The sequence below is a fragment of the Paroedura picta genome, chromosome 10, assembly GCF_049243985.1.
Source record: "Paroedura picta isolate Pp20150507F chromosome 10, Ppicta_v3.0, whole genome shotgun sequence".
NCBI classification, from domain to species: Eukaryota; Metazoa; Chordata; class Lepidosauria; order Squamata; family Gekkonidae; genus Paroedura; species Paroedura picta.
Window position 1 is genome coordinate 10,373,751 of NC_135378.1, and position 142,184 is coordinate 10,515,934.

Consider the following 142,184-nt stretch of genomic DNA (forward strand, 5'->3'; position numbering starts at 1 on the left):
CTAACTGTGGTGTGTCCACCAGCTGTGTTTCATCTCTGGTTTGTGTGCTTTTACTTATGATTTCTCTTTTTCTTTGCCCAGCCACACAATCACCATCCAAGCTGGCAAAAGCACCTGAGCGTGAGGAGGGGGAGGAAGAGGGACCTTCCACCTCAGGACAGGCTGCAGGTGAGAGTTTTATGTCTGTGAGGGAGACCCATGTGTGTGTACCCCCATGGAGCCATATGGGAGCCTGATGTGATGCTTCCATTTGAAGTGTGATCAAATTCTTTGTTTGATTTCTATAGCAGAAACTATGGAGGCAAGGCTGCGTGCCATGGAGGCCAGGGTTACTTCCTTAGAGGCTGAAGTGGCAGAGCTGAAAGGGGAGATTGAGCAGCAAAGGCAGCAGAGGGAGGCGGAAGAACGTAGGTTATGTTCCCCACTGCCCAACTCTTCTCACACTGTGGCTAAGGCCACTAAAAAGTGTATGCATGTAAAAAATTGGAAAATATGTGTGGCACTAATGTGTACTTTTTCTCCCTCCCCACACAGTTAAGAAGAAGGAGGACGAAGACCTGTTCCGCCGCAAAGTCAGGGGGACCATGGGACGGTTGTGCAGGAGAGTGAGGGAGATGGAAGGGGCTGGGGAGGGGAGCAGTGGGACCTGAGTTTTGTTTTCTGTTTGTGTTTTGGGGTGGGGGGTGTTGGGGGGGTTCCTAGTTACATTGTCCATTTTTCTATCCCTGTTAAATATATGAATTTGTTAAAAAAAAGTTGGCTTTCTTGGAGGGTGGTGGTGGTGGGGGGGGTACAAGTTACATTCCCTTGTTTTTTTCCCCTGTTGAACTGTTTTTGAAAATAAAATGTTGTTGTAAATTTCCTGAAAAAGACTCCAGTGTGACTCCTTACACTCGCACACCTTTCACCCCAAACTCCTAAAACACCTTTAACCTTTAAAACACCCTCCAACCTCCAACCCACACAACGGTGCCAGAATAGGCACAATCACTAGAGAGGGTACACAGAGACAGAGTCAAAAATATAAACTTTATTTAACAGACAACAGCAAACACAGATAACTAGACAAACTGGCCCAAACTAGGAGGGGAAGAACTTGTCCGCGGGTTTAACGACTCTCTTCCCGAGAACAGTCCTCCTTCTCGTTTGGGTCGAGGCATTCTGAGACGGGGTGGGTGGGGTGGGTGCTGGAGGTGGTGGGGGAAGTGTGGGTGGGGGGGGGACGTGCACTGTAATCTGAGGAGGGGTGGCCGCCTCCATAACCGCGACCGCCCTCTCCATCAGCCTCCTTATCAGTCGAACCTCCTCCACGCTTTCGCGTAGTGATTGGTTTGACTCTCTAAGGATGGCACGGAATTTTTTGCCCTCCTGGGCCACGAGGGAGAGCATCGCCTGGTCTGCGGCAGCGGCACGCCTGGACTCCTCCTGGCAGTGCTCCAGGATCCTTTCTCCCACACTAGTCAGGACGGAGACGCGCCGCAGCCTGCCGCGTTCCCTCGCCAGCTTCTCCTCAGCTTGGAGAGCACCTCTAGGTGGTGAGCCGGCTGGCTCGTCGTCTTCTGAAAGGACCTCTGTTGGCAAAAAAAGAGAAACAGAACTGTTAGTAACATCGAGACAGTCAAAACCCACCCTGGTGCACATGGTGGCCTTTCTTGGTTACATATTGTTAAACCAAGACTCAGAACAATGCCAGGGGAGCACATGGTTATTGTTTGTTTGCCCATGGTGGCCTTTCTTGGTTACATGTTAAACCAAGACTCAGAACAATGCCAGGGGAGCACAAAAATGAAAAGGAAGCACACAGTTATTGCACACAGACATTGCCCTGCAGCCATGGCTCGAAAGGAACAGTTCATGCACGCTCACCATCTTGTATCTGTATACGCCTGCGCACGGCAGGAGGTCCAGCCACCCCACGCTCCTCCTCCTCCTGCATCCCGGGTATGAAATCTGAAAAAAGGGGAAAAAAAAACATGATTTAGGACCAAAGTGTGGCAAAGCAAGCTTCACACCCTAAAGCAGCAACGTTGAGGGACTCTCTTCTGTCTCTTAGCAGTGCTGCTGCCCTGCACAAACAAAGCAGTTAACCCCCCCCCCCCTTATTGCAACTGATACTTACCAACATTTGTTGACGCCCCGGAATCACTGTCCTCTGCCACCGCTGCAGGGGACTCGAGGACCACCGTCCCAGGCATCTGTGTCTCTGTGGACAAGAGCAGAAAATAGTGAAAAAGGAGCAAGCATACAACCTGAACCACACATCAAGGTCCCAAAGTAGTGGCTAGAGCACTGCAGAAGGCCTATGGCTGAGGCATGCTGCAAAACTGTTTGGGTTGTTGGTTAAACACAACCGTTTTAAAAAGCCACCCAAAGCAATCCACAAACATCCTAGCATAGCATGCGTTGCAACGAACACAAGGCATACAATAGTGAAAAAGGAGCAAGCATACAACCTGAACCACACATCAAGGTCCCAAAGTAGTGGCTAGAGCACTGCAGAAGGCCTATGGCTGAGGCATGCTGCAAAACTGTTTGGGTTGTTGGTTAAACACAACCGTTTTAAAAACCCACTCAAAGCAATCCACAAACATCCTAGCATAGCATGCGTTGCAACGAACACACGAGAAAACGATGCCCAAACGTCAGAACACACATTTGCTCAAAATGAAATATAAAATAAAAATAAAATTACTTACCGGAGGCAAGGGGCGTTTGCTCAGGAACCTCCTCTGGCTCCCCAGGAGCGATGGCCATCAGGTCCAGCGTGACCAATTCCGCGGCTCGTTGCTGGACGGGGGGTGGAGGCCGAAAGCTGGACGAGGTGCCCTCGCCGGAATCCTCCTCAGCGGGTGGTTCCTCGACCGGGGCAGCCGGCTTCCGAACCACCTTAAGGCTCCTCCCAACACGCTTCGGCCTGCCGGCTCCTTCCCCGTCGCCGTACAGCGGGCGCTGCTCCTCAAAGTAGGGGCAGGTCACCTTCTCGTTGCCGGAACCCTTATTATGGTTCACGGCACGCATGTACTCCGCCCGCATTGTTTTAGTTTTGGACCGGCATTCAAGGCCGGTCCTGTTGTGGCCCAGGGCACGCATCTTTATGGCCACTTGTTCGAAGACCTCCCTATTCCTGTGCGAGGACTGGAAGGCGTCCTGGATTTTCTCTTCCGAGAAAATCGCGATCAGGTCCCTGATCTCCGCGTCCCTCCAAGTTGGGCCACGGCCGGTTGCAGGGACGGACGACGCTTGCGAGGAAGATTCCATGATGCCTTCGCTAGTAGCTGAGCAAAATGGTGGTGCGAGGTGCAGGGTGCAACGGATCATATACCTTCCCGCACACAAAGACAAAGGGACTAGCCGGCTCCTGATTGGTGGAGGGCAGTAGGGGACACGCACATTGGCCACATTAGGTCACATGTCACGTTCAAAACTCCTCGCGCGGGAACAGGATCTGCTCCTAATGGCCAGATTAGCGCCTTTTGTTTGACTTCTCGCATGCGCTGATTCGTCCACACGCGGGAAGAGCAGTTTGAACATGCAGCGGGAGCCATTTTAGTGAAATGTCCGCCATTACAAAAACGCATGCCGGTGTAAAACCGAGAGCAAGTGCAGCGGTACGCGACAGTTCCCCAATAATATTCACCAACCAAAGCATAAATCAATGACATGTAACTGGCGAACGTTCGTTGGCATGGTCAGCGCACAGTTTTTAAAAATGAACGGTGGACGGCGACTCCGCTTGCCGGAGGTCTAGCCGCCGATGGAAGGGGTTGTCCGCACCCAAGCACAACCACGCACCCGGAACCACACAAAGACCCACTACACATAAACCGCCCCTCATGCTAGAATCATTTGTATTGAACCCCTCTAAGGTTAACAGGAGACTGCGAGCGGCGAACGTTCGTTGGCACGCTCAGAGGAAAGTTTTTAAAAATGAACGGCGGACGGCGACTCCGCTTGCCGGAGGTCTAGCCGCCGATGGAAGGGGTTGTCCGCACCCAAGCACAACCACGCACCCGGAACCACACAAAGACCCACTACACATAAACCGCCCCTCATGCTAGAATCATTTGTATTGAACCCCTCTAAGGTTAACAGGAGACTGCGAGCGGCGAACGTTCGTTGGCACGCTCAGAGGAAAGTTTTTAAAAATGAACGGCGGACGGCGACTCCGCTTGCCGGAGGTCTAGCCGCCGATGGAAGGGGTTGTCCGCACCCAAGCACAACCACGCACCCGGAACCACACAAAGACCCACTACACATAAACCGCCCCTCATGGTATCACCTCGAATCATATCTATTGAACCCCACTAATCTAAACAGGAGACTGCGAGCGGCGAACGTTCGTTGGCACGCTCAGAGGAAAGTTTTTTTAAATGCTCCCCGTACGTTGACTCCGCTAGTACTGGCCGAAGGTAGACGGGGTTTTAAGCTTTGGGCAAATGTTTGTAACGTGACGGTGTGTGCCACTGTGCTTTTGAAAAACTCTTGTGGTGTCCGGGCAGAATTTCAGAAAGTGATCGTGCTTGAAAGCCAGTCGCTGTCTCGTTGCCTCGTAGATCCCCGCTCGCTCGGAGAAAAAAAATGGCGGACAGTTCGCCGGAAGTTAGGAAAGGCTTGGGAGGAGGGACTTTGAAGAAACCGCAACAATGGTAACGGACAAGTCTGTGGCGCTATTGTCGCAGATTGGTTGCAGGAGTGTATCGCTATCCGGAGGGTGAATCCACTTTTCTGGATTCCCCTAGAAGCGCTACAACGAAGTGCTTTTTGCGGGTCGGTTGCAGGACTGTTGCAGATTGTGTACGACGTCGTGGGTTATGGCAAATTTGTAGCGTTTCCAATTGGCAACCATCCTGCTACTTTGAAGCCGTGCGAAATGGCCCTTATATTTAAACCCATAAAGACCATAGGTTATTTTAGCCCATGCCAGAGCTAATGTGCTTCTGAAAAACGCTGATATTCCCCATTCTCCCCCCTCTCTTGGGCAGAACTTTTAACTTTCTCTCTCTCTCTCTCTCTCTCTCTCTCTCTCTTTTTCTACCAGAGAAAGGGGGAGGGTTGGGTGACCAAAAAAGAATTCCTGTGACGTGATAAGCCCCTGGTTGTTATCTCCCGCCCAGGATTATTTTAAAACAATAAAAAAAAACTTTCACATTACAAAATTTATCTAAAAACAAGTTGCTTTTGGTTATATCCAACCTAATTTACAATATACAGACACCTTCACTTCTTAGTTGTCAAACATAAACAAACCAAACCTGAACAGACATAGTTCAAAGCAGGTGATTCAATTTTAAAACCAAAACAACCCCGAACATTTTACTTTCTAATAAAAAAAGAAGTTTCATTGCAAAGACCATTTTTCAATCCCCCGTTCTCTCCCCCTTGTCAGATTTTAAAATGCGTCTCCTAGACACAGAAACCTTGAGATTCCATTCCATCGCTGGACTAAAACAGAGAGGGGGAAAGAAAGCCTATTTTGGCTTCACTGAGCCTAATCATTTTTACTCCATTTACAAAATTAGGGTTTCTCATATCTTATGGAAGCCAACTCTTTGGAGATTTAAGAAACTCACATAAAACCCACTGACTTATATAGTGGAAACTAACAAAGGGCAAACAAGAACTGTGAGAGGAGGGGGAGAACAATCTTGTCTCCCAGCTGCCTTTCATTAGGCACACACATAAAATTATCTCTTTGCACCCAAAATAAAAAAACACATTTAGTTCTTACCAATGAAAATACACATATTATTTATTACATTCAATATAGAGCCCACTTGTTCTCTAACCAGAGATTCTCATAAAAGCCAAAAACCTTCTTAATAACATGATGATATGAATAACTTCAAGACTTATCATGAAGAGGCAGAGTTAGAATAAACATTGCTCAATTAATAACACCTTTAACACATCAATACATTATTTCTTGTAATACTACAGGAATCACAAAGGGTGATAGCAGAAAGAAAACCTATCAATTTTTCCATATTTCAATACAAATTTAATTTTTTTCTCACTTACCAATTATGGATTTTAAATCCTGTCCAGGGTATACTCCTTTTAGCCTGCCTAGATATTTATGAACCCAAAAAAAACATAAAAGCAACAGAACATACCGATCTCTGATTCCGCCACCCCTCTTTCGCTTTTCTCTCACTTTCTCTTTTAGCCTGCTTTGCTTGGGACAAATCCGTAGTCTGTCTTATGCTTTCCCAGCCAAAACCCTTTCATTTTGTCCCTTCCACACTCCTTTACCAGTACAGTAACTCTTGTACTGTTTATATCATCAACTGTACCTTTAATTTCTCCTTTTCTACATCCCTCCTTCTCATTACCTTTATTTACCAGACTCCTTGGTTGCCTTGCTCCTCTTTCAATCCAAACTTTCCTACCCTATTCTATGCCACTATTAACCACCTCGGCCAAGATGTTGAATTTCAGTAGGTGTGAAAAAGGAAGGTCCCAAAAGCCAATCTAAATTCTTCTGGGTCCTCCTGAATTTTGGAAGATGCCCCCTCATTCCCCGAATATCAGCAGAAGTAAGGGGCACCTCAACATAGCCAATCTGATTATTTCCTTGCAGAACCTGGCAGAGAGGGAACTCGGCAGCCATGTTTAATTTCGGGGCAGAAGCCTCCACATCAATAGCTGGCTGTCCCAAGGCTGCCTGCATTGTTCCATCTCCCCAATATTCAGTTTGATCATAAAGATCCCTAAGCTCTGCCAGCCCAATGATGCGTGCAGAGGAAGGGTTACTTCTCCCTGTAGGCTCCAGAGCGGGGAGAAAACCAGGATCAACTTCCCCTCCCTGGATCCTCTTCCTCATGCACAGGACCATCGGGACTAGGGGGTTGATAGGGAGGGGGAGGAGAACAAATGAGCGGATCCCATGTTTTATTATTCTGCTTGGAGGGAGCAGAGGGTTTGACTATTTTGTTTCTTACTGCCATACAAGGGATGGCCATTTTACATTTTCCACTCTGCATTATTTCACTCCACAGCAGAACACAAGGGATTCCCTCCCCTGCCTCCAGTGACCCTCCTCCTTCAAACAGATAAACACACAAAAGATAACAAACATACAAAAGATAACAAGAGCCCAAAGGGGGCACTTATAATTATTTTTCAAAGCATATTCTGGCCACAGTTTCATGGATCCATCTCCTTTAAATTTATTATCCCATATTTCACACACCTGTCCCACTGGACCATCCTTAGGGATTCTTATCTGACTGTTCGCAGAAAGACCGGGACTCTTGCGCAGTCTGACTGCCAGCAGACGGGGCGTCCCCCACAGAAAACGTCTTACTCCCCATTGTACAATGTTTCCTTCCAGAGGCTGTCGTCTGAGTCTTTCGGGACCTCGGTCCCAAGGCTGGCAGCCTAATGCTTCTTACATGCCAGTCAGATGCCCGTTAAAAATCACACCCAAATATATTATTGGAGCAGTGTTCTTATTTAACCAATCTACTCACCAAGAAATCCTTGCCTGTTGCTGCTGGGTTCTTGACTCACTGGCTGCGAAGCAATGGAACTCATCCAGGGCTAGTCAAAAGAAGACCAGGGCTTCTCCCCGAAATTGAGACCAATAAGTTCTTCAGCCAGAGAGTCAAAATGATCCAAAAACGGATCCCACTTCTGACACCAAATTGTTATGGATCATACAGTGTAAAATTTACAAGACCACAACAAAGACAGCTAAGCAGCAAGAGGATTTATTTAGGATACATGTTTGCAAGCATGGAGAGAAAGCTAATTGGTGCATTCTCTGAAGTCTGCATCAGTGCAGCTCATTTTTAAGACCTTGATACGTCATCATGAGGTATCCTGACACTCACTCCCTCACTGTCCCTTTGACCAATCAGGTCGACGACGAAGGGCGTACAATCTGACCTATCACAGATGGCTATATATCTTATTACAATTTTCTCGCTCTATGTTTCAAAGAATACATTCCTTTATATGGAGGGATGCTACATTCAGGAGCTATCTGCTTTTGACAAACTCAAGGTTACTTTGAGAGACAAAGAAATAACTATACACATAGTGCCACAATGAACTCAAGATACATTCTGCCTGACCTAAAAATAAACCATAGACAGACTGTGTCTAAAGTGTGTTCCACAAATCTGTATTTGTGTTCTCAATTGTGTTCCACAAATCTATATAATCTATATCAGTATGAAACCCCTTGATGTGATGAAATATCAAGTCCTATAATGAACATAGATGCTTCACAATGCTGGGTGACCAGAACTAAAGCCCTTACTTCTAAATTTCTAATGTTCTACACAGTTCAAATTTTTTTTTGTAACCTGAAAGCAAATACCAGAATTCGGAGAATACGTGTATTTAAAGGCTGAAGTTGCTGTTTGAAGACACCTGTTGAAAAAAATCTTTACCTCGGGTGTCCTCACAGAAGTCTTGATTAGTGACAAGCAAGTCGATAATTTTATACCCCAAAAAATGCTAAGAAAGGCCAGGAGGAAAATTTTTCACACGTGACAGTTTCTCTTTAAACTCTTACTCCTTCAGATCCGCAAACTGCTTTTAGACATGTGGTAAGGTTGCATTTGAGACTGCCTGGATATCTACTAATGGAATTCAAAGTTTAGGTGAATGCATACCCAATTATTAAAATAACTGAATCTTAAAGTCTACAATTTAAAACTCAGTAACCCGCACCGCACTTCATTTTGGGGGACAAGAAAGAGACAAGTTCCAAAAAACCACCCGAGATGCTACCTGCTCTCCAGTGATACCAAAGAAAAACACTAATACTGTGATTTTCCATAGACTATTGGTAACACGGGAGGGGGGGTCCTTTTTTGATTTTTGATTTTTTTAAGCTGATGCTTGTGTCAGTTGTAGCCCTCAATGGATCACTCTCGTGGTAAGCAATGTCTCAAATAGGTAATGTGCATAGGAAACATAAGCTACAGATTTATGATTTCCTTTACTGAAATAGATGTTTTGAGATGCACTCTAACTACCATTGCAGAATTAGGTGTACGCAGTCAGTCTGAGTAAACAAATCGTCTGAGCTTTAACAGGAGAATGGGGGTGAAAACAGTGTGAGCCTGCAATGTCAGTGCTGCTGTGCCAACAGTGCTTTACGGTAGATACTAAGGACAGTCCCTATGTATGGAAGTCCTTGACTGGCTATTATCTTATTAGCAGGATTCCCCTCAACTCATGGTTTGTTCTAAAGCAACCCAAAGTGCAAATGAAAAGCAAGCATTTTTCATTTAATTTCCCCCCCCCACCACCACACACACACACACAAACAATTGTAGCCCCCTTGCAACACACCCTTTTGAGGCAGGCTAAACTGAAGGATGTAACTGCTCCATACCAGAGAAGATCCATGTCTACCACTCTGGTCTCTGGAACCTCCTGTTGTGGTGAAATATCAAGGGGCTGTAATGAACATTACACATTAATAGTTTAGCTGAATGTATATCCAATTATTAAAATAACCGAATCTTAAATTTCAGGGTTCTGTGTACGGGGGGGGGGGGGGAGCTCGAAGTTTTGCAAACCCATTATTGTGTTTGAAGGGTGTTGGGGGGGGGGGAATGGCCTGTTTTTTTTCCCCCCCAGAGGCCAGGGCACAGTGGAGGAACAGTTAAGACACACACCCTGCTTTTTCTCGGAAGGATCTCTTATCAATACTGAAACAGATACAGGAGCCTCAGCCTATTCCCACCACACCCCCTTACACATCCGCTAAAATAACGGAATCTTAATGTTCCCCCATCAACCCTACTTTGTTCTAAAGCAACCCGAAGTGCAATTGAAAAAGCATTTTTAGAAGGCACCCTGTTGCACAGAGAGCTGTCTGTCCACACCTGCTTGCACTGAGCATTCCCTTAGAAAATTTAAAAGACATGATTGTCAGGCTATGTTGGAGACCTCTGATGGAGAACTGATGGTCTGAGTTGCCCTAACGTTGTATATCTGATCAAACATGTTCAGATTGCTGACAGCAGGTTTTCAGAACGTGTAGGAACATTGCTGTTGTCAGGTATAACTTTGTTTAAACATTGTATAAAAATCCAAATAAATAAATAATATTCTTGATTAAACACGCTGTGTTGAGAATATTTTGTGGGGGGTGAGGGGGGGTGCTCTTTTACACTCTGTCTATGTTGTGGTATTTATTATTTTGTGAATTTCACCAGTATGAGATGTGGCATTAACACAAGACTATAAAACAAAAGTACACATAGGGGGGAGGGGGGGGCCCTGCTTTTTGTAGGGTGGCAAGAGATGCCCCAGGAATAGCATCTAGGAAAACAGGCACAGACCAGAAAACTGAGCATGTAATTCGGCCCTAGATAGAAGTAGAGTGTGTGTGACTAGACTGGTGTTGTGGTAATGAGGAACTTTCTCCTTTCCATCTGTTATTTACCCCATTGGAACTTTTCCACCCCTCCCTAGGTCCATTAAGTCCTGGTATAGGAAAAATACAGGTATCTGTATTATGCTCAACTCCCCCCCCCCCCCCGCAGACACATCCAGGCTTGGAGAAGGGCATTTTTTGTTGTTGTTGTTTTAATTAGTGAAACAACTTTGGGACAAGTTTTGCACGGCTCAAGTCCACATCAGATCCCCTTTAGCAGCTTTTGAGAGCCAAATTATTGAGTTTGTGTTCCAATGACAAGACCTTCCCTAGTATGTAGATCTAATTCTTCTCAGTGAGATGGTGATCCTCCATGTGGCTTACCATGGCAGACAGCAAGTGAGAGCTCACACGTCTGAAGGCTTCCTTGTACACAAAATATACCGCTGCATAGAAAAACTCAGTCCTGGAATTAAGATCACTGGGAGAGGCCTGTCTGGTTGTCCCAGTAACCAAAGAAGCTTATTTGGTGGTTACATGAAAAAAGGGCCTTTTCAGCAGCAGCCCCACACTTGTGGAACAAGCTCCTCTGGGTTGTACACTTGAACCTCCCGCTTTTGGTCCTTACTAGGCAGCTGTCGGCTTAGGATTGCATCGGATTAAAGTAGTCCTACATTGTGGTTTTAAAATTTGCTTTTGTATGTATTTTATGTGATATATTTTATGTATTTTCTTTATATTGTGAATCTCCCTGGGCACCCACCCTCCAAAAATAAATCAGTCAACTCAGAGGCTCTCACATCGTTGACTGTATACAGCCAGCTGCTTTCAGGCTCTGTGTATCGGGGGGGGGGGGGAAGGCCTGCCACTTTGAAATGAACAAGAATAAAAAACTTCATGTTGGTCAGTTTTAAGAGTGCACTCAGAAATTCCTATATTCTATTCCACGAATGATCAGATATCCCCCCACGATAGAAGAAAAAACCCATTAGTCGTACCCCACCCTTCTACTAATCACATCGAAACACACCCGCTGGACACCCAAGCTCCAGCAAGCCACAATCAACACTCCCTGACGTTTCGAGGGGAGGGGGCGGAGCCTAACCAGCCTTTTCCTTTCTGACATATGTGAGCTATTCAGTAGGCAAACTGGCTGAGCAATTCCTTAGAAAGCCAGATCCTACAGGCTGAGAGCTATGTGTTTGAACAGAAATATATATTCATCCTGACTCTGCAGTAGATACACTGGTGTGGTTTCCATGGGGGCAGTGGGTTCTGCAGTAGCAGAAAGCACCCTGGATGCCTTCCCTCTCTCCCATTTGAAAGGCACGCTCGTTAGCACGTTTAAATGCTGGTAGCATGCGCGCTCCTGGAGCTCCAAAAAAAAAAAAAACCCCTTCCTAGCACCCCTGGCACACACTCTGAGACTTTTCCAGCCACACAGAGAACCCCTTTGGAGTCCCAGAGCACTCCTTATGTGTAAAACCATACAACAGTCCGCTCTGCAGGGCTGGCTTTTAGCACCAAAGATCCAAAATTTATTCATTTTGTTATTTTAATCAAGCCATAGTTGGATACTGAGTGTAGAAGGGAAAAAATGCACCCCCCGAGCCCCCACCCAAAAAAACCCCACCTACCATCCCCTGCCACACTCTCTGAAACTTCTTCCGGTCACACAGAGAACCCCTTTGGAGTCCCAGAGCATTCCCTATGTATAAAACTGTACAACAGCCCGCTCTGCAGGGCTGGCTTTTAGCATCAAAGATCCAAAATTAACCTGATTATTTTAATTAAACTATAATACGTTTAAAATTAACAAAGATAAAAAACTTTGGGCTATGTCCAAGAACCAAATTCGGACATCATGATTGCTTTTCGCCCTATGTGCTTCTGCAGGGAGACTCTTCTTGTAAATACTTACAAGAGCCCACCCTGCAGGATTGGTTTTTTAGCATCAAAGATCCAAAATTAATCTGCTTATTTTAATTAAACCATGACTCAAGCTACAACACTCCACCAACCAGCCCCCGTGGCACACTCTCTGAGACTTCTTCCAGCCACACAGAGAACCCCCTTTGGAGACCCGGGGTACTCCCTATGTGTAAAACTGTACAGCAGGCAGCACTGTTGTGGGATGTTTTTGTTTTGTTTTTTAGCATCAAAGATCCCAAATTAATCTGCTTATTTTATGCAGGCTATGATACTTTTGAAATTAACAAGGATAAAAACTTTGAGCAATGTCCAAGTACCAACTATGGGACATCGTGATTGCTTTTTCGCCCTATGTGCTTCTGCAGGGGGAGACACTTCTTGTAAATCCTTACAAGAGCCCGCCCTGCAGGGTTGGTTTTTAGCATCAAAGATCTAAAATCATTCTGCCTATTTTTTAAGCGAGCTATGATACTTTGAAATTAACAAGGATAAAAAATACAGCACCATCTACAGGGGCATTCTGATCGGCTTTTCTCTCAGGTGCTTCTGCAGGGAGACTCTTCTTGTAAATACTTACAAGAGCCCACCCTGCAGGATTGGTTTTTTTTAGCATCAAAGATCCAATATTAATCTACATATTTTAATTAAACCAAGACTCAGGCTACAACAAGACATAATTCCAACCCCTCCCATTTCAGAGGGAGGGGCCAACCTGACCACGTGGGCAGGACCTTACACCCACCTTAGTCCCGCCTCCTCTGCGCTCTCATTGGTCAAAAAATACTGCACGCTCATTGGCTGGGGCAACTGTCATGATGAATGGTACACCCTTAGTACTACTCCTGAGTTCCCCTGGTGAGGAGGGGATGTCTGTTACAAGCAGGGGGGATATCACAACACACCAGGAGTCACAGGGGAAGCCAACCTCCACCTTGAAACAGGGGACCAACTGAAATGACATCACAAAGCGCTCACCTGAGTACACCTGGAGACGAAGAGATGTCTGTTACAAGCAGGGGGGATATCACAACACACCAGGAGTCACAGGGGAAGACAACGTCCACCTTGAAACAGATGACCAACTGAAATGACATCACAAAGCGCTCACCTGAGTTCCCCTGGAGAAGAGGGGATGTTTGTTACAAGCAGGGGGGATATCACAAAGCGCTCACCTGAGTTCCCCTGGAGAGGAAGGGATGTCTGTTACAAGCAGGGGGGATATCACAAAGCGCTCACCTGAGTTCCCCTGGAGAGGAGGGGATGTCTGTTACAAGCAGGGGGGTTATCACAACACACCAGGAGTCACAGCGGAAGCCAACCTCCACAATGAAACAGGTGACCAACTGAAATGACATCACAAAGCGCTCACCTGAGTTAACTTGGAGAAGAGGGGATGTCTGTTACAAGCAGGGGGGATATCACAACACACCAGGAGTCACAGGGGAAGCCAACCTCCACCTTGAAACAGGTGACCAATTGAAATGACATCACAAAGCGCTCACCTGAGTTCCCCTGGAGAGGAGGGGATGTCTGTTACAAGCAGGGGGGATATCACAAAGCGCTCACCTGAGTTCCCCTGATGAGGAGGGGATGTCTGTTACAAGCAGGGGGGATATCACAAAACACCAGGAGTCACAGGAGAAGCCAACCTCAACCTTGAAACATGTGACCAACTGAAATGACATCACAAAGCGCTCACCTGAGTTCCCCTAGAGATGAGGGGATGTCTGTTACAAGCAGGGGGGGGTATCACAAAGCGCTCACCTGAGTTGCCCTGCTGAGGAGGGGATGTCTGTTACAAGCAGGGGGATATCACAACACACCAGGAGTCACAGGGGAAGCCAACCTCCACCTTGAAACAGGTGACCAACTGAAATGACATCACAAAGCGCTGACTTGACTTTCCCGTGAGAGGAGGGGATGTCCGTTACAAGCAGGGTGGATATCACAACACACCAGGAGTCACAGGGGAAGCCAACCTCCACCTTGAAACAGGTGACCAACTGAAATGACATAACAAAGCGCTCACCTGAGTACACCTGGAGACGAGGAGATGTCTGTTACAAGCAGGGGGGATATCACAACACACCAGGAGTCACAGGGGAAGACAACGTCCACCTTGAAACAGATGACCAACTGAAATGACATCACAAAGCGCTCACCTGAGTTCCCCTGGAGAAGAGGGGATGTTTGTTACAAGCAGGGGGGATATCACAAAGCGCTCACCTGAGTTCCCCTGGAGAGGATGGGATGTCTGTTACAAGCAGGGGGGATATCACAAAGCGCTCACCTGAGTTCCCCTGGAGAGGAAGGGATGTCTGTTACAAGCAGGGGGGTTATCACAACACACCAGGAGTCACAGCGGAAGCCAACCTCCACAATGAAACAGGTGACCAACTGAAATGACATCACAAAGCGCTCACCTGAGTTAACTTGGAGAAGAGGGGATGTCTGTTACAAGCAGGGGGGATATCACAACACACCAGGAGTCACAGGGGAAGCCAACCTCCACCTTGAAACAGGTGACCAACTGAAATGACATTACAAAGCGCTGACCTGAGTTCCCCTGGAGAGGAGGGGATGTCTGTTACAAGCAGGGGGGATATCACAAAGCGCTCACCTGAGTTCCCCTGATGAGGAGGGGATGTCTGTTACAAGCAGGGGGGATATCACAAAACACCAGGAGTCACAGGAGAAGCCAACCTCAACCTTGAAACGTGTGACCAACTGAAATGACATCACAAAGCGCTCACCTGAGTTCCCCTAGAGATGAGGGGATGTCTGTTACAAGCAGGGGGGATATCACAAAGCGCTCACCTGAGTTGCCCTGCTGAGGAGGGGATGTCTGTTACAAGCAGGGGGATATCACAACACACCAGGAGTCACAGGGGAAGCCAACCTCCACCTTGAAACAGGTGACCAACTGAAATGACATCACAAAGCGCTGACTTGACTTTCCCTTGAGAGGAGGGGATGTCCGTTACAAGCAGGGGGGATATCACAACACACCAGGAGTCACAGGGGAAGCCAACCTCCACCTTGAAACAGGTGTCCAACTGAAATCACATCACAAAGCGCTCACCTGAGTACACCTGGAGACGAGGAGATGTCTGTTACAAGCAGGGGGGATATCACAACACACCAGGAGTCACAGGGGAAGACAACGTCCACCTTGAAACAGATGACCAACTGAAATGACATCACAAAGCGCTCACCTGAGTTCCCCTGGAGAAGAGGGGATGTTTGTTAAAAGCAGGGGGGATATCACAAAGCGCTCACCTGAGTTCCCCTGGAGAGGAAGGGATGTCTGTTACAAGCAGGGGGGATATCACAAAGCGCTCACCTGAGTTCCCCTGGAGAGGAGGGGATGTCTGTTACAAGCAGGGGGGTTATCACAACACACCAGGAGTCACAGAGGAAGCCAACCTCCACAATGAAACAGGTGACCAACTGAAATGACATCACAAAGCGCTCACCTGAGTTCCCCTGGAGAGGAGGGGATGTCTGTTTCAAGCAGGGGGGATATCACAAAGCGCTCACCTGAGTTCCCCTGATGAGGAGGGGATGTCTGTTACAAGCAGGGGGGATATCACAAAACACCAGGAGTCACAGGAGAAGCCAACCTCAACCTTGAAACATGTGACCAACTGAAATGACATCAAAAGCGCTCACCTGAGTTCCCCTAGAGATGAGGGGATGTCTGTTACAAGCAGGGGGGATATCACAACACGACAGGATTCACAGGGGAAGACAATCTCCACCTTGAAACAGGTGAACAACTGAAATGACATAACAAAGCGCTGACCTGAGTTCCCCTGGAGAGCAGGGGATCTCTGTTACAAGCAGGGGGGATATCACAAAGCGCTCACCTGAGTTCCCCTGGAGAGCAGGGGATGTCTTTTACAAGCAGGGGGGATATCAGAAAGCGCTCACCTGAGTTCCCCTGGTGAGGAGGGGATGTCTGTTACAAGCAGGGGGGGATATCACAAGACACCAGGAGTCACAGGGGAAGCCAACCTCAACCTTGAAACAGGTGACCAACTGAAATGACACCACAAAGCGCTCACCTGAGTTCCCCTAGAGATGAGGGGATGTCTGTTAAAAGCAGGAGGGATATCACAACACGCCCGGATTCACAGGGGAAGACAATCTCAACCTTGAAACAGGTGACCAACTGAAATGACATCACAAAGCGCTCACCTGAGTTCCCCTGGAGAGCAGGGGATCTCTGTTACAAGCAGGGGGGATATCAAAAAATGCTCACCTGAGTTCCTCTGGTGAGGAGGGGATGTCTGTTACAAGCAGGGGGGATATCACAACACGCCAGGAGTCACAGGGGAAGCCAACCTCCACCTTGAAACAGGTGACCATCTGAAATGACATCACAAAGCGGTCACCTGAGTTCCCCTAGAGATGAGGGGATGTCTGTTATAAGCAGGGGGGATATCACAACACACCAGGAGTCACAGCGGAAGCCAACCTCCACCTTGAAACAGGTCACCACCTAAAATGACATCACAAAACACTCACCTGAGTTCCCCTGGAGAGGACGGGATGTCTGTTGTTGTTGTTATTATTATTATTATTATTATTATTATTATTATTATTATTATTATTATTATTATTATTATTATTATTATTATTATTATATTTATATTTATATTTATACCCCGCCTCCCCCCGAAAGCTCGAGGCGGCGTACATAAACCCGTCCCCTAAAACCATAAAATGACAATAAAAACCAATGATTTACAATAATTGTAACAGCGATGGCGTAGCCTACTCATTTGCTCTCCGCATCCTCATCTACGGTGGGGGGTGACGCTCTCTACCGCCAGTTTGTGAGGGGGGGGGGCTGATCTTCTTTCCGCCCGGCCTCAGTTATAAGCCTGGCGGAAGAGCCCCGTCTTACAAGCAGGGGGGATACCACAACATACCAGGAGTCACAGGGGAAGCCAACCGCAACCTTGAAACAAGTGACCAACTGAAATGACATCACAAGGCGCTCACCTGAGTTCACCTGGAGAGGTGGGGATGTCTGTTACAAGCAGGGGGGATATCACAAAGCGCTCACCTGAGTTCCCCTGGAGAGGAGGGGATGTCTGTTATAAGCAGGGGGGAGATCACAAAGCGCTCACCTGAGTTCCCCTGGAGAGGAGGAGATGTCTGTTACAAGCAGGGGGGATATCACAACAAACCAGGAGTCACAGGGGAAGCCAACCTCCACCTTGAAACAGGTGACCAACTGAAATGACATCACAAAGTGCTCACCTGAGTTCCCCTGGAGAGGAGGGGATGTCGGTTACAAGCGGGGGGGGGGATATCACAACACACCAGGAGTCAGAGGGGAAGCCAACCTCCACCTTGAAACAGGTAACCAACTGAAAAGAAATCACAAAGCGCTCACCTTAGATCCCCTGGAGAGGCGGGGATGTCTGTTACAAGCAGTGGGGATATCACAAAGCACTCACCTGAGTTCCCCTGGAGAGGAGGGGATGTCTGATACAAGCAGGGGGGATATCACAACACGCCAGGATTCACAGGGGAAGACAATCTCCACCTTAAAACAGGTGACCAACTGAAATGACATCACAAAGCGCTCACCTGAGTTCCCGTGGAGAGGAGGGGATGTCTGTTACAAGAAGGGGGGATATCACAACACGCCAGGAGTCACAGGGGAAGCCAACCTCCACGTTGAAACAGGTGACCAACTGAAATGACATCACAAAGCGCTCACCTGAGTTCCCCTAGAGATGAGGGGATGTCTGTTACAAGTAGGGGGGATATCACAACACGACAGGATTCACAGGGGAAGACAATCTCCACCTTCAAACAGGTGACCAACTGAAATGACATCACAAAACGCTCACCTGAGTTCCCCTGGAGAGCAGGGGATGTCTGTTACAAGCAGGGGGGATTGAACAAAGCGCTCACCTGAGTTCCCCTGGAGAGGAGGGGATGTCTATTACAAGAAGGGGGGATATCAAAACACACCAGGAGTCAGAGGGGAAGCCAACCTCCACCTTGAAACAGGTGACAAAGTGAAATGACATCACAAAGCGCTCACCTGAGTTCCCCTAGAGATGAGGGGATGTCTGTTACAAGCAGGGGGGATATCACAACACACCAGGAGAGACAGCGGAAGCCAACCTCCACCTTGAAACAGGTGACGAACTGAAATGACATCACAAAACGCTCACCTGAGTTCCCCTGGAGAGCAGGGGATGTCTGTTACAAGAAGGGGGGTTATCACAACACACCAGGAGTCACAGCGGAAGCCAACCTCCACCATGAAACAGGTGACCAGCTGAAATGATATCACAAAGCGCTCACCTGAGTTCCCCTGGAGAGCAGGGGATGTCTGTTACAAGCAGGGGGGATATCAGAAAGCGCTCACCTGAGTTCCCCTGGTGAGGAGGGGATGTCTGTTAAAAGCAGGGGGGATATCAAAACACACCAGGAGTCACAGGGGAAGCCAACCTCAACCTTGAAACAGGTGACCAACTGAAATGACATGACAAAGCGCTCACCTGAGTTCCCCTGGAGAGCAGGGGATCTCTGTTACAAGCAGGGGGGATATCACAAAGCGCTCACCTGAGTTCCCCTGGTGAGGAGGGGATGTCTGTTACACGCAGGGGGGATATCACAACACGCCAAGAGTCACAGGGGAAGCCAACCTCCACCTTGAAACAGGTGACCAACTGAAATGACATCACAAAGCGCTCACCTGAGTTCCCCTGGAGAGGAGGGGATGTCTGTTACAAGAAGGGGTGTTATCACAACACACCAGGAGTTACAGCGGAAGCCAAACTCCACCATGAAATAGGTGACCAACTGAAATGACATCACAAAGCGCTCACCTGAGTTAACTTGGAGAAGAGGGGATGTCTGTTACAAGCAGGGGGGATTTCACAACACACCAGGAGTCACAGGGGAAGACAACCTCCACCTTGAAACAGTTGACAAACTGAAATGACATCACAAAGCGCTCACCTGAGTTCCCCTGGAGAGCAGGGGATGTCTGTTACTAGCAGGGGGGATATCACAAAGCGCTCACCTGAGTTCCCCTGGTGAGGAGGGGATGTCTGTTACAAGCAGGGGGGATATCACAACACACCAGGAGTCACAGGGGGAGCCAACCTCAACCTTGAAACAGGTGACCAACTGAAATGACATCACAAAGCGCTCACCTGAGTTCCCCTAGAGATGAGGGGATGTCTGTTAAAAGCAGGAGGGATATCACAACACGCCCGGATTCACAGGGGAAGACAATCTCAACCTTGAAACAGGTAACCAACTGAAATGACTCACTCACTTACTTCCCCTGGAGATGAGGACATGTCTCTTAATGTCAGGGCGGATAACATAACACACTACAAGTCAGAGTGAAAGCCATCCTCCAACTAGAACCTTAAGACTTACTGAAATGACATCACAAAGCGCTCAACTCTATTCCCATGGAGACAAAGGAATGTCTCTTACTGGCATGGCGGAACACATAACACACTAGACCAGAGGGGAAGCCAAGCTCCAGCTGGAATCTTGTGACGTACTACAATGACATCACAAAGTACTCACCTCAGGAGAGGAGGGGTAGCTGTTAAAAGCGGGGGGGATATCACAACACACCAGGAGTCACAGGAGAAGACAACCTCCACCTTCAAACAGATGACCAACTGAAATGACATCACAAAGCGCTCACCTGAGTTCCCCTGGAGAAGAGGGGATGTTTGTTACAAGCAGGGGGGATATCACAAAGCGCTCACCTGAGTTCCCCTAGAGATGAGGGGATGTCTGTTATAAACAGGGGGGATATCACAACACACCAGGAGTCACAGCGGAAGTCAACCTCCACCTTGAAACAGGTCACCACCTGAAATGACATCACAAAACGCTCACCAGAGTTCCCCTGGAGAGAAGGGGATGTCTGTTACAAGCAGGGGGGATATCACAAAGCGCTCACCTGAGTTCCCCTGGAGAGGAGGGGATGTCTATTACAAGGAGGGGGGATATCAAAACACACCAGGAGTCAGAGGGGAAGCCAACCTCCACCTTGAAACAGGTGACCAACTGTAATGACATCACAAAGCGCTCACCTGAGTTCCCCTGGAGAGGAGGGGATGTCTGTTACAAGCAGGGGGGTTATCACAACACACCAGGAGTCACAGCGGAAGCCAACCTCCACCATGAAACAGGTGACCAACTGAAATGACATCACAAAGCGCTCACCTGAGTTAACTAGGAGAAGAGGGGATGTCTTTTACAAGCAGGGGGGATATCACAACACAACAGGAGTCACTGGGGAAGCCAACATCCACCTTGAAACAGGTGACCAACTGAAATGACATCAGAAAGCGCTCACCTCAGTTCCCCTAGAGATGAGGGGATGTCTGTTAAAAGCAGGGGGGATATCACAAAACGCCCGGATTCACAGGGGAAGACAATCTCAACCTTGAAACAGGTGACCAACTGAAATGACATCACAAAGCGCTCACCTGAGTTCCCCTGGAGAGCAGGGGATCTCTGTTACAAGCAGGGGGGATATCACAAATTGCTCACCTGAGTTCCCCTGGTGAGGAGGGGATGTCAGTTACACGCAGGGGGGATATCACAACACGCCAGGAGTCACAGGGGAAGCCAACCTCCACCTTGAAACAGGTGACCAACTGAAATGAAATCACAAAGCGCTCACCTGAGTTCCCCTAGAGATGAGGGGATGTCTGTTATAAGCAGGGGGGATATCACAACACACCAGGAGTCCCAGCGGAAGTCAACCTCCACCTTGAAACAGGTCACCACCTGAAATGACATCACAAAACGCTCACCTGAGTTCCCCTGGAGAGAAGGGGATGTCTGTTACAAGCAGGGGGGATATCACAAAGCGCTCACCTGAGTTCCCCTGGATAGGACGGGATGTCTGTTATAAGCAGGGGGGATACCACAGCACACCAGGAGTCACAGGGGAAGCCAACCTCCACCTTGAAAGAGGTGACCAACTGAAATGGCATCACTAAGCGCTCACGTGAGTTCCCCTGGAGAGGAGGGGATGTCTGTTATAAGCAGGGGGGAGATCACAAAGCGCTCACCTGAGTTCCCCTGGAGAGGAGGGGATGTCTGTTATAAGCAGGGGGGAGATCACAAAGCGCCCACCTGAGTTCCCATGGAGAGGAGGAGACGTCTATTACAAGCAGGGGGGATATCACAACACACCAGGAGTCACAGGGGAAGCCAACCTCCACCTTGAAACAGGTGACCAACAGAAATGGCATCACAAAGCGCTCACCTGAGTTCCCCTGGAGAGGAGGGGATGTCGGTTAAAAGCGAGGGGATATCACAACACACCAGGAGTCAGACGGGAAGCCAACCTCCACCTTGAAACAGGTAACCAACTGAAAAGAAATCACAAAGCGCTCACCTTAGATCCCCTGGAGAGGAGGGGATGTCTGTTACAAGCAGGGGGGATATCACAAAGCGCTCACCTGAGTTCCCCTGGAGAGGAGGGGATGTCTATTACAAGGAGGGGGGATATCACAACACACCAGGAGTCAGAGGGGAAGCCAACCTGCACCTTGAAACAGGTGACCAACTGTAATGACATCACAAAGCGCTCACCTGAGTTCCCCTGGAGAGGAGGGGATGTCTTTTACAAGCAGGGGGGTTATCACAACACACCAGGAGTCACAGCGGAAGCCAACCTCCACCATGAAACAGGTGACCAACTGAAATGACATCACAAAGCGCTCACCTGAGTTAACTTGGAGAAGAGGGGATGTCTTTTACAAGCAGGGGGGATATCACAACACGCCCGGATTCACAGGGGAAGACAATCTCAACCTTGAAACAGGTGACCAACTGAAATGACATCACAAAGCGCTCACCTGAGTTCCCCTGGAGAGCAGGGGATCTCTGTTACAAGCAGTGGGGATATCACAAATTGCTCACCTGAGTTCCCCTGGTGAGGAGGGGATGTCTGTTACACACAGGGGGGATATCACAACACTCCAGGAGTCACAGGGGAAGCCAACCTCCACCTTGAAACAGGTGACCAACTGAAATGACATCACAAAGTGCTCACCTGAGTTCCCCTAGAGATGAGGGGATGTCTGTTATAAGCAGGGGGGATATCACAACACACCAGGAGTCACAGCGGAAGCCAACCTCCACCTTGAAACAGGTCACCACCTGAAATGACATCACAAAACGCTCACCTGAGTTCCCCTGGAGAGCAGGGGATGTCTGTTACAAGCAGGGGGGATATCACAAAGCGCTCACCTGAGTTCCCCTGGATAGGACGGGATGTCTGTCATAAGCACTTTAATTCCACTAAAGATGAGGGGATGTCTGTTACAAGCAGGCGGGATATCACAACACACCAGGAGTCACAGGGGAAGCCAACCTCAACCTCAACACACCAGGAGTCACAGGGGAAGCCAACCTCAACCTTGAAAAAAGTGCCCAACTGAAATGACATCACAAGGTGCTCACCTGAGTTCACCTGGAGAGGTGGGGATGTCTGTTACAAGCAGGGGGGATATCACAAAGCGCTCACCTGAGTTCCCCTTGAGAGGAGGGGATGTCTGTTATAAGCAGGGGGGAGATCACAAAGCGCTCACCTGAGTTCCCATGGAGAGGAGGAGACGTCTGTTACAAGCAGGGGGGATATCACAACACACCAGGAGTCACAGGGGAAGCCAACCTCCACCTTGAAACAGGTGACCAACTGAAATGACATCACAAAGCGTTCACCTGAGTTCCCCTGGAGAGGAGGGAATGTCTGTTACAAGCAGGAGGGATATCACAACACACAGACAGGGGAACTCAGGTGAGCGCTTTGTGATGTCATTTCAGTTGGTCACCTGTTTCAAGTTGGAGGTTGGCTTCCCCTGTGACTCCTGGTGTGTTGTGATATCCCCCCTGCTTGTAACAGACATCCCCTCTTCTCCAAGTTAACTCAGGTGAGCGCTTTGTGATGTCATTTCAGTTGGTCACCTGTTTCATGGTGGAGGTTGGCTTCCGCTGTGACTCCTGGAGTGTTGTGATAACCCCCCTTCTTGTAACAGACATCCCCTCCTCTCCACGGGAACTCAGGTGAGCGCTTTTTGATGTCATTTCAGTTGGTCACCTGTTTCAAGGTTGAGGTTGGCTTCCCCTATGACTCCTGGTGTGTTGTGATATCCCCCCTGCTTGTAACAGACATCCCCTCCTCACCAGGGGAACTCAGTTGAGCGCTTTCTGATATCCCCCCTGCTTGTAACAGACTTCCCCTGCTCTCCAGGGGAACTCAGGTGAGCGCTTTGTGATGTCATTTCAGTAGGTCACCAGTTTCAAGGTGGAGGTTGGCTTGCCCTCTGACTTCCAGTGTGTTATGTTATCCCCCATGCCAGAAGAGACATTCCCTCATCTCCAGGGGAACTGAGGTGAGTGCTTTCTGATGTCATTGTAGTACGTCACAAGATTCCAGCTGGAGCTTGGCTTCCCCATTGGTCTAGTGTGTTATGTGTTCCGCCATGCCAATAAGAGACATTCCTTTGTCTCCATGGGAATAGAGTTGAGCGCTTTGTGATGTCATTTCAGTAGGTCTTAAGGTTCTAGTTGGAGGATGGCTTTGACTCTGACTTCTAGTGTGTTATGTTATCCGCCATGACATTAAGAGACATTTCCTCATCTCCAGGGGAAGTGAGTGAGTGAGTCATTTCAGTTGGTCACCTGTTTCAAGGTGGAGGTTGGCTTCCCTTGTGACTCCTGGTGTGTTGTGATATCCCCCCTGCTTGTAACAGACATCTCCTCCTCTCCTTGGGAACTCAGGTGAGCGATTTGTGATATCTCCCCTGCTTATAACAGACATCCCCTCCTCTCCAGGGGAACTCAGGTGAGCACTTTGTGATATCCCCCCTGCTTGTAACAGACATCCCCACTTCTCCAGGTGAACTCAGGTGAGCGCTTTGTGATGTCATTTCAGTTGGTCACCTGTTTCAAGATGGAGGTTGGCTTGCCAGTGTGTTATGTTATCCCCCCTGCCAGAAGAGACATTCCCTCATCTCCAGGGGAACTGAGGTGAGTGCTTTGTGATGTCATTGTAGTACGTCACAAGATTCCAGCTGGAACTGAGGTGAACTCAGGTGAGCGCTTTGTGATGTCATTTCAGTTGGTCGCCTGTTTCAAGGTGGAGATTGTCTTCCCCTGTGAATCCTGGCGTGTTGTTATATCCCCCCTACTTGTAACAGACATCCCCTCATCTCTAGGGGAACTCAGGTGAGCGCTTTGTGATGTCATTTCTGTTGGTCACCTGTTTCAAGGTGGAGGTTGGCTTCCCCTGTGACTCCTGGTGTGTTGTGATATCCCCCCTGCTTGTAACAGACATCCCCTCCTCTCCAGGAGAACTCAGGTGAGCGCTTTGTGATATCCCCCCTGCTTGTAACAGACATCCCCTTCTCTCCAGGGGAACTCTGGTGAGCGTTTTGTGATGTCATTTCAGGTGGTGACCTGTTTCAAGGTGGAGGTTGACTTCCGCTGTGACTCCTGGTGTGTTGTGATATCCCCCCTGCTTATAACAGACATCCCCTCATCTCTAGGGGAACTCAGGTGAGCGCTTTGTGATGTCATTTCAGTTGGTCACCTGTTTCAAGGTGGAGGTTGGCTTCCCCTGTGACTCCTGGCGTGTTGTGATATCCCCCCTGCGTGTAACTGACATCCCCTCCTCACCAGGGGAACTCAGGTGAGCAATTTGTGATATCCCCGCTGCTTGTAACAGAGATCCCCTGCTCTCCAGGGGAACTCAGGTGAGCGCTTTGTGATGTCATTTCAGTTGGTCACCTGTTTCAAGGTTGAGATTGTCTTCCCCTGTGAATCCGGGCGTTTTGTGATATCCCCCCTGCTTTTAACAGACATCCCCTCATCTCTAGGGGAACTGAGGTGAGCGCTTTCTGATGTCATTTCAGTTGGTCACCTGTTTCAAGGTGGATGTTGGCTTCCCCAGTGACTCCTGTTGTGTTGTGATATCCCCCCTGCTTGTAAAAGACATCCCCTCTTCTCCTAGTTAACTCAGGTGAGCGCTTTGTGATGTCATTTCAGTTGGTCACCTGTTTCATGGTGGAGGTTGGCTTCCGCTGTGACTCCTGGTGTGTTGTGATAACCCCCCTGCTTGTAACAGACATCCCCTCCTCTCCAGGGGAACTCAGGTGAGCGCTTTGTGATGTCATTACAGTTGGTCACCTGTTTCAAGGTGGAGGTTGGCTTCCCCTCTGACTCCTGGTGTGTTGTGATATCCCCCCTACTTGTAACAGACATCCCCTCCTCACCAGGGGAACTCAGGTGAGCGCTTTGTGAGGTCATTTCAGTTGGTCACCTGTTTCAAGGTGGAGGTTGGCTTCCCCTGTGATTCCTGGTGTGTTGTGATATCCCCCCTGCTTGTAACAGACATCCCCTCTTCTCCAAGTTAACACAGGTGAGCGCTTTTTGATGTCATTTCAGTAGGTCACCTGTTTCATGGTGGAGGATGGCTTCCCCTGTGACTCCTGGTGTGTTATGATATCCCCCCTGCTTGTAACAGACATCCCCTCGTCTCCAGGTGTACTCTGGTGAGCGCTTTGTGATGTCATTTCAGTAGGTCACCTGTTTCAAGGTGGAGGTTGGCTTGCCAGTGTGTTATGTTATCCCCCATGCCAGAAGAGACATTCCCTCATCTCCAGGGGAACTGAGGTGAGTGCTTTGTGATGTCATTGTAGTACGTCACAAGATTCCATCTGGAGCTTGGCTTCCCCTCTGGTCTAGTGTGTTATGTGTTCCGCCATGCCAGTAAGAGACATTCCTTTGTCTCCATGGGAATCGAGTTGAGCACTTTGTGATGTCATTTGAGTAGGTCTTAAGGTTCTAGTTGGAGGATGGCTTTCACTCTGACTTCTAGTGTGTTATGTTATCCGCCCTGACATTAAGAGACATGTCCTCATCTCCAGGGGAAGTAAGTGAGTGATTCATTTCAGTTGGTCACCTATTTCAAGGTGGAGGTTGGCTTCCCCTCTGACTCCTGGTGTGTTTTGATATCCCCCCTTGTTGTAATAGACATCCCCTAAACTCCAGGGGAACTCAGGTGAGCGCTTTGTGATATTCCCCCTGCTTGTAACAAACATCCCCTCTTCTCCAGGGGAACTCAGGTGAGCGCTTTGTGATGTCATTTCAGTGGGTCACTTGTTTCATGGTGGAGGTTGGCTTCCTCTGTGACTCCTGGTGTGTTGTGATATCCCCCCTGCTTGTAACAGACATCCCCTCTTCTCCAGGGGAACTCAGGTGAGAGCTTTGTGATGTCATTTCAGTTGGTCACTTGTTTCATGGTGGAGGTTGTCTTCCCCTGTGACTCCTGGTGTTTTATGATATCCCCCCTGCTTGTAACAGACATCCCCTCATCTCTAGGGGAACTCAGGTGAGCGCTTTGTGATGTCATTTCAGTTGGTCACCTGTTTCAAGGTGGAGGTTGGCTTCCCCTGTGACTCCTGGCGTGTTGTGATATCCCCCCTGCTTGTAACAGACATCCCCTGCTCTCCAGGGGAACTCAGGTGAGCGCTTTGTGATATCCCTCCTGCTTGTAACAGACATCCCCTGCTCTCCAGGGGAACTCAGGTGAGCGCTTTGTGATGTCATTTCAGTTGGTCACCTGTTTCAAGGTGGAGGTTGGCTTCCCCTGTGACTCCTGGTGTGTTGTGATATCCCCCCTACTTGTAACGGACATCCCCTCCTCACCAGGGGAACTCAGGTGAGCGCTTTGTGATACCCCTCCTGCTTGTAACATACATCCCCTGCTCTCCAGGGGAACTCAGGTGAGCGCTTTGTGAGGTCATTTCAGTTGGTCACCTGTTTCAAGGTGGAGGTTGGCTTCCCCTGTGACTCCTGGTGTGTTGTGATATCCCCCCTGCTTGTAACAGACATCCCCTCTTCTCCAAGTTAACACAGGTGAGCGCTTTGTGATGTTATTTCAGTTGGTCACCTGTTTCATGGTGGAGGATGGCTTCCGCTGTGACTCCTGGTGTGTTATGATATCCCCCCTGCTTGTAACAGACATCCCCTCGTCTCCAGGTGTACTCTGGTGAGCGCTTTGTGATGTCATTTCAGTAGGTCACCTGTTTCAAGGTGGAGGTTGGCTTGCCAGTGTGTTATGTTATCCCCTATGCCAGAAGAGACATTCCCTCATCTCCAGGGGAACTGAGGTGAGTGCTTTGTGATGTCATTGTAGTACGTCACAAGATTCCAGCTGGAGCTTGGCTTCCCCTCTGGTCTAGTGTGTTATGTGTTCCGCCATGCCAGTAAGAGACATTCCTTTGTCTCCATGGGAATCGAGTTGAGCACTTTGTGATGTCATTTGAGTAGGTCTTAAGGTTCTAGTTGGAGGATGGCTTTCACTCTGACTTCTAGTGTGTTATGTTATCCGCCCTGACATTAAGAGACATGTCCTCATCTCCAGGGGAAGTAAGTGAGTGATTCATTTCAGTTGGTCACCTGTTTCAAGGTGAAGGTTGGCTGCCCCTGTGACTCCTGGCGTGTTGTGATATCCCCCCTGCTTGTAACAGACATCCCCTCCTCACCAGGGGAACTCAGGTGAGCGCTTTCTGATATCCCCCCTGCTTGTAACAGACATCCCCTGCTCTCCAGGGGAACTCAGGTGAGCGCTTTGTGATGTCATTTCAGTTGGTCACCTGTTTCAAGGTGGAGGTTGGCTTTCCCTGTGACTCCTGGTGTGTTGTGATATCCCCCCTGCTTGTAACAGACATCCCCTCCTCTCCAGGGGAACTCTGGTGAGCGCTTTGTGATGTCATTTCAGTTGGTCACCTGTTTCAAGGTGGAGGTTGGCTTCCCCTGTGACTCCTGGTGTGTTGTGATATCCCCCCTGCTTGTAACGGACATCCCCTACTCTCAAGGGAAAGTCAAGTCAGCGCTTTGTGATGTCTATTCAGTTGGTCACCTGTTTCAAGGTGGAGGTTGGCTTCCCCTGTGACTCCTGGTGTGTTGTGATATCCCCCCTGCTTGTAACAGACATCCCCTCCTCAGCAGGGGAACTCAGGTGAGCGCTTTGTGATATCCCCCCTTCTTGTAACAGACATCCCCTCATCTCTAGGGGAACTCAGGTGAGCGCTTTGTGATGTCATTTCAGTTGGTCACATGTTTCAAGGTTGAGGTTGGCTTCCCCTGTGACTCCTGGTGTGTTGTGATATCCCCCCTACTTGTAACAGACATCCCCTCCTTACCAGGGGAACTCAGGTGAGCGCTTTGTGATATCCCTCCTGCTTGTAACAGACATCCCCTGCTCTCCAGGGGAACTCAGGTGAGCGCTTTGTGATGTCATTTCAGTTGGTCACCTGTTTCAAGGTGGAGGTTGGCTTCCCCTGTGACTCCTGGTGTGTTGTGATATCCCCCCTGCTTGTAACAGACATCCCCTCTTCTCCAAGTTAACTCAGGTGAGCGCTTTGTGATGTCATTTCAATTGGTCACCTGTTTCATGGTGGAGGATGGCTTCCGCTGTGACTCCTGGTGTGTTGTGGTAACCCCCCTGCTTGTAACAGACATCCCCTAGTCTCCAGGGGAACTCAGGTGAGCGCTTTGTGATGTCATTACAGTTGGTCACCTGTTTCAAGGTGGAGGTTGGCTTCCCCTCTGACTCCTGGTGTGTTTTGATATCCCCCCTTGTTGTAATAGACATCCCCTAAACTCCAGGGGAACTCAGGTGAGCGCTTTGTGATATTCCCCCTGCTTGTAACAAACATCCCCTCTTCTCCAGGGGAACTCAGGTGAGCGCTTTGTGATGTCATTTCAGTTGGTCACTTGTTTCATGGTGGAGGTTGGCTTCCGCTGTGACTCCTGGTGTGTTGTGATATCCCCCCTGCTTGTAACAGACATCCCCTCTTCTCCTGGGGAACTCAGGTGAGCGCTTTGTGATGTCATTTCAGTTGGTCTCTTGTTTCATGGTGGAGGTTGTCTTCCCCTGTGACTCCTGCTGTGTTATGATATCCCCCCTGCTTGTAACAGACATCCCCTCATCTCTAGGGGAACTCAGGTGAGCGCTTTGTGATGTCATTTCAGTTGGTCACCTGTTTCAAGGTGGAGGTTGGCTTCCCCTCTGACTCCTGGTGTGTTTTGATATCCCCCCTTCTTGTAATAGACATCCCCTCCTCTCCAGGCGAACTCAGGTGAGCGCTTTGTGATACCCCTCCTGCTTGTGACAGAGATCCCCTGCTCTCCAGGGGAACTCAGGTCAGCGCTTTGTTATGTCATTTCAGTTGGTCACCTGTTTGAAGGTGGAGATTGTTTTCCCCTGTGAATCCTGTCGTGTTGTGATATCCCCCCTACTTGTAACAGACATCCCCTCATCTCTACGGGAACTCAGGTGAGCGCTTTGTGATGTCATTTCAGTTGGTCACCTGTTTCAAGGTGGAGGTTGGCTTCCCCTGTGACTCCTGGTGTGTTGTGATATCCACCCTGCTTGTAACAGACATCCCCTCCTCTCCAGGGGAACTCTGGTGAGCGCTTTGTGATGTCATTTCAGTTGGTCACCTGTTTCAAGGTGGAGGTTGGCTTCCCCTGTGACTCCTGGTATGTTGTGATATCCCCCCTGCTTGTAACAGACATCCCCTCCTCACCAGGGGAACTCAGGTGAGCGCTTTGTGATACCCCTCCTGCTTGTAACATACATCCCCTGCTCTCCAGGGGAACTCAGGTGAGCGCTTTGTGAGGTCATTTCAGTTGGTCACCTGTTTCAAGGTGGAGGTTGGCTTCCCCTGTGCCTCCTGGTGTGTTGTGATATCCCCCCTGCTTGTAACAGACATCCCCTCCTCTCCAGGGGAACTCTGGTGAGCGCTTTGTGATGTCATTTCAGTTGGTCACCTGTTTCAAGGTGGAGGTTGGCTTCCCCTGTGACTCCTGGTATGTTGTGATATCCCCCCTGCTTGTAACAGACATCCACTCCTCACCAGGGGAACTCAGGTGAGCGCTTTGTGATACCCCTCCTGCTTGTAACATACATCCCCTGCTCTCCAGGGGAACTCAGGTGAGCGCTTTGTGAGGTCATTTCAGTTGGTCACCTGTTTCAAGGTGGAGGTTGGCTTCCCCTGTGACTCCTGGTGTGTTGTGATATCCCCCCTGCTTGTAACAGACATCCCCTCTTCTCCAAGTTAACTCAGGTGAGCGCTTTGTGATGTCATTTCAGTTGGTCACTTGTTTCATGGTGGAGGTTGGCTTCCCCTCTGACTCCTGGTGTGTTTTGATATCCCCCCTTGTTGTAATAGACATCCCCTAAACTCCTGGGGAACTCAGGTGAGCGCTTTGTGATATTCCCCCTGCTTGTAACAAACATCCCCTCTTCTCCAGGGGAACTCAGGTGAGCGCTTTGTGATGTCATTTCAGTTGGTCACTTGTTTCATGGTGGAGGTTGGCTTCCGCTGTGACTCCTGGTGTGTTGTGATATCCCCCCTGCTTGTAACAGACATCCCCTCTTCTCCAGGGGAACTCAGGTGAGCGCTTTGTGATGTCATTTTAGTTGGTCACTTGTTTCATGGTGGAGGTTGGCTTCCGCTGTGACTCCTGGTGTGTTGTGATATCCCCCCTGCTTGTAACAGACATCCCCTCTTCTCCAGGGGAACTCAGGTGAGCGCTTTGTGATGTCATTTCAGTTGGTCACTTCTTTCATGGTGGAGGTTGTCTTCCCCTGTGACTCCTGGTGTGTTATGATATCCCTCCTGCTTGTAACATACATCCCCTGCTCTCCAGGGGAACTCAGGTGAGCGCTTTGTGATGTCATTTCAGTTGGTCACCTGTTTCAAGGTGGAGGTTGGCTTCCCCTGTGACTCCTGGTGTGTTGTGATATCCCCCCTGCTTGTAGCAGACATCCCCTCTTCTCCAAGTTAACTCAGGTGAGCGCTTTGTGATGTCATTTCAATTGGTCACCTGTTTCATGGTGGAGGATGGCTTCCGCTGTGACTCCTGGTGTGTTGTGGTAACCCCCCTGCTTGTAACAGACATCCCCTAGTCTCCAGGGGAACTCAGGTGAGCGCTTTGTGATGTCATTACAGTTGGTCACCTGTTTCAAGGTGGAGGTTGGCTTCCCCTCTGACTCCTGGTGTGTTTTGATATCCCCCCTTGTTGTAATAGACATCCCCTAAACTCCAGGGGAACTCAGGTGAGCGCTTTGTGATATTCCCCCTACTTGTAACAGACATCCCCTCATCTCTACGGGAACTCAGGTGAGCGCTTTGTGATGTCATTTCAGTTGGTCACCTGTTTCAAGGTGGAGGTTGGCTTCCCCTGTGACTCCTGGTGTGTTGTGATATCCCCCCTGCTTGTAACAGACATCCCCTCCTCTCCAGGGGAACTCTGGTGAGCGCTTTGTGATGTCATTTCAGTTGGCCACCTGTTTCAAGGTGGAGGTTGGCTTCCCCTGTGACTCCTGGTATGTTGTGATATCCCCCCTGCTTGTAACAGACATCCCCTCCTCACCAGGGGAACTCAGGTGAGCGCTTTGTGATACCCCTCCTGCTTGTAACATACATCCCCTGCTCTCCAGCGGAACTCAGGTGAGCTCTTTGTGAGGTCATTTCAGTTGGTCACCTGTTTCAAGGTGGAGGTTGGCTTCCCCTGTGCCTCCTGGTGTGTTGTGATATCCCCCCTGCTTGTAACAGACATCCCCTCCTCTCCAGGGGAACTCTGGTGAGCGCTTTGTGATGTCATTTCAGTTGGTCACCTGTTTCAAGGTGGAGGTTGGCTTCCCCTGTGACTCCTGGTATGTTGTGATATCCCCCCTGCTTGTAACAGACATCCACTCCTCACCAGGGGAACTCAGGTGAGCGCTTTGTGATACCCCTCCTGCTTGTAACATACATCCCCTGCTCTCCAGGGGAACTCAGGTGAGCGCTTTGTGAGGTCATTTCAGTTGGTCACCTGTTTCAAGGTGGAGGTTGGCTTCCCCTGTGACTCCTGGTGTGTTGTGATATCCCCCCTGCTTGTAACAGACATCCCCTCTTCTCCAAGTTAACTCAGATGAGCGCTTTGTGATGTCATTTCAGTTGGTCACTTGTTTCATGGTGGAGGTTGGCTTCCCCTCTGACTCCTGGTGTGTTTTGATATCCCCCCTTGTTGTAATAGACATCCCCTAAACTCCAGGGGAACTCAGGTGAGCGCTTTGTGATATTCCCCCTGCTTGTAACAAACATCCCCTCTTCTCCAGGGGAACTCAGGTGAGCGCTTTGTGATGTCATTTCAGTTGGTCACTTGTTTCATGGTGGAGGTTGGCTTCCGCTGTGACTCCTGGTGTGTTGTGATATCCCCCCTGCTTGTAACAGACATCCCCTCTTCTCCAGGGGAACTCAGGTGAGCGCTTTGTGATGTCATTTTAGTTGGTCACTTGTTTCATGGTGGAGGATGGCTTCCGCTGTGACTCCTGGTGTGTTGTGATATCCCCCCTGCTTGTAACAGACATCCCCTCTTCTCCAGGGGAACTCTGGTGAGCGCTTTGTGATGTCATTTCAGTTGGTCACTTGTTTCATGGTGGAGGTTGTCTTCCCCTGTGACTCCTGGTGTGTTATGATATCCCTCCTGCTTGTAACATACATCCCCTGCTCTCCAGGGGAACTCAGGTGAGCGCTTTGTGAGGTCATTTCAGTTGGTCAGCTGTTTCAAGGTGGAGGTTGGCTTCCCCTGTGACTCCTGGTGTGTTGTGATATCCCCCCTGCTTGTAACAGACATCCCCTCTTCTCCAAGTTAACTCAGGTGAGCGCTTTGTGATGTCATTTCAGTTGGTCACCTTTTTCATGGTTTAGGATGGCTTCCGCTGTGACTCCTGGTGTGTTATGATATCCCCCCTACTTGTAACAGACATCCCCTCGTCTCCAGGTGTACTCTGGTGTGCGCTTTGTGATGTCATTTCAGTAGGTCACCTGTTTCAAGGTGGAGGTTGGCTTGCCAGTGTGTTATGTTATCCCCCATGCCAGAAGAGACATTCCCTCATCTCCAGGGGAACTGAGGTGAGTGCTTTGTGATGTCATTGTAGTATGTCACAAGATTCCAGCTGGAGCTTGGCTTCCCCTCTGGTCTAGTGTGTTATGTGTTCCGCCATGCCAGTAAGAGACATTCCTTTGTCTCCCTGGGAATAGAGTTGAGCACTTTGTGATGTCATTTGAGTAGGTCTTAAGTTTCTAGTTGGAGGATGGCTTTCACTCTGACTTCTAGTGTGTTATGTTATCCGCCCTGACATTAAGAGACATGTCCTCATCTCCAGGGGAAGTAAGTGAGTGAGTCATTTCAGTTGGTCACCTGTTTCAGGTGAGCTCAGGTGAGCGCTTTGTGATGTCATTACAGTTGGTCACCTGTTTCAAGGTGGAGGTTGGCTTCCCCTCTGACTCCTGGTGTGTTTTGATATCCCCCCTTGTTGTAATAGACATCCCCTAAACTCCAGGGGAACTCAGGTGAGCGCTTTGTGATATTCCCCCTGCTTGTAACAAACATCCCCTCTTCTCCAGGGGAACTCAGGTGAGCGCTTTGTGATGTCATTTCAGTTGGTCACTTGTTTCATGGTGGAGGTTGGCTTCCGCTGTGACTCCTGGTGTGTTGTGATATCCCCCCTGCTTGTAACAGACATCCCCTCTTCTCCAGGGGAACTCAGGTGAGCGCTTTGTGATGTCATTTCAGTTGGTCACTTGTTTCATGGTGGAGGTTGGCTTCCGCTGTGACTCCTGGTGTGTTATGATATCCCCCCTGCTTGTAACAGACATCCCCTCATCTCTAGGGGAACTCAGGTGAGCACTTTGTGATGTCATTTCAGTTGGTCACCTGTTTCAAGGTGGAGGTTGGCTTCCCCTGTGACTCCTGGCGTGTTGTGATATCCCCCCTGCTTGTAACAGACATCCCCTCCTCACCAGGGGAACTCAGGTGAGCGCTTTGTGATATCCCCCCTGCTTGTAACAGAGGTCCCCTGCTCTCCAGGGGAACTCAGGTGAGCGCTTTGTGATGTCATTTCAGTTGGTCACCTGTTTCAAGGTTGAGATTGTCTTCCCCTGTGAATCCGGGCGTGTTGTGATATCCCTCCTGCTTTTAACGGACATCCCCTCATCTCTAGGGGAACTCAGGTGAGCGCTTTGTGATGTCATTTCAGTTGGTCACATGTTTCAAGGTTGAGGTTGGCTTCCCCTGTGACTCCTGGTGTGTTGTGATATCCCCCCTACTTGTAACAGACATCCCCTCCTCACCAGGGGAACACAGGTGAGCGCTTTGTGATGTCATTTCAGTTGGTCACCTGTTTCAAGGTGGAGGTTGGCTTTCCCTGTGATTCCTGGTGTGTTGTGATATCCCCCCTGCTTGTAACAGACATCCCCTCCTCTCCAGGGGAACTCTGGTGAGCGCTTTGTGATGTCATTTCAGTTGGTCACCTGTTTCAAGGTGGAGGTTGGCTTCCCCTGTGACTCCTGGTGTGTTGTGATATCCCCCCTGCTTGTAACGGACATCCCCTACTCTCAAGGGAAAGTCAAGTCAGCGCTTTGTGATGTCTATTCAGTTGGTCACCTGTTTCAAGGTGGAGGTTGGCTTCCCCTGTGACTCCTGGTGTGTTGTGATATCCCCCCTGCTTGTAACAGACATCCCCTCCTCAGTAGGGGAACTCAGGTGAGCGCTTTGTGATATCCCCCCTTCTTGTAACAGACATTCCCTCATCTCTAGGGGAACTCAGGTGAGCGCTTTGTGATGTCATTTCAGTTGGTCACATGTTTCAAGGTTGAGGTTGGCTTCCCCTGTGACTCCTGGTGTGTTGTGATATCCCCCCTACTTGTAACAGACATCCCCTCCTCACCAGGGGAACTCAGGTGAGCGCTTTGGGATATCCCCCCTGCTTGTAACAGACATCCCCTCTTCTCCAAGTTAACTCAGGTGAGCGCTTTGTGATGTCATTTCAGTTGGTCACCTGTTTCATGGTGGAGGATGGCTTCCGCTGTGACTCCTGGTGTGTTGTGATAACCCCCCTGCTTGTAACAGACATCCCCTCGTCTCCAGGGGAACTCAGGTGAGCGCTTTGTGATGTCATTACAGTTGGTCACCTGTTTCAAGGTGGAGATTGGCTTCCCCTCTGACTCCTGGTGTGTTTTGATATCCCCCTTGTTGTAATAGACATCCCCTAAACTCCAGGGGAACTCAGGTGAGCGCTTTGTGATATTCCCCCTGCTTGTAACAAACATCCCCTCTTCTCCAGGGGAACTCAGGTGAGCGCTTTGTGATGTCATTTCAGTTGGTCACTTGTTTCATGGTGGAGGTTGGCTTCCCCTGTGACTCCTGGTGTGTTGTGATATCCCCCCTGCTTGTAACAGACATCCCCTCTTCTCCAGGGGAACTCAGGTGAGCGCTTTGTGATGTCATTTCAGTTGGTCACTTGTTTCATGGTGGAGGTTGGCTTCCGCTGTGACTCCTGGCGTGTTGTGATATCCCCCCTGCTTGTAACAGACATCCCCACCTCACCAGGGGAACTCAGGTGAGCGCTTTGTGATATCCCCCCTGCTTGTAACAGAGGTCCCCTGCTCTCCAGGGGAACTCAGGTGAGCGCTTTGTGATGTCATTTCATTTGGTCACCTGTTTCAAAGTGGAGGTTGGCTTCCCCTGTGACTCCTGGCGTGTTGTGATATCCCCCCTGCTTGTAACTGACATCCCCTCCTCACCAGGGGAACTCAGGTGAGCGCTTTGTGATATCCCCCCTGCTTGTAACAGAGGTCCCCTGCTCTCCAGGGGAACTCAGGTGAGCGCTTTGTGATGTCATTTCAGTTGGTCACCTGTTTCAAGGTTGAGATTGTCTTCCCCTGTGAATCCGGGCGTGTTGTGATATCCCTCCTGCTTTTAACGGACATCCCCTCATCTCTAGGGGAACTCAGGTGAGCACTTTTTGATGTCATTTCTGTTGGTCACCTGTTTCAAGGTTGAGGTTGGCTTCCCCTGTGACCCTGATGTGTTGTGATATCCCTCCTGCTTGTAACAGACATCCCCTCCTCACCAGGGGAACTCAGGTGAGCGCTTTCTGATATCCCCCCTCCTTGTAACAGACATCCCCTGCTCTCCAGGGGAACTCAGGTGAGCGCTTTGTGATGTCATTTCAGTTGGTCAACTGTTTCAAGTTGGAGGTTGGCTTCCCCTGTGACTCCTGGTGTGTTGTGATATCCCCCTTACTTGTAACAGACATCCCCTCCTCACCAGGGGAACTCAGGTGAGCGCTTTGTGATATCCCTCCTGCTTGTAACAGACATCCCCTGCTCTCCAGGGGAACTCAGGTGAGCGCTTTGTGATGTCATTTCAGTTGGTCACCTGTTTGAAGGTGGATGTTGGCTTCCCCTGTGACTCCTGGTGTGTTGTGATATCCCCCCTGCTTGTAACAGACATCCCCTCTTCTCCAAGTTAACTCAGGTGAGCGCTTTGTGATGTCATTTCAGTTGGTCACCTGTTTCATGGTGGAGGATGGCTTCCGCTGTGACTCCTGTTGTGTTGTGATAACCCCCCTGCTTGTAACAGACATCCCCTCGTCTCCAGGGGAACTCAGGTGAGCGCTTTGTGATGTCATTACAGTTGGTCACCTGTTTCAAGGTGGAGGTTGGCTTCCCCTCTGACTCCTGGTGTGTTTTGATATCCCCCTTGTTGTAATAGACATCCCCTAAACTCCAGGGGAACTCAGGTGAGCGCTTTGTGATATTCCCCCTGCTTGTAACAAACATCCCCTCTTCTCCATGGGAACTCAGGTGAGCGCTTTGTGATGTCATTTCAGTTGGTCATCTGTTTCAAGGTGGAGGTTGTCTTCCCCTGTGACTCCTGGTGTGTTGTGATATCCCCCCTGCTTGTAACAGACATCCCCTCTTCTCCAGGGGAACTCAGGTGAGCGCTTTGTGATGTCATTTCAGTTGGTCACTTGTTTCATGGTGGAGGTTGGCTTCCGCTGTGACTCCTGGTGTGTTGTGATATCCCCCCTGCTTGTAACAGACATCCCCTCTTCTCCAGGGGAACTCAGGTGAGCGCTTTGTGATGTCATTTCAGTTGGTCACTTGTTTCATGCTGGAGGTTGTCTTCCCCTGTGACTCCTGGTGTGTTATGATATCCCCCCTGCTTGTAACAGACATCCCCTCATCTCTAGGGGAACTCAGGTGAGCGCTTTGTGATGTCATTTCAGTTGGTTACCTGTTTCAAAGTGGAGGTTGGCTTCCTCTGTGACTCCTGGCGTGTTGTGATATCCCCCCTGCTTGTAACAGACATCCCCTCCTCACCAGGGGAACTCAGGTGAGCGCTTTGTGATATCCCCCCTGCTTGTAACAGAGGTCCCCTGCTCTCCAGGGGAACTCAGGTGAGCGCTTTGTGATGTCATTTCATTTGGTCACCTGTTTCAAAGTGGAGGTTGGCTTCCCCTGTGACTCCTGGCGTGTTGTGATATCCCCCCTGCTTGTAACAGACATCCCCTCCTCACCAGGGGAACTCAGGTGAGCGCTTTGTGATATCCCCCCTGCTTGTAACAGAGGTCCCCTGCTCTCCAGGGGAACTCACGTGAGCGCTTTGTGATGTCATTTCAGTTGGTCACCTGTTTCAAGGTTGAGATTGTCTTCCCATGTGAATCCGGGCGTGTTGTGATATCCCTCCTGCTTTTAACGGACATCCCCTCATCTCTAGGGGAACTCAGGTGAGCACTTTTTGATGTCATTTCTGTTGGTCACCTGTTTCAAGGTTGAGGTTGGCTTCCCCTGTGACCCTGATGTGTTGTGATATCCCTCCTGCTTGTAACAGACATCCCCTCCTCACCAGGGGAACTCAGGTGAGCGCTTTCTGATATCCCCCCTCCTTGTAACAGACATCCCCTGCTCTCCAGGGGAACTCAGGTGAGCGCTTTGTGATGTCATTTCAGTTGGTCAACTGTTTCAAGTTGGAGGTTGGCTTCCCCTGTGACTCCTGGTGTGTTGTGATATCCCCCCTGCTTGTAACAGACATCCCCTCTTCTCCAAGTTAACTCAGGTGAGCGCTTTGTGATGTCATTTCAGTTGGTCACCTATTTCATGGTGGAGGTTGGCTTCCCCTCTGACTCCTGGTGTGTTTTGATATACCCCCTTCTTGTAATAGACATCCCCTCCTCTCCAGGGGAACTCAGGTGAGTGCTTTGTGATATCCCCCGTGCTTGTAACAGAGATCCCCTGCTCTCCAGGGGAACTCACTTCAGCGCTTTGTGATGTCATTTCAGTTGGTCACCTGTTTCAAGGTGGAGGTTGTCTTCCCCTGTGACTCCTGGTGTGTTGTGATATCCCCCCTGCTTGTAACAGACATCCCGTACTCTCCAGGGGAACTCTGGTGAGCGCTTTGTGATGTCATTTCAGTTGGTCACCTGTTTCAAGGTGGAGGTTGGCTTCCCCTGTGACTCCTGGTGTGTTGTGATATCCCCCCTGCTTGTAACGGACATCCCCTACTCTCAAGGGAAAGTCAAGTCAGCGCTTTGTGATGTCAATTCAGTTGGTCACCTGTTTCAAGGTGGAGGTTTGCTTCCCCTGTGACTCCTGGTGTGTTGTGATATCCCCCCTGCTTGTAACAGACATCCCCTCCTCAGCAGGGGAACTCAGGTGAGCGCTTTGTGATATCCCCCCTGCTTGTAACAGAGGTCCCCTGCTCTCCAGGGGAACTCAGGTGAGCGCTTTGTGATGTAATTTCAGTTGGTCACCTGTTTCAAAGTGGAGGTTGGCTTCCCCTGTGACTCCTGGCGTGTTGTGATATCCCCCCTGCTTGTAACAGACATCCCCTCCTCACCAGGGGAACTCAGGTGAGCGCTTTGTGATATCCCCCCTGCTTGTAACAGAGGTCCCCTGCTCTCCAGGGGAACTCAGGTGAGCGCTTTGTGATGTCATTTCAGTTGGTCACCTGTTTCAAGGTTGAGATTGTCTTCCCCTGTGAATCCGGGCGTGTTGTGATATCCCTCCTGCTTTTAACGGACATCCCCTCATCTCTAGGGGAACTCAGGTGAGCACTTTTTGATGTCATTTCAGTTGGTCACCTGTTTCAAGGTTGAGGTTGGCTTCCCCTGTGACCCTGATGTGTTGTGATATCCCTCCTGCTTGTAACAGACATCCCCTCCTCACCAGGGGAACTCAGGTGAGCGCTTTCTGATATCCCCCCTCCTTGTAACAGACATCCCCTGCTCTCCAGGGGAACTCAGGTGAGCGCTTTGTGATGTCATTTCAGTTGGTCAACTGTTTCAAGTTGGAGGTTGGCTTCCCCTGTGAATCCTGGTGTGTTGTGATATCCCCCCTGCTTGTAACAGACATCCCCTCTTTTCCAAGTTAACTCAGGTGAGCGCTTTGTGATGTCATTTCAGTTGGTCACCTATTTCATGGTGGAGGTTGGCTTCCCCTCTGACTCCTGGTGTGTTTTGATATCCCGCCTTCTTGTAATAGACATCCCCTCCTCTCCAGGGGAACTCAGGTGAGCGCTTTGTGATATCCCCCGTGCTTGTAACAGAGATCCCCTGCTCTCCAGGGGAACTCACTTCAGCGCTTTGTGATGTCATTTCAGTTGGTCACCTGTTTCATGGTGGAGGTTGTCTTCCCCTGTGACTCCTGGTGTGTTGTGATATCCCCCCTGCTTGTAACAGACATCCCCTCCTCTCCAGGGGAACTCTGGTGAGCGCTTTGTGATGTCATTTCAGTTGGTCACCTGTTTCAAGGTGGAGGTTGGCTTCCCCTGTGACTCCTGGTGTGTTGTGATATCCCCCCTGCTTGTAACGGACATCCCCTACTCTCAAGGGAAAGTCAAGTCAGCGCTTTGTGATGTCAATTCAGTTGGTCACCTTTTTCAAGGTGGAGGTTTACTTCCCCTGTGACTCCTGGTGTGTTGTGACATCCCCCCTGCTTGTAACAGACATCCCCTCCTCAGCAGGGGAACTCAGGTGAGCGCTTTGTGATATCCCCCCTTCTTGTAACTGACATCCCCTCATCTCTAGGGGAACTCAGGTGAGCGCTTTGTGATGTCATTTTAGTTGGTCACTTGTTTCATGGTGGAAGTTGGCTTCCGCTGTGACTCCTGGTGTGTTGTGATATCCCTCCTACTTGTAACAGACATCCCCTGCTCTCCAGGGGAACTCAGGTGAGCGCTTTGTGATGTCATTTCAGTTGGTCACCTGTTTCAAGGTGGAGGTTGGCTTCCCCTGTGAATCCTGGTGTGTTGTGATATCCCCCCTGCTTGTAACAGACATCCCCTCTTCTCCAAGTTAACTCAGGTCAGTGCTTTGTGATGTCATTTCAGTTGGTCACCTGTTTCCAGGTGGAGGTTGGCTTACCCTCTGACTCCTGGTGTGTTTTGATATCCCCCCTTCTTGTAATAGACATCACCTCCTCTCCAGGGGATCTCAGGTGAGCGCTTTGTGATATCCCCCCTGCTTGTAACAGAGATCCCCTGCCCTCCAGGGGAACTCACTTCAGCGCTTTGTGATGTCATTTCAGTTGGTCACCTGTTTCAAGGTGGAGGTTGGCTTCCCCTGTGTCTCCAGGTGTGTTGTGATATCCCCCCTGCTTGTAACAGACATCCCCTGCTCTCCTGGGGAACTCTGGTGAGCGCTTTCTGATGTCATTTCAGTTGGTCACCTGTTTCAAGGTGGAGGTTGGCTTCCCCTGTGACTCCTGGTGTGTTGTGATATCCCCCCTGCTTGTAACTGACATCCCCTACTCTCAAGGGAAAGTCAAGTCAGCCCTTTGTGATGTCAATTCAGTTGGTCACCTGTTTCAAGGTGGAGGTTTGCTTCCCCTGTGACTCCTGGTGTGTTGTGATATCCCCCCTGCTTGTAACAGACATCCCCTCCTCAGCAGGGGAACTCAGGTGAGCGCTTTGTGATATCCCCCCTTCTTGTAACAGACATCCCCTCATCTCTAGGGCAACTCAGGTGAGCGCTTTGTGATGTCATTTCAGTTGGTCACCTGTTTCAAGGTGGAGGTTGGCTTCTCCTGTGACTCCTGGTGTGTTGTGATATCCCCCCTGCTTGTAACAGACATCCCCTCTTCTCCAAGTTAACTCAGGTGAGCGTTTTGTGATGTCATTTCAGTTGGTCACCTGTTTCATGGTGGAGGTCGGCTTCCGCTGTGACTCCTGGGGTGTTGTGATAACCCCCCTTCTTGTAACAGACATCCCCTCCTCTCCAGGGGAACTCAGGTGAGCGCTTTGTGATGTCATTTCAGTTGGTCACATGTTTCAAGGTGGAGGTTGGCTTCCCCTGTGACTCCTGGCGTGTTGTGATATCCCCCCTGATTGTAACAGACATCCCCTCCTCACCAGGGGAACTCAGGTGAGCGCTTTGTGATATCCCCCCTGCTTGTAACAGAGGTCCCCTGCTCTCCAGGGGAACTCAGGTGAGCGCTTTGTGATGTCATTTCAGTTGGTCACCTGTTTCAAGGTTGAGATTGTCTTCCCCTGTGAATCCGGGCGTGTTGTGATATCCCTCCTGCTTTTAACAGACATCCCCTCATCTCTAGGGGAACTCAGGTGAGCGCTTTTTGATGTCATTTCAGTTGATCACCTGTTTCAAGGTTGAGGTTGGCTTCCCCTGTGACTCCTGGTGTGTTGTGATATCCCCCCTGCTTGTAACAGACATCCCCTCCCCACCAGGGGAACTCAGGTGAGCGCTTTCTGATATCCCCCGTTCTTGTAACAGACATCCCCTGCTCTCCAGGGGAACTCAGGTGAGCGCTTTGTGATGTCATTTCAGTTGGTCACCTGTTTCAAGGTGGAGGTTGGCTTCCCCTGTGACTCCTGGTGTGTTGTGATATCCCCCCTGCTTGTAACAGACATCCCCCCTTCTCCAAGTTAACTCAGGTGAGCGCTTTGTGATGTCATTTCAGTAGGTCATCTGTTTCATGGTGGAGGTTGGCTTTCGCTGTGACTCCTGGTGTGTTGTGATAACCCCCCTTCTTGTAACAGACATCCCCTCCTCTCCACGGGAACTCAGGTGAGCGCTTTGTGATGTCATTTCAGTTGGTCACCTGTTTCAAGGTGGAGGTTGGCTTTCCCTCTGACTCCTGGTGTGTTTTGATATCCCCCCTTCTTGTAATAGACATCTCCTCCTCTCCCGGGGAACTCAGGTGAGCGCTTTGTGATATCCCCCCTGCTTGTAACAGAGATCCCCTGCTCTCCAAGGGAACTCACTTCAGCGCTTTGTGATGTCATTTCAGTTGGTCACCTGTTTCAAGGTGGAGGTTGGCTTCCCCTGTGACTCCTGGTGTGTTGTGATATCCCCCCTGCTTGTAACAGACATCCCCTCCTCTCCAGGGGAACTCTGGTGAGCGCTTTGTGATGTCATTTCAGTTGGTCACCTGTTTCATGGTGGAGGTTGGCTTCCCCTGTGACTCCTGGTGTGTTGTGATATCCCCCCTGCTTGTAACAGACATCCCCTCCTCAGCAGGGGAACTCAGGTGAGCGCTTTGTGATATCCCCCCTTCTTGTAACAGACATCCCCTCATCTCTAGGGGAACTCAGGTGAGCGCTTTGTGATGTCATTTCAGTTGGTCACCTGTTTCAGGGTGGAGGTTGGCTTCCCCTGTGACTCCTGGTGAGTTGTGATATCCCCCCTGCTTCTAACAGACATCCCCTCTTCTCCAAGTTAACTCAGGTGAGCGCTTTGTGATGTCATTACAGTTGGTCACCTGTTTCATGGTGGAGGATGGCTTCCGCTGTGACTCCTGGTGTGTTGTGATAACCCCCCTGCTTGTAACAGACATCCCCTCCTCTCCAGGGGAACTCAGGTGAGCGCTTTGTGATGTCATTACAGTTGGTCACCTGTTTCAAGGTGGAGGTTGGCTTCCCCTGTGATTCCTGGCGTGTTGTGATATCCCCCCTGCTTGTAACAGACATCCCCTCCTCACCAGGGGAACTCAGGTGAGCGCTTTGTGATATCCCCCCTGCTTGTAACAGAGGTCCCCTGCTCTCCAGGGGAACTCAGGTGAGCGCTTTGTGATGTCATTTCAGTTGATCACCTGTTTCAAGGTTGAGGTTGGCTTCCCCTGTGACTCCCGGTGTGTTGTGATATCCCCCCTGCTTGTAACAGACATCCCCTCCTCACCAGGGGAACTCAGGTGAGCGCTTTGTGATGTCATTTCAGTTGGTCACCTGTTTCATGGTGGAGGTTGGCTTTCGCTGTGACTCCTGGTGTGTTGTGATAACCCCCCTTCTTGTAACAGACATCCCCTCCTCTCCACGGGAACTCAGGTGAGCGCTTTGTGATATCCCCCCTTCTTGTAACAGAGATCCCCTGCTCTCTAAGGGAACTCACTTCAGCGCTTTGTGATGTCATTTCAGTTGGTCACCTGTTTCAAGGTGGAGGTTGGCTTCCCCTGTGACTCCTGGTGTGTTGTGATATCCCCCCTGCTTGTAACAGACATCCCCTCCTCTCCAGGGGAACTCTGGTGAGCGCTTTGTGATGTCATTTCAGTTGGTCACCTGTTTCATGGTGGAGGTTGGCTTCCCCTGTGACTCCTGGTGTGTTGTGATATCCCTCCTGCTTGTAACAGACATCCCCTCCTCAGCAGGGGAACTCAGGTGAGCGCTTTGTGATATCCCCCCTACTTGTAACAGACATCCCCTCCTCACCAGGGGAACTCAGGTGAGCGCTTTGTGATATCCCTCCTGTTTGTAACAGACATCCCCAGCTCTCCAGGGGAACTCAGGTGAGCGCTTTGTGATGTCATTTCAGTTGGTCACCTGTTTCATGGTGGAGGATGGCTTCCGCTGTGACTCCTGGTGTGTTGTGATAACCCCCCTGCTTGTAACAGACATCCCCTCCTCTCCAGGGGAACTCAGGTGAGCGCTTTGTGATGTCATTACAGTTGGTCACCTGTTTCAAGGTGGAGGTTGGCTTCCCCTGTGACTCCTGGCGTGTTGTGATATCCCCCCTGCTTGTAACAGACATCCCCTCCACTCCAGGGGAACTCAGTTGAGCACTTTGTGATATTCCCCCTGCTTGTAACAAACATCCCCTCTTCTCCAGGTGTACTCTGGTGAGCGCTTTGTGATGTCATTTCAGTAGGTCACCTGTTTCAAGGTGGAGGTTGGCTTGCCAGTGTGTTATGTTATCCCCCATGCCAGAAGAGACATTCCCTCATCTCCAGGGGAACTGAGGTGAGTGCTTTGTGATGTCATTGTAGTACGTCACAAGATTCCAGCTGGAGCTTGGCTTCCCCTCTGGTCTAGTGTGTTATGTGTTCCGCCATGCCAGTAAGAGACATTCCTTTGTCTCCCTGGGAATAGAGTTGAGCGCTTTGTGATGTCATTTCAGTAGGTCTTAAGGTTCTAGTTGGAGGATGGCTTTCACTCTGACTTGTAGTGTGTTATGTTATCCGCCCTGACATTAAGAGACATGTCCTCATCTCCAGGGGAAGTAAGTGAGTGAGTCATTTCAGTTGGTCACCTTTTTCAAGGTGAAGGTTGGCTGCCCCTGTGACTCCTGGCGTGTTGTGATATCCCCCCTGCTTGTAACAGACATCCCCTCCTCACGAGGGGAACTCAGGTGAGCGCTTTGTGATATCCCCCCTGCTTGTAACAGACATCCCCTCAACTCTAGGGGAACTCAGGTGAGCACTTTGTGATGTCATTTCAGTTGGTCACCAGTTTCAAGTTGGAGGTTGGCTTCCCCTGTGACTCCTGGTGTGTTGTGATATCCCCCCTGCTTGTAACATAAATCCCCTCTTCTCCAAGTTAACTCAGGTGAGCGCTTTGTGATGTCATTTCAGTTGGTCACCTGTTTCATGGTGGAGGTTGGCTTCCGTTGTGACTCCTGGTGTGTTGTGATATCCCCCTTGCTTGTAACAGACATCCCCTCTTCTCCAGGGGAACTCAGGTGAGCGCTTTGTGATGTCATTTCAGTTGGTCACTTGTTTCATGGTGGATGTTGGCTTCCGCTGTGACTCCTGGTGTGTTGTGATATCCCCCCTGCTTGTAACAGACATCCCCTCTTCTCCAGGGGAACTCAGGTGAGCGCTTTGTGATTTCATTTCAGTTGGTCACTTGTTTCATGGTGGAGGTTGTCTTCCCCTGTGACTCCTGGTGTGTTATGATATCCCCCCTGCTTGTAACAGACATCCCCTCATCTCTAGGGGAACTCAGGTGAGCGCTTTGTGATGTCATTTCAGTTGGTCACCTGTTTCAAGGTGGAGGTTGGCTTCCCCTGTGACTCCTGGCGTGTTGTGATATCCCCCCTGCTTGTAACAGACATCCCCTCCTCACCAGGGGAACTCAGGTGAGCGCTTTGTGATATCCCCCCTGCTTGTAACAGAGGTCCCCTGCTCTCCAGGGGAACTCAGGTGAGCGCTTTGTGATGTCATTTCCGTTGGTCACCTGTTTCAAGGTTGAGATTGTCTTCCCCTGTGAATCCGGGCGTGTTGTGATATCCCTCCTGCTTTTAACTGACATCCCCTCATCTCTAGGGGAACTCAGGTGAGCGCTTTTTGATGTCATTTCAGTTGGTCACCTGTTTCAAGGTTGAGGTTGGCTTCCGTTGTGACTCCTGGTGTGTTGTGATATCCCCCCTGCTTGTAACATAAATCCCCTCTTCTCCAAGTTAACTCAGGTGAGCGCTTTGTGATGTCATTTCAGTTGGTCACCTGTTTCATGGTGGAGGTTGGCTTCCGTTGTGACTCCTGGTGTGTTGTGATATCCCCCCTGCTTGTAACAGACATCCCCTCTTCTCCAGGGGAACTCAGGTGAGCGCTTTGTGATGTCATTTCAGTTGGTCACTTGTTTCATGGTGGATGTTGGCTTCCGCTGTGACTCCTGGTGTGTTGTGATATCCCCCCTGCTTGTAACAGACATCCCCTCTTCTCCAGGGGAACTTAGGTGATCGCTTTGTGATTTCATTTTAGTTGGTCACTTGTTTCATGGTGGAGGTTGTCTTCCCCTGTGACTCCTGGTGTGTTGTGATATCCCCCCTTCTTGTAACAGACATCCCCTCCTCTCCACGGGAACTCAGGTGAGCGCTTTGTGATGTCATTTCAGTTGGTCACCTGTTTCCAGGTGGAGGTTGGCTCCCCCTCTGACTCCTGGTGTGTTTTGATATCCCCCCTTCTTGTAATAGACATCCCCTCCTCTCCAGGGGAACTCAGGTGAGCGCTTTGTGATATCCCCCCTGCTTGTAACAGAGATCCCCTGCTCTCCAGGGGAACTCACTTCAGCGCTTTGTGATGTCATTTCAGTTGGTCACCTGTTTCAAGGTGGAGGTTGGCTTCCCCTGTGACTCCTGGTGTGTTGTGATATCCCCCCTGCTTGTAACAGACATCCCCTCCTCTCCAGGCGAACTCTGGTGAGCGCTTTGTGATGTCATTTCAGTTGGTCACCTGTTTCAAGGTGGAGGTTGGCTTCCCCTGTGACTCCTGGTGTGTTGTGATATCCCCCCTGCTTGTAACGGACATCCCCTACTCTCAAGGGAAAGTCAAGTCAGCGCTTTGTGATGTCAAATCAGTTGGTCACCTGTTTCAAGGTGGAGGTTTGCTTCTCCTGTGACTCCTGGTGTGCTGTGATATCCCCCCTGCTTGTAACGGACATCCCCTACTCTCAAGGGAAAGTCAAGTCAGCGCTTTGTGATGTCAATTCAGTTGGTCACCTGTTTCAAGGTGGAGGTTGGCTTCCCCTGTGACTCCTGGCATGTTGTGATATCCCCCCTGCTTGTAACAGACATCCCCTCCTCAGCAGGGGAACTCAGGTGAGCGCTTTGTGATATCCCCCCTTCTTGTAACAGACATCCCCTCATCTCTAGGGCAACTCAGGTGAGCGCTTTGTGATATCCCCTCTGCTTGTAACAGAGGTCCCCTGCTCTCCAGGGGAACTCAGGTGAGCGCTTTGTGATGTCATTTCAGTTGGTCACCTGTTTCATGGTGGAGGTTGACTTCCCCTGTGACTCCTGGTGTGTTATGATATCCCCCCTGCTTGTAACAGACATCCCCTCATCTCTAGGGGAACTCAGGTGAGCGCTTTGTGATGTCATTTCAGTTGGTCACCTGTTTCAAGGTGGAGGCTGGCTTCCCCTGTGACTCCTGGCGTGTTGTGATATCCCCCCTGCTTGTAACAGACATCCCCTCCTCACCAGGGGAACTCAGGTGAGCGCTTTGTGATATCCCCCCTGCTTGTAACAGAGGTCCCCTGCTCTCCAGGGGAACTCAGGTGAGCGCTTTGTGATGTCATTTCCGTTGGTCACCTGTTTCAAGGTTGAGATTGTCTTCCCCTGTGAATCCGGGCGTGTTGTGATATCCCTCCTGCTTTTAACTGACATCCCCTCATCTCTAGGGGAACTCAGGTGAGCGCTTTTTGATGTCATTTCAGTTGGTCACCTGTTTCAAGGTTGAGGTTGGCTTCCCCTGTGACTCCTGATGTGTTGTGATATCCCCCCTGCTTGTAACAGACATCCCCTCCTCACCAGGGGAACTCAGGTGAGCGCTTTCTGATATTCCCCCTCCTTGTAACAGACATCCCCTGCTCTCCAGGGGAACTCAGGTGAGCGCTTTGTGATGTCATTTCAGTTGGTCAACTGTTTCAAGTTGGAGGTTGGCTTCCCCTGTGACTCCTGGTGTGTTGTGATATCCCCCCTGCTTGTAACAGACATCCCCTCTTCTCCAAGTTAACTCAGGTGAGCGCTTTGTGATGTCATTTCAGTTGGTCACCTGTTTCATGGTGGAGGTTGGCTTCCGCTGTGACTCCTGGTGCGTTGTGATAACCCCCCTTCTTGTAACAGACATCCCCTCCTCTCCACGGGAACTCAGGTGAGCGCTTTGTGATGTCATTTCAGTTGGTCACCTGTTTCCAGGTGGAGGTTGGCTCCCCCTCTGACTCCTGTTGTGTTTTGATATCCCCCCTTCTTGTAATAGACATCCCCTCCTCTCCAGGGGAACTCAGGTGAGCGCTTTGTGATATCCCCCCTGCTTGTAACAGAGATCCCCTGCTCTCCAGGGGAACTCACTTCAGCGCTTTGTGATGTCATTTCAGTTGGTCACCTGTTTCAAGGTGGAGGTTGGCTTCCCCTGTGACTCCTGGGGTGTTGTGATATCCCCCCTGCTTGTAACAGACATCCCCTCCTCTCCAGGGGAACTCAGGTGAGCGCTTTGTGATGTCATTTCAGTTGGTCACCTGTTTCAAGGTGGAGGTTGGCTTCCCCTGTGACTCCTGGTGTGTTGTGATATCCCCCCTGCTTGTAACAGACATCCCCTCCTCTCCAGGCGAACTCTGGTGAGCGCTTTGTGATGTCATTTCAGTTGGTCACCTGTTTCATGGTGGAGGTTGGCTACCCCTGTGACTCCTGGTGTGTTGTGATATCCCCCCTGCTTGTAACGGACATCCCCTACTCTCAAGGGAAAGTCAAGTCAGCGCTTTGTGATGTCAATTCAGTTGGTCACCTGTTTCAAGGTGGAGGTTTGCTTCTCCTGTGACTCCTGGTGTGTTGTGATATCCCCCCTGCTTGTAACGGACATCCCCTACTCTCAAGGGAAAGTCAAGTCAGCGCTTTGTGTTGTCAATTCAGTTGGTCACCTGTTTCAAGGTGGAGGTTGGCTTCCCCTGTGACTCCTGGCGTGTTGTGATATCCCCCCTGCTTGTAACAGACATCCCCTCCTCAGCAGGGGAACTCAGGTGAGCGCTTTGTGATATCCCCCCTACTTGTAACAGACATCCCCTCCTCACCAGGGGAACTCAGGTGAGCGCTTTGTGATATCCCTCCTGCTTGTAACAGACATCCCCTGCTCTCCAGGGGAACTCAGGTGAGCGCTTTGTGATGTCATTTCAGTTGGTCACCTGTTTCAAGGTGGGGGTTGGCTTCCCCTGTGACTCCTGGTGTGTTGTGATATCCCCCCTGCTTGTAACAGATATCCCCTCTTCTCCAAGTTAACTCACGTGAGCGCTTTGTGATGTCATTTCAGTTGGTCACCTGTTTCAAGGTGGAGGTTGGCTTCCCCTGTGACTCCTGGTGTGTTGTGATATCCCCCCTGCTTGTAACAGACATCCCCTCCTCTCCAGGGGAACTCTGGTGAGCGCTTTGTGATGTCATTTCAGTTGGTCACCTGTTTCAAGGTGGTGGTTGGCTTCCCCTGTGACTCCTGGTGTGTTGTGATATCCCCCCTGCTTGTAACGGACATCCCCTACTCTCAAGGGAAAGTCAAGTCAGCGCTTTGTGATGTCAATTCAGTTGGTCACCTGTTTCAAGGTGGAGGTTTGCTTCCCCTGTTACTCCTGGTGTGTTGTGATATCCCCCCTGCTTGTGACAGACATCCCCTCCTCAGCAGGGGAACTCAGGTGAGCGCTTTGTGATATCCCCCCTTCTTGTAACAGACATCCCCTCCTCAGCAGGGGAACTCAGGTGAGCGGTTTGTGATATCCCTCCTGCTTGTAACAGACATCCCCTGCTCTCCAGGGGAACTCAGGTGAGCGCTTTGTGATGTCATTTCAGTTGGTCACCTGTTTCAAGGTGGAGGTTGGCTTCCCCTGTGACTCCTGGTGTGTTGTGATATCCCCCCTGCTTGTAACAGACATCCCCTCTTCTCCAAGTTAACTCAGGTGAGCGCTTTGTGATGTCATTTCAGTTGGTCACCTGTTTCATGGTGGAGGTTGGCTTGCGCTGTGACTCCTGGGGTGTTGTGATAACCCCCCTTCTTGTAACAGACATCCCCTCCTCTCCACGGGAACTCAGGTGAGCGCTTTGTGATGTCATTACAGTTGGTAACCTGTTTCAAGGTGGAGGTTGGCTTCCCCCGTGACTCCTGGTGTGTTGTGATATCCCCCCTGCTTGTAACAGACATCCCCTCCTCACCAGGGGAACTCAGGTGAGCGCTTTCTGATATCTGCCCTGCTTGTAACAGACATCCCCTGCTCTCCAGGGTAACTCAGGTGAGCGCTTTGTGATGTCATTTCAGTTGGTCACCTGTTTCAAGGTGGAGGTTGGCTTCCCCTGTGACTCCTGGGGTGTTGTGATATCCCCCCTGCTTGTAACAGACATCCCCTCCTCTCCACGGGAACTCAGGTGAGCGCTTTGTGATGTCATTTCAGTTGGTCACCTGTTTCCAGGTGGAGGTTGGCTCCCCCTCTGACTCCTGGTGTGTTTTGATATCCCCCCTTCTTGTAATAGACATCCCCTCCTCTCCAGGGGAACTCAGGTGAGCGCTTTGTGATATCCCCCCTGCTTGTAACAGAGATCCCCTGCTCTCCAGGGGAACTCACTTCAGCGCTTTGTGATGTCATTTCAGTTGGTCACCTGTTTCAAGGTGGAGGTTGGCTTCCCCTGTGACTCCTGGTGTGTTGTGATATCCCCCCTGCTTGTAACAGACATCCCCTCCTCTCCAGGCGAACTCTGGTGAGCGCTTTGTGATGTCATTTCAGTTGGTCACCTGTTTCAAGGTGGAGGTTGGCTTCCCCTGTGACTCCTGGTGTGTTGTGATATCCCCCCTGCTTGTAACGGACATCCCCTACTCTCAAGGGAAAGTCAAGTCAGCGCTTTGTGATGTCAAATCAGTTGGTCACCTGTTTCAAGGTGGAGGTTTGCTTCTCCTGTGACTCCTGGTGTGCTGTGATATCCCCCCTGCTTGTAACGGACATCCCCTACTCTCAAGGGAAAGTCAAGTCAGCGCTTTGTGATGTCAATTCAGTTGGTCACCTGTTTCAAGGTGGAGGTTGGCTTCCCCTGTGACTCCTGGCATGTTGTGATATCCCCCCTGCTTGTAACAGACATCCCCTCCTCAGCAGGGGAACTCAGGTGAGCGCTTTGTGATATCCCCCCTTCTTGTAACAGACATCTCCTCATCTCTAGGGCAACTCAGGTGAGCGCTTTGTGATATCCCCTCTGCTTGTAACAGAGGTCCCCTGCTCTCCAGGGGAACTCAGGTGAGCGCTTTGTGATGTCATTTCAGTTGGTCACCTGTTTCATGGTGGAGGTTGACTTCCCCTGTGACTCCTGGTGTGTTATGATATCCCCCCTGCTTGTAACAGACATCCCCTCATCTCTAGGGGAACTCAGGTGAGCGCTTTGTGATGTCATTTCAGTTGGTCACCTGTTTCAAGGTGGAGGCTGGCTTCCCCTGTGACTCCTGGCGTGTTGTGATATCCCCCCTGCTTGTAACAGACATCCCCTCCTCACCAGGGGAACTCAGGTGAGCGCTTTGTGATATCCCCCCTGCTTGTAACAGAGGTCCCCTGCTCTCCAGGGGAACTCAGGTGAGCGCTTTGTGATGTCATTTCCGTTGGTCACCTGTTTCAAGGTTGAGATTGTCTTCCCCTGTGAATCCGGGCGTGTTGTGATATCCCTCCTGCTTTTAACTGACATCCCCTCATCTCTAGGGGAACTCAGGTGAGCGCTTTTTGATGTCATTTCAGTTGGTCACCTGTTTCAAGGTTGAGGTTGGCTTCCCCTGTGACTCCTGATGTGTTGTGATATCCCCCCTGCTTGTAACAGACATCCCCTCCTCACCAGGGGAACTCAGGTGAGCGCTTTCTGATATTCCCCCTCCTTGTAACAGACATCCCCTGCTCTCCAGGGGAACTCAGGTGAGCGCTTTGTGATGTCATTTCAGTTGGTCAACTGTTTCAAGTTGGAGGTTGGCTTCCCCTGTGACTCCTGGTGTGTTGTGATATCCCCCCTGCTTGTAACAGACATCCCCTCTTCTCCAAGTTAACTCAGGTGAGCGCTTTGTGATGTCATTTCAGTTGGTCACCTGTTTCATGGTGGAGGTTGGCTTCCGCTGTGACTCCTGGTGCGTTGTGATAACCCCCCTTCTTGTAACAGACATCCCCTCCTCTCCACGGGAACTCAGGTGAGCGCTTTGTGATGTCATTTCAGTTGGTCACCTGTTTCCAGGTGGAGGTTGGCTCCCCCTCTGACTCCTGTTGTGTTTTGATATCCCCCCTTCTTGTAATAGACATCCCCTCCTCTCCAGGGGAACTCAGGTGAGCGCTTTGTGATATCCCCCCTGCTTGTAACAGAGATCCCCTGCTCTCCAGGGGAACTCACTTCAGCGCTTTGTGATGTCATTTCAGTTGGTCACCTGTTTCAAGGTGGAGGTTGGCTTCCCCTGTGACTCCTGGGGTGTTGTGATATCCCCCCTGCTTGTAACAGACATCCCCTCCTCTCCAGGGGAACTCAGGTGAGCGCTTTGTGATGTCATTTCAGTTGGTCACCTGTTTCAAGGTGGAGGTTGGCTTCCCCTGTGACTCCTGGTGTGTTGTGATATCCCCCCTGCTTGTAACAGACATCCCCTCCTCTCCAGGCGAACTCTGGTGAGCGCTTTGTGATGTCATTTCAGTTGGTCACCTGTTTCATGGTGGAGGTTGGCTACCCCTGTGACTCCTGGTGTGTTGTGATATCCCCCCTGCTTGTAACGGACATCCCCTACTCTCAAGGGAAAGTCAAGTCAGCGCTTTGTGATGTCAATTCAGTTGGTCACCTGTTTCAAGGTGGAGGTTTGCTTCTCCTGTGACTCCTGGTGTGTTGTGATATCCCCCCTGCTTGTAACGGACATCCCCTACTCTCAAGGGAAAGTCAAGTCAGCGCTTTGTGTTGTCAATTCAGTTGGTCACCTGTTTCAAGGTGGAGGTTGGCTTCCCCTGTGACTCCTGGCGTGTTGTGATATCCCCCCTGCTTGTAACAGACATCCCCTCCTCAGCAGGGGAACTCAGGTGAGCGCTTTGTGATATCCCCCCTACTTGTAACAGACATCCCCTCCTCACCAGGGGAACTCAGGTGAGCGCTTTGTGATATCCCTCCTGCTTGTAACAGACATCCCCTGCTCTCCAGGGGAACTCAGGTGAGCGCTTTGTGATGTCATTTCAGTTGGTCACCTGTTTCAAGGTGGGGGTTGGCTTCCCCTGTGACTCCTGGTGTGTTGTGATATCCCCCCTGCTTGTAACAGATATCCCCTCTTCTCCAAGTTAACTCACGTGAGCGCTTTGTGATGTCATTTCAGTTGGTCACCTGTTTCAAGGTGGAGGTTGGCTTCCCCTGTGACTCCTGGTGTGTTGTGATATCCCCCCTGCTTGTAACAGACATCCCCTCCTCTCCAGGGGAACTCTGGTGAGCGCTTTGTGATGTCATTTCAGTTGGTCACCTGTTTCAAGGTGGTGGTTGGCTTCCCCTGTGACTCCTGGTGTGTTGTGATATCCCCCCTGCTTGTAACGGACATCCCCTACTCTCAAGGGAAAGTCAAGTCAGCGCTTTGTGATGTCAATTCAGTTGGTCACCTGTTTCAAGGTGGAGGTTTGCTTCCCCTGTTACTCCTGGTGTGTTGTGATATCCCCCCTGCTTGTGACAGACATCCCCTCCTCAGCAGGGGAACTCAGGTGAGCGCTTTGTGATATCCCCCCTTCTTGTAACAGACATCCCCTCCTCAGCAGGGGAACTCAGGTGAGCGGTTTGTGATATCCCTCCTGCTTGTAACAGACATCCCCTGCTCTCCAGGGGAACTCAGGTGAGCGCTTTGTGATGTCATTTCAGTTGGTCACCTGTTTCAAGGTGGAGGTTGGCTTCCCCTGTGACTCCTGGTGTGTTGTGATATCCCCCCTGCTTGTAACAGACATCCCCTCTTCTCCAAGTTAACTCAGGTGAGCGCTTTGTGATGTCATTTCAGTTGGTCACCTGTTTCATGGTGGAGGTTGGCTTGCGCTGTGACTCCTGGGGTGTTGTGATAACCCCCCTTCTTGTAACAGACATCCCCTCCTCTCCACGGGAACTCAGGTGAGCGCTTTGTGATGTCATTACAGTTGGTAACCTGTTTCAAGGTGGAGGTTGGCTTCCCCCGTGACTCCTGGTGTGTTGTGATATCCCCCCTGCTTGTAACAGACATCCCCTCCTCACCAGGGGAACTCAGGTGAGCGCTTTCTGATATCTGCCCTGCTTGTAACAGACATCCCCTGCTCTCCAGGGTAACTCAGGTGAGCGCTTTGTGATGTCATTTCAGTTGGTCACCTGTTTCAAGGTGGAGGTTGGCTTCCCCTGTGACTCCTGGGGTGTTGTGATATCCCCCCTGCTTGTAACAGACATCCCCTCCTCTCCACGGGAACTCAGGTGAGCGCTTTGTGATGTCATTTCAGTTGGTCACCTGTTTCAAGGTGGAGGTTGGCTTCCCCTCTGACTCCTGGTGTGTTTTGATATCCCCCCTGCTTGGAACAGACATCCCCTCCTCTCCAGGGGAACTCAGGTGAGCGCTTTGTGATGTCATTTCAGTTGGTCACCTGTTTCAAGGTGGAGGTTGGCTTCCCCTGTGACTCCTGGTGTGTTGTGATATCCCCCCTGCTTGGAACAGACATCCCCTCCTCTCCAGGGGAACTCAGGTGAGCGCTTTGTGATATCCCTCCTTCTTGTAACAGACATCCCCAGCTCTCCAGGGGAACTCAGGTGAGCGCTTTGTGATGTCATTTCAGTTGGTCACGGTTTCAAGGTGGAGGTTGGCTTCCCCTGTGACTCCTGGTGTGTTGTGATATCCCCCCTCCTTCTAACAGACATCCCCTCTTCTCCAAGTTAACTCAGGTCAGCGCTTTGTGATGTCATTACAGTTGGTCACCTGTTTCAAGGTGGAGGTTGGCTTCCCCTGTGACTCCTGGTGTGTTATGATATCCCCCCTGCTTGTAACGGACATCCCCTCCTCTCAAGGGAAAGTCAAGTCAGCGCTTTGTGATGTCAATTCAGTTGGTCACCTGTTTCAAGGTGGAGGTTGGCTTCCCCTGTGACTCCTGGTGTGTTGTGATATCCCCCCTGCTTGTAACAGACATCCCCTCCTCAGCAGGGGAACTCAGGTGAGCGCTTTGTGATATCCCCCCTGCTTGTAACAGACATCCCCTCCTCTCCAGGCGAACTCTGGTGAGCGCTTTGTGATGTCATTTCAGTTGGTCACCTGTTTCAAGGTGGAGGTTGGCTTCCCCTGTGACTCCTGGTGTGTTGTGATATCCCCCCTGCTTGTAACAGACATCCCCTCCTCTCCAGGGGAACTCAGGTGAGCGCTTTGTGATGTCATTTCAGTTGGTCACCTGTTTCAAGGTGGAGGTTGGCTTCCCCTGTGACTCCTGGTGTGTTGTGATATCCCCCCTGCTTGTAACGGACATCCCCTACTCTCAAGGGAAAGTCAAGTCAGCGCTTTGTGATGTCAATTCAGTTGGTCACCTGTTTCAAGGTGGAGGTTTGCTTCTCCTGTGACTCCCGGTGTGTTGTGATATCCCCCCTGCTTGTAACGGACATCCCCTACTCTCAAGGGAAAGTCAAGTCAGCGCTTTGTGATGTCAATTCAGTTGGTCACCTGTTTCAAGGTGGAGGTTGGCTTCCCCTGTGACTCCTGGCGTGTTGTGATATCCCCCCTGCTTGTAACAGACATCCCCTCCTCAGCAGGGGAACTCAGGTGAGCGCTTTGTGATATCCCCCCTTCTTGTAACAGACATCCCCTCCTCACCAGGGGAACTCAGGTGAGCGCTTTGTGATATCCCTCCTGCTTGTAACAGACATCCCCTGCTCTCCCGGGGAACTCAGGTGAGCGCTTTGTGATGTCATTTCAGTTGGTCACCTGTTTCAAGGTGGAGGTTGGCTTCCCCTGTGACTCCTGGTGTGTTGTGATATCCCCCCTGCTTGTAACAGATATCCCCTCTTCTCCAAGTTAACTCACGTGAGCGCTTTGTGATGTCATTTCAGTTGGTCACCTGTTTCAAGGTGGAGGTTGGCTTCCCCTGTGACTCCTGGTGTGTTGTGATATCCCCCCTGCTTGTAACAGACATCCCCTCCTCAGCAGGGGAACTCAGGTGAGCGCTTTGTGATATCCCCCCTTCTTGTAACAGACATCCCCTCCTCAGCAGGGGAACTCAGGTGAGCGGTTTGTGATATCCCTCCTGCTTGTAACAGACATCCCCTGCTCTCCAGGGGAACTCAGGTGAGCGCTTTGTGATGTCATTTCAGTTGGTCACCTGTTTCAAGGTGGAGGTTGGCTTCCCCTGTGACTCCTGGTGTGTTGTGATATCCCCCCTGCTTGTAACAGACATCCCCTCTTCTCCAAGTTAACTCAGGTGAGCGCTTTGTGATGTCATTTCAGTTGGTCACCTGTTTCATGGTGGAGGTTGGCTTCCGCTGTGACTCCTGGGGTGTTGTGATAACCCCCCTTCTTGTAACAGACATCCCCTCCTCTCCACGGGAACTCAGGTGAGCGCTTTGTGATGTCATTTCAGTTGGTAACCTGTTTCAAGGTGGAGGTTGGCTTCCCCTGTGACTCCTGGTGTGTTGTGATATCCCCCCTGCTTGTAACAGACATCCCCTCCTCACCAGGGGAACTCAGGTGAGCGCTTTGTGATGTCATTTCAGTTGGTCAACTGTTTCAAGGTTGAGATTGTCTTCCCCTGTGAATCCGGGCGTGTTGTGATATCCCTCCTGCTTTTAACAGACATCCCCTCAGCTCTAGGGGAACTCAGGTGAGCGCTTTTTGATGTCATTTCAGTTGGTCACCTGTTTCAAGGTTGAGGTTGGCTTACCCTGTGACTCCTGGTGTGTTGTGATATCCCCCCTGCTTGTAACATACATCCCCTCCTCACCAGGGGAACTCAGGTGAGCGCTTTCTGATATCCGCCCTGCTTGTAACAGACATCCCCTGCTCTCCAGGGGAACTCAGGTGAGCGCTTTGTGATGTCATTTCAGTTGGTCACCTGTTTCAAGGTGGAGGTTGGCTTCCCCTCTGACTCCTGGTGTGTTTTGATATCCCCCCTTCTTGTAATAGACATCCCCTCCTCTCCAGGGGAACTCAGGTGAGCGCTTTGTGATATCTCCCCTGCTTGTAACAGAGATCCCCTGCTCTCCAGGGGAACTCACTTCAGCGCTTTGTGATGTCATTTCAGTTGGTCACCTGTTTCAAGGTGGAGGTTGGCTTCCCCTGTGACTCCTGGTGTGTTGTGATATCCCCCCTGCTTGGAACAGACATCCCCTCCTCTCCAGGGGAACTCAGGTGAGCGCTTTGTGATATCCCCTCTTCTTGTAACAGACATCCCCTCATCTCTAGGGGAACTCAGGTGAGCGCTTTGTGATGTCATTTCAGTTGGTCACCTGTTTCAAGGTGGAGGTTGGCTTCCCCTGTGACTCCTGGTGTGTTATGATATCCCCCCTGCTTGTAACGGACATCCCCTCCTCTCAAGGGAAAGTCAAGTCAGCGCTTTGTGATGTCAATTCAGTTGGTCACCTGTTTCAAGGTGGAGGTTGGCTTCCCCTGTGACTCCTGGTGTGTTGTGATATCCCCCCTGCTTGTAACAGACATCCCCTCCTCAGCAGGGGAACTCAGGTGAGCGCTTTGTGATATCCCCCCTGCTTGTAACAGACATCCCCTCTTCTCCAAGTTAACTCAGGTGAGCGCTTTGTGATGTCATTTCAGTTGGTCACCTGTTTCATGGTGGAGGATGGCTTCCGCTGTGACTCCTGGTGTGTTGTGATAACCCCCCTGCTTGTAACAGACATCCCCTCCTCTCCAGGGGAACTCAGGTGAGCGCTTTGTGATGTCATTACAGTTTGTCACCTGTTTCAAGGTGGAGGTTGGCTTCCCCTCTGACTCCAGGTGTGTTTTGATATCCCCCCTTGTTGTAATAGACATCCCCTCCACTCCAGGGGAACTCAGGTGAGCGCTTTGTGATATTCCCCCTGCTTGTAACAAACATCCCCTCTTCTCCAGGGGAACTCAGGTGAGCGCTTTGTGCTGTCATTTCAGTTGGTCACCTGTTTCAAGGTGGAGGTTGTCTTCCCCTGTGACTCCTGGTGTGTTATGATATCCCCCCTGCTTGTAACAGACATCCCCTCGTCTCCAGGTGTACTCTGGTGAGCGCTTTGTGATGTCATTTCAGTAGGTCACCTGTTTCAAGGTGGAGGTTGGCTTGCCAGTGTGTTATGTTATCCCCCATGCCAGAAGAGACATTCCCTCATCTCCAGGGGAACTGAGGTGAGTGCTTTGTGATGTCATTGTAGTACGTCACAAGATTCCAGCTGGAGCTTGGCTTCCCCTCTGGTCTAGTGTGTTATGTGTTCCGCCATGCCAGTAAGAGACATTCCTTTGTCTCCATGGGAATAGAGTTGAGCGCTTTGTGATGTCATTTCAGTAGGTCTTAAGGTTCTAGTAAGAGATATCCCCTCTTCTCCAGGGGAACTCAGGGGAGCGCTTTGTGATATCCCCCCTGCTTGTAACAGACATCCCCTCCTCTCCAGGGGAACTGAGGTGAGTGCTTTGTGATGTCATTGTAGTACGTCACAAGATTCCAGCTGGAGCTTTGTTTCCCCTCTGGTCTAGTGTGTTATGTGTTCCGCCATGCCTGTAAGAGACATTCCTTTGTCTCCATGGGAATAGAGTTGAGCGCTTTGTGATGTCATTTCAGTAGGTCTTAAGGTTCTAGTTGGAGGATGGCTTTCACTCTGACTTGTAGTGAGTTATGTTATCCACCCTGACATTAAGAGACATGTCCTCATCTCCAGGGGAAGTAAGTGAGTGAGTCATTTCAGTTGGTCACCTTTTTGAAGGTGAAGGTTGGCTGCCCCTGTGACTCCTGGCGTGTTGTGATATCCCCCCTGCTTGTAACAGACATCCCCACCTCACGAGGGGAACTCAGGTGAGCGCTTTGTGATATCCCCCCTGCTTGTAACAGACATCCCCTCATCTCTAGGGGAACTCAGGTGAGCGCTTTGTGATGTCATTTCAGTTGGTAACCTGTTTCAAGGTGGAGGTTGGCTTCCCCTGTGACTCCTGGCGTGTTGTGATATCCCCCCTGCTTGTAACAGACATCCCCTCCTCACCAGGGGAACTCAGGTGAGCGCTTTGTGATATCCCCCCTGCTTGTAACAGAGGTCCCCTGCTCTCCAGGGGAACTCAGGTGAGCGCTTTGTGATGTCATTTCAGTTGGTCATCTGTTTCAAGGTGGAGGTTGTCTTCCCCTGTGACTCCTGGTGTGTTGTGATATCCCCCCTGCTTGTAACAGACATCCCCTCCTCACCAGGGGAACTCAGTTGAGCGCTTTCTGATATCCCCCCTGCTTGTAACAGACTTCCCCTGCTCTCCAGGGGAACTCAGGTGAGCGCTTTGTGATGTCATTTCAGTTGGTCACCTGTTTCAAGTTGGAGGTTGGCTTCCCCTGTGACTCCTGGTGTGTTGTGATATCCCCCCTGCTTGTAACAGACATCCCCTCTTCTCCAAGTCAACTCAGGTGAGCGCGTTGTGATGTCATTTCAGTTGGTCACCTGTTTCATGGTGGAGGTTGGCTTCCGCTGTGACTCCTGGGGTGTTGTGATGTCCCCCCTGCTTGTAACAGACATCCCCTCTTCTCCAAGTTAACTCAGGTGAGCGCTTTGTGATATCCCCCCTGCTTGTAACAGAGGTCCCCTGCTCTCCAGGGGAACTCAGGTGAGCGCTTTGTGATGTCATTTCAGTTGGTCACCTGTTTCAAGGTTGAGATTGTCTTCCCCTGTGAATCCGGGCGTGTTGTGATATCCCTCCTGCTTTTAACAGACATCCCCTCATCTCTAGGGGAACTCAGGTGAGCGCTTTTTGATGTCATTTCAGTTGGTCACCTGTTTCAAGGTTGAGGTTGGCTTCCCCTGTGACTCCTGGTGTGTTGTGATATCCCCCCTGCTTGTAACAGACATCCCCTCTTCTCCAAGTTAACTCAGGTGAGCGCTTTGTGATGTCATTTCAGTTGGTCACCTGTTTCATGGTGGAGGTTGGCTTCCGCTGTGACTCCTGGTGTGTTGTGATATCCCCCCTGCTTGTAACAGAAATCCCCTCTTCTCCAAGTTAACTCAGGTGAGCGCTTTGTGATGTCATTTCCGTTGGTCACCTGTTTCATGGTGGAGGTTGGCTTCCGCTGTGACTCCTGGGGTGTTGTGATAACCCGCCTTCTTGTAACAGACATCCCCTCTTCACCAGGGGAACTCAGGTGAGCGCTTTGTGATATCCCCCCTGCTTGTAACAGAGGTCCCCTGCTCTCCAGGGGAACTCACTTCAGCGCTTTGTGATGTCATTTCAGTTGGTCACCTGTTTCAAGGTTGAGATTGTATTCCCCTGTGAATCCGGGCGTGTTGTGATATCCCCCCTGCTTGTAACAGAGATCCCCTGCTCTCCAGGGGAACTCAGGTCAGCGCTTTGTGATGTCATTACAGTTGGTCACCTGTTTCAAGGTGGAGGTTGGCTTCCCCTGTGACTCCTGGTGTGTTGTGATATCCCCCCTGCTTGTAACGGACATCCCCTCCTCTCAAGGGAAAGTCAAGTCACCGCTTTGTGATGTCAATTCAGTTGGTCACCTGTTTCAAGGTGGAGGTTGGCTTCCCCTGTGACTCCTGGGGTGTTGTGATGTCCCCCCTGCTTGTAACAGACATCCCCTCTTCTCCAAGTTAACTCAGGTGAGCGCTTTGTGATATCCCCCCTGCTTGTAAAAGACATCCCCTCCTCAGCAGGGGAACTCAGGTGAGCGCTTCGTGATATCCCCCCTGCTTGTAACAGACATCCCCTCTTCTCCAAGTTAACTCAGGTGAGCGCTTTGTGATGTCATTTCAGTTGGTCACCTGTTTCATGGTGGAGGATGGCTTCCGCTGTGACTCCTGGTGTGTTGTGATAACCCCCCTGCTTGTAACAGACATCCCCTCCTCTCCAGGGGAACTCAGGTGAGCGCTTTGTGATGTCATTACAGTTGATCACCTGTTTCAAGGTGGAGGTTGGCTTCCCCTCTGACTCCAGGTGTGTTTTGATATCCCCCCTTGTTGTAATAGACATCCCCTCCACTCCAGGGGAACTCAGGTGAGCGCTTTGTGATATTCCCCCTGCTTGTAACAAACATCCCCTCTTCTCCAGGGGAACTCAGGTGAGCGCTTTGTGATGTTATTTCAGTTGGTCATCTGTTTCAAGGTGGAGGTTGTCTTCCCCTGTGACTCCTGGTGTGTTATGATATCCCCCCTGCTTGTAACAGACATCCCCTCGTCTCCAGGTGTACTCTGGTGAGCGCTTTGTGATGTCATTTCAGTAGGTCACCTGTTTCAAGGTGGAGGTTGGCTTCCCCTGTGACTCCTGGTGTGTTGTGATATCCCTCCTGCTTGTAACAGACATCCCCTCCTCAGCAGGGGAACTCAGGTGAGCGCTTTGTGATATCCCCCCTGCTTGTAACAGACATCCCCTCTTCTCCAAGTTAACTCAGGTGAGCGCTTTGTGATGTCATTTCAGTTGGTCACCTGTTTCATGGTGGAGGATGGCTTCCGCTGAGACTCCTGGTGTGTTGTGATAACCCCCCTGCTTGTAACAGACATCCCCTCCTCTCCAGGGGAACTCAGGTGAGCGCTTTGTGATGTCATTACAGTTTGTCACCTGTTTCAAGGTGGAGGTTGGCTTCCCCTCTGACTCCAGGTGTGTTTTGATATCCCCCCTTGTTGTAATAGACATCCCCTCCACTCCAGGGGAACTCAGGTGAGCGCTTTGTGATATTCCCCCTGCTTGTAACAAACATCCCCTCTTCTCCAGGGGAACTCAGGTGAGCGCTTTGTGCTGTCATTTCAGTTGGTCATCTGTTTCAAGGTGGAGGTTGTCTTCCCCTGTGACTCCTGGTGTGTTATGATATCCCCCCTGCTTGTAACAGACATCCCCTCGTCTCCAGGTGTACTCTGGTGAGCGCTTTGTGATGTCATTTCAGTAGGTCACCTGTTTCAAGGTGGAGGTTGGCTTGCCAGTGTGTTATGTTATCCCCAATGCCAGAAGAGACATTCCCTCATCTCCAGGGGAACTGAGGTGAGTGCTTTGTGATGTCATTGTAGTACGTCACAAGATTCCAGCTGGAGCTTGGCTTCCCCTCTGGTCTAGTGTGTTATGTGTTCCGCCACGCCAGTAAGAGACATTCCTTTGTCTCCATGGGAATAGAGTTGAGCGCTTTGTGATGTCATTTCAGTAGGTCTTAAGGTTCTAGTAAGAGATATCCCCTCCTCTCCAGGGGAACTCAGGTGAGCGCATTGTGATGTCATTGTAGTACGTCACAAGATTCCAACTGGAGCTTGGCTTCCCCTCTGGTCTAGTGTGTTATGTGTTCCGCCATGCCTGTAAGAGACATTCCTTTGTCTCCATGGGAATAGAGTTTAGCGCTTTGTGATGTCATTTCACTAGGTCTTAAGGTTCTAGTTGGAGGATGGCTTTCACTCTGACTTGTAGTGTGTTATGTTATCCGCCCTGACATTAAGAGACATGTCCTCATCTCCAGGGGAAGTAAGTGAGTGAGTCATTTCAGTTGGTCACCTTTTTGAAGGTGAAGGTTGGCTGCCCCTGTGACTCCTGGCGTGTTGTGATATCCCCCCTGCTTGTAACAGACATCCCCTCCTCACGAGGGGAACTCAGGTGAGCGCTTTGTGATATCCCCCCTGCTTGTAACAGACATCCCCTCATCTCTAGGGGAACTCAGGTGAGCGCTTTGTGATGTCATTTCAGTTGGTCACCTGTTTCATGGTGGAGGTTGGCTTCCGCTGTGACTCCTGGGGTGTTGTGATATCCCCCCTGCTTGTAACAGACATCCCCTCTTCTCCAAGTTAACTCAGGTGAGCGCTTTGTGATGTCATTTCAGTTGGTCACCTGTTTCATGGTGGAGGTTGGCTTCCGCTGTGACTCCTGGTGTGTTGTGATAACCCCCCTTCTTGTAACAGACATCCCCTTCTCTCCACGGGAACTCAGGTGAGCGCTTTGTGATGTCATTTCAGTTGGTCACCTGTTTCAAGGTGGAGGTTGGCTTCCCCTGTGACTCCTGGCGTGTTGTGATATCCCCCCTGCTTGTAACAGACATCCCCTCCTCACCAGGGGAACTCAGGTGAGCGCTTTGTGATATCCCCCCTGCTTGTAACAGAGGTCCCCTGCTCTCCAGGGGAACTCAGGTGAGCGCTTTGTGATGTCATTTCAGTTGGTCACCTGTTTCAAGGTTGAGATTGTCTTCCCCTGTGAATCCGGGCGTGTTGTGATATCCCTCATGCTTTTAACAGACATCCCCTCATCTCTAGGGGAACTCAGGTGAGCGCTTTGTGATGTCATTTCAGTTGGTCACCTGTTTCAAGGTGGAGGTTGGCTTCCCCTGTGACTCCTGGCGTGTTGTGATATCCCCCCTGCTTGTAACAGACATCCCCTCCTCACCAGGGGAACTCAGTTGAGCGCTTTCTGATATCCCCCCTGCTTGTAACAGACTTCCCCTGCTCTCCAGGGGAACTCAGGTGAGCGCTTTGTGATGTCATTTCAGTTGGTCACCTGTTTCAAGTTGGAGGTTGGCTTCCCCTGTGACTCCTGGTGTGTTGTGATATCCCCCCTGCTTGTAACAGACATCCCCTCTTCTCCAAGTTAACTCAGGTGAGCGCGTTGTGATGTCATTTCAGTTTGTCACCTGTTTCATGGTGGAGGTTGGCTTCCGCTGTGACTCCTGGGGTGTTGTGATGTCCCCCCTGCTTGTAACAGACATCCCCTCTTCTCCAAGTTAACTCAGGTGAGCGCTTTGTGATATCCCCCCTGCTTGTAACAGAGGTCCCCTGCTCTCCAGGGGAACTCAGGTGAGTGCTTTGTGATGTCATTTCAGTTGGTCACCTGTTTCAAGGTTGAGATTGTCTTCCCCTGTGAATCCGGGCGTGTTGTGATATCCCTCCTGCTTTTAACAGACATCCCCTCATCTCTAGGGGAACTCAGGTGAGCGCTTTTTGATGTCATTTCAGTTGGTCACCTGTTTCAAGGTTGAGGTTGGCTTACCCTGTGACTCCTGGTGTGTTGTGATATCCCCCCTGCTTGTAACAGACATCCCCTCTTCTCCAAGTTAACTCAGGTGAGCGCTTTGTGATGTCATTTCAGTTGGTCACCTGTTTCATGGTGGAGGTTGGCTTCCGCTGTGACTCCTGGTGTGTTGTGATATCCCCCCTGCTTGTAACAGAGATCCCGTGCTCTCCAGGGGAACTCAGGTCAGCGCTTTGTGATGTCATTACAGTTGGTCACCTTTTTCAAGGTGGAGGTTGGCTTCCCCTGTGACTCCTGGTGTGTTGTGATATCCACCCTGCTTGTAACGGACATCCCCTCCTCTCAAGGGGAACTCAGGTGAGCGCTTTGTGATGTCATTACAGTTGGTCACCTGTTTCATGGTGGAGGATGGCTTCCGCTGTGACTCCTGGTGTGTTGTGATAACCCCCCTGCTTGTAACAGAGATCCCGTGCTCTCCAGGGGAACTCAGGTCAGCGCTTTGTGATGTCATTACAGTTGGTCACCTGTTTCAAGGTGGAGGTTGGCTTCCCCTCTGACTCCAGGTGTGTTTTGATATCCCCCCTTGTTGTAATAGACATCCCCTCCACTCCAGGGGAACTCAGGTGAGCGCTTTGTGATATTCCCCCTGCTTGTAACAAACATCCCCTCTTCTCCAGGGGAACTCAGGTGAGCGCTTTGTGATGTCATTTCAGTTGGTCATCTGTTTCAAGGTGGAGGTTGTCTTCCCCTGTGACTCCTGGTGTGTTATGATATCCCCCCTGCTTGTAACAGACATCCCCTCGTCTCCAGGTGTACTCTGGTGAGCGCTTTGTGATGTCATTTCAGTAGGTCACCTGTTTCAAGGTTGAGGTTGGCTTGCCAGTGTGTTCTGTTATCCCCCATGCCAGAAGAGACATTCCCTCATCTCCAGGGGAACTGAGGTGAGTGCTTTGTGATGTCATTGTAGTACGTCACAAGATTCCAGCTGGAGCTTGGCTTCCCCTCTGGTCTAGTGTGTTATGTGTTCCGCCATGCCAGTAAGAGACATTCCTTTGTCTCCATGGGAATAGAGTTTAGCGCTTTGTGATGTCATTTCAGTAGGTCTTAAGGTTCTAGTTGGAGGATGGCTTTCACTCTGACTTGTAGTGTGTTATGTTATCCGCCCTGACATTAAGAGACATGTCCTCATCTCCAGGGGAAGTAAGTGAGTGAGTCATTTCAGTTGGTCACCTTTTTGAAGGTGAAGGTTGGCTGCCCCTGTGACTCCTGGCGTGTTGTGATATCCCCCCTGCTTGTAACAGACATACCCTCCTCACGAGGGGAACTCAGGTGAGCGCTTTGTGATATCCCCCCTGCTTGTAACAGACATCCCCTCATCTCTAGGGGAACTCAGGTGAGCGCTTTGTGATGTCATTTCAGTTGGTCACCTGTTTCATGGTGGAGGTTGGCTTCCGCTGTGACTCCTGGTGTGTTGTGATAACCCCCCTTCTTGTAACAGACATCCCCTCCTCTCCACGGGAACTCAGGTGAGCGCTTTGTGATGTCATTTCAGTTGGTCACCTGTTTCAATGTGGAGGTTGGCTTCCCCTGTGACTCCTGGCGTGTTGTGATATCCCCCCTGCTTGTAACAGACATCCCCTCATCTCTAGGGGAACTCAGGTGAGCGCTTTGTGATATCCCCCCTGCTTGTAACAGAGGTCCCCTGCTCTCCAGGGGAACTCAGGTGAGCGCTTTGTGATGTCATTTCAGTTGGTCACCTGTTTCAAGGTTGAGATTGTCTTCCCCTGTGAATCCGGGCGTGTAGTGATATCCCTCCTGCTTTTAACAGACATCCCCTCATCTCTAGGGGAACTCAGGTGAGCGCTTTTTGATGTCATTTCAGTTGGTCACCTGTTTCAAGGTTGAGGTTGGCTTCCCCTGTGACTCCTGGTGTGTTGTGATATCCCCCCTGCTTGTAACAGACATCCCCTCCTCACCAGGGGAACTCAGTTGAGCGCTTTCTGATATCCCCCCTGCTTGTAACAGACTTCCCCTGCTCTCCAGGGGAACTCAGGTGAGCGCTTTGTGATGTCATTTCAGTTGGTCACCTGTTTCAAGTTGGAGGTTGGCTTCCCCTGTGACTCCTGGTGTGTTGTGATATCCCCCCCGCTTGTAACAGACATCCCCTTTTCTCCAAGTTAACTCAGGTGAGCGCTTTGTGATGTCATTTCAGTTGGTCACCTGTTTCATGGTGGAGGTTGGCTTCCGCTGTGACTCCTGGGGTGTTGTGATAACCCCGCTTCTTGTAACAGACATCCCCTCCTCTCCACGGGAACTCAGGTGAGCGCTTTGTGATGTCATTTCAGTTGGTCACCTGTTTCAAGGTGGAGGTTGGCTTCCCCTGTGACTCCTGGTGTGTTGTGATATCCCCCCTGCTTCTAACAGACATCCCCTCTTCTCCAAGTTAACTCAGGTGAGCGCTTTGTGATGTCATTTCAGTTGGTCACCTGTTTCAAGGTGAAGGTTGGCGGCCCCTGTGACTCCTGGCGTGTTGTGATATCCCCCCTGCTTGTAACAGACATCCCCTCCTCACGAGGGGAACTCAGGTGAGCGCTTTGTGATATCCCCCCTGCTTGTAACAGACATCCCCTCATCTCTAGGGGAACTCAGGTGAGCGCTTTGTGATGTCATTTCAGTTGGTCACCTGTTTCAAGTTGGAGGTTGGCTTCCCCTGTGACTCCTGGTGTGTTGTGATATCCCCCCTGCTTGTAACAGACATCCCCTCTTCTCCAAGTTAACTCAGGTGAGCGCTTTGTGATGTCATTTCAGTTGGTCACCTGTTTCATGGTGGAGGTTGGCTTCCGCTGTGACTCCTGGTGTGTTGTGATATCCCCCCTGCTTGTAACAGAGATCCCGTGCTCTCCAGGGGAACTCAGGTCAGCGCTTTGTGATGTCATTACAGTTGGTCACCTGTTTCAAGGTGGAGGTTGGCTTCCCCTGTGACTCCTGGTGTGTTCTGATATCCCCCCTGCTTGTAACGGACATCCCCTCCTCTCAAGGGAAAGTCAAGTCAGCGCTTTGTGATGTCAATTCAGTTGGTCACCAGTTTCAAGGTGGAGGTTGGCTTCCCCTGTGACTCCTGGTGTGTTGTGATATCCCCGCTGCTTGTAACAGACATCCCCTCCTCAGCAGGGGAACTCAGGTGAGCGCTTTGTGATATCCCCCCTTCTTGTAACAGACATCCCCTCATCTCTAGGGGAACTCAGGTGAGCGCTTTGTGATGTCATTTCAGTTGGTCACATGTTTCAAGGTTGAGGTTGGCTTCCCCTGTGACTCCTGGTGTGTTGTGATATCCCCCCTACTTGTAACAGACATCCCCTCCTCACCAGGGGAACTCAGGTGAGCGTTTTGTGATATCCCTCCTGCTTGTAACAGCCATCCCCTGCTCTCCAGGGGAACTCAGGTGAGCGCTTTCTGATGTCATTTCAGTTGGTCACCTGTTTCAAGGTGGAGGTTGGCTTCCCCTGTGACTCCTGGTGTGTTGTGATATCCCCCCTGCTTGTAACAGACATCCCCTCATCTCCAAGTTAACTCTGGTGAGCACTTTGTGAGGTCATTTCAGTTGGTCACCTGTTTCATGGTGGAGGTTGGCTTCCGCTGTGACTCCTGGGGTGTTGTGATAACCCCGCTTCTTGTAACAGACATCCCCTCCGCTCCACGGGAACTCAGGTGAGCGCTTTGTGATGTCATTTCAGTTGGTCACCTGTTTCAAGGTGGAGGTTGGCTTCCCCTGTGACTCCTGGCGTGTTGTGATATCCCCCCTGCTTGTAACAGACATCCCCTCCTCACCAGGGGAACTCAGGTGAGCGCTTTGTGATATCCCCCCTGCTTGTAACAGAGGTCCCCTGCTCTGCAGGGGAACTCAGGTGAGCGCTTTGTGATGTCATTTCAGTTGGTCACCTGTTTCAAGGTTGAGATTGTCTTCCCCTGTGAATCCGGGCGTGTTGTGATATCCCTCCTGCTTTTAACAGACAACCCTCATCTCTAGGGGAACTCAGGTGAGTGCTTTTTGATGTCATTTCAGTTGGTCACCTGTTTCAAGGTTGAGGTTGGCTTCCCCTGTGACTCCTGGTGTGTTGTGATATCCCCCCTGCTTGTAACAGACATCCCCTCCTCACCAGGGGAACTCAGGTGAGCGCTTTCTGATATCCCCCCTGCTTGTAACAGACATCCCCTGCTCTCCAGGGGAACTCAGGTGAGCGCTTTGTGATGTCATTTCAGTTGGTCACCTGTTTCAAGTTGGAGGTTGGCTTCCCCTGTGACTCCTGGTGTGTTGTGATATCCCCCCTGCTTGTAACAGACTTCCCCTCTTCTCCAAGTTAACTCAGGTGAGCGCCTTGTGATGACATTTCAGTTGGTCACCTGTTTCATGGTGGAGGTTGGCTTCCGCTGTGACTCCTGGTGTGTTGTGATAACCCCCCTTCTTGTAACAGACATCCCCTCCTCTCCACGGGAACAGGTGAGCGCTTTGTGATGTCATTTCAGTTGGTCACCTGTTTCAAGGTGGAGGTTGGCTTCCCCTGTGACTCCTGGTGTGTTGTGATATCCCCCCTGCTTGTAACAGACATCCCCTCGTCACCATGGGAACTCAGGTGAGCGCTTTGTGATGTCATTACAGTTGGTCACCTGTTTCAAGGTGGAGGTTGGCCTCCCCTGTGACTCCTGGTGTGTTTTGATATCCCCCCTTGTTGTAATAGACATCCCCTAAACTCCAGGGGAACTCAGGTGAGCGCTTTGTGATGTCATTTCAGTTGGTCATCTGTTTCATGGTGGAGGTTGTCTTCCCATGTGACTCCTGGTGTGTTATGATATCCCCCCTGCTTGTAACAAACATCCCCTCTTCTCCAGGGGAACTCAGGTGAGCGCTTTGTGATGTCATTTCTGTTGGTCACTTGTTTCATTGTGGAGGTTGGCTTCCGCTGTGACTCCTGGTGTGTTGTGATATCCCCCCTGCGTGTAACAGACATCCCCTCCTCTCCACGGGAACTCAGGTGAGCGCTTTGTGATGTCATTTCAGTTGGTCACCTGTTTCATGGTGGAGGTTGGCTTCCGCTGTGACTCCTGGGGTGTTGTGATAACCCCCCTTCTTGTAACAGACATCCCCTCCTCTCCACGGGAACTCAGGTGAGCGCTTTGTGATGTCATTTCAGTTGGTCACATGTTTCAAGGTGGAGGTTGGCTTCCCCTGTGACTCCTGGCATGTTGTGATATCCCCCCTGCTTGTAACAGACATCCCCTCCTCACCAGGGGAACTCAGGTGAACGCTTTGTGATATCCCCCCTGCTTGTAACAGACATCCCTCCTCACCAGGGGAACTCAGTTGAGCGCTTTCTGATATCCCCCCTGCTTGTAACAGACTTCCCCTCCTCTCCACGGGAACAGGTGAGCGCTTTGTGATGTCATTTCAGTTGGTCACCTGTTTCAAGTTGGAGGTTGGCTTCCCCTGTGACTCCTGGTGTGTTGTGATATCTCCCCCGCTTGTAACAGACATCCCCTCTTCTCCAAGTTAACTCAGGTGAGCGCTTTGTGATGTCATTTCAGTTGGTCACCTGTTTCATGGTGGAGGTTGGCTTCCGCTGTGACTCCTGGGGTGTTGTGATAATCCCGCTTCTTGTAACAGACATCCCCTCTTCTCCAAGTTAACTCAGGTGAGCGCTTTGTGATGTCATTTCAGTTGGTCACCTGTTTCTAGGTGGAGGTTGGCTTCCCCTCTGACTCCTGGTGTGTTGTGATATCCCCCCTGCTTGTAACAGACATCCCCTCTTCTCCAAGTTAACTCAGGTGAGCGCTTTGTGATGTCATTTCAGTTGGTCACCTGTTTCATGGTGGAGGTTGGCTTCCGCTGTGACTCCTGGTGTGTTGTGATAACCCCCCTTCTTTTAACAGACATCCCCTCCTCTCCACGGGAACTCAGGTGAGCGCTTTGTGATGTCATTTCAGTTGGTCACCTGTTTCAAGGTGGAGGTTGGCTTCCCCTGTGACTCCTGGCGTGTTGTGATATCCCCCCTGCTTGTAACAGACATCCCCTCCTCACCAGGGGAACTCAGGTGAGCGCTTTGTGATATCCCCCCTGCTTGTAACAGAGGTCCCCTGCTCTCCAGAGGAACTCAGGTGAGCGCTTTGTGATGTCATTTCAGTTGGTCACCTGTTTCAAGGTTGAGATTGTCTTCCCCTGTGAATCCGGGCGTGTTGTGATATCCCTCCTGCTTTTAACAGACATCCCCTCATCTCTAGGGGAACTCAGGTGAGCGCTTTTTGATGTCATTTCAGTTGGTCACCTGTTTCAAGGTTGAGGTTGGCTTCCCCTGTGACTCCTGGTGTGTTGTGATATCCCCCCTGCTTGTAACAGACATCCCCTCCTCACCAGGGGAACTCAGTTGAGCGCTTTCTGATATCCCCCCAGCTTGTAACAGACTTCCCCTGCTCTTCAGGGGAACTCAGGTGAGCGCTTTGTGATGTCATTTCAGTTGGTCACTTGTTTCAAGTTGGAGGCTGTCTTCCCCTGTGACTCCTGGTGTGTTGTGATATCCCCCCCGCTTGTAACAGACATCCCCTCTTCTCCAAGTTAACAGGTGAGCGCTTTGTGATGTCATTTCAGTTGGTCACCTGTTTCAAGGTGGAGGTTGGCTTCCCCTGTGACTCCTGGCGTGTTGTGATATCCCCCCTGCTTGTAACAGACATCCCCTCCTCACCAGGGGAACTCAGGTGAGCGCTTTGTGATATCCCCCCTGCTTGTAACAGAGGTCCCCTGCTCTGCAGGGGAACTCAGGTGAGCGCTTTGTGATGTCATTTCAGTTGGTCACCTGTTTCAAGGTTGAGATTGTCTTCCCCTGTGAATCCGGGCGTGTTGTGATATCCCTCCTGCTTTTAACAGACAACCCTCATCTCTAGGGGAACTCAGGTGAGTGCTTTTTGATGTCATTTCAGTTGGTCACCTGTTTCAAGGTTGAGGTTGGCTTCCCCTGTGACTCCTGGTGTGTTGTGATATCCCCCCCGCTTGTAACAGACATCCCCTCTTCTCCAAGTTAACTCAGGTGAGCGCTTTGTGATGTCATTTCAGTTGGTCACCTGTTTCATGGTGGAGGTTGGCTTCCGCTGTGACTCCTGGGGTGTTGTGATAATCCCGCTTCTTGTAACAGACATCCCCTCTTCTCCAAGTTAACTCAGGTGAGCGCTTTGTGATGTCATTTCAGTTGGTCACCTGTTTCTAGGTGGAGGTTGGCTTCCCCTCTGACTCCTGGTGTGTTGTGATATCCCCCCTGCTTGTAACAGACATCCCCTCTTCTCCAAGTTAACTCAGGTGAGCGCTTTGTGATGTCATTTCAGTTGGTCACCTGTTTCATGGTGGAGGTTGGCTTCCGCTGTGACTCCTGGTGTGTTGTGATAACCCCCCTTCTTTTAACAGACATCCCCTCCTCTCCACGGGAACTCAGGTGAGCGCTTTGTGATGTCATTTCAGTTGGTCACCCGTTTCAAGGTGGAGGTTGGCTTCCCCTGTGACTCCTGGCGTGTTGTGATATCCCCCCTGCTTGTAACAGACATCCCCTCCTCACCAGGGGAACTCAGGTGAGCGCTTTGTGATATCCCCCCTGCTTGTAACAGAGGTCCCCTGCTCTCCAGAGGAACTCAGGTGAGCGCTTTGTGATGTCATTTCAGTTGGTCACCTGTTTCAAGGTTGAGATTGTCTTCCCCTGTGAATCCGGGCGTGTTGTGATATCCCTCCTGCTTTTAACAGACATCCCCTCATCTCTAGGGGAACTCAGGTGAGCGCTTTTTGATGTCATTTCAGTTGGTCACCTGTTTCAAGGTTGAGGTTGGCTTCCCCTGTGACTCCTGGTGTGTTGTGATATCCCCCCTGCTTGTAACAGACATCCCCTCCTCACCAGGGGAACTCAGGTGAGCGCTTTGTGATATCCCCCCTGCTTGTAACAGACATCCCCTCCTCTCCACGGAAACTCAGGTGAGCGCTTTGTGATGTCATTTCAGTTGGTCACCTGTTTCAAGGTGGAGGTTGGCTTCCCCTGTGACTCCTGGCATGTTGTGATATCCCCCCTGCTTGTAACAGACATCCCCTCCTCACCAGGGGAACTCAGGTGAGCGCTTTGTGATATCCCCCCTGCTTGTAACAGAGGTCCCCTGCTCTCCAGGGGAACTCAGGTGAGCGCTTTGTGATGTCATTTCAGTTGGTCACCTGTTTCAAGGTTGAGATTGTCTTCCCCTGTGAATCCGGGCGTGTTGTGATATCCCTCCTGCTTTTAACAGACATCCCCTCATCTCTAGGGGAACTCAGGTGAGCGCTTTTTGATGTCATTTCAGTTGGTCACCTGTTTCAAGGTTGAGGTTGACTCCTGGTGTGTTGTGATATCCCCCCTGCTTGTAACAGAGGTCCCCTGCTCTGCAGGGGAACTCAGGTGAGCGCTTTGTGATGTCATTTCAGTTGGTCACCTGTTTCAAGGTTGAGATTGTCTTCCCCTGTGAATCCGGGCGTGTTGTGATATCCCTCCTGCTTTTAACAGACAACCCTCATCTCTAGGGGAACTCAGTTGAGTGCTTTTTGATGTCATTTCAGTTGGTCACCTGTTTCAAGGTTGAGGTTGGCTTCCCCTGTGACTCCTGGTGTGTTGTGATATCCCCCCTGCTTGTAACAGACATCCCCTCCTCACCAGGGGAACTCAGGTGAGCGCTTTCTGATATCCCCCCTGCTTGTAACAGACATCCCCTGCTCTCCAGGGGAACTCAGGTGAGCGCTTTGTGATGTCATTTCAGTTGGTCACCTGTTTCATGGTGGAGGTTGGCTTCCGCTGTGACTCCTGGTGTGTTGTGATAACCCCCCTTCTTGTAACAGACATCCCCTCCTCTCCACGGGAACAGGTGAGCGCTTTGTGATGTCATTTCAGTTGGTCACCTGTTTCAAGGTGGAGGTTGGCTTCCCCTGTGACTCCTGGTGTGTTGTGATATCCCCCCTGCTTGTAACAGACATCCCCTCTTCTACGAGTTAACTCAGGTGAGCGCTTTGTGATGTCATTTCAGTTGGTCACCTGTTTCATGGTGGAGGATGGCTTCCGCTGTGACTCCTGGTGTGTTGTGATAACCCCCCTGCTTGTAACAGACATCCCCTCGTCACCATGGGAACTCAGGTGAGCGCTTTGTGATGTCATTACAGTTGGTCACCTGTTTCAAGGTGGAGGTTGGCCTCCCCTCTGACTCCTGGTGTGTTTTGATATCCCCCCTTGTTGTAATAGACATCCCCTAAACTCCAGGGGAACTCAGGTGAGCGCTTTGTGATATTCCCCTTGCTTGTAACAAACATCCCCTCTTCTCCAGGGGAACTCAGGTGAGCGCTTTGTGATGTCATTTCAGTTGGTCATCTGTTTCATGGTGGAGGTTGTCTTCCCATGTGACTCCTGGTGTGTTGTGATATCCCTCCTGCTTTTAACAGACATCCCCTCATCTCTAGGGGAACTCAGGTGAGCGCTTTTTGATGTCATTTCAGTTGGTCACCTGTTTCAAGGTTGAGGTTGGCTTCCCCTGTGACTCCTGGTGTGTTGTGATATCCCCCCTGCTTGTAACAGACATCCCCTCCTCACCAGGGGAACTCAGTTGAGCGCTTTCTGATATCCCCCCTGCTTGTAACAGACTTCCCCTGCTCTCCAGGGGAACTCAGGTGAGCGCTTTGTGATGTCATTTCAGTTGGTCACTTGTTTCAAGTTGGAGGTTGGCTTCCCCTGTGACTCCTGGTGTGTTGTGATATCCCCCCCGCTTGTAACAGACATCCCCTCTTCTCCAAGTTAACAGGTGAGCGCTTTGTGATGTCATTTCAGTTGGTCACCTGTTTCAAGGTGGAGGTTGGCTTCCCCTGTGACTCCTGGCGTGTTGTGATATCCCCCCTGCTTGTAACAGACATCCCCTCCTCACCAGGGGAACTCAGGTGAGCGCTTTGTGATGTCATTTCAGTTGGTCACCTGTTTCAAGGTTGAGATTGTCTTCCCCTGTGAATCCGGGCGTGTTGTGATATCCCTCCTGCTTTTAACAGACATCCCCTCATCTCTAGGGGAACTCAGGTGAGCGCTTTTTGATGTCATTTCAGTTGGTCACCTGTTTCAAGGTTGAGGTTGACTCCTGGTGTGTTGTGATATCCCCCCTGCTTGTAACAGAGGTCCCCTGCTCTGCAGGGGAACTCAGGTGAGCGCTTTGTGATGTCATTTCAGTTGGTCACCTGTTTCAAGGTTGAGATTGTCTTCCCCTGTGAATCCGGGCGTGTTGTGATATCCCTCCTGCTTTTAACAGACAACCCTCATCTCTAGGGGAACTCAGTTGAGTGCTTTTTGATGTCATTTCAGTTGGTCACCTGTTTCAAGGTTGAGGTTGGCTTCCCCTGTGACTCCTGGTGTGTTGTGATATCCCCCCTGCTTGTAACAGACATCCCCTCCTCACCAGGGGAACTCAGGTGAGCGCTTTCTGATATCCCCCCTGCTTGTAACAGACATCCCCTGCTCTCCAGGGGAACTCAGGTGAGCGCTTTGTGATGTCATTTCAGTTGGTCACCTGTTTCATGGTGGAGGTTGGCTTCCGCTGTGACTCCTGGTGTGTTGTGATAACCCCCCTTCTTGTAACAGACATCCCCTCCTCTCCACGGGAACAGGTGAGCGCTTTGTGATGTCATTTCAGTTGGTCACCTGTTTCAAGGTGGAGGTTGGCTTCCCCTGTGACTCCTGGTGTGTTGTGATATCCCCCCTGCTTGTAACAGACATCCCCTCTTCTACGAGTTAACTCAGGTGAGCGCTTTGTGATGTCATTTCAGTTGGTCACCTGTTTCATGGTGGAGGATGGCTTCCGCTGTGACTCCTGGTGTGTTGTGATAACCCCCCTGCTTGTAACAGACATCCCCTCGTCACCATGGGAACTCAGGTGAGCGCTTTGTGATGTCATTACAGTTGGTCACCTGTTTCAAGGTGGAGGTTGGCCTCCCCTCTGACTCCTGGTGTGTTTTGATATCCCCCCTTGTTGTAATAGACATCCCCTAAACTCCAGGGGAACTCAGGTGAGCGCTTTGTGATATTCCCCCTGCTTGTAACAAACATCCCCTCTTCTCCAGGGGAACTCAGGTGAGCGCTTTGTGATGTCATTTCAGTTGGTCATCTGTTTCATGGTGGAGGTTGTCTTCCCATGTGACTCCTGGTGTGTTGTGATATCCCTCCTGCTTTTAACAGACATCCCCTCATCTCTAGGGGAACTCAGGTGAGCGCTTTTTGATGTCATTTCAGTTGGTCACCTGTTTCAAGGTTGAGGTTGGCTTCCCCTGTGACTCCTGGTGTGTTGTGATATCCCCCCTGCTTGTAACAGACATCCCCTCCTCACCAGGGGAACTCAGTTGAGCGCTTTCTGATATCCCCCCTGCTTGTAACAGACTTCCCCTGCTCTCCAGGGGAACTCAGGTGAGCGCTTTGTGATGTCATTTCAGTTGGTCACTTGTTTCAAGTTGGAGGTTGGCTTCCCCTGTGACTCCTGGTGTGTTGTGATATCCCCCCCGCTTGTAACAGACATCCCCTCTTCTCCAAGTTAACAGGTGAGCGCTTTGTGATGTCATTTCAGTTGGTCACCTGTTTCAAGGTGGAGGTTGGCTTCCCCTGTGACTCCTGGCGTGTTGTGATATCCCCCCTGCTTGTAACAGACATCCCCTCCTCACCAGGGGAACTCAGGTGAGCGCTTTGTGATGTCATTTCAGTTGGTCACCTGTTTCAAGGTTGAGATTGTCTTCCCCTGTGAATCCGGGCGTGTTGTGATATCCCTCCTGCTTTTAACAGACAACCCTCATCTCTAGGGGAACTCAGGTGAGTGCTTTTTGATGTCATTTCAGTTGGTCACCTGTTTCAAGGTTGAGGTTGGCTTCCCCTGTGACTCCTGGTGTGTTGTGATATCCCCCCCGCTTGTAACAGACATCCCCTCTTCTCCAAGTTAACTCAGGTGAGCGCTTTGTGATGTCATTTCAGTTGGTCACCTGTTTCATGGTGGAGGTTGGCTTCCGCTGTGACTCCTGGTGTGTTGTGATAACCCCCCTTCTTGTAACAGACATCCCCTCCTCTCCAGGGGAACTCAGGTGAGCGCTTTGTGATGTCATTTCAGTTGGTCACCTGTTTCAAGGTGGAGGTTGGCTTCCCCTCTGACTCCTGGTGTGTTTTGATATCCCCCCTTCTTGTAATAGACATCCCCTCCTCTCCAGGGGAACTCTAGTGAGCGCTTTGTGATGTCATTTCAGTTGGTCACCTGTTTCAAGGTGGAGGTTGGCTTCCCCTGTGATTCCTGGTGTGTTGTGATATCCCTCCTTCTTGTAACAGACATCCCCTCATCTCTAGGGGAACTCAGGTGAGCGCTTTGTGATGTCATTTCAGTTGGTCACCTGTTTCAAGGTTGAGGTTGGCTTCCCCTGTGACTCCTGGTGTGTTGTGATATCCCCCCTGCTTGTAACAGACTTCCCCTCCTCTCCACGGGAACAGGTGAGCGCTTTGTGATGTCATTTCAGTTGGTCACCTGTTTCAAGTTGGAGGTTGGCTTCCCCTGTGACTCCTGGTGTGTTGTGATATCCCCCCCGCTTGTAACAGACATCCCCTCTTCTCCAAGTTAACTCAGGTGAGCGCTTTGTGATGTCATTTCAGTTGGTCACCTGTTTCATGGTGGAGGTTGGATTCCGCTGTGACTCCTGGGGTGTTGTGATAATCCCGCTTCTTGTAACAGACATCCCCTCTTCTCCAAGTTAACTCAGGTGAGCGCTTTGTGATGTCATTTCAGTTGGTCACCTGTTTCTAGGTTGAGGTTGGCTTCCCCTCTGACTCCTGGTGTGTTGTGATATCCCCCCTGCTTGTAACAGACATCCCCTCTTCTCCAAGTTAACTCAGGTGAGCGCTTTGTGATGTCATTTCAGTTGGTCACCTGTTTCATGGTGGAGGTTGGCTTCCGCTGTGACTCCTGGTGTGTTGTGATAACCCCCCTTCTTGTAACAGACATCCCCTCCTCTCCACGGGAACTCAGGTGAGCGCTTTGTGATGTCATTTCAGTTGGTCACCTGTTTCAAGGTGGAGGTTGGCTTCCCCTGTGACTCCTGGCGTGTTGTGATATCCCCCCTGCTTGTAACAGACATCCCCTCCTCACCAGGGGAACTCAGGTGAGCGCTTTGTGATATCCCCCCTGCTTGTAACAGAGGTCCCCTGCTCTCCAGAGGAACTCAGGTGAGCGCTTTGTGATGTCATTTCAGTTGGTCACCTGTTTCAAGGTTGAGATTGTCTTCCCCTGTGAATCCGGGCGTGTTGTGATATCCCTCCTGCTTTTAACAGACATCCCCTCATCTCTAGGGGAACTCAGGTGAGCGCTTTTTGATGTCATTTCAGTTGGTCACTTGTTTCAAGGTTGAGGTTGGCTTCCCCTGTGACTCCTGGTGTGTTGTGATATCCCCCCTGCTTGTAACAGACATCCCCTCCTCACCAGGGGAACTAAGTTGAGCGCTTTCTGATATCCCCCCTGCTTGTAACAGACTTCCCCTGCTCTCCAGGGGAACTCAGGTGAGCGCTTTGTGATGTCATTTCAGTTGGTCACTTGTTTCAAGTTGGAGGTTGGCTTCCCCTGTGACTCCTGGTGTGTTGTGATATCCCCCCCGCTTGTAACAGACATCCCCTCTTCTCCAAGTTAACAGGTGAGCGCTTTGTGATGTCATTTCAGTTGGTCACCTGTTTCAAGGTGGAGGTTGGCTTCCCCTGTGACTCCTGGCGTGTTGTGATATCCCCCCTGCTTGTAACAGACATCCCCTCCTCACCAGGGGAACTCAGGTGAGCGCTTTGTGATATCCCCCCTGCTTGTAACAGAGGTCCCCTGCTCTGCAGGGGAACTCAGGTGAGCGCTTTGTGATGTCATTTCAGTTGGTCACCTGTTTCAAGGTTGAGATTGTCTTCCCCTGTGAATCCGGGCGTGTTGTGATATCCCTCCTGCTTTTAACAGACAACCCTCATCTCTAGGGGAACTCAGGTGAGTGCTTTTTGATGTCATTTCAGTTGGTCACCTGTTTCAAGGTTGAGGTTGGCTTCCCCTGTGACTCCTGGTGTGTTGTGATATCCCCCCTGCTTGTAACAGACATCCCCTCCTCACCAGGGGAACTCAGGTGAGCGCTTTCTGATATCCCCCCTGCTTGTAACAGACATCCCCTGCTCTCCAGGGGAACGCAGGTGAGCGCTTTGTGATGTCATTTCAGTTGGTCACCTGTTTCAAGGTGGAGGTTGGCTTCCCCTGTGACTCCTGGTGTGTTGTGATATCCCCCCTGCTTGTAACAGACATCCCCTCTTCTCCAAGTTAACTCAGGTGAGCGCTTTGTGATGTCATTTCAGTTGGTCACCTGTTTCATGGTGGAGGTTGGCTTCCGCTGTGACTCCTGGTGTGTTGTGATAACCCCCCTTCTTGTAACAGACATCCCCTCCTCTCCACGGGAACTCAGGTGAGCGCTTTGTGATGTCATTTCAGTTGGTCACCTGTTTCAAGGTGGAGGTTGGCTTCCCCTCTGACTCCTGGTGTGTTTTGATATCCCCCCTTCTTGTAATAGACATCCCCTCCTCTCCACGGGAACTCAGGTGAGCGCTTTGTGATGTCATTTCAGTTGGTCACCTGTTTCAAGGTGGAGGTTGGCTTCCCCTGTGACTCCTGGTGTGTTGTGATATCCCCCCTACTTGTAACAGACATCCCCTCTTCTCCAAGTTAACTCAGGTGAGCGCTTTGTGATGTCATTTCTGTTGGTCACCTGTTTCTAGGTGGAGGTTGGCTTCCCCTCTGACTCCTGGTGTGTTGTGATATCCCTCCTACTTGTAACAGACATCCCCTCTTCTCCAAGTTAACTCAGGTGAGCGCTTTGTGATGTCATTTCAGTTGGTCACCTGTTTCCAGGTGGAGGTTGGCTTCCCCTCTGACTCCTGGTGTGTTTTGATATCCCCCCTTCTTGTAATAGACATCCCCTCCTCTCCAGGGGAACTCAGGTGAGCGCTTTGTGATATCCCCCCTGCTTGTAACAGAGATCCCCTGCTCTCCAGGGGAACTCACTTCAGCGCTTTGTGATGTCATTTCAGTTGGTCACCTGTTTCAAGGTGGAGGTTGGCTTCCCCTGTGACTCCTGGTGTGTTGCGATATCCCCCCTGCTTGTAACAGACATCCCCTCCTCTCCAGGGGAACTCTGGTGAGCGCTTTGCGATGTCATTTCAGTTGGTCACCTGTTTCAAGGTGGAGGTTGGCTTCCCCTGTGACTCCTGGTGTGTTGTGATATCCCCCCTGCTTGTAACGGACATCCCCTACTCTCAAGGGAAAGTCAAGTCAGCGCTTTGTGATGTCAATTCAGTTGGTCACCTGTTTCAAGGTGGAGGTTTGCTTCCTCTGTGACTCCTGGTGTGTTGTGATATCCCCCCTGCTTGTAACAGACATCCCCTCCTCAGCAGGGGAACTCAGGTGAGCGCATTGTGATATCCCCCCTTCTTGTAACAGACATCCCCTCATCTCTAGGGCAACTCAGGTGAGCGCTTTTTGATGTCATTTCAGTTGGTCACCTGTTTCAAGGTTGAGGTTGGCTTCCCCTGTGACTCCTGGTGTGTTGTGATATCCCCCCTGCTTGTAACAGACATCCCCTCTTCTCCAAGTTAACTCAGGTGAGCGCTTTGTGATGTAATTTCAGTTGGTCACCTGTTTCATGGTGGAGGTTGGCTTCCGCTGTGACTCCTGGGGTGTTGTGATGTCCCCCCTGCTTGTAACAGACATCCCCTCTTCTCCAAGTTAACTCAGGTGAGCGCTTTGTGATATCCCCCCTGCTTGTAACAGAGGTCCCCTGCTCTCCAGGGGAACTCAGGTGAGCGCTTTGTGATGTCATTTCAGTTGGTCACCTGTTTCAAGGTTGAGATTGTCTTCCCCTGTGAATCCGGGCGTGTTGTGATATCCCTCCTGCTTTTAACAGACATACCCTCATCTCTAGGGGAACTCAGGTGAGCGCTTTTTGATGTCATTTCAGTTGGTCACCTGTTTCAAGGTTGAGGTTGGCTTCCCCTGTGACTCCTGGTGTGTTGTGATATCCCCCCTGCTTGTAACAGACATCCCCTCCTCACCAGGGGAACTCAGTTGAGCGCTTTCTGATATCCCCCCCGCTTGTAACAGACTTCCCGTGCTCTCCAGGGGAACTCAGGTGAGCGCTTTGTGATGTCATTTCAGTTGGTCACCTGTTTCAAGTTGGAGGTTGGCTTCCCCTGTGACTCCTGGTGTGTTGTGATACCCCCCTGCTTGTAACAGACATCCCCTCTTCTCCAAGTTAACTCAGGTGAGCGCTTTGTGATGTCATTTCAGTTGGTCACCTGTTTCATGGTAGAGGTTGGCTTCCGCTGTGACTCCTGGTGTGTTGTGATATCCCCCCTGCTTGTAACAGAGATCCCGTGCTCTCCAGGGGAACTCAGGTCAGCGCTTTGTGATGTCATTACAGTTGGTCACCTGTTTCAAGGTGGAGGTTGGCTTCCCCTGTGACTCCTGGTGTGTTGTGATATCCCCCCTGCTTGTAACAGACATCCCCTCCTCTCAAGGGAAAGTCAAGTCAGCGCTTTGTGATGTCAATTCAGTTGGTCACCAGTTTCAAGGTGGAGGTTGGCTTCCCCTGTGACTCCTGGTGTGTTGTGATATCCCCCCTGCTTGTAACAGACATCCCCTCCTCAGCAGGGGAACTCAGGTGAGCGCTTTGTGATATCCCCCCTTCTTGTAACAGACATCCCCTCATCTCTAGGGGAACTCAGGTGAGCGCTTTGTGATGTCATTTCAGTTGGTCATATGTTTCAAGGTTGAGGTTGGCTTCCCCTGTGACTCCTGGTGTGTTGTGATATCCCCCCTACTTGTAACAGACATCCCCTCCTCACCAGGGGAACTCAGGTGAGCGCTTTGTGATATCCCTCCTGCTTGTAACAGACATCACCTGCTCTCCAGGGGAACTCAGGTGAGCGCTTTGTGATGTCATTTCAGTTGGTCACCTGTTTCAAGGTGGAGGTTGGCTTCCCCTGTGACTCCTGGTATGTTGTGATATCCCCCCTGCTTGTAACAGACATCCCCTCTTCTCCAAGTTAACTCAGGTGAGCGCTTTGTGATGTCATTTCAGTTGGTCACCTGTTTCATGGTGGAGGATGGCTTCCGCTGTGACTCCTGGTGTGTTGTGATAACCCCCCTGCTTGTAACAGACATCCCCTCCTCTCCAGGGGAACTCAGGTAAGCGCTTTGTGATGTCATTACAGTTGGTCACCTGTTTCAAGGTGGAGGTTGGGTTCCCCTCTGACTCCTGGTTTGTTTTGATATCCCCCCTTGTTGTAATAGACATCCCCTCCACTCCAGGGGAACTCAGGTGAGCGCTTTGTGATATTCCCCCTGCTTGTAACAAACATCCCCTCTTCTCCAGGGGAACTCAGGTGAGCGCTTCGTGATGTCATTTCAGTTGGTCATCTGTTTCAAGGTGGAGGTTGTCTTCCCCTGTGACTCCTGGTGTGTTATGATATCCCCCCTGCTTGTAACAGACATCCCCTTGTCTCCAGGTGTACTCTGGTGAGCGCTTTGTGATGTCATTTCAGTTGGTCACCTGTTTCAAGGTGGAGGTTGGCTTCCGCTGTGACTCCTGGTGTGTTGTGATATCCCCCCTTCTTGTAACAGAGATCCCGTGCTCTCCAGGGGAACTCAGGTCAGCGCTTTGTGATGTCATTACAGTTGGTCACCTGTTTCAAGGTGGAGGTTGGCTTCCCCTGTGACTCCTGGTGTGTTCTGATATCCCACCTGCTTGTAACGGACATCCCCTCCTCTCAAGGGAAAGTCAAGTCAGCGCTTTGTGATGTCAATTAAGTTGGTCACCAGTTTCAAGGTGGAGGTTGGCTTCCCCTGTGACTCCTGGTGTGTTGTGATATCCCCCCTGCTTGTAACAGACATCCCCTCCTCAGCAGGGGAACTCAGGTGAGCGCTTTGTGATATCCCCCCTTCTTGTAACAGACATCCCCTCATCTCTAGGGGAACTCAGGTGAGCGCTTTGTGCTGTCATTTCAGTTGGTCACATGTTTCAAGGTTGAGGTTGGCTTCCCCTGTGACTCCTGGTGTGTTGTGATATCCCCCCTACTTGTATCAGACATCCCCTCCTCACCAGGGGAACTCAGGTGAGCGTTTTGTGATATCCCTCCTGCTTGTAACAGACATCCCCTGCTCTCCAGGGGAACTCAGGTGAGCGCTTTCTGATGTTATTTCAGTTGGTCACCTGTTTCAAGTTGGAGGTTGGCTTCCCCTGTGACTCCTGGTGTGTTGTGATATCCCCCCTGCTTGTAACAGACATCCCCTCTTCTCCAAGTTAACTCAGGTGAGCGCTTTGTGATGTCATTTCAGTTGGTCACCTGTTTCATGGTGGAGGATGGCTTCCGCTGTGACTCCTGGTGTGTTGTGATAACCCCCCTGCTTGTAACAGACATCCCCTCCTCTCCAGGGGAACTCAGGTGAGCGCTTTGTGATGTCATTACAGTTGGTCAACTGTTTCAAGGTGGAGGTTGGCTTCCCCTCTGACTCCTGGTGTGTTTTGATATCCCCCCTTGTTGTAATAGACATCCCCTCCACTCCAGGGGAACTCAGGTGAGAGCTTTGTGATATCCCCCCTGCTTGTAACAGACATCCCCTCATCTCTAGGGGAACTCAGGTGAGCGCTTTGTGATGTCATTTCAGTTGGTCACCTGTTTCAAGTTGGAGGTTGGCTTCCCCTGTGACTCCTGGTGTGTTGTGATATCCCCCCTGCTTGTAACAGACATCCCCTCTTCTCCAAGTTAACTCAGTTGAGCGCTTTGTGATGTCATTTCAGTTGGTCACCTGTTTCAAGGTGGAGGTTGGCTTCCCCTCTGACTCCTGGTGTGTTTTGATATCCCCCCTTGTTGTAATAGACATCCCCTAAACTCCAGGGGAACTCAGGTGAGCGCTTTGTGATATTCCCCCTGCTTGTAACAAACATCCCCTCTTCTCCAGGGGAACTCAGGTGAGCGTTTTGTGATGTCGTTTCAGTTGGTCACTTGTTTCATGGTGGAGGTTGGCTTCCGCTGTGACTCCTGGTGTGTTGTGATATCCCCCCTGCTTGTAACAGACATCCCCTCTTCTCCAGGGGAACTCAGGTGAGCGCTTTGTGATATCCCCCCTGCTTGTAACTGAGGTCCCCTGCTCTCCAGGGGAACTCAGGTGAGCGCTTTGTGATGTCATTTCAGATGGTCACCTGTTTCAAGGTTGAGATTGTCTTCCCCTGTGAATCCGGGCGTGTTGTGATATCCCCCCTGCTTGTAACAGAGATCCCCTGCTCTCCAGGGGAACTCAGGTCAGCGCTTTGTGAAGTCATTACAGTTGGTCACCTGTTTCAAGGTGGAGGTTGGCTTCCCCTGTGACTCCTGGTGTGTTGTGATATCCCCCCTGCTTGTAACAGACATCCCCTCCTCTCAAGGGAAAGTCAAGTCAGCGCTTTGTGATGTCAATTCAGTTGGTCACCTGTTTCAAGGTGGAGGTTGGCTTCCCCTGTGACTCCTGGTGTGTTGTGATATCCCCCCTGCTTGTAACAGACATCCCCTCCTCAGCAGGGGAACTAAGGTGAGCGCTTTGTGATATCCCCCCTGCTTGTAACAGACATCCCCTCTTCTCCAAGTTAACTCAGGTGAGCGCTTTGTGATGTCATTTCAGTTGGTCACCTGTTTCATGGTGGAGGATGGCTTCCGCTGTGACTCCTGGTGTGTTGTGATAACCCCCCTGCTTGTAACAGACATCCCCTCCTCTCCAGGGGAACTCAGGAGAGCGCTTTGTGATGTCATTACAGTTGGTCACCTGTTTCAAGGTGGAGGTTGGCTTCCCCTCTGACTCCTGGTGTGTTTTGATATCCCCCCTTGTTGTAATAGACATCCCCTCCACTCCAGGGGAACTCAGGTGAGCGCTTTGTGATATTCCCCCTGCTTGTAACAAACATCCCCTCTTCTCCAGGGGAACTCAGGTGAGCGCTTTGTGATGTCATTTCAGTTGGTTATCTGTTTCAAGGTGGAGGTTGTCTTCCCCTGTGACTCCTGGTGTGTTATGATATCCCCCCTGCTTGTAACAGACATCCCCTCGTCTCCAGGTGTACTCTGGTGAGTGCTTTGTGATGTCATTTCAGTAGGTCACCTGTTTCAAGGTGGAGGTTGGCTTGCCAGTGTGTTATGTTATCCCACATGCCAGAAGAGACATTCCCTCATCTCCAGGGGAACTGAGGTGAGTGCTTTGTGATGTCATTGTAGTACGTCACAAGATTCCAGCTGGAGCTTGGCTTCTCCTCTGGTCTAGTGTGTTATGTGTTCCGCCATGCCAGTAAGAGACATTCCTTTGTCTCCATGGGAATAGAGTTGAGCGCTTTGTGATGTCATTTCAGTAGGTCTTAAGGTTCTAGTAAGAGATATCCCCTCCTCTCCAGGGGAACTCAGGTGAGCGCTTTGTGATGTCATTTCAGTTGGTCACCTGTTTCATGGTGGAGGTTGGCTTCCCCTGTGACTCCTGGTGTGTTGTGATATCCCCCCTGCTTGTAACAGACATCCCCTCCTCAGCAGGGGAACTCAGGTGAGCGCTTTGTGATATCCCCCCTTCTTGTAACAGACATCCCCTCATCTCTAGGGGAACTCAGGTGAGCGCTTTGTGATGTCATTTCAGTTCGTCACCTGTTTCAAGGTGGAGGTTGGCTTCCCCTGTGACTCCTGGTGTGTTGTGATATCCCCCCTGCTTGTAACAGACATCCCCTCCTCAGCAGGGGAACTCAGGTGAGCGCTTTGTGATATCCCCCCTTCTTGTAACAGACATCCCCTCATCTCTAGGGGAACTCAGGTGAGCGCTTTGTGATGTCATTTCAGTTCGTCACCTGTTTCAAGGTGGAGGTTGGCTTCCCCTGTGACTCCTGGTGTGTTGTGATATCCCCCCTGCTTGTAACAGACATCCCCTCCTCAGCAGGGGAACTCAGGTGAGCGCTTTGTGATATCCCCCCTTCTTGTAACAGACATCCCCTCATCTCTAGGGGAACTCAGGTGAGCGCTTTGTGATGTCATTTCAGTTCGTCACCTGTTTCAAGGTGGAGGTTGGCTTCCCCTGTGACTCCTGGTGTGTTGTGATATCCCCCCTGCTTGTAACAGACATCCCCTCCTCAGCAGGGGAACTCAGGTGAGCGCTTTGTGATATCCCCCCTTCTTGTAACAGACATCCCCTCATCTCTAGGGGAACTCAGGTGAGCGCTTTGTGATGTCATTTCAGTTCGTCACCTGTTTCAAGGTGGAGGTTGGCTTCCCCTGTGACTCCTGGTGTGTTGTGATATCCCCCCTGCTTGTAACAGACATCCCCTCCTCAGCAGGGGAACTCAGGTGAGCGCTTTGTGATATCCCCCCTTCTTGTAACAGACATCCCCTCATCTCTAGGGGAACTCAGGTGAGCGCTTTGTGATGTCATTTCAGATGGTCACCTGTTTCATGGTGGAGGTTGGCTTCCGCTGTGACTCCTGGTGTGTTGTGATATCCCCCCTGCTTGTAACAGACATCCCCTCCTCAGCAGGGGAACTCAGGTGAGCGCTTTGTGATATCCCCCCTTCTTGTAACAGACATCCCCTCATCTCTAGGGGAACTCAGGTGAGCGCTTTGTGATGTCATTTCAGTTGGTCACCTGTTTCAAGGTGGAGGTTGGCTTCCCCTGTAACTCCTGGTGTGTTGTGATATCCCCCCTGCTTGTAATAGACATCCCCTCCTCTCCAGGGGAACTCAGGTGAGCGCTTTGTGATGTCATTGTAGTACGTCACAAGATTCCAGCTGGAGCTTGTCTTCCCCTCTGGTCTAGTGAGTTATGTGTTCCGCCATGCCTGTAAGAGACATTCCTTTGTCTCAATGGGAATAGAGTTTAGCGCTTTGTGATGTCATTTCAGTAGGTCTTAAGGTTCTAGTTGGAGGATGGCTTTCACTCTGACTTGTAGTGTGTTATGTTATCCGCCCTGACATTAAGAGACATGTCCTCATCTCCAGGGGAAGTAAGTGAGTGAGTCATTTCAGTTGGTCACCAGTTTCAAGTTGGAGGTTGGCTTCCCCTGTGACTCCTGGTGTGTTGTGATATCCCCCCTGCTTGTAACAGACATCCCCTCTTCTCCAAGTTAACTCAGGTGAGCGGTTTGTGATGTCATTTCAGTTGGTCACCTGTTTCATGGTGGAGGTTGGCTTCCGCTGTGACTCCTGGTGTGTTGTGATAACCCCCCTTCTTGTAACAGACATCCCCTCCTCTCCACGGGAACTCAGGTGAGCGCTTTGTGATGTCATTTCAGTTGGTCACCTGTTTCAAGGTGGAGGTTGGCTTTCGCTGTGACTCCTGGGGTGTTGTGATATCTCCCCTGCTTGTAACAGACATCCCCTCCTCACCAGGGGAACTCAGGTGAGCGCTTTGTGATATCCCCCCTGCTTGTAACAGAGGTCCCCTGCTCTCCAGGGGAACTCAGGTGAGCGCTTTGTGATGTCATTACAGTTGGTCACCTGTTTCAAGGTTGAGATTGTCTTCCCCTGTGAATCCGGGCGTGTTGTGATATGCCTCCTGCTTTTAACAGACATCCCCTCATCTCTAGGGGAACTCAGGTGAGCGCTTTGTGATGTCATTTCAGTTGGTCACCTGTTTCAAGTTGGAGGTTGGCTTCCCCTGTGACTCCTGGTGTGTTGTGATATCCCCCCTGCTTGTAACAGACATCCCCTCTTCTCCAAGTTAACTCAGTTGAGCGCTTTGTGATGTCATTTCAGTTGGTCACCTGTTTCAAGGTGGAGGTTGGCTTCCCCTCTGACTCCTGGTGTGTTTTGATATCCCCCCTTGTTGTAATAGACATCCCCTAAACTCCAGGGGAACTCAGGTGAGCGCTTTGTGATATTCCCCCTGCTTGTAACAAACATCCCCTCTTCTCCAGTGGAACTCAGGTGAGCGCTTTGTGATGTCGTTTCAGTTGGTCACTTGTTTCATGGTGGAGGTTGGCTTCCGCTGTGACTCCTGGTGTGTTGTGATATCCCCCCTGCTTGTAACAGACATCCCCTCCTCTCCAGGGGAACTCAGGTGAGCGCTTTGTGATGTCATTGTAGTACGTCACAAGATTCCAACTGGAGCTTGGCTTCCCCTCTGGTCTAGTGTGTTATGTGTTCCGCCATGCCTGTAAGAGACATTCCTTTGTCTCAATGGGAATAGAGTTTAGCGCTTTGTGATGTCATTTCAGTAGGTCTTAAGGTTCTAGTTGGAGGATGGCTTTCACTCTGACTTGTAGTGTGTTATGTTATCCGCCCTGACATTAAGAGACATGTCCTCATCTCCAGGGGAAGTAAGTGAGTGAGTCATTTCAGTTGGTCACCTTTTTGAAGGTGAAGGTTGGCTGCCCCTGTGACTCCTGGCGTGTTGTGATATCCCCCCTGCTTGTAACAGACATCCCCTCCTCACGAGGGGAACTCAGGTGAGCGCTTTGTGATATCCCACCTGCTTGTAACAGACATCCCCTCATCTCTAGGGGAACTCAGGTGAGCGCTTTTCAGTTGGTCACCAGTTTCAATTTGGAGGTTGGCTTCCCCTGTGACTCCTGGTGTGTTGTGATATCCCCCCTGCTTGTAACAGACATCCCCTCTTCTCCAAGTTAACTCAGGTGAGCGCTTTGTGATGTCATTTCAGTTGGTCACCTGTTTCATGGTGGAGGTTGGCTTCCGCTGTGACTCCTGGTGTGTTGTGATAACCCCCCTTCTTGTAACAGACATCCCCTCCTCTCCACGGGAACTCAGGTGAGCGCTTTGTGATGTCATTTCAGTTGGTCACCTGTTTCAAGGTGGAGGTTGGCTTTCGCTGTGACTCCTGGGGTGTTGTGATATCTCCCCTGCTTGTAACAGACATCCCCTCCTCACCAGGGGAACTCAGGTGAGCGCTTTGTGATATCCCCCCTGCTTGTAACAGAGGTCCCCTGCTCTCCAGGGGAACTCAGGTGAGCGCTTTGTGATGTCATTTCAGTTGGTCACCTGTTTCAAGGTTGAGATTGTCTTCCCCGGTGAATCCGGGCGTGTTGTGATATCCCTCCTGCTTTTAACAGACATCCCCTCATCTCTAGGGTAACTCAGGTGAGCCCTTTGTGATGTCATTTCAGTTGGTCACCTGTTTCAAGTTGGAGGTTGGCTTCCCCTGTGACTCCTGGTGTGTTGTGATATCCCCCCTGCTTGTAACAGACATCCCCTCCTCAGCAGGGGAACTCAGGTGAGCGCTTTGTGATATACCCCCTTCTTGTAACAGACATCCCCTCATCTCTAGGAGAACTCAGGTGAGCGCTTTGTGATGTCATTTCAGTTCGTCACCTGTTTCAAGGTGGAGGTTGGCTTCCCCTGTGACTCCTGGTGTGTTGTGATATCCCCCCTGCTTGTAACAGACATCCCCTCCTCAGCAGGGGAACTCAGGTGAGCGCTTTGTGATATCCCCCCTTCTTGTAACAGACATCCCCTCATCTCTAGGGGAACTCAGGTGAGCGCTTTGTGATGTCATTTCAGTTCGTCACCTGTTTCAAGGTGGAGGTTGGCTTCCCCTGTGACTCCTGGTGTGTTGTGATATCCCCCCTGCTTGTAACAGACATCCCCTCCTCAGCAGGGGAACTCAGGTGAGCGCTTTGTGATATCCCCCCTTCTTGTAACAGACATCCCCTCATCTCTAGGGGAACTCAGGTGAGCGCTTTGTGATGTCATTTCAGTTCGTCACCTGTTTCAAGGTGGAGGTTGGCTTCCCCTGTGACTCCTGGTGTGTTGTGATATCCCCCCTGCTTGTAACAGACATCCCCTCCTCAGCAGGGGAACTCAGGTGAGCGCTTTGTGATATCCCCCCTTCTTGTAACAGACATCCCCTCATCTCTAGGGGAACTCAGGTGAGCGCTTTGTGATGTCATTTCAGTTCGTCACCTGTTTCAAGGTGGAGGTTGGCTTCCCCTGTGACTCCTGGTGTGTTGTGATATCCCCCCTGCTTGTAACAGACATCCCCTCCTCAGCAGGGGAACTCAGGTGAGCGCTTTGTGATATCCCCCCTTCTTGTAACAGACATCCCCTCATATCTAGGGGAACTCAGGTGAGCGCTTTGTGATGTCATTTCAGTTCGTCACCTGTTTCAAGGTGGAGGTTGGCTTCCCCTGTGACTCCTGGTGTGTTGTGATATCCCCCCTGCTTGTAACAGACATCCCCTCCTCAGCAGGGGAACTCAGGTGAGCGCTTTGTGATATCCCCCCTTCTTGTAACAGACATCCCCTCATCTCTAGGGGAACTCAGGTGAGCGCTTTGTGATGTCATTTCAGTTCGTCACCTGTTTCAAGGTGGAGGTTGGCTTCCGCTGTGACTCCTGGTGTGTTGTGATAACCCCCCTTCTTGTAACAGACATCCCCTCCTCTCCACGGGAACTCAGGTGAGCGCTTTGTGATGTCATTTCAGTTGGTCACCTGTTTCAAGGTGGAGGTTGGCTTTCGCTGTGACTCCTGGGGTGTTGTGATATCTCCCCTGCTTGTAACAGACATCCCCTCCTCACCAGGGGAACTCAGGTGAGCGCTTTGTGATATCCCCCCTGCTTGTAACAGAGGTCCCCTGCTCTCCAGGGGAACTCAGGTGAGCGCTTTGTGATGTCATTTCAGTTGGTCACCTGTTTCAAGGTTGAGATTGTCTTCCCCTGTGAATCCGGGCGTGTTGTGATATCCCTCCTGCTTTTAACAGACATCCCCTCATCTCTAGGGTAACTCAGGTGAGCCCTTTGTGATGTCATTTCAGTTGGTCACCTGTTTCAAGTTGGAGGTTGGCTTCCCCTGTGACTCCTGGTGTGTTGTGATATCCCCCCTGCTTGTAACAGACATCCCCTCCTCAGCAGGGGAACTCAGGTGAGCGCTTTGTGATATACCCCCTTCTTGTAACAGACATCCCCTCATCTCTAGGAGAACTCAGGTGAGCGCTTTGTGATGTCATTTCAGTTCGTCACCTGTTTCAAGGTGGAGGTTGGCTTCCCCTGTGACTCCTGGTGTGTTGTGATATCCCCCCTGCTTGTAACAGACATCCCCTCCTCAGCAGGGGAACTCAGGTGAGCGCTTTGTGATATCCCCCCTTCTTGTAACAGACATCCCCTCATCTCTAGGGGAACTCAGGTGAGCGCTTTGTGATGTCATTTCAGTTCGTCACCTGTTTCAAGGTGGAGGTTGGCTTCCCCTGTGACTCCTGGTGTGTTGTGATATCCCCCCTGCTTGTAACAGACATCCCCTCCTCAGCAGGGGAACTCAGGTGAGCGCTTTGTGATATCCCCCCTTCTTGTAACAGACATCCCCTCATCTCTAGGGGAACTCAGGTGAGCGCTTTGTGATGTCATTTCAGTTCGTCACCTGTTTCAAGGTGGAGGTTGGCTTCCCCTGTGACTCCTGGTGTGTTGTGATATCCCCCCTGCTTGTAACAGACATCCCCTCCTCAGCAGGGGAACTCAGGTGAGCGCTTTGTGATATCCCCCCTTCTTGTAACAGACATCCCCTCATCTCTAGGGGAACTCAGGTGAGCGCTTTGTGATGTCATTTCAGTTCGTCACCTGTTTCAAGGTGGAGGTTGGCTTCCCCTGTGACTCCTGGTGTGTTGTGATATCCCCCCTGCTTGTAACAGACATCCCCTCCTCAGCAGGGGAACTCAGGTGAGCGCTTTGTGATATCCCCCCTTCTTGTAACAGACATCCCCTCATATCTAGGGGAACTCAGGTGAGCGCTTTGTGATGTCATTTCAGTTCGTCACCTGTTTCAAGGTGGAGGTTGGCTTCCCCTGTGACTCCTGGTGTGTTGTGATATCCCCCCTGCTTGTAACAGACATCCCCTCCTCAGCAGGGGAACTCAGGTGAGCGCTTTGTGATATCCCCCCTTCTTGTAACAGACATCCCCTCATCTCTAGGGGAACTCAGGTGAGCGCTTTGTGATGTCATTTCAGTTCGTCACCTGTTTCAAGGTGGAGGTTGGCTTCCCCTGTGACTCCTGGTGTGTTGTGATATCCCCCCTGCTTGTAACAGACATCCCCTCCTCAGCAGGGGAACTCAGGTGAGCGCTTTGTGATATCCCCCCTTCTTGTAACAGACATCCCCTCATCTCTAGGGGAACTCAGGTGAGCGCTTTGTGATGTCATTTCAGATGGTCACCTGTTTCATGGTGGAGGTTGGCTTCCGCTGTGACTCCTGGTGTGTTGTGATATCCCCCCTGCTTGTAACAGACATCCCCTCCTCAGCAGGGGAACTCAGGTGAGCGCTTTGTGATATCCCCCCTTCTTGTAACAGACATCCCCTCATCTCTAGGGGAACTCAGGTGAGCGCTTTGTGATGTCATTTCAGTTGGTCACCTGTTTCAAGGTGGAGGTTGGCTTCCCCTGTAACTCCTGGTGTGTTGTGATATCCCCCCTGCTTGTAATAGACATCCCCTCCTCTCCAGGGGAACTCAGGTGAGCGCTTTGTGATATCCCCCCTGCTTGTAACAGAGATCCCCTGCTCTCCAGGGGAACTCACTTCAGCGCTTTGTGATGTCATTTCAGTTGCTCACCTGTTTCAAGGTTGAGATTGTCTTCCCCTGTGAATCCGGGCGTGTTGTGATATCCCCCCTGCTTGTAACAGACATCCCCTCCTCTCCAGGGGAACTCAGGTGAGCGCTTTGTGATGTCATTGTAGTACGTCACAAGATTCCAGCTGGAGCTTGTCTTCCCCTCTGGTCTAGTGTGTTATGTGTTCCGCCATGCCTGTAAGAGACATTCCTTTGTCTCAATGGGAATAGAGTTTAGCGCTTTGCGATGTCATTTCAGTAGGTCTTAAGGTTCTAGTTGGAGGATGGCTTTCACTCTGACTTGTAGTGTGTTATGTTATCCGCCCTGACATTAAGAGACATGTCCTCATCTCCAGGGGAAGTAAGTGAGTGAGTCATTTCAGTTGGTCACCTTTTTGAAGGTGAAGGTTGGCTGCCCCTGTGACTCCTGGCGTGTTGTGATATCCCCCCTGCTTGTAACAGACATCCCCTCCTCACGAGGGGAACTCAGGTGAGCGCTTTGTGATATCCCCCCTGCTTGTAACAGACATCCCCTCATCTCTAGGGGAACTCAGGTGAGCGCTTTGTGATGTCATTTCAGTTGGTCACCAGTTTCAAGTTGGAGGTTGGCTTCCCCTGTGACTCCTGGTGTGTTGTGATATCCCCCCTGCTTGTAACAGACATCCCCTCTTCTCCAAGTTAACTCAGGTGAGCGCTTTGTGATGTCATTTCAGTTGGTCACCTGTTTCATGGTGGAGGTTGGCTTCCGCTGTGACTCCTGGTGTGTTGTGATAACCCCCCTTCTTGTAACAGACATCCCCTCCTCTCCACGGGAACTCAGGTGAGCGCTTTGTGATGTCATTTCAGTTGGTCACCTGTTTCAAGGTGGAGGTTGGCTTTCGCTGTGACTCCTGGGGTGTTGTGATATCTCCCCTGCTTGTAACAGACATCCCCTCCTCACCAGGGGAACTCAGGTGAGCGCTTTGTGATATCCCCCCTGCTTGTAACAGATGTCCCCTGCTCTCCAGGGGAACTCAGGTGAGCGCTTTGTGATGTCATTTCAGTTGGTCACCTGTTTCAAGGTTGAGATTGTCTTCCCCTGTGAATCCGGGCGTGTTGTGATATCCCTCCTGCTTTTAACAGACATCCCCTCATCTCTAGGGGAACTCAGGTGAGCGCTTTGTGATGTCATTTCAGTTGGTCACCTGTTTCAAGTTGGAGGTTGGCTTCCCCTGTGACTCCTGGTGTGTTGTGATATCCCCCCTGCTTGTAACAGACATCCCCTCTTCTCCAAGTTAACTCAGTTGAGCGCTTTGTGATGTCATTTCAGTTGGTCACCTGTTTCAAGGTGGAGGTTGGCTTCCCCTCTGACTCCTGGTGTGTTTTGATATCCCCCCTTGTTGTAATAGACATCCCCTAAACTCCAGGGGAACTCAGGTGAGCGCTTTGTGATATTCCCCCTGCTTGTAACAAACATCCCCTCTTCTCCAGGGGAACTCAGGTGAGGGCTTTGTGATGTCGTTTCAGTTGGTCACTTGTTTCATGGTGGAGGTTGGCTTCCGCTGTGACTCCTGGTGTGTTGTGATATCCCCCCTGCTTGTAACAGACATCCCCTCTTCTCCAGGGGAACTCAGGTGAGCGCTTTGTGATATCCCCCCTGCTTGTAACTGAGGTCCCCTGCTCTCCAGGGGAACTCAGGTGAGCGCTTTGTGATGTCATTTCAGATGGTCACCTGTTTCAAGGTTGAGATTGTCTTCCCCTGTGAATCCGGGCGTGTTGTGATATCCCCCCTGCTTGTAACAGAGATCCCCTGCTCTCCAGGGGAACTCAGGTCAGCGCGTTGTGAAGTCATTACAGTTGGTCACCTGTTTCAAGGTGGAGGTTGGCTTCCCCTGTGACTCCTGGTGTGTTGTGATATCCCCCCTGCTTGTAACAGACATCCCCTCCTCTCAAGGGAAAGTCAAGTCAGCGCTTTGTGATGTCAATTCAGTTGGTCACCTGTTTCAAGGTGGAGGTTGGCTTCCCCTGTGACTCCTGGTGTGTTGTGATATCCCCCCTGCTTGTAACAGACATCCCCTCCTCAGCAGGGGAACTCAGGTGAGCGCTTTGTGATATCCCCCCTGCTTGTAACAGACATCCCCTCTTCTCCAAGTTAACTCAGGTGAGCGCTTTGTGATGTCATTTCAGTTGGTCACCTGTTTCATGGTGGAGGATGGCTTCCGCTGTGACTCCTGGTGTGTTGTGATAACCCCCCTGCTTGTAACAGACATCCCCTCCTCTCCAGGGGACCTCAGGAGAGCGCTTTGTGATGTCATTACAGTTGGTCACCTGTTTCAAGGTGGAGGTTGGCTTCCCCTCTGACTCCTGGTGTGTTTTGATATCCCCCCTTGTTGTAATAGACATCCCCTCCACTCCAGGGGAACTCAGGTGAGCGCTTTGTGATATTCCCCCTGCTTGTAACAAACATCCCCTCTTCTCCAGGGGAACTCAGGTGAGCGCTTTGTGATGTCATTTCAGTTGGTCACCTGTTTCAAGGTGGAGGTTTGCTTCTCCTGTGACTCCTGGTGTGTTGTGATATCCCCCCTGCTTGTAACAGACATCCCCTCCTCAGCAGGGGAACTCGGGTGAGCGCTTTGTGATATCCCCCCTTCTTGTAACTGACATCCCCTCATCTCTAGGGGAACTCAGGTGAGCGCTTTGTGATGTCATTTCAGTTGGTCACCTGTTTCAAGGTGGAGGTTTGCTTCCCCTGTGACTCCTGGTGTGTTGTGATATCCCCCCTACTTGTAACAGACATCCCCTCCTCACCAGGGTAACTCATGTGAGCGGTTTGTGATATCCCTCCTGCTTGTAACAGACATCCCCTGCTCTCCAGGGGAACTCAGGTGAGCGCTTTGTGATGTCATTTCAGTTGGTCACATGTTTCAAGGTTGAGGTTGTCTTCCCCTGTGACTCCTGGTGTGTTGTGATATCCCCCCTACTTGTAACAGACATCCCCTCCTCACCAGGGGAACTCAGGTGAGCGTTTTGTGATATCCCTCCTGCTTGTAACAGCCATCCCCTGCTCTCCAGGGGAACTCAGGTGAGCGCTTTCTGATGTCATTTCAGTTGGTCACCTGTTTCAAGGTGGAGGTTGGCTTCCCCTGTGACTCCTGGTGTGTTGTGATATCCCCCCTGCTTGTAACAGACATCCCCTCTTCTCCAAGTTAACTCAGGTGAGCGCTTTGTGATGTCATTTCAGTTGGTCACCTGTTTCATGGTGGAGGTTGGCTTCCGCTGTGACTCCTGGGGTGTTGTGATAACCCCCCTTCTTGTAACAGACATCCCCTCCTCTCCACGGGAACTCAGGTGAGCGCTTTGTGATGTCATTTCAGTTGGTCACCTGTTTCAAGGTGGAGGTTGGCTTCCCCTGTGACTCCTGGCGTGTTGTGATATCCCCCCTGCTTGTAACAGACATCCCCTCCTCACCAGGGGAACTCAGGTGAGCGCTTTGTGATATCCCCCCTGCTTGTAACAGAGGTCCCCTGCTCTCCAGGGGAACTCAGGTGAGCGCTTTGTGATGTCATTTCAGTTGGTCACCTGTTTCAAGGTTGAGATTGTCTTCCCCTGTGAATCCGGGCGTGTTGTGATATCCCTCCTGCTTTTAACAGACAACCCTCATCCCTTGGGGAACTCAGGTGAGTGCTTTTTGATGTCATTTCAGTTGGTCACCTGTTTCAAGGTTGAGGTTGGCTTCCCCTGTGACTCCTGGTGTGTTGTGATATCCCCCCTGCTTGTAACAGACATCCCCTCCTCACCAGGGGAACTCAGGTGAGCGCTTTCTGATATCCCCCCTGCTTGTAACAGACATCCCCTGCTCTCTAGGGGAACTCAGGTGAGCGCTTTCTGATATCCCCCCTGCTTGTAACAGACTTCACGTGCTCTCCAGGGGAACTCAGGTGAGCGCTTTGTGATGTCATTTCAGTTGGTCACCTGTTTCAAGTTGGAGGTTGGCTTCCCCTGTGACTCCTGGTGTGTTGTGATATCCCCCCTGCTTGTAACAGACATCCCCTCTTCTCCAAGTTAACTCAGGTGAGCGCTTTGTGATGTCATTTCAGTTGGTGACCTGTTTCATGGTGGAGGTTGGCTTCCCCTGTGACTCCTGGCATGTTGTGATATCCCCCCTGCTTGTAACAGACATCCCCTCCTCACCAGGGGAACTCAGGTGAGTGCTTTGTGATATCCCCCCTGCTTGTAACAGAGGTCCCCTGCTCTCCAGGGGAACTCAGGTGAGCGCTTTGTGATGTCATTTCAGTTGGTCACCTGTTTCAAGGTTGAGATTGTCTTCCCCTGTGAATCCGGGCGTGTTGTGATATCCCTCCTGCTTTTAACAGACATCCCCTCATCTCTAGGGGAACTCAGGTGAGCGCTTTTTGATGTCATTTCAGTTGGTCACCTGTTTCAAGGTTGAGGTTGGCTTCCCCTGTGACTCCTGGTGTGTTGTGATATCCCCCCTGCTTGTAACAGACATCCCCTCCTCACCAGGGGAACTCAGTTGAGCGCTTTGTGATGTCCTTTCAGTTGGTCACCTGTTTCATGGTGGAGGTTGGCTTCCGCTGTGACTCCTGGTGTGTTGTGATATCCCCCCTGCTTGTAACAGAGATCCCGTGCTCTCCAGGGGAACTCAGGTCAGCGCTTTGTGATGTCATTACAGTTGGTCACCTGTTTCAAGGTGGAGGTTGGCTTCCCCTGTGACTCCTGGTGTGTTGTGATATCCCCCCTGCTTCTAACAGACATCCCCTCTTCTCCAAGTTAACTCAGGTGAGCGCTTTGTGATGTCATTTCAGTTGGTCACCTGTTTCAAGGTGAAGGTTGGCTGCCCCTGTGACTCCTGGCGTGTTGTGATATCCCCCCTGCTTGTAACAGACATCCCCTCCTCACGAGGGGAACTCAGGTGAGCGCTTTGTGATATCCCCCCTGCTTGTAACAGACATCCCCTCATCTCTAGGGGAACTTAGGTGAGCGCTTTGTGATGTCATTTCAGTTGGTCACCTGTTTCAAGTTGGAGGTTGGCTTCCCCTGTGACTCCTGGTGTGTTGTGATATCCCCCCTGCTTGTTACAGACATCCCCTCTTCTCCAAGTTAACTCAGGTGAGCGCTTTGTGATGTCATTTCAGTTGGTGACCTGTTTCATGGTGGAGGTTGGCTTCCGCTGTGACTCCTGGGGTGTTGTGATAACCCCGCTTCTTGTAACAGACATCCCCTCCTCTCCACGGGAACTCAGGTGAGCGCTTTGTGATGTCATTTCAGTTGGTCACCTGTTTCAAGGTGGAGGTTGGCTTCCCCTGTGACTCCTGGCGTGTTGTGATATCCCCCCTGCTTGTAACAGACATCCCCTCCTCACCAGGGGAACTCAGGTGAGTGCTTTGTGATATCCCCCCTGCTTGTAACAGAGGTCCCCTGCTCTCCAGGGGAACTCAGGTGAGCGCTTTGTGATGTCATTTCAGTTGGTCACCTGTTTCAAGGTTGAGATTGTCTTCCCCTGTGAATCCGGGCGTGTTGTGATATCCCTCCTGCTTTTAACAGACATCGCCTCATCTCTAGGGGAACTCAGGTGAGCGCTTTTTGATGTCATTTCAGTTGGTCACCTGTTTCAAGGTTGAGGTTGGCTTCCCCTGTGACTCCTGGTGTGTTGTGATATCCCCCCTGCTTGTAACAGACATCCCCTCCTCACCAGGGGAACTCAGTTGAGCGCTTTCTGATATCCCCCCTGCTTGTAACAGACTTCCCCTGCTCTCCAGGGGAACTCAGGTCAGCGCTTTGTGATGTCATTACAGTTGGTCACCTGTTTCAAGGTGGAGGTTGGCTTCCCCTGTGACTCCTGGTGTGTTGTGATATCCCCCCTGCTTCTAACAGACATCCCCTCTTCTCCAAGTTAACTCAGGTGAGCGCTTTGTGATGTCATTTCAGTTGGTCACCTGTTTCAAGGTGAAGGTTGGCTGCCCCTGTGACTCCTGGCGTGTTGTGATATCCCCCCTGCTTGTAACAGACATCCCCTCCTCACGAGGGGAACTCAGGTGAGCGCTTTGTGATATCCCCCCTGCTTGTAACAGACATCCCCTCATCTCTAGGGGAACTCAGGTGAGCGCTTTGTGATGTCATTTCAGTTGGTCACCTGTTTCAAGTTGGAGGTTGGCTTCCCCTGTGACTCCTGGTGTGTTGTGATATCCCCCCTGCTTGTAACAGACATCCCCTCTTCTCCAAGTTAACTCAGGTGAGCGCTTTGTGATGTCATTTCAGTTGGTCACCTGTTTCATGGTGGAGGTTGGCTTCCGCTGTGACTCCTGGTGTGTTGTGATATCCCCCCTGCTTGTAACAGAGATCCCGTGCTCTCCAGGGGAACTCAGGTTAGCGCTTTGTGATGACATTACAGTTGGTCACCTGTTTCAAGGTGGAGGTTGGCTTCCCCTCTGACTCCTGGTGTGTTCTGATATCCCCCCTGCTTGTAACGGACATCCCCTCCTCTCAAGGGAAAGTCAAGTCAGCGCTTTGTGATGTCAATTCAGTTGGTCACCTGTTTCAAGGTTGAGATTGTCTTCCCCTGTGAATCCGGGCGTGTTGTGATATCCCTCCTGCTTTTAACAGACAACCCTCATCCCTAGGGGAACTCAGGTGAGTGCTTTTTGATGTCATTTCAGTTGGTCACCTGTTTCAAGGTTGAGGTTGGCTTCCCCTGTGACTCCTGGTGTGTTGTGATATTCCCCCTGCTTGTAACAGACATCCCCTCCTCACCAGGGGAACTCAGGTGAGCGCTTTCTGATATCCCCCCTGCTTGTAACAGACATCCCCTGCTCTCCAGTGGAACTCAGGTGAGCGCTTTGTGATGTCATTTCAGTTGGTCACCTGTTTCAAGTTGGAGGTTGGCTTCCCCTGTGACTCCTGGTGTGTTGTGATATCCCCCCTGCTTGTAACAGACTTCCCCTCTTCTCCAAGTTAACTCAGGTGAGCGCCTTGTGATGACATTTCAGTTGGTCACCTGTTTCATGTTGGAGGTTGGCTTCCGCTGTGACTCCTGGTGTGTTGTGATAACCCCCCTGCTTGTAACAGACATCCCCTCCTCTCCACGGGAACAGGTGAGCGCTTTGTGATGTCATTTCAGTTGGTCACCTGTTTCAAGGTGGAGGTTGGCTTCCCCTGTGACTCCTGGTGTGTTGTGATATCCCCCCTGCTTGTAACAGACGAGTTAACTCTTCTACGAGTTAACTCAGGTGAGCGCTTTGTGATGTCATTTCAGTTGGTCACCTGTTTCATGTTGGAGGATGGCTTCTGCTATGACTCCTGGTGTGTTGTGATAACCCCCCTGCTTGTAACAGACATCCCCTCGTCTCCATGGGAACTCAGGTGAGCGCTTTGTGATGTCATTACAGTTGGTCACCTGTTTCAAGGTGGAGGTTGGCCTCCCCTCTGACTCCTGGTGTGTTTTGATATCCCCCCTTGTTGTAATAGACATCCCCTAAACTCCAGGGGAACTCAGGTGAGCGCTTTGTGATATTCCCCCTGCTTGTAACAAACATCCCCTCTTCTCCAGGGGAACTCACGTGAGCGCTTTGTGATGTCATTTCAGTTGGTCATCTGTTTCATGGTGGAGGTTGTCTTCCCATGTGACTCCTGGTGTGTTATGATATCCCCCCTGTTTGTAACAAACATCCCCTCTTCTCCAGGGGAACTCAGGTGAGCGCTTTGTGATGTCATTTCTGTTGGTCACTTGTTTCATTGTGGAGGTTGGCTTCCGCTGTGACTCCTGGTGTGTTGTGATATCCCCCCTGCTTGTAACAGACATCCCCTCCTCTCCACGGGAACTCAGGTGAGCGCTTTGTGATGTCATTTCAGTTGGTCACCTGTTTCATGGTGGAGGTTGGCTTCCGCTGTGACTCCTGGGGTGTTGTGATAACCCCCCTTCTTGTAACAGACATCCCCTCCTCTCCACGGGAACTCAGGTGACCGCTTTGTGATGTCATTTCAGTTGGTCACCTGTTTCAAGGTTGAGATTGTCTTCCCCTGTGAATCTGGGCGTGTTGTGATATCCCTCCTGCTTTTAACAGACATCCCCTCATCTCTAGGGGAACTCAGGTGAGCGCTTTTTGATGTCATTTCAGTTGGTCACCTGTTTCAAGGTTGAGGTTGGCTTCCCCTGTGACTCCTGGTGTGTTGTGATATCCCCCCTGCTTGTAACAGACATCCCCTCCTCACCAGGGGAACTCAGGTGAGCGCTTTCTGATATCCCCCCTGCTTGTAACAGACATCCCCTGCTCTCCAGGGGAACTCAGGTGAGCGCTTTGTGATGTCATTTCAGTTGGTCACCTGTTTCAAGGTGGAGGTTGGCTTCCCCTGTGACTCCTGGTGTGTTGTGATATCCCCCCTGCTTGTAACAGACATCCCCTCTTCTCCAAGTTAACTCAGGTGAGCGCTTTGTGATGTCATTTCAGTTGGTCACCTGTTTCATGGTGGAGGTTGGCTTCCGCTGTGACTCCTGGTGTGTTGTGATAACCCCCCTTCTTGTAACAGACATCCCCTCCTCTCCACGGGAACTCAGGTGAGCGCTTTGTGATGTCATTTCAGTTGGTCACCTGTTTCAAGGTGGAGGTTGGCTTCCCCTCTGACTCCTGGTGTGTTTTGATATCCCCCCTTCTTGTAATAGACATCCCCTCCTCTCCAGGGGAACTCAGGTGAGCGCTTTGTGATATCCCCCCTGCTTGTAACAGAGATCCCCTGCTCTCCAGGGGAACTCACTTCAGCGCTTTGTGATGTCATTTCAGTTGGTCACCTGTTTCAAGGTGGAGGTTGGCTTCCCCTGTGACTCCTGGTGTGTTGTGATATCCCCCCTGCTTGTAACAGACATCCCCTCCTCTCCAGGGGAACTCTGGTGAGCGCTTTGTGATGTCATTTCAGTTGGTCACCTGTTTCATGGTGGAGGTTGGCTTCCCCTGTGATTCCTGGTGTGTTGTGATATCCCCCCTACTTGTAACAGACATCCCCTCTTCTCCAAGTTAACTCAGGTGAGCGCTTTGTGATGTCATTTCAGTTGGTCACCTGTTTCCAGGTGGAGGTTGGCTTCCCCTCTGACTCCTGGTGTGTTTTGATATCCCCCCTTCTTGTAATAGACATCCCCTCCTCTCCAGGGGAACTCAGGTGAGCGCTTTGTGATATCCCCCCTGCTTGTAACAGAGATCCCCTGCTCTCCAGGGGAACTCACTTCAGCGCTTTGTGATGTCATTTCAGTTGGTCACCTGTTTCAAGGTGGAGGTTGGCTTCCCCTGTGACTCCTGGTGTGTTGCGATATCCCCCCTGCTTGTAACAGAGATCCCCTCCTCTCCAGGGGAACTCTGGTGAGCGCTTTGTGATGTCATTTCAGTTGGTCACCTGTTTCAAGGTGGAGGTTGGCTTCCCCTGTGACTCCTGGTGTGTTGTGATATCCCCCCTGCTTGTAACGGACATCCCCTACTCTCAAGGGAAAGTCAAGTCAGCGCTTTGTGATGTCAATTCAGTTGGTCACCTGTTTCAAGGTGGAGGTTTGCTTCCCCTGTGACTCCTGGTGTGTTGTGATACCCCCCCTGCTTGTAATAGACATCCCCTCCTCACCAGGGGAACTCAGTTGAGCGCTTTCTGATATCCCCCCTGCTTGTAACAGACTTCCCCTGCTCTCCAGGGGAACTCAGGTGAGCGCTTTGTGATGTCATTTCAGTTGGTCACCTGTTTCAAGTTGGAGGTTGGCTTCCCCTGTGACTCCTGGTGTGTTGTGATATCCCCCCTGCTTGTAACAGACATCCCCTCTTCTCCAAGTTAACTCAGGTGAGCGCTTTGTGATGTCATTTCAGTTGGTCACCTGTTTCATGGTGGAGGTTGGCTTCCGCTGTGACTCCTGGGGTGTTGTGATAACCCCCCTTCTTGTAACAGACATCCCCTCCTCTCCACGGGAACTCAGGTGAGCGCTTTGTGATGTCATTTCAGTTGGTCACCTGTTTCAAGGTGGAGGTTGGCTTCCCCTGTGACTCCTGGTGTGTTGTGATATCCCCCCTGCTTGTAACAGACATCCCCTCTTCTCCAAGTTAACTCAGGTGAGCGCTTTGTGATGTCATTTCAGTTGGTCACCTGTTTCATGGTGGAGGTTGGCTTCCCCTGTGACTCCTGGTGTGTTGTGATATCCCCCCTGCTTCTAACAGACATCCCCTCTTCTCCAAGTTAACTCAGGTGAGCGCTTTGTGATATCCCCCCTGCTTCTAACTGACATCCCCTGCTCTCCAGGGGAACTCAGGTGAGCGTTTTGTGATGTCATTTCAGTTGGTCACCTGTTTCATGGTGGAGGTTGGCTTCCCCTGTGACTCCTGGTGTGTTGTGATATCCCCCCTGCTTGTAACAGACATCCCCTCCTCACGAGGGGAACTCAGGTGAGCGCTTTGTGATATCCCCCCTGCTTGTAACAGACATCCCCTCATCTCTAGGGGAACTCAGGTGAGCGCTTTGTGATATCCCCCCTGCTTGTAACAGACATCCCCTCCTCTCCAGGGGAACTCAGGTGAGCGCTTTGTGATGTCATTACAGTTGGTCACCTGTTTCAAGGTGGAGGTTGGCTTCCCCTCTGACTCCTGGTGTGTTTTGATATTCCCCCTTGTTGTAATAGACATCCCCTCCACTCCAGGGGAACTCAGGTGAGCGCTTTGTGATATTCCCCCTGCTTGTAACAAACATCCCCTCTTCTCCAGGGGAACTCAGGTGAGCGCTTTGTGATGTCATTTCAGTTGGTCATCTGTTTCAAGGTGGAGGTTGTCTTCCCCTGTGAATCCGGGCGTGTTTTGATATCCCTCCTGCTTTTAACAGACATCCCCTCATCTCTAGGGGAACTCAGGTGAGCGCTTTTTGATGTCATTTCAGTTGGTCACCTGTTTCAAGGTTGAGGTTGGCTTCCCCTGTGACTCCTGGTGTGTTGTGATATCCCCCCTGCTTGTAACGGACATCCCCTCCTCACCAGGGGAACTCAGGTCAGCGCTTTCTGATATCCCCCCTGCTTGTAACAAACATCCCCTGCTCTCCAGGGGAACTCAGGTGAGCGCTTTGTGATGTCATTTCAGTTGGTCACCTGTTTCAAGGTGGAGGCTGGCTTCCCCTCTGTCTCCTGGTGTGTTTTGATATCCCCCCTGGTTGTAACAAACATCCCCTGCTCTCCAGGGGAACTCAGGTGAGCGCTTTGTGATGTCATTTCAGTTGGTCACCTGTTTCAAGGTGGAGGTTGGCTTCCCCTCTGTCTCCTGGTGTGTTTTGATATCCCCCCTGGTTGTAACAAACATCCCCTGCTCTCCAGGGGAACTCAGGTGAGCGCTTTGTGATGTCATTTCAGTTGGTCACCTGTTTCAAGGTGGAGGTTGGCTTCCCCTGTGACTCCTGGTGTGTTGTGATATCCCCCCTGGTTGTAACAAACATCCCCTGCTCTCCAGGGGAACTCAGGTGAGCGCTTTGTGATGTCATTTCAGTTGGTCACCTGTTTCAAGGTGGAGGTTGGCTTCCCCTCTGTCTCCTGGTGTGTTTTGATATCCCCCCTTCTTGTAATAGACATCCCCTCCTCTCCAGGGGAACTCCGGTGAGCGCTTTGTGATATCCCCCCTGCTTGTAACAGAGATCCCCTGTTCTCCAGGGGAACTCACTTCAGCGCTTTGTGATGTCATTTCAGTTGGTCACCTGTTTCAAGCTGGAGGTTGGCTTCCCCTGTGACTCCTGGTGTGTTGTGATATCCCCCCTGCTTTTAACAGACATTCCCTCCTCTCCAGGGGAACTCTGGTGAGCGCTTTGTGATGTCATTTCAGTTGGTCACCTGTTTCATGGTGGAGGTTGGCTTCCCCTGTGACTCCTGGTGTGTTGTGATATCCCCCCTGCTTGTAACAGACATCCCCTCCTCAGCAGGGGAACTCAGGTGAGCGCTTTGTGATATCCCCCCTGCTTGTAACAGACATCCCCTCCTCTCCAGGGGAACTCAGGTGAGCGCTTTGTGATGTCATTACAGTTGGTCACCTGTTTCAAGGTGGAGGTTGGCTTCCCCTCTGACTCCTGGTGTGTTTTGATATCCCCCCTTGTTGTAATAGACATCCCCTCCACTCCAGGGGAACTCAGGTGAGCGCTTTGTGATATTCCCCCTGCTTGTAACAAACATCCCCTCTTCTCCAGGGGAACTCAGGTGAGCGCTTTGTGATGTCATTTCAGTTGGTCATCTGTTTCAAGGTGGAGGTTGTCTTCCCCTGTGACTCCTGGTGTGTTATGATATCTCCCCTGCTTGTAACAGACATCCCCTCGTCTCCAGGTGTACTCTGGTGAGCGCTTTGTGATGTCATTTCAGTAGGTCACCTGTTTCAAGGTGGAGGTTGGCTTGCCAGTGTGTTATGTTATCCCCCATGCCAGAAGAGACATTCCCTCATCTCCAGGGGAACTGAGGTGAGTGCTTTGTGATGTCATTGTAGTACGTCACAAGATTCCAGCTGGAGCTTGGCTTCCCCTCTGGTCTAGTGTGTTATGTGTTCCGCCATGCCTGTAAGAGACATTCCTTTGTCTCCATGGGAATAGAGTTGAGCGCTTTGTGATGTCATTTCAGTAGGTCTTAAGTTTCTAGTAAGAGATATCCCCTCCTCTCCAGGGGAACTCAGGTGAGCGCTTTGTGATATCCCCCCTGCTTGTAACAGACATCCCCTCCTCTCCAGGGGAACTCAGGTGAGCGCTTTGTGATGTCATTGTAGTACGTCACAAGATTCCAACTGGAGCTTTGTTTCCCCTCTGGTCTAGTGTGTTATGTGTTCCGCCATGCCTGTAAGAGACATTCCTTTGTCTCCATGGGAATAGAGTTTAGCGCTTTGTGATGTCATTTCAGTAGGTCTTAAGGTTCTAGTTGGAGGATGGCTTTCACTCTGACTTGTAGTGTGTTATGTTATCCGCCCTGACATTAAGAGACATGTCCTCATCTCCAGGGGAAGTAAGTGAGTGAGTCATTTCAGTTGGTCACCTTTTTGAAGGTGAAGGTTGGCTGCCCCTGTGACTCCTGGCGTGTTGTGATATCCCCCCTGCTTGTAACAGACATCCCCTCCTCCCGAGGGGAACTCAGGTGAGCCCTTTGTGATATCCCCCCTGCTTGTAACAGACATCCCCTCTTCTCCAAGTTAACTCAGGTGAGCGCTTTGTGATGTCATTTCAGTTGGTCACCTGTTTCAAGGTGGAGGTTGGTTTCCCCTGTGACTCCTGGTGTGTTGTGATATCCCCCCTGGTTGTAACAGACATCCCCTTTTCTCCAAGTTAACTCAGGTGAGCGCTTTGTGATGTCATTTCAGTTGGTCACCTGTTTCATGGTGGAGGTTGGCTTCCGCTGTGACTCCTGGTGTGTTGTGATAACCCCCCTTCTTGTAACTGACATCCCCTCCTCTCCACGGGAACTCAGGTGAGCGCTTTGTGATGTCATTTCAGTTGGTCACCTGTTTCAAGTTGGAGGTTGGCTTCCCCTCTGTCTCCTGGTGTGTTTTGATATCCCCCCTTCTTGTAATAGACATCCCCTCCTCTCCAGGGGAACTCCGGTGAGCGCTTTGTGATATCCCCCCTGCTTGTAACAGAGATCCCCTGTTCTCCAGGGGAACTCACTTCAGCGCTTTGTGATGTCATTTCAGTTGGTCACCTGTTTCAAGCTGGAGGTTGGCTTCCCCTGTGACTCCTGGTGTGTTGTGATATCCCCCCTGCTTTTAACAGACATTCCCTCCTCAGCAGGGGAACTCAGGTGAGCGCTTTGTGATATCCCCCCTGCTTGTAACAGAGATCCCCTCCTCTCCAGGGGAACTCTGGTGAGCGCTTTGTGATGTCATTTCAGTTGGTCACCTGTTTCAAGCTGGAGGTTGGCTTCCCCTGTGACTCCTGGTGTGTTGTGATATCCCCCCTGCTTGTAACAGACATCCCCTCCTCAGCAGGGGAACTCAGGTGAGCGCTTTGTGATGTCATTTCAGGTGGTCACCTGTTTCAAGGTGGAGGTTGGCTTCCCCTCTGACTCCTGGTGTGTTGTGATATCCCCCCTGCTTCTAACAGACATCCCCTCTTCTCCAAGTTAACTCAGGTGAGCGCTTTGTGATGTCATTTCAGTTGGTCACCTGTTTCATGGTGGAGGATGGCTTCCGCTGTGACTCCTGGTGTGTTGTGATAACCCCCCTGCTTGTAACAGACATCCCCTCCTCTCCAGGGGAACTCAGGTGAGCGCTTTGTGATGTCATTACAGTTGGTCACCTGTTTCAAGGTGGAGGTTGGCTTCCCCTGTGACTCCTGGCGTGTTGTGATATCCCCCCTGCTTCTAACAGACATCCCCTCTTCTCCAAGTTAACTCAGGTGAGCGCTTTGTGATGTCATTTCAGTTGGTCACCTGTTTCATGGTGGAGGATGGCTTCCGCTGTGACTCCTGGTGTGTTGTGATAACCCCCCTGCTTGTAACAGACATCCCCTCCTCTCCATGGGAACTCAGGTGAGCGCTTTGTGATGTCATTACAGTTGGTCACCTGTTTCAAGGTGGAGGTTGGCTTCCCCTCTGACTCCTGGTGTGTTTTGATATCCCCCCTTGTTGTAATAGACATCCCCTCCACTCCAGGGGAACTCAGGTGAGCGCTTTGTGATATTCCCCCTGCTTGTAACAAACATCCCCTCTTCTCCAGGGGAACTCAGGTGAGGGGTTTGTGATGTCATTTCAGTTGGTCATCTGTTTCAAGGTGGAGGTTGTCTTCCCCTGTTACTCCTGGTGTGTTATGATATCCCCCCTGCTTGTAACAGACATCCCCTCCTCTCCAGGGGAACTCAGGTGAGCGCTTTGTGATGTCATTTCAGTTGCTCACCTGTTTCAAGGTTGAGATTGTCTTCCCCTGTGAATCCGGGCGTGTTGCGATATCCCCCCTGCTTGTAACAGACATCCCCTCCTCTCCAGGGAAACTCAGGTGAGCGCTTTGTGATGTCATTGTAGTACGTCACAAGATTCCAACTGGAGCTTGGCTTCCCCTCTGGTCTAGTGTGTTATGTGTTCCGCCATGCCTGTAAGAGACATTCCTTTGTCTCCATGGGAATAGAGTTTAGCGCTTTGTGATGTCATTTCAGTAGGTCTTAAGGTTCTAGTTGGAGGATGGCTTTCACTCTGACTTGTAGTGTGTTATGTTATCCGCCCTGACATTAAGAGACATGTCCTCATCTCCAGGGGAAGTAAGTGAGTGAGTCATTTCAGTTGGTCACCTTTTTGAAGGTGAAGGTTGGCTGCCCCTGTGACTCCTGGTGTGTTGTGATATCCCCCCTGCTTGTAACAGACATCCCCTCCTCAGCAGGGGAACTCAGGTGAGCGCTTTGTGATGTCATTTCAGGTGGTCACCTGTTTCAAGGTGGAGGTTGGCTTCCCCTCTGACTCCTGGTGTGTTGTGATATCCCCCCTGCTTCTAACAGACATCCCCTCTTCTCCAAGTTAACTCAGGTGAGCGCTTTGTGATGTCATTTCAGTTGGTCACCTGTTTCATGGTGGAGGATGGCTTCCGCTGTGACTCCTGGTGTGTTGTGATAACCCCCCTGCTTGTAACAGACATCCCCTCCTCTCCAGGGGAACTCAGGTGAGCGCTTTGTGATGTCATTACAGTTGGTCACCTGTTTCAAGGTGGAGGTTGGCTTCCCCTGTGACTCCTGGCGTGTTGTGATATCCCCCCCTACTTCTAACAGACATCCCCTCCTCTCCAGGGGAACTCTGGTGAGCGCTTTGTGATGTCATTTCAGTTGGTCACCTGTTTCAAGGTGGAGGTTGGCTTCCCCTGTGACTCTTGGTGTGTTGTGATATCCCCCCTGCTTCTAACAGACATCCCCTCTTCTCCAAGTTAACTCAGGTGAGCGCTTTGTGATGTCATTTCAGTTGGTCACCTGTTTCATGGTGGAGGATGGCTTCCGCTGTGACTCCTGGTGTGTTGTGATAACCCCCCTGCTTGTAACAGACATCCCCTCCTCTCCAGGGGAACTCAGGTGAGCGCTTTGTGATGTCATTACAGTTGGTCACCTGTTTCAAGGTGGAGGTTGGCTTCCCCTCTGACTCCTGGTGTGTTTTGATATCCCCCCTTGTTGTAATAGACATCCCCTCCACTCCAGGGGAACTCAGGTGAGCGCTTTGTGATATTCCCCCTGCTTGTAACAAACATCCCCTCTTCTCCAGGGGAACTCAGGTGAGCGCTTTGTGATGTCATTTCAGTTGGTCATCTGTTTCAAGGTGGAGGTTGTCTTCCCCTGTTACTCCTGGTGTGTTATGATATCCCCCCTGCTTGTAACAGACATCCCCTCCTCTCCAGGGGAACTCAGGTGAGCGCTTTGTGATGTCATTTCAGTTGCTCACCTGTTTCAAGGTTGAGATTGTCTTCCCCTGTGAATCCGGGCGTGTTGCGATATCCCCCCTGCTTGTAACAGACATCCCCTCCTCTCCAGGGGAACTCAGGTGAGCGCTTTGTGATGTCATTGTAGTACGTCACAAGATTCCAACTGGAGCTTGGCTTCCCCTCTGGTCTAGTGTGTTATGTGTTCCGCCATGCCTGTAAGAGACATTCCTTTGTCTCCATGGGAATAGAGTTTAGCGCTTTGTGATGTCATTTCAGTAGGTCTTAAGGTTCTAGTTGGAGGATGGCTTTCTCTCTGACTTGTAGTGTGTTATGTTATCCGCCCTGACATTAAGAGACATGTCCTCATCTCCAGGAGAAGTAAGTGAGTGGGTCATTTCAGTTGGTCACCTTTTTGAAGGTGAAGGTTGGCTGCCCCTGTGACTCCTGGCGTGTTGTGATATCCCCCCTGCTTGTAACAGACATCCCCTCCTCACGAGGGGAACTCAGGTGAGCGCTTTGTGATATCCCCCCTGCTTGTAACAGACATCCCCTCATCTCTAGGGGAACTCAGGTGAGCGCTTTGTGATGTCATTTCAGTTGGTCACCAGTTTCAAATTGGAGGTTGGCTTCCCCTGTGACTCCTGGTGTGTTGTGATATCCCCCCTGCTTGTAACAGACATCCCCTCTTCTCCAAGTTAACTCAGGTGAGCGCTTTGTGATGTCATTTCAGTTGGTCACCTGTTTCATGGTGGAGGTTGGCTTCCGCTGTGACTCCTGGGGTGTTGTGATAACCCCCCTTCTTGTAACAGACATCCCCTCCTCTCCAGGGGAACTCAGGTGAGCGCTTTGTGATATCCCCCCTGCTTGTAACAGACATCCCCTCATCTCTAGGGGAACTCAGGTGAGCGCTTTGTGATATCCCCCCTGCTTGTAACAGACATCCCCTCCTCTCCAGGGGAACTCAGGTGAGCGCTTTGTGATGTCATTACAGTTGGTCACCTGTTTCAAGGTGGAGGTTGGCTTCCCCTCTGACTCCTGGTGTGTTTTGATATTCCCCCTTGTTGTAATAGACATCCCCTCCACTCCAGGGGAACTCAGGTGAGCGCTTTGTGATATTCCCCCTGCTTGTAACAAACATCCCCTCTTCTCCAGGGGAACTCAGGTGAGCGCTTTGTGATGTCATTTCAGTTGGTCATCTGTTTCAAGGTGGAGGTTGTCTTCCCCTGTGAATCCGGGCGTGTTTTGATATCCCTCCTGCTTTTAACAGACATCCCCTCATCTCTAGGGGAACTCAGGTGAGCGCTTTTTGATGTCATTTCAGTTGGTCACCTGTTTCAAGGTTGAGGTTGGCTTCCCCTGTGACTCCTGGTGTGTTGTGATATCCCCCCTGCTTGTAACGGACATCCCCTCCTCACCAGGGGAACTCAGGTCAGCGCTTTCTGATATCCCCCCTGCTTGTAACAAACATCCCCTGCTCTCCAGGGGAACTCAGGTGAGCGCTTTGTGATGTCATTTCAGTTGGTCACCTGTTTCAAGGTGGAGGCTGGCTTCCCCTCTGTCTCCTGGTGTGTTTTGATATCCCCCCTGGTTGTAACAAACATCCCCTGCTCTCCAGGGGAACTCAGGTGAGCGCTTTGTGATGTCATTTCAGTTGGTCACCTGTTTCAAGGTGGAGGTTGGCTTCCCCTCTGTCTCCTGGTGTGTTTTGATATCCCCCCTGGTTGTAACAAACATCCCCTGCTCTCCAGGGGAACTCAGGTGAGCGCTTTGTGATGTCATTTCAGTTGGTCACCTGTTTCAAGGTGGAGGTTGGCTTCCCCTGTGACTCCTGGTGTGTTGTGATATCCCCCCTGTTTGTAACAAACATCCCCTGCTCTCCAGGGGAACTCAGGTGAGCGCTTTGTGATGTCATTTCAGTTGGTCACCTGTTTCAAGGTGGAGGTTGGCTTCCCCTCTGTCTCCTGGTGTGTTTTGATATCCCCCCTTCTTGTAATAGACATCCCCTCCTCTCCAGGGGAACTCCGGTGAGCGCTTTGTGATATCCCCCCTGCTTGTAACAGAGATCCCCTGTTCTCCAGGGGAACTCACTTCAGCGCTTTGTGATGTCATTTCAGTTGGTCACCTGTTTCAAGCTGGAGGTTGGCTTCCCCTGTGACTCCTGGTGTGTTGTGATATCCCCCCTGCTTTTAACAGACATTCCCTCCTCTCCAGGGGAACTCTGGTGAGCGCTTTGTGATGTCATTTCAGTTGGTCACCTGTTTCATGGTGGAGGTTGGCTTCCCCTGTGACTCCTGGTGTGTTGTGATATCCCCCCTGCTTGTAACAGACATCCCCTCCTCAGCAGGGGAACTCAGGTGAGCGCTTTGTGATATCCCCCCTGCTTGTAACAGACATCCCCTCCTCTCCAGGGGAACTCAGGTGAGCGCTTTGTGATGTCATTACAGTTGGTCACCTGTTTCAAGGTGGAGGTTGGCTTCCCCTCTGACTCCTGGTGTGTTTTGATATCCCCCCTTGTTGTAATAGACATCCCCTCCACTCCAGGGGAACTCAGGTGAGCGCTTTGTGATATTCCCCCTGCTTGTAACAAACATCCCCTCTTCTCCAGGGGAACTCAGGTGAGCGCTTTGTGATGTCATTTCAGTTGGTCATCTGTTTCAAGGTGGAGGTTGTCTTCCCCTGTGACTCCTGGTGTGTTATGATATCTCCCCTGCTTGTAACAGACATCCCCTCGTCTCCAGGTGTACTCTGGTGAGCGCTTTGTGATGTCATTTCAGTAGGTCACCTGTTTCAAGGTGGAGGTTGGCTTGCCAGTGTGTTATGTTATCCCCCATGCCAGAAGAGACATTCCCTCATCTCCAGGGGAACTGAGGTGAGTGCTTTGTGATGTCATTGAAGTACGTCACAAGATTCCAGCTGGAGCTTGGCTTCCCCTCTGGTCTAGTGTGTTATGTGTTCCGCCATGCCAGTAAGAGACATTCCTTTGTCTCCATGGGAATAGAGTTGAGCGCTTTGTGATGTCATTTCAGTAGGTCTTAAGTTTCTAGTAAGAGATATCCCCTCCTCTCCAGGGGAACTCAGGTGAGCGCTTTGTGATATCCCCCCTGCTTGTAACAGACATCCCCTCCTCTCCAGGGGAACTCAGGTGAGCGCTTTGTGATGTCATTGTAGTACGTCACAAGATTCCAACTGGAGCTTTGTTTCCCCTCTGGTCTAGTGTGTTATGTGTTCCGCCATGCCTGTAAGAGACATTCCTTTGTCTCCATGGGAATAGAGTTTAGCGCTTTGTGATGTCATTTCAGTAGGTCTTAAGGTTCTAGTTGGAGGATGGCTTTCACTCTGACTTGTAGTGTGTTATGTTATCCGCCCTGACATTAAGAGACATGTCCTCATCTCCAGGGGAAGTAAGTGAGTGAGTCATTTCAGTTGGTCACCTTTTTGAAGGTGAAGGTTGGCTGCCCCTGTGACTCCTGGCGTGTTGTGATATCCCCCCTGCTTGTAACAGACATCCCCTCCTCCCGAGGGGAACTCAGGTGAGCCCTTTGTGATATCCCCCCTGCTTGTAACAGACATCCCCTCATCTCTAGGGGAACTCAGGTGAGCGCTTTGTGATGTCATTTCAGTTGGTCACCAGTTTCAAGTTGGAGGTTGGCTTCCCCTGTGACTCCTGGTGTGTTGTGATATCCCCCCTGCTTGTAACAGACATCCCCTCTTCTCCAAGTTAACTCAGGTGAGCGCTTTGTGATGTCATTTCAGTTGGTCACCTGTTTCAAGGTGGAGGTTGGTTTCCCCTGTGACTCCTGGTGTGTTGTGATATCCCCCCTGGTTGTAACAGACATCCCCTTTTCTCCAAGTTAACTCAGGTGAGCGCTTTGTGATGTCATTTCAGTTGGTCACCTGTTTCATGGTGGAGGTTGGCTTCCGCTGTGACTCCTGGTGTGTTGTGATAACCCCCCTTCTTGTAACTGACATCCCCTCCTCTCCACGGGAACTCAGGTGAGCGCTTTGTGATGTCATTTCAGTTGGTCACCTGTTTCAAGTTGGAGGTTGGCTTCCCCTCTGTCTCCTGGTGTGTTTTGATATCCCCCCTTCTTGTAATAGACATCCCCTCCTCTCCAGGGGAACTCCGGTGAGCGCTTTGTGATATCCCCCCTGCTTGTAACAGAGATCCCCTGTTCTCCAGGGGAACTCACTTCAGCGCTTTGTGATGTCATTTCAGTTGGTCACCTGTTTCAAGCTGGAGGTTGGCTTCCCCTGTGACTCCTGGTGTGTTGTGATATCCCCCCTGCTTTTAACAGACATTCCCTCCTCAGCAGGGGAACTCAGGTGAGCGCTTTGTGATATCCCCCCTGCTTGTAACAGAGATCCCCTCCTCTCCAGGGGAACTCTGGTGAGCGCTTTGTGATGTCATTTCAGTTGGTCACCTGTTTCAAGCTGGAGGTTGGCTTCCCCTGTGACTCCTGGTGTGTTGTGATATCCCCCCTGCTTGTAACAGACATCCCCTCCTCAGCAGGGGAACTCAGGTGAGCGCTTTGTGATGTCATTTCAGGTGGTCACCTGTTTCAAGGTGGAGGTTGGCTTCCCCTCTGACTCCTGGTGTGTTGTGATATCCCCCCTGCTTCTAACAGACATCCCCTCTTCTCCAAGTTAACTCAGGTGAGCGCTTTGTGATGTCATTTCAGTTGGTCACCTGTTTCATGGTGGAGGATGGCTTCCGCTGTGACTCCTGGTGTGTTGTGATAACCCCCCTGCTTGTAACAGACATCCCCTCCTCTCCAGGGGAACTCAGGTGAGCGCTTTGTGATGTCATTACAGTTGGTCACCTGTTTCAAGGTGGAGGTTGGCTTCCCCTGTGACTCCTGGCGTGTTGTGATATCCCCCCTGCTTCTAACAGACATCCCCTCTTCTCCAAGTTAACTCAGGTGAGCGCTTTGTGATGTCATTTCAGTTGGTCACCTGTTTCATGGTGGAGGATGGCTTCCGCTGTGACTCCTGGTGTGTTGTGATAACCCCCCTGCTTGTAACAGACATCCCCTCCTCTCCAGGGGAACTCAGGTGAGCGCTTTGTGATGTCATTACAGTTGGTCACCTGTTTCAAGGTGGAGGTTGGCTTCCCCTCTGACTCCTGGTGTGTTTTGATATCCCCCCTTGTTGTAATAGACATCCCCTCCACTCCAGGGGAACTCAGGTGAGCGCTTTGTGATATTCCCCCTGCTTGTAACAAACATCCCCTCTTCTCCAGGGGAACTCAGGTGAGGGGTTTGTGATGTCATTTCAGTTGGTCATCTGTTTCAAGGTGGAGGTTGTCTTCCCCTGTTACTCCTGGTGTGTTATGATATCCCCCCTGCTTGTAACAGACATCCCCTCCTCTCCAGGGGAACTCAGGTGAGCGCTTTGTGATGTCATTTCAGTTGCTCACCTGTTTCAAGGTTGAGATTGTCTTCCCCTGTGAATCCGGGCGTGTTGCGATATCCCCCCTGCTTGTAACAGACATCCCCTCCTCTCCAGGGAAACTCAGGTGAGCGCTTTGTGATGTCATTGTAGTACGTCACAAGATTCCAACTGGAGCTTGGCTTCCCCTCTGGTCTAGTGTGTTATGTGTTCCGCCATGCCTGTAAGAGACATTCCTTTGTCTCCATGGGAATAGAGTTTAGCGCTTTGTGATGTCATTTCAGTAGGTCTTAAGGTTCTAGTTGGAGGATGGCTTTCACTCTGACTTGTAGTGTGTTATGTTATCCGCCCTGACATTAAGAGACATGTCCTCATCTCCAGGGGAAGTAAGTGAGTGAGTCATTTCAGTTGGTCACCTTTTTGAAGGTGAAGGTTGGCTGCCCCTGTGACTCCTGGTGTGTTGTGATATCCCCCCTGCTTGTAACAGACATCCCCTCCTCAGCAGGGGAACTCAGGTGAGCGCTTTGTGATGTCATTTCAGGTGGTCACCTGTTTCAAGGTGGAGGTTGGCTTCCCCTCTGACTCCTGGTGTGTTGTGATATCCCCCCTGCTTCTAACAGACATCCCCTCTTCTCCAAGTTAACTCAGGTGAGCGCTTTGTGATGTCATTTCAGTTGGTCACCTGTTTCATGGTGGAGGATGGCTTCCGCTGTGACTCCTGGTGTGTTGTGATAACCCCCCTGCTTGTAACAGACATCCCCTCCTCTCCAGGGGAACTCAGGTGAGCGCTTTGTGATGTCATTACAGTTGGTCACCTGTTTCAAGGTGGAGGTTGGCTTCCCCTGTGACTCCTGGCGTGTTGTGATATCCCCCCCTACTTCTAACAGACATCCCCTCCTCTCCAGGGGAACTCTGGTGAGCGCTTTGTGATGTCATTTCAGTTGGTCACCTGTTTCAAGGTGGAGGTTGGCTTCCCCTGTGACTCCTGGTGTGTTGTGATATCCCCCCTGCTTCTAACAGACATCCCCTCTTCTCCAAGTTAACTCAGGTGAGCGCTTTGTGATGTCATTTCAGTTGGTCACCTGTTTCATGGTGGAGGATGGCTTCCGCTGTGACTCCTGGTGTGTTGTGATAACCCCCCTGCTTGTAACAGACATCCCCTCCTCTCCAGGGGAACTCAGGTGAGCGCTTTGTGATGTCATTACAGTTGGTCACCTGTTTCAAGGTGGAGGTTGGCTTCCCCTCTGACTCCTGGTGTGTTTTGATATCCCCCCTTGTTGTAATAGACATCCCCTCCACTCCAGGGGAACTCAGGTGAGCGCTTTGTGATATTCCCCCTGCTTGTAACAAACATCCCCTCTTCTCCAGGGGAACTCAGGTGAGCGCTTTGTGATGTCATTTCAGTTGGTCATCTGTTTCAAGGTGGAGGTTGTCTTCCCCTGTTACTCCTGGTGTGTTATGATATCCCCCCTGCTTGTAACAGACATCCCCTCCTCTCCAGGGGAACTCAGGTGAGCGCTTTGTGATGTCATTTCAGTTGCTCACCTGTTTCAAGGTTGAGATTGTCTTCCCCTGTGAATCCGGGCGTGTTGCGATATCCCCCCTGCTTGTAACAGACATCCCCTCCTCTCCAGGGGAACTCAGGTGAGCGCTTTGTGATGTCATTGTAGTACGTCACAAGATTCCAACTGGAGCTTGGCTTCCCCTCTGGTCTAGTGTGTTATGTGTTCCGCCATGCCTGTAAGAGACATTCCTTTGTCTCCATGGGAATAGAGTTTAGCGCTTTGTGATGTCATTTCAGTAGGTCTTAAGGTTCTAGTTGGAGGATGGCTTTCTCTCTGACTTGTAGTGTGTTATGTTATCCGCCCTGACATTAAGAGACATGTCCTCATCTCCAGGAGAAGTAAGTGAGTGGGTCATTTCAGTTGGTCACCTTTTTGAAGGTGAAGGTTGGCTGCCCCTGTGACTCCTGGCGTGTTGTGATATCCCCCCTGCTTGTAACAGACATCCCCTCCTCACGAGGGGAACTCAGGTGAGCGCTTTGTGATATCCCCCCTGCTTGTAACAGACATCCCCTCATCTCTAGGGGAACTCAGGTGAGCGCTTTGTGATGTCATTTCAGTTGGTCACCAGTTTCAAATTGGAGGTTGGCTTCCCCTGTGACTCCTGGTGTGTTGTGATATCCCCCCTGCTTGTAACAGACATCCCCTCTTCTCCAAGTTAACTCAGGTGAGCGCTTTGTGATGTCATTTCAGTTGGTCACCTGTTTCATGGTGGAGGTTGGCTTCCGCTGTGACTCCTGGGGTGTTGTGATAACCCCCCTTCTTGTAACAGACATCCCCTTCTCTCCACGGGAACTCAGGTGAGCGCTTTGTGATGTCATTTCAGTTGGTCACCTGTTTCATGGTGGAGGTTGGCTTTCGCTGTGACTCCTGGGGTGTTGTGATAACCCCCCTTCTTGTAACAGACATCCCCTCCTCACCAGGGGAACTCAGGTGAGCGCTTTGTGATATCCCCCCTGCTTGTAACAGAGGTCCCCTGCTATCCAGGGGAACTCAGGTGAGCGCTTTGTGATGTCATTTCAGTTGGTCACCTGTTTCAAGGTTGAGATTGTCTTCCCCTGTGAATCCGGGCGTGTTGTGATATCCCTCCTGCTTTTAACAGACATCCCCTCATCTCTAGGGGAACTCAGGTGAGCGCTTTTTGATGTCATTTCAGTTGGTCACCTGTTTCAAGGTTGAGGTTGGCTTCCCCTGTGACTCCTGGTGTGTTGTGATATCCCCCCTGCTTGTAACAGACATCCCCTCATCTCTAGGGGAACTCAGGTGAGCGCTTTGTGATATCATTTCAGTTGGTCACCAGTTTCAAGTTGGAGGTTGGCTTCCCCTGTGACTCCTGGTGTGTTGTGATGTCCCCCCTGCTTGTAACAGACATCCCCTCTTCTCCAAGTTAACTCAGGTGAGCGCTTTGTGATGTCATTTCAGTTGGTCACCTGTTTCATGGTGGAGGTTGGCTTCCGCTGTGACTCCTGGGGTGTTGTGATAACCCCCCTGCTTGTAACAGACATCCCCTCCTCACCAGGGGAACTCAGGTGAGCGCTTTGTGATATCCCCCCTGCTTGTAACAGAGGTCCCCTGCTCTCCAGGGGAACTCAGGTGAGCGCTTTGTGATGTCATTTCAGTTGGTCACCTGTTTCAAGGTTGAGATTGTCTTCCCCTGTGAATCCGGGCGTGTTGTGATATCACTCCTGCTTTTAACAGACATCCCCTCATCTCTAGGGGAACTCAGGTGAGCGCTTTTTGATGTCATTTCAGTTGGTCACCTGTTTCAAGGTTGAGGTTGGCTTCCCCTGTGACTCCTGGTGTGTTGTGATATCCCCCCTGCTTGTAACAGACATCCCCTCCTCACCAGGGGAACTCAGGTGAGCGCTTTGTGATGTCATTTCAGTTGGTCACCTGTTTCAAGGTTGAGATTGTCTTCCCCTGTGAATCCGGGCGTGTTGTGATATCCCCCCTGCTTGTAACAGACTTCCCCTGCTCTCCAGGGGAACTCAGGTGAGCACTTTGTGATGTCATTTCAGTTGGTCACCTGTTTCAAGTTGGAGGTTGGCTTCCCCTGTGACTCCTGGTGTGTTGTGATATCCCCCCTGCTTGTAACAGACATCCCCTCTTCTCCAAGTTAACTCCCCCCTACTTGTAACAGACATCCCCTCCTCACCAGGGGAACTCAGGTGAGCGTTTTGTGATATCCCTCCTGCTTGTAACAGACATCCCCAGCACTCCAGGGGAACTCAGGTGAGCGCTTTGTGATGTCATTTCAGTTGGTCACCTGTTTCAAGGTGGAGGTTGGCTTCCCCTGTGACTCCTGGTGTGTTGTGATATCCCCCCTGCTTGTAACAGACATCCCCTCTTCTCCAAGTTAACTCAGGTGAGCGCTTTGTGATGTCATTTCAGTTGGTCACCTGTTTCATGGTGGAGGATGGCTTCCGCTGTGACTCCTGGTGTGTTGTGATAACCCCCCTGCTTGTAACAGAGATCCCCTCCTCTCCAGGGGAACTCAGGTGAGCGCTTCGTGATGTCATTACAGTTGGTCACCTGTTTCAAGGTGGAGGTTGGCTTCCCCTCTTACTCCTGGTGTGTTGTGATATCCCCCCTCCTTGTAACAGACATTCCCTCTTCTCCAAGTTAACTCAGGTGAACGCTTTGTGATGTCATTTCAGTTGGTCACCTGTTTCAAAGTGCAGGTTGGCTTGCCAGTGTGTTATGTTATCCCCCATGCCAGAAGAGACATTCCCTCATCTCTAGGGGAACCCAGGTGAGCGCTTTGTGATGTCATTTCAGTTGGTCACCTGTTTCATGGTGGAGGATGGCTTCCGCTGTGAATCCTGGTGTGTTGTGATAACCCCCCTGCTTGTAACAGACATCCCCTCCTCTCCAGGGGAACTCAGGTGAGCGCTTTTTGATGTCATTTCAGTTGGTCACCTGTTTCAAGGTTGAGGTTGGCTTCCCCTGTGACTCCTGGTGTGTTGTGATATCCCCCCTGCTTGTAACAGACATCCCCTCCTCACCAGGGGAACTCAGGTGAGCGCTTTGTGATGTCATTTCAGTTGGTCACCTGTTTCAAGGTTGAGATTGTCTTCCCCTGTGAATCCGGGCGTGTTGTGATATCCCCCCTGCTTGTAACAGACTTCCCCTGCTCTCCAGGGGAACTCAGGTGAGCACTTTGTGATGTCATTTCAGTTGGTCACCTGTTTCAAGTTGGAGGTTGGCTTCCCCTGTGACTCCTGGTGTGTTGTGATATCCCCCCTGCTTGTAACAGACATCCCCTCTTCTCCAAGTTAACTCAGGTGAGCGCTTTGTGATGTCATTTCAGTTGGTCACCTGTTTCATGGTGGAGGTTGGCTTCCGCTGTGACTCCTGGTGTGTTGTGATATCCCCCCTGCTTGTAACAGAGATCCCGTGCTCTCCAGGGGAACTCAGGTCAGCGCTTTGTGATGTCATTACAGTTGGTCACCTGTTTCAAGGTGGAGGTTGGCTTCCCCTGTGACTCCTGGTGTGTTGTGATATCCCCCCTGCTTGTAACAGACTTCCCCTGCTCTCCAGGGGAACTCAGGTGAGCGCTTTGTGATGTCATTTCAGTTGGTCACCTGTTTCATGGTGGAGGTTGGCTTACGCTGTGACTCCTGGTGTGTTCTGATAACCCCCCTTCTTGTAACAGTCATCCCCTCCTCTCCACGGGAACTCAGGTGAGCGCTTTGTGATGTCATTTCAGATGGTCACCTGTTTCAAGGTGGAGGTTGGCTTCCCCTCTGACTCCTGGTGTGTTTTGATATCCCCCCTTCTTGTAGTAGACATCCTCTCTTCTCCAAGTTAACTCAAGTGAGCGCTTTGTGATGTCATTTCAGTTGGTCACCTGTTTCAAGGTGGAGGTTGGCTTCCCCTGTGACTCCTGGTGTGTTGTGATATCCCCCCTGCTTGTAACAGACATCCCCTCCTCAGCAGGGGAACTCAGGTGAGCGCTTTGTGATATCCCCCCTTGTTGTAACAGACATCCCCTCATCTCTTGGGGAACTCAGGTGAGCGCTTTGTGATGTCATTTCAGTTGGTCACATGTTTCAAGGTTGAGGTTGGCTTCCCCTGTGACTCCTGGTGTGTTGTGATATCCCCCCTACTTGTAACAGACATCCCCTCCTCACCAGGGGAACTCAGGTGAGCGCTTTGTGATATCCCTCCTGCTTGTAACAGACATCCCCTGCTCTCCAGGGGAACTCAGGTGAGCGCTTTGTAATGTCATTTCAGTTGGTCACCTGTTTCAAGGTGGAGGTTGGCTTCCCCTGTGACTCCTGGTGTGTTGTGATATCCCCCCTGCTTGTAACAGACATCCCCTCTTCTCCAAGTTAACTCAGGTGAGCGCTTTGTGATGCCATTTCAGTTGGTCACCTGTTTCATTGTGGAGGATGGCTTCCGCTGTGACTCCTGGTGTGTTGTGATAACCCCCCTGCTTGTAACAGACATCCCCTCCTCTCCAGGGGAACTCAGGTGAGCGCTTTTTGATGTCATTACAGTTGGTCACCTGTTTCAAGGTGGAGGTTGGCTTCCCCTCTGACTCCTGGTGTGTTTTGATATCCCCCTTTGTTGTAATAGACATCCCCTCCACTCCAGGGGAACTCAGGTGAGCGCTTTGTGATATCCCCCCTGCTTGTAACAAACATCCCCTCTTCTCCAGGGGAACTCAGGTGAGCGCTTTCTGATGTCATTTCAGTTGGTCATCTGTTTCAAGGTAGAGGTTGTCTTACTCTGTGACTCCTGGTGTGTTGTAATATCCCCCATGCTTGTAACAGACATCCCCTATTCTCCAAGTTAACTCAGGTGAGCGCTTTGTGATGTCATTTCAGTTGGTCACCTGTTTCATGGTGGAGGTTGGCTTACGCTGTGACTCCTGGTGTGTTCTGATAACCCCCCTTCTTGTAACAGTCATCCCCTCCTCTCCACGGGAACTCAGGTGAGCGCTTTGTGATGTCATTTCAGATGGTCACCTGTTTCAAGGTGGAGGTTGGCTTCCCCTCTGACTCCTGGTGTGTTTTGATATCCCCCCTTCTTGTAGTAGACATCCTCTCTTCTCCAAGTTAACTCAAGTGAGCGCTTTGTGATGTCATTTCAGTTGGTCACCTGTTTCAAGTTGGAGGTTGGCTTCCCCTGTGACTCCTGGTGTGTTGTGATATCCCCCCTGCTTGTAACGGACATCCCCTCCTCTCAATGGAAAGTCAAGTCAGCGCTTTGTGATGTCAATTCAGTTGGTCACCTGTTTCAAGGTGGAGGTTGGCTTCCCCTGTGACTCCTGGTGTGTTGTGATATCCCCCCTGCTTGTAACAGACATCCCCTCCTCAGCAGGGGAACTCAGGTGAGCGCTTTGTGATATCCCCCCTTGTTGTAACAGACATCCCCTCATCTCTTGGGGAACTCAGGTGAGCGCTTTGTGATGTCATTTCAGTTGGTCACATGTTTCAAGGTTGAGGTTGGCTTCCCCTGTGACTCCTGGTGTGTTGTGATATCCCCCCTACTTGTAACAGACATCCCCTCCTCACCAGGGGAACTCAGGTGAGCGCTTTGTGATATCCCTCCTGCTTGTAACAGACATCCCCTGCTCTCCAGGGGAACTCAGGTGAGCGCTTTGTAATGTCATTTCAGTTGGTCACCTGTTTCAAGGTGGAGGTTGGCTTCCCCTGTGACTCCTGGTGTGTTGTGATATCCCCCCTGCTTGTAACAGACATCCCCTCTTCTCCAAGTTAACTCAGGTGAGCGCTTTGTGATGTCATTTCAGTTGGTCACCTGTTTCATTGTGGAGGATGGCTTCCGCTGTGACTCCTGGTGTGTTGTGATAACCCCCCTGCTTGTAACAGACATCCCCTCCTCTCCAGGGGAACTCAGGTGAGCGCTTTTTGATGTCATTACAGTTGGTCACCTGTTTCAAGGTGGAGGTTGGCTTCCCCTCTGACTCCTGGTGTGTTTTGATATCCCCCCTTGTTGTAATAGACATCCCCTCCACTCCAGGGGAACTCAGGTGAGCGCTTTGTGATATCCCCCCTGCTTGTAACAAACATCCCCTCTTCTCCAGGGGAACTCAGGTGAGCGCTTTCTGATGTCATTTCAGTTGGTCATCTGTTTCAAGGTAGAGGTTGTCTTACTCTGTGACTCCTGGTGTGTTGTAATATCCCCCATGCTTGTAACAGACATCCCCTATTCTCCAAGTTAACTCAGGTGAGCGCTTTGTGATGTCATTTCAGTTGGTCACCTGTTTCATGGTGGAGGTTGGCTTACGCTGTGACTCCTGGTGTGTTCTGATAACCCCCCTTCTTGTAACAGTCATCCCCTCCTCTCCACGGGAACTCAGGTGAGCGCTTTGTGATGTCATTTCAGATGGTCACCTGTTTCAAGGTGGAGGTTGGCTTCCCCTCTGACTCCTGGTGTGTTTTGATATCCCCCCTTCTTGTAGTAGACATCCTCTCTTCTCCAAGTTAACTCAAGTGAGCGCTTTGTGATGTCATTTCAGTTGGTCACCTGTTTCAAGTTGGAGGTTGGCTTCCCCTGTGACTCCTGGTGTGTTGTGATATCCCCCCTGCTTGTAACGGACATCCCCTCCTCTCAATGGAAAGTCAAGTCAGCGCTTTGTGATGTCAATTCAGTTGGTCACCTGTTTCAAGGTGGAGGTTGGCTTCCCCTGTGACTCCTGGTGTGTTGTGATATCCCCCCTGCTTGTAACAGACATCCCCTCCTCAGCAGGGGAACTCAGGTGAGCGCTTTGTGATATCCCCCCTTGTTGTAACAGACATCCCCTCATCTCTTGGGGAACTCAGGTGAGCGCTTTGTGATGTCATTTCAGTTGGTCACATGTTTCAAGGTTGAGGTTGGCTTCCCCTGTGACTCCTGGTGTGTTGTGATATCCCCCCTACTTGTAACAGACATCCCCTCCTCACCAGGGGAACTCAGGTGAGCGCTTTGTGATATCCCTCCTGCTTGTAACAGACATCCCCTGCTCTCCAGGGGAACTCAGGTGAGCGCTTTGTAATGTCATTTCAGTTGGTCACCTGTTTCAAGGTGGAGGTTGGCTTCCCCTGTGACTCCTGGTGTGTTGTGATATCCCCCCTGCTTGTAACAGACATCCCCTCTTCTCCAAGTTAACTCAGGTGAGCGCTTTGTGATGTCATTTCAGTTGGTCACCTGTTTCATTGTGGAGGATGGCTTCCGCTGTGACTCCTGGTGTGTTGTGATAACCCCCCTGCTTGTAACAGACATCCCCTCCTCTCCAGGGGAACTCAGGTGAGCGCTTTTTGATGTCATTACAGTTGGTCACCTGTTTCAAGGTGGAGGTTGGCTTCCCCTCTGACTCCTGGTGTGTTTTGATATCCCCCCTTGTTGTAATAGACATCCCCTCCACTCCAGGGGAACTCAGGTGAGCGCTTTGTGATATTCCCCCTGCTTGTAACAAACATCCCCTCTTCTCCAGGGGAACTCAGGTGAGCGCTTTGTGATGTCATTTCAGTTGGTCATCTGTTTCAAGGTGGAGGTTGTCTTCCCCTGTGACTCCTGGTGTGTTATGATATCCCCCCTGCTTGTAACAGACATCCCCTCGTCTCCAGGTGTACTCTGGTGAGCGCTTTGTGATGTCATTTCAGTAGGTCACCTGTTTCAAGGTGGAGGTTGGCTTGCCAGTGTGTTATGTTATCCCCAATGCCAGAAGAGACATTCCCTCATCTCCAGGGGAACTGAGGTGAGTGCTTTGTGAGTTCATTGTAGTACGTCACAAGATTCCAGCTGGAGCTTGGCTTCCCCTCTGGTCTAGTGTGTTATGTGTTCCGCCATGCCAGTAAGAGACATTCCTTTGTCTCCATGGGAATAGAGTTGAGCGCTTTGTGATGTCATTTCAGTAGGTCTTAAGGTTCTAGTTGGAGGATGGCTTTGACTCTGACTTCTAGTGTGTTATGTTATCCGCCCTGACATTAAGAGACATGTCCTCATCTCCAGGGGAAGTAAGTGAGTGAGTCATTTCAGTTGGTCACCTGTTTCAAGGTGAAGGTTGGCTGCCCCTGTGACTCCTGGCGTGTTGTGATATCCCCCCTGCTTGTAACAGACATCCCCTCCTCACGAGGGGAACTCAGGTGAGCGCTTTGTGATATCCCCCCTTCTTGTAACAGACATCCCCTCATCTCTAGGGGAACTCAGGTGAGCGCTTTGTGATGTCATTTCAGTTGGTCACCTGTTTCAAGTTGGAGGTTGGCTTCCCCTGTGACTCCTGGTGTGTTGTGATATCCCCCCTGCTTGTAACAGACATCCCCTCTTCTCCAAGTTAACTCAGGTGAGCGCTTTGTGATGTCATTTCAGTTGGTCACCTGTTTCATGGTGGAGGTTGGCTTCTGCTGTGACTCCTGGTGTGTTGTGATATCCCCCCTGCTTGTAACAGAGATCCCGTGCTCCCCAGGGGAACTCAGGTTAGCGCTTTGTGATGTCATTACAGTTGGTCTCCTGTTTCAAGGTGGAGGTTGGCTTCCCCTGTGACTCCTGGTGTGTTCTGATATCCCCCCTGCTTGTAACAGACATCCACTCCTCAGCAGGGGAACTCAGGTGAGCGCTTTGTGATATCCCCCCTTCTTGTAACAGACATCCCCTCATCTCTAGGGGAACTCAGGTGATCGCTTTGTGATGTCATTTCAGTTGGTCACATGTTTCAAGGTTGAGGTTGGCTTCCCCTGTGACTCCTGGTGTGTTGTGATATCCCCCCTACTTGTAACAGACATCCCCTCCTCACCAGGGGAACTCAGGTGAGCGTTTTGTGATATCCCTCCTGCTTGTAACAGACATCCCCAGCACTCCAGGGGAACTCAGGTGAGCGCTTTGTGATGTCATTTCAGTTGGTCACCTGTTTCAAGGTGGAGGTTGGCTTCCCCTGTGACTCCTGGTGTGTTGTGATATCCCCCCTGCTTGTAACAGACATCCCCTCTTCTCCAAGTTAACTCAGGTGAGCGCTTTGTGATGTCATTTCAGTTGGTCACCTGTTTCATGGTGGAGGATGGCTTCCGCTGTGACTCCTGGTGTGTTGTGATAACCCCCCTGCTTGTAACAGACATCCCCTCCTCTCCAGGGGAACTCAGGTGAGCGCTTCGTGATGTCATTACAGTTGGTCACCTGTTTCAAGGTGGAGGTTGGCTTCCCCTCTTACTCCTGGTGTGTTGTGATATCCCCCCTCCTTGTAACAGACATTCCCTCTTCTCCAAGTTAACTCAGGTGAACGCTTTGTGATGTCATTTCAGTTGGTCACCTGTTTCAAAGTGCAGGTTGGCTTGCCAGTGTGTTATGTTATCCCCCATGCCAGAAGAGACATTCCCTCATCTCTAGGGGAACCCAGGTGAGCGCTTTGTGATGTCATTTCAGTTGGTCACCTGTTTCATGGTGGAGGATGGCTTCCGCTGTGAATCCTGGTGTGTTGTGATAACCCCCCTGCTTGTAACAGACATCCCCTCCTCTCCAGGGGAACTCAGGTGAGCGCTTTGTGATGTTATTACAGTTGGTCACCAGTTTCAAGGTGGAGGTTGGCTTCCCCTGTGACTCCTGGTGTGTTGTGATATCCCCCCTGCTTGTAACAGACATCCCCTCCTCAGCAGGGGAACTCAGGTGAGCGCTTTGTGATATCCCCCCTTCTTGTAACAGACATCCCCTCATCTCTAGGGGAACTCAGGTGAGCGCTTTGTGATGTCATTTCAGTTGGTCACATGTTTCAAGGTAGAGGTTGGCTTCCCCTTTGACTCCTGGTGTGTTGTGATATCCCCCCTAGTTGTAACAGACATCCCCTCCTCACCAGGGGAACTCAGGTGAGCGCTTTGTGATATTCCCCCTGCTTGTAACAAACATCCCCTCTTCTCCAGGGGAACTCAGGTGAGCGCTTTGTGATGTCATTTCACTTGGTCATCTGTTTCAAGGTGGAGGTTGTCTTCCCCTGTTACTCCTGGTGTGTTATGATATCTCCCCTGCTTGTAACAGACATCCCCTCGTCTCCAGGTGTACTCTGGTGAGCGTTTTGTGATGTCATTTCAGTAGGTCACCTGTTTCAAGGTGGAGGTTGGCTTGCCAGTGTGTTATGTTATCCCCCATGCCAGAAGAGACATTCCCTCATCTCCAGGGGAACTGAGGTGAGTGCTTTGTGATGTCATTGTAGTACGTCACAAGATTCCAGCTGGAGCTTGGCTTCCCCTCTGGTCTAGTGTGTTATGTGTTCCGCCATGCCAGTAAGAGACATTCCTTTGTCTCCATGGGAATAGAATTGAGCGCTTTGTGATGTCATTTCAGTAGGTCTTAAGGTTCTAGTAAGAGATATCCCCTCCTCTCCAGGGGAACTCAGGTGAGCGCTTTGTGATATCCCTCCTTCTTGTAACAGACATCCCCTCATCTCTAGGGCAACTCAGGTAAGATCTTTGTGATGTCATTTCAACAGGTGTCCAGTTTCTAGCTGGAGGTTGTCGCTTTGTGATGTCATTTTAGTAGGTCTCCAGATTCTAACTGGAGCTTGGCATGCCCTCTGAGTTCCCGTGTGTTATGTTATCCCCCATGCCAGAAGAGAGATTCCCTCATCTCCAGGGGAACTGAGGTGAGTGCTTTGTGAGTTCATTGTAGTACGTCAGAAGATTCCAGCTGGAGCTTGGCTTCCCCTCTGGTCTAGTGTGTTATGTGTTCCGCCATGCCAGTAAGAGACATTCCTTTGTCTCCATGGGAATAGAGTTGAGCGCTTTGTGATGTCATTTCAGTAGGTCTTAAGGTTCTAGTTGGAGGATGGCTTTCACTCTGACTTCTAGTGTGTTATGTTATCCGCCATGACATTAAGAGACATTTCTTCATCTCCAGGGGAAGTGAGTGAGTGAGTCATTTCAGTTGGTCACCTGTTTCAAGGTGAAGGTTGGCTGCCCCTGTGACTCCTGGCGTGTTGTGATATCCCCCCTGCTTGTAACAGACATCCCCTCCTCACGAGGGGAACTCAGGTGAGCGTTTTGTGATATCCCTCCTGCTTGTAACAGACATCCCCTGCTCTCCAGGGGAACTCAGGTGAGCGCTTTCTGATGTCATTTCAGTTGGTCACCTGTTTCATGGTGGAGGTTGGCTTCCCCTGTGACTCCTGGTGTGTTGTGATATCCCCCCTGCTTGTAACAGACATCCCCTCCTCAGCAGGGGAACTCAGGTGAGCGGTTTGTGATATCCCTCCTGCTTGTTAGAGACATCCCCTGCTCTCCAGGGGAACTCAGGTGAGCGCTTTGTGATGTCATTTCAGTTGGTCACCTGTTTCAAGGTGGAGGTTGGCTTCCCCTGTGACTCCTGGTGTGTTGTGATATCCCCCCTGCTTGTAACAGACATTCCCTCTTCTCCAAGTTAATTCAGGTGAGCGCTTTGTGATGTCATTTCAGTTGGTCACCTGTTTCAAGGTGCAGGTTGGCTTGTCAGTGTGTTATGTTATCCCCCATGCCAGAAGAGACATTCCCTCATCTTTAGGGGAACCCAGGTGAGCGCTTTGTGATGTCATTTCAGTTGGTCACCTGTTTCATGGTGGAGGATGGCTTCCGCTGTGACTCCTGGTGTGTTGTGATAACCCCCCTGCTTTTAACAGACATCCCCTCTTCTCCAGGGGAACTCAGGTGAGCGCTTTGTGATGTCATTTCAGTTGGTCATCTGTTTCAAGGTGGAGGTTGTCTTCCCCTGTGACTCCTGGTGTGTTATGATATCCCCCCTGCTTGTAACAGACATCCCCTCGTCTCCAGGTGTACTCTGGTGAGCGCTTTGTGATGTCATTTCAGTAGGTCACCTGTTTCAAGGTGGAGGTTGGCTTGCCAGTGTGTTATGTTATCCCCCATGCCAGAAGAGACATTCCCTCATCTCCAGGGGAACTGAGGTGAGTGCTTTGTGATGTCATTGTAGTACGTCACAAGATTCCAGCTGGAGCTTGGCTTCCCCTCTGGTCTAGTGTGTTATGTGTTCCGCCATGCCAGTAAGAGACATTCCTTTGTCTCCATGGGAATAGAGTTGAGCGCTTTGTGATGTCATTTCAGTAGGTCTTAAGGTTCTAGTTGGAGGATGGCTTTCACGGTGACTTCTAGTGTGTTATGTTATCCGCCATGACATTAAGAGACATTTCCTTTATAAGTCAGTTTTTATTGTTATTTGTTCTTATAAAAAGCTTTTACAGAAAAGCAAATAACAAAAACAGAAAAGCAAAAGACAAAAAAAAAAGAAAAGCGACCAGCTGATAAGTGTCATCAGTACACGTATATCATACTTGATGTAGTCTGATATTATCTCAAGAGATATATAGTCAGTTCCCATTACATATTGGTCTTACTCTAACAGTTACTGCTGTCTTTCTTAAGAAAGTCCAAATAATCACTCCACTGTTCATCATATTCTTCCGGAGATCTCTTCTTAACCATGTTGGTGAGTCTTGCCATTTTTGCTAAGTCCGCTAATTTATCAAGCCATGTAGAAATAGTTGGAGTCTCAGTCGCCTTCCAGTGCTTCGCCCACACCAACCGTGCCGCCGTAGTTGCATGGAAGAAGAAGATTCTAGAAGAAGTAGGTAAAGCACTTGGGTGGAAGCTTAGCAGCATAGATTCAGGCTTCATTGGGTATCGCATTTTAAATATTTCCTGTAACACCATATGTATTTTAACCCAGTACTTTTTTGCTTTTTCACAATTCCACCACATGTGATAGAAAGAACCTACTGCTTTATGACATTTCCAACATTTATTATCAAACCTATCTGAGATTTTTGCAATGACCTTTGGAGTAATATACCATCTATAAAACATCTTATACCAATTTTCCCTTAAAATTTGGCTGTTGGTTTGTTTAGGAATTTTGATCCAAACTCGCTCCCATTCCTCCATACCAATTATGGAGCCCAGGTTTTGCATCCATTTAATCATACAATTCTTTACTTGTTCTGACTCAGTCTCGTATTTCAAAAGAAGTTTATAGATCTGGCCCTGTAAGTGTGGTTTTTTGAACAATAACATGTTTTCAAAATCACTAAGAGGTGAATTTTTGTCCACTCGAGTCTCAAAGTCTGTTTTTAGTCTGGCTTTCAGTTGGTTATACTCCATCCATTGTAGCTCATATCCTTCTTTGTTTAATTCTTGCAGACTCTTGAGCTCACCTGTTCTCGTTAACAAGTCCTTGTACATTGGGCATGTTATTCTTCTTTGCTGTTGTCTGGAGAAATACGCCTCTATTGGCGATTTCAGTAAATATGATGAGGAGCAAAGTCTTGTTTTGTATTTATTCCAGATCTTTAGTAGGGATCTTGTCCAAAAGCTGACCTTAGGTTTTTCCTTTCCTTTTGTTTTCAAAGAGGGCCAGAGCATTTCATGGAAGCTTTGCTTACTATCTGCCTTTTCCAACACCAAATCTCTTGTCATTGGATCAATTATCCAGTCTGCCACTGCTGTCAGTGTTGCCGCATGTAGGTATAATTTTAGATTTGGGACGCCCTGTCCCCCTCTCTTCTTGTCATCTTGTAGAATTCTAAAGGCAATTCTTGGCCTCTTATAGTTCCAAATGAACTTATTTATTTCAGACTGCCATTTATTTACCACAGAGTCATTAATATATATTGGCAGAGTTTGAAAAAGGAAGTTAAATTTTGGTAATATTGACATTTTTACTGTGGCCATTCTTGCTGACCACGAAAGGTTCAAGCTGTTCCACTTCTTAATGTCCTGTTGGATTTGTGACCAGAGCTCCCCGTAGTTGTTAGCAAACAAGGTATCAGAGCGATTTCCAATTTGGACTCCTAGATATTTGACCTTTTTAGGGTTGATCTCACACCTTAGTGCCCTTTTGAGTATCTCTATGTTCAAGTCTGATATGCCAAATAGCATAATCTTGGTTTTAGAGAGATTTATCTTGTATCCAGAGTGTTTCCCAAAAGTGTTTATCTCTTCAAACAACAATTCTAAAGTGGTGCTTGGATTAGTTAATACACAAACAACATCATCAGCATAGCTTTTAAGTTTAAATTCTTCTCCCGCAATCATAAGTCCCGAGAGCTTTGCGTTTGCTCGAATTTTACGAGCTAGTGACTCCAATACCAGGTTAAATAATAGGGGGGATAGCGGACATCCTTGTCTAGTTCCCTTCCCAATTTGAATAGGGTCTTTAGTTAACATTCCATTAACCAAGATTCTTGCCTCTTGCTTTGAGTATACATGCTTGATTAGGTTCCAAAAATTGTCCCCACATTTTAGTTGGGTAAGCGTGGCCAGTAGGAACTTCCATTGCACCTTGTCAAAAGCTTTTTCAGCGTCCAAAAACACAAAAGCCGCTTGAATTCCTTTAGTGCGGACCACCTCCATTGCATTAAGGACAAATCTGACGTTGTTTTTCATGTACCTTTTGGGCATGAATCCTGTTTGATCTGGATGGATGATTTCATTAAGGCATTTCTTCAGTCTTTCTGCTAAAGCCTTTGCAAAAATTTTGTAGTCCACATTAAGTAGTGATATTGGTCTATAAGCATTTGGCGATAGTGAGTCCATACCTTCTTTATGTATGAGTGTTATCGACGCTTGCTGCCACGATTTGGGGAGTGATTTTCCAGAGTTGTCCACTACCTCATTCACCATCTGTGTCAGGACTGGTAGTAATATATGATTTAATTTCTTATAATAAGTTGCGGAGAGGCCATCTGGGCCTGGGGCCTTATTTAATTTCATAGCTGTTACCGCTTCGGCCAGTTCCTGAGCTGAGAATCTCTGATTTAATATCTTTCGTTGCTCATCTGTGAAGGTTAAAGATGGGGTACCTCCAAGATATTCCATGCTGTCAGGTATAGTTTCTTCGTCTGTTTGGTATAGATTTTGGAAAAAGTTTGAGAGACATTGTTGTATTTCCTGATCTGTACGAAAGTGGTTGTCTCCATATTTAAGGCTGGATATAACACTTTTGTTATGATTTCTTTTTAGTTTATATGCCAGCCATCTTCCAGGTTTGTCAGCATGCTCAAAATTCTTTTGTTTTATCCAATCCAGTTTTTTCCTCATATCTTCGGTTTCCAATGCATCTCTTTTTAGTCTTAAGAGCGTTATTTGTTTGGCTGTCTTCTTAGATAGATGGGCTTGGTGCTGGATTTCTAATTGTCTGATTGACCAGACAATTTCGTTCAGCTCTTTTTCTTTCTTTTTCCTTTTGGCGGTGTTCAGGCTTATCAATCTTCCTCTTATATACGCTTTACTCGTATCCCAGACCGTAGATAATGGAATCTCTTTTGTGCAGTTAAGTTTGAAGAATTCTTTTAAGTCAGCTTCGCACAGATTCAAATTCTCTTTGTCTTCTAGGATGTATTCATTCATTCTCCATCTTCGCATACCAGCTCTGCAGAAGGAAAATTCTGCCCATATTGGGTTGTGGTCTGCAAAGGTGTTGGGGAGAATTTCCATATTTGTCACTTTTGGTAATAACGATTTTGAGCACCAGCATTGGTCTATTCTGGAGTATGAGGAGTGTCGAGAAGAATAGAAGGTATACTGTTTGCTTTTGGGGTGGAGTTCTCTCCAGAGATCTATTAATGAATTGAGATGGATATTGCGTTTGGCCGATTTCGGAAAATGTGCTCCCTGTCGGTTATGTGATTTGTCCAGCGATGGGTTCATTACTGCATTAAAGTCTCCGATTATGATCCACTGTTCAATAATAGCTTCTGTGTGCTTCTGAAAGAATTCTTCAAAAAACTTGTCCTTCGCATTGTTGGGAGCATATATGTTTGTCAGTGTATATTTCTGACCATCTGGTAGTTGTATTTCAAGTGTCAAAAATCGGCCGTCATTATCTTGGATTTTCTGCTCAACCTTAATGTTGGGGTTCGCAATGTAAGTAATCACCCCTCTTTTTTTCACTGTGGCAGAGGCTGCAAATTCTCTTCCTAGTTTTCTTGTTGACAATATATTTAGATTTTTTTTCCTCACATGTGTTTCCTGTATACAGTAGATATCTGCTCTCAATTTTTTCAGTTGATTGAAAAATTTGGTGCGTTTGGCCGGTGAATTTAAGCCATTAGCGTTTACGGATAGCACCTTTAGCTTCTCAATTTTTCCGTGTTGGGGCGGTTGCTCCTTGTTCTGCTTGAGAAGGGGTGGCTTGTGTTCCCGTTGCTTGTGTTAGGTAGGATGATCTAACGTCACAGAGTTGAACTAATCGACGCGTAGTTTCCGCTCTTGTTGGGGAGGTCCTAGGTGATCCTGCTCAAGAGCTTGCTGACAACTTATCTCAAGGCACTTCAGGGGCAGGATCACTTAAGAGACATTTCCTCATCTCCAAATTAACTCAGGTGAGCGCTTTGTGATGTCATTTTAGTTGGTCACCTGTTTCATGGTGGAGGTTGGCTTCCGCTGTGACTCCTGGGGTGTTGTGATAACCCCCCTTCTTGTCACAGACATCCCCTCCTCTCCACGGGAACTCAGGTGAGCGCTTTGTGATGTCATTTCAGTTGGTCACCTGTTTCAAGGTTGAGGTTGGCTTTCCCTGTGACTCCTGGTGTGTTGTGATATCCCCCCTGCTTGTAACAGACATCCCCTCCTCACCAGGGGAACTCAGGTGAGTGGTTTGTGATATCCCTCCTGCTTGTAAGAGACATCCCCTGCTCTCCAGGGGAACTCAGGTGAGCGCTTTGTGATGTCATTTCAGTTGGTCACCTGTTTCAAGGTGGAGGTTGGCTTCCCCTGTGACTCCTGGTGTGTTGTGATATCCCCCCTCCTTGTAACAGACATTCCCTCTTCTCCAAGTTAATTCAGGTGAGCGCTTTGTGATGTCATTTCAGTTGGTCACCTGTTTCAAGGTGCAGGTTGGCTTGTCAGTGTGTTATGTTATCCCCCATGCCAGAAGAGACATTCCCTCATCTCTAGGGGAACCCAGGTGAGCGCTTTGTGATGTCATTTCAGTTGGTCACGTGTTTCATGGTGGAGGATGGCTTCCGCTGTGACTCCTGGTGTGTTGTGATAACCCCCCTGCTTGTAACAGACATCCCCTCCTCTCCAGGGGAACTCAGGTGAGCGCTTTGTGATGTCATTACAGTTGGTCACCTGTTTCAAGGTGGAGGTTGGCTTCCCCTCTGACTCCTGGTGTGTTTTGATATCCCCCCTTGTTGTAATAGACATCCCCTCCACTCCAGGGGAACTCAGGTGAGCGCTTTGTGATATTCCCCCTGCTTGTAACAAACATCCCCTCTTCTCCAGGGGAACTCAGGTGAGCGCTTTGTGATGTCATTTCAGTTGGTCATCTGTTTCAAGGTGGAGGTTGTCTTCCCCTGTGACTCCTGGTGTGTTATGATATCCCCCCTGCTTGTAACAGACATCCCCTCGTCTCCAGGTGTACTCTGGTGAGCGCTTTGTGATGTCATTTCAGTAGGTCACCTGTTTCAAGGTGGAGGTTGGCTTGCCAGTGTGTTATGTTATCCACCATGCCAGAAGAGACATTCCCTCATCTCCAGGGGAACTGAGGTGAGTGCTTTGTGATGTCATTGTAGTACGTCACAAGATTCCAGCTGGAGCTTGGCTTCCCCTCTGGTCTAGTGTGTTATGTGTTCCGCCCTGCCAGTAAGAGACATTCCTTTGTCTCCATGGGAATAGAGTTGAGCGCTTTGTGATGTCATTTCAGTAGGTCTTAAGGTTCTAGTTGGAGGATGGCTTTCACTCTGACTTCTAGTGTGTTATGTTATCCGCCATGACATTAAGAGACATTTCCTCATCTTCAGGGGAAGTGAGTGAGTGAGTCATTTCAGTTGGTCACCTGTTTCAAGGTGAAGGTTGGCTGCCCCTGTGACTCCTGGCGTTTTGTGATATCCCCCCTGCTTGTAACAGACATCCCCTCCTCACGAGGGGAACTCAGGTGAGCGCTTTGTGATATCCCCCCTGCTTGTAACAGACATCCCCTCATCTCTAGAGGATCTCAGGTGAGCGCTTTGTGATGTCATTTCAGTTGGTCACCTGTTTCAAGGTGGAGGTTGGCTTCCGCTGTGACTCCTGGGGTGTTGTGATAACCCCCCTTCTTGTAACAGACGTCCCCTCCTCTCCACGGGAACTCAGGTGAGCGCTTTGTGATGTCATTTCAGTTGGTCACCTGTTTCAAGGTGGAGGTTGGCTTCCCCTGTGACTCCTGGCGTGTTGTGATATCCCCCCTGCTTGTAACAGACATCCCCTCCTCACCAGGGGAACTCAGGTGAGCGCTTTGTGATATCCCCCCTGCTTGTAACAGAGGTCCCCTGCTCTCCAGGGGAACTCAGGTGAGCGCTTTGTGATGTCATTTCAGTTGGTCACCTGTTTCATGGTGGAGGATGGCTTCCGCTGTGACTCCTGGTGTGTTGTGATAACCCCCCTGCTTGTAACAGACATCCCCTCCTCTCCAGGGGAACACAGGTGAGCGCTTTGTGATGTCATTACAGTTGGTCACCTGTTTCAAGGTGGAGGTTGGCTTCCCCTCTGACTCCTGGTGTGTTTTGATATCCCCCCTTGTTGTAATAGACATCCCCTCCACTCCAGGGGAACTCAGGTGAGCGCTTTGTGATATTCCCCCTGCTTGTAACAAACATCCCCTCTTCTCCAGGGGAACTCAGGTGAGCGCTTTGTGATGTCATTTCAGTTGGTCATCTGTTTCAAGGTGGAGGTTGTCTTCCCCTGTGACTCCTGGTGTGTTATGATATCCCCCCTGCTTGTAAAAGACATCCCCTCGTCTCCAGGTGTACTCTGGTGAGCGCTTTGATGTCATTTCAGTAGGTCACCTCTTTCAAGGTGGAGGTTGGCTTGCCAGTGTGTTATGTTATCCCCCATGCCAGAAGAGACATTCCCTCATCTCCAGGGGAACTGAGGTGAGTGCATTGTGATGTCATTGTAGTACGTCACAAGATTCCAGCTGGAGCTTGGCTTCCCCTCTGGTCTAGTGTGTTATGTGTTCCGTCATGCCAGTTGGTCACCTGTTTCAAGGTTGAGGTTGGCTTCCCCTGTGACTCCTGGTGTGTTGTGATATCCCCCCTGCTTGTAACAGACATCTCCTCTTCTCCAAGGTAACTCAGGTGAGCGCTTTGTGATGTCATTTCAGTTGGTCACCTGTTTCATGGTGGAGGTTGGCTTCCGCTGTGACTCCTGGGGTGTTGTGATAACCCCCCTTCTTGTAACAGACATCCCCTCCTCTCCACGGGAACTCAGGTGAGCGCTTTGTGACGTCATTTCAGTTGGTCACCCTCTTCAAGGTGGAGGTTGGCTTCCCCTGTGACTCCTGGCGTGTTGTGATATCCCCCCTGCTTGTAACGGACATCCCCTCCTCTCAAGGGAAAGTCAAGTCAGCGCTTTGTGATGTCAATTCAGTTGGTCACCAGTTTCAAGGTGGAGGTTGGCTTCCCCTGTGACTCCTGGTGTGTTGTGATATCCCCCCTGCTTGTAACAGATATCCCCTCCTCAGCAGGGGAACTCAGGTGAGCGCTTTGTGATATCCCCCCTTCTTGTAACAGACATCCCCTCATCTCTAGGGGAACTCAGGTGAGCGCTTTGTGATGTCATTTCAGTTGGTCACATGTTTCAAGGTTGAGGTTGGCTTCCCCTGTGACTCCTGGTGTGTTGTGATATCCCCCCTACTTGTAACAGACATCCCCTCCTCACCAGGGGAACTCAGGTGAGCGTTTTGTGATATCCCTCCTGCTTGTAACAGACATCCCCTGCTCTCCAGGGGAACTCAGGTGAGCGCTTTGTGATGTCATTTCAGTAGGTCACCTGTTTCAAGGTGGAGGTTGGCTTCCCCTGTGACTCCTGGTGTGTTGTGATATCCCCCCTGCTTGTAACAGACATCCCCTCTTCTCCAAGTTAACTCAGGTGAGCGCTTTGTGATGTCATTTCAGTTGGTCACCTGTTTCATGGTGGAGGATGGCTTCCGCTGTGACTCCTGGTGTGTTGTGATAACCCCCCTGCTTGTAACAGACATTCCCTCCGCTCCAGGGGAACTCAGGTGAGCGCTTTGTGATGTCATTACAGTTGGTCACCTGTTTCAAGGTGGAGGTTGGCTTCCCCTCTGACTCCTGGTGTGTTTTGATATCCCCCCTTGTTGTAATAGACATCCCCTCCACTCCAGGGGAACTCAGGTGAGCGCTTTGTGATATCCCCCCTTCTTGTAACAGACATCCCCTCATCTCTAGGGGAAATCAGGTGAGCGCTTTGTGATGTCATTTCAGTTGGTCACCTGTTTCAAGTTGGAGGTTGGCTTCCCCTGTGACTCCTAGTGTGTTGTGATATCCCCCCTGCTTGTAACAGACATCCCCTCTTCTCCAAGTTAACTCAGGTGAGCGCTTTGTGATGTCATTTTAGTTGGTCACCTGTTTCATGGTGGAGGTTGGCTTCCGCTGTGACTCCTGGGGTGTTGTGATAACCCCCCTTCTTGTCACAGACATCCCCTCCTCTCCACGGGAACTCAGGTGAGCGCTTTGTGATGTCATTTCAGTTGGTCACCTGTTTCAAGGTTGAGGTTGGCTTTCCCTGTGACTCCTGGTGTGTTGTGATATCCCCCCTGCTTGTAACAGACATCCCCTCCTCACCAGGGGAACTCAGTTGAGCGCTTTCTGATATCCCCCCTGCTTGTAACAGACTTCCCCTGCTCTCCAGGGGAACTCAGGTGAGCGCTTTGTGATGTCATTTCAGTTGGTCACCTGTTTCAAGGTGGAGGTTGGCTTCCCCTGTGATTCCTGGTGTGTTGTGATATCCCCCCTGCTTGTTACAGACATCCCCTCTTCACCAGGGGAACTCAGTTGAGCGCTTTCTGATATCCCCCCTGCTTGTAACAGACTTCCCCTGCTCTCCAGGGGAACTCAGGTGAGCGCTTTGTGATGTCATTTCAGTTGGTCACCTGTTTCAAGTTGGAGGTTGGCTTCCCCTGTGACTCCTGGTGTGTTGTGATATCCCCCCTGCTTGTAACAGACATCCCCACTTCTCCAAGTTAACTCAGGTGAGCGTTTTGTGATGTCATTTCAGTTGGTCACCTGTTTCATGGTGGAGGTTGGCTTCCGCTGTGACTCCTGGGGTGTTGTGATAACCCCCCTTCTTGTAACAGACATCCCCTCCTCTCCACGGGAACTCAGGTGAGCGCTTTGTGATGTCATTTCAGTTGGTCACCTGTTTCAAGGTGGAGGTTGGCTTCCCCTGTGACTCCTGGCGTGTTGTGATATCCCCCCTGCTTGTAACAGACATCCCCTCCTCACCAGGGGAACTCAGGTGAGCGCTTTGTGATATCCCCCCTGCTTGTAACAGAGGTCCCCTGCTCTCCAGGGGAACTCAGGTGAGCGCTTTGTGATGTCATTTCAGTTGGTCACCTGTTTCAAGGTTGAGATTGTGTTCCCCTGTGAATCCGGGCGTGTTGTGATATCCCTCCTGCTTTTAACAGACATCCCCTCATCTCTAGAGGAACTCAGGTGAGCGCTTTTTGATGTCATTTCAGTTGGTCACCTGTTTCAAGGTTGAGGTAGGCTTCCCCTGTGACTCCTGGTGTGTTGTGATATCCCCCCTGCTTGTAACAGACATCCCCTCCTCACCAGGAGAACTCAGGTGAGCGCTTTCTGATATCCCCCCTGCTTGTAACAGACATCCCCTGCTCTCCAGGAGAACTCAGGTGAGCGCTTTGTGATGTCATTTCAGTTGGTCACCTGTTTCAAGTTGGAGGTTGGCTTCCCCTGTGACTCCTGGTGTGTTGTGATATCCCCCCTGCTTGTAACAGACATCCCCACTTCTCCAAGTTAACTCAGGTGAGCGTTTTGTGATGTCATTTCAGTTGGTCACCTGTTTCATGGTGGAGGTTGGCTTCCGCTGTGACTCCTGGGGTGTTGTGATAACCCCCCTTCTTGTAACAGACATCCCCTCCTCTCCACGGGAACTCAGGTGAGCGCTTTGTGATGTCATTTCAGTTGGTCACCTGTTTCAAGGTGGAGGTTGGCTTCCCCTGTGACTCCTGGCGTGTTGTGATATCCCCCCTGCTTGTAACAGACATCCCCTCCTCACCAGGGGAACTCAGGTGAGCGCTTTGTGATATCCCCCCTGCTTGTAACAGAGGTCCCCTGCTCTCCAGGGGAACTCAGGTGAGCGCTTTGTGATGTCATTTCAGTTGGTCACCTGTTTCAAGGTTGAGATTGTGTTCCCCTGTGAATCCGGGCGTGTTGTGATATCCCTCCTGCTTTTAACAGACATCCCCTCATCTCTAGAGGAACTCAGGTGAGCGCTTTTTGATGTCATTTCAGTTGGTCACCTGTTTCAAGGTTGAGGTAGGCTTCCCCTGTGACTCCTGGTGTGTTGTGATATCCCCCCTGCTTGTAACAGACATCCCCTCCTCACCAGGAGAACTCAGGTGAGCGCTTTCTGATATCCCCCCTGCTTGTAACAGACATCCCCTGCTCTCCAGGAGAACTCAGGTGAGCGCTTTGTGATGTCATTTCAGTTGGTCACCTGTTTCAAGTTGGAGGTTGGCTTCCCCTGTGACTCCTGGTGTGTTGTGATATCCCCCCTGCTTGTAACAGACATCCCCACTTCTCCAAGTTAACTCAGGTGAGCGCTTTGTGATGTCATTTCAGTTGGTCACCTGTTTCATGGTGGAGGTTGGCTTCCGCTGTGACTCCTGGGGTGTTGTGATAACCCCCCTTCTTGTAACAGACATCCCCTCCTCTCCACGGGAACTCAGGTGAGCGCTTTGTGATGTCATTTCAGTTGGTCACCTGTTTCAAGGTGGAGGTTGGCTTCCCCTGTGACTCCTGGCGTGTTGTGATATCCCCCCTGCTTGTAACAGACATCCCCTCCTCACCAGGGGAACTCAGGTGAGCGCTTTGTGATATCCCCCCTGCTTGTAACAGAGGTCCCCTGCTCTCCAGGGGAACTCAGGTGAGCGCTTTGTGATGTCATTTCAGTTGGTCACCTGTTTCAAGGTTGAGATTGTGTTCCCCTGTGAATCCGGGCGTGTTGTGATATCCCTCCTGCTTTTAACAGACATCCCCTCATCTCTAGGGGAACTCAGGTGAGCGCTTTTTGATGTCATTTCAGTTGGTCACCTGTTTCAAGGTTCAGGTAGGCTTCCCCTGTGACTCCTGGTGTGTTGTGATATCCCCCCTGCTTGTAACAGACATCCCCTCCTCACCAGGGGAACTCAGGTGAGCGCTTTCTGATATCCCCCCTGCTTGTAACAGACATCCCCTGCTCTCCAGGGGAACTCAGGTGAGCGCTTTGTGATGTCATTTCAGTTGGTCACCTGTTTCATGGTGGAGGTTGGCTTCCGCTGTGACTCCTGGTGTGTTGTGATAACCCCCCTTCTTGTAACAGACATCCCCTCCTCTCCACAGGAAATCAGGTGAGCGCTTTGTGATGTCATTTCAGTTGGTCACCTGTTTCAAGGCGGAGGTTGGCTATCCCTCTAATTCCTGGTGTGTTTTGATATCCCCCCTTCTTGTAATAGACATCCCCTCCTCTCCAGGGGAACTCAGGTGAGCGCTTTGTGATATCCCCCCTGCTTGTAACAGAGATCCCTTGCTCTCCAGGGAAACTCACTTCAGCGCTTTGTGATGTCATTTCAGTTGGTCACCTGTTTCAAGGTGGAGGTTGGCTTCCCCTGTGACTCCTGGTGTGTTGTGATATCCCCACTGCTTGTAACAGACATCCCCTCCTCAGCAGGGGAACTCAGGTGAACGCTTTGTGATATCATTTCAGTTGGTCACATGTTTCAAGGTTGAGGTTGGCTTCCCCTGTGACTCCTGGTGTGTTGTGATATCCCCCCTGCTTGTAACAGACATCCCCACTTCTCCAAGTTAACTCAGGTGAGCGCTTTGTGATGTCATTTCAGTTGGTCACCTGTTTCATGGTGGAGGTTGGCTTCCGCTGTGACTCCTGGGGTGTTGTGATAACCCCCCTTCTTGTAACAGACATCCCCTCCTCTCCACGGGAACTCAGGTGAGCGCTTTGTGATGTCATTTCAGTTGGTCACCTGTTTCAAGGTGGAGGTTGGCTTCCCCTGTGACTCCTGGCGTGTTGTGATATCCCCCCTGCTTGTAACAGACATCCCCTCCTCACCAGGGGAACTCAGGTGAGCGCTTTGTGATATCCCCCCTGCTTGTAACAGAGGTCCCCTGCTCTCCAGGGGAACTCAGGTGAGCGCTTTGTGATGTCATTTCAGTTGGTCACCTGTTTCAAGGTTGAGATTGTGTTCCCCTGTGAATCCGGGCGTGTTGTGATATCCCTCCTGCTTTTAACAGACATCCCCTCATCTCTAGGGGAACTCAGGTGAGCGCTTTTTGATGTCATTTCAGTTGGTCACCTGTTTCAAGGTTCAGGTAGGCTTCCCCTGTGACTCCTGGTGTGTTGTGATATCCCCCCTGCTTGTAACAGACATCCCCTCCTCACCAGGGGAACTCAGGTGAGCGCTTTCTGATATCCCCCCTGCTTGTAACAGACATCCCCTGCTCTCCAGGGGAACTCAGGTGAGCGCTTTGTGATGTCATTTCAGTTGGTCACCTGTTTCATGGTGGAGGTTGGCTTCCGCTGTGACTCCTGGTGTGTTGTGATAACCCCCCTTCTTGTAACAGACATCCCCTCCTCTCCACAGGAAATCAGGTGAGCGCTTTGTGATGTCATTTCAGTTGGTCACCTGTTTCAAGGCGGAGGTTGGCTATCCCTCTAATTCCTGGTGTGTTTTGATATCCCCCCTTCTTGTAATAGACATCCCCTCCTCTCCAGGGGAACTCAGGTGAGCGCTTTGTGATATCCCCCCTGCTTGTAACAGAGATCCCTTGCTCTCCAGGGAAACTCACTTCAGCGCTTTGTGATGTCATTTCAGTTGGTCACCTGTTTCAAGGTGGAGGTTGGCTTCCCCTGTGACTCCTGGTGTGTTGTGATATCCCCACTGCTTGTAACAGACATCCCCTCCTCAGCAGGGGAACTCAGGTGAACGCTTTGTGATATCATTTCAGTTGGTCACATGTTTCAAGGTTGAGGTTGGCTTCCCCTGTGACTCCTGGTGTGTTGTGATATCCCCCCTTCTTGTTACAGACATCCCCTCATCTCTCGGGGAACTCAGGTGAGCGCTTTGTGATGTCGTTTCTGTTGGTCACATGTTTCATGGTTGAGGTTGGCTTCCCCTGTGACTCCTGGTGTGTTGTGATATCCCCCCTACTTGTAACAGACATCCCCTCCTCAGCAGGGGAACTCAGGTGAGCGCTTTGTGATATCCCTCCTGCTTGTAACAGACATCCCCTGCTCTCCAGGGGAACTCAGGTGAGTGCTTTGTGATGTCATTTCAGTTGGTCACCTGTTTCAAGGTGGAGGTTGGCTTCCCCTGTGACTCCTGGTGTGTTGTGATATCCCCCCTCCTTGTAACAGACATTCCCTCTTCTCCAAGTTAACTCAGGTGAGCGCTTTGTGATGTCATTTCAGTTGGTCACCTGTTTCAAGGTGCAGGTTGGCTTGCCAGTGTGTTATGTTATCCCCCATGCCAGAAGAGACATTCCCTCATCTCTAGGGGAACCCAGGTGAGCGCTTTGTGATGTCATTTCAGTAGGTCACCTGTTTCATGGTGGAGGATGGCTTCCGCTGTGACTCCTGGTGTGTTGTGATATCTCCCCTGCTTGTAACAGACATCCCCTCGTCTCCAGGTGTACTCTGGTGAGCGCTTTGTGATGTCATTTCAGTAGGTCACCTGTTTCAAGGTGGAGGTTGGCTTGCCAGTGTGTTATGTTATCCCCCATGCCAGAAGAGACATTCCCTCATCTCCAGGGGAACTGAGGTGAGTGCTTTGTGATGTCATTTCAGTAGGTCACCTGTTTCATGGTGGAGGATGGCTTCCGCTGTGACTCCTGGTGTGTTGTGATAACCCCCCTGCTTGTAACAGACATCCCCTCTTCTCCAGGGGAACTCAGGTGAGCGCTTTGTGATGTCATTTCAGTTGGTCATCTGTTTCAAGGTGGAGGTTGTCTTCCCCTGTGACTCCTGGTGTGTTATGATATCTCCCCTGCTTGTAACAGACATCCCCTCGTCTCCAGGTGTACTCTGGTGAGCGCTTTGTGATGTCATTTCAGTAGGTCACCTGTTTCAAGGTGGAGGTTGGCTTGCCAGTGTGTTATGTTATCCCCCATGCCAGAAGAGACATTCCCTCATCTCCAGGGGAACTGAGGTGAGTGCTTTGTGATGTCATTGTAGTACGTCACAAGTTTCCAGCTGGAGCTTGGCTTCCCCTCTGGTCTAGTGTGTTATGTGTTCCGCCATGCCAGTAAGAGACATTCCTTTGTCTCCATGGGAATAGAGTTGAGCGCTTTGTGATGTCATTTCAGTAGGTCTTAAGGTTCTAGTTGGAGGATGGCTTTGACTCTGACTTGTAGTGTGTTATGTTATCCGCCCTGACATTAAGAGACATGTCCTCATCTCCAGGGGAAGTAAGTGAGTGAGTCATTTCAGTTGGTCACCTTTTTGAAGGTGAAGGTTGGCTGCCCCTGTGACTCCTGGCGTGTTGTGATATCCCCCCTGCTTGTAACAGACATCCCCTCCTCACGAGGGGAACTCAGGTGAGCCCTTTGTGATATCCCCCCTGCTTGTAACATAGATCCCCTGCTCTCCAGGGGAACTCAGGTGAGCGCTTTGTGATGTCATTTCAGTTAGTCACCTGTTTCAAGGTGGAGGTTGGCTTCCCCTATGACTCCTGGCGTTTTGTGATATCCCCCCTGCTTGTAACAGACATCCCCTCCTCACGAGGGGAACTCAGGTGAGCGCTTTGTGATATCCCCCCTGCTTGTAACAGACATCCCCTCATCTCTAGGGGAACTCAGGTGAGCGCTTTGTGATGTCATTTCAGTTGGTCACCTGTTTCTTGGTGGAGGTTGGCTTCCCCTGTGACTCCTGGTGTGTTGTGATATCCCCCCTGCTTGTAACAGACATCCCCACTTCTCCAAGTTTACTCAGGTGAGCGCTTTGTGATGTCATTTCAGTTGGTCACCTGTTTCATGGTGGAGGTTGGCTTCCGCTGTGACTCCTGGGGTGTTGTGATAACCCCCCTTCTTGTAACAGACATCCCCTCCTCTCCACGGGAACTCAGGTGAGCGCTTTGTGATGTCATTTCAGTTGGTCACCTGTTTCAAGGTGGAGGTTGGCTTCCCCTGTGACTCCTGGCGTGTTGTGATATCCCCCCTGCTTGTAACAGACATCCCCTCCTCACCAGGGGAACTCAGGTGAGCGCTTTGTGATATCCCCCCTGCTTGTAACAGAGTTCCCCTGCTCTCCAGGGGAACTCAGGTGAGCGCTTTGTGATGTCATTTCAGTTGGTCACCTGTTTCAA

The 142,184-nt window shown here is 50.5% G+C and overlaps 1 long non-coding RNA gene across 1 annotated transcript in view; it reads left to right on the plus strand.

The window, feature by feature from the left end:
* LOC143819933 (uncharacterized) overlaps window positions 1-604 on the plus strand; it is an 840-nt gene extending 236 nt beyond the window's left edge. The window contains exons 1-3 of the long non-coding RNA XR_013225160.1: window positions 1-168; window positions 288-407; window positions 535-604. The exon at window positions 1-168 is cut by the window's left edge and continues 236 nt beyond it. This is a non-coding gene — a long non-coding RNA (uncharacterized LOC143819933). The remainder of the gene's footprint in view (window positions 169-287; window positions 408-534) is intronic.
* Window positions 605-142,184: the final 141,580 nt, after the last annotated feature.